General features: G+C 45.1%; 1 protein-coding gene and 1 non-coding gene across 4 annotated transcripts; one reads left to right on the top strand and one right to left on the bottom strand.

Moving 5' to 3' along the window:
* Positions 1 to 17,396: 17,396 nt before the first annotated feature.
* On the bottom strand, positions 17,397 to 116,894 carry LOC117040183 (5-hydroxytryptamine receptor 2A-like). Of its 3 annotated transcripts, none has more exons than XM_033137787.1 (6): positions 116,788 to 116,894; positions 115,635 to 115,714; positions 55,236 to 55,308; positions 52,689 to 53,344; positions 20,858 to 21,058; positions 17,397 to 18,627 (listed from the first exon to the last, which is right to left on the bottom strand). In XM_033137787.1, exons 4-6 carry the CDS (start codon positions 53,071 to 53,073, stop codon positions 17,801 to 17,803), a joined length of 1,413 nt encoding a protein of 470 aa, XP_032993678.1. In that variant the 5' UTR covers positions 53,074 to 53,344; positions 55,236 to 55,308; positions 115,635 to 115,714; positions 116,788 to 116,894; the 3' UTR covers positions 17,397 to 17,800. The 3 variants fall into 3 exon arrangements, with proteins under 3 accessions (XP_032993678.1, XP_032993679.1, XP_032993680.1); XM_033137788.1 differs by lacking the exon at positions 55,236 to 55,308 and adding an exon at positions 54,809 to 54,923; XM_033137789.1 differs by lacking the exons at positions 55,236 to 55,308; positions 115,635 to 115,714 and having other exon boundaries at positions 116,788 to 116,884.
* Positions 36,051 to 36,122, top strand: TRNAA-UGC. Its single transcript has one exon. It is a non-coding gene; the product is annotated as a tRNA-Ala (tRNA).
* Positions 116,895 to 119,137: the final 2,243 nt, after the last annotated feature.

Below are 119,137 nucleotides of genomic sequence, written 5' to 3'. Positions count from 1 at the left end.
GTTTTAAGGTTTAATTTCAATCTGTTACAAGAAAGAAAATATAAATATCATTTTTTGCAGATTTTGTGAAATATAAAATCACAGTTTAATAGAAAAGCTGGTGTGATGTTGGGTGCAGTTGGATGCAGAATGAGCCCAGACCTCAAGATTTTTAGGCATTCCATCATGCAGCACTCAAACACCACAATGCACAAAAGTGGATTCTGTTTTGAGATGTCACTGCTCACTCCTCCTCCTCTCCTATCCTTTCTCTTATTCTTGAAAGTGTTTATTCTCTTTTCTTCGTTACAAATAAATAAAATCCAGGCCCTTGTCCTTTAGATGGTGATTTGTATACCCCGGCTGTAAGTCAAACAACTAGTGACATTCCTCTTGGTTTTGAAAATGGTTTGGCTTGAAGTGGGGGGGGGGGGTGAGAGTCTCAGTCACTGTAATAATGTGGAGTTTTGGGTCCTATCCTAGAATATTAAGCCCCTCTTCATAAGCAAACCAAGCAATACATCTAAGACCATCACTTTTGTGGAGCTCTAACTTCTCCAGGATTCTCATTTTGCTCATTTGCCAAAAATTGGCATGCTGCAGAATTCTGCACGTTAAAGGTTCAGAGTGCACTGTGGTCTAGATAATAAGATAATGGTAGGTGTGGCCATTATTATTTTAAGAAGGACATTTTTACCATTTCCCCAATGAGAACAAACCTCCTTGCTTCCAACATGCACAAGTGTGCACTTCTGAACACAAGAACTTCCACTGACAGAATCTTTGAACAAGCACAGTGTTGAATTCATCTTTCACATGACTGAATAAAACTTGAATGCTGTTTCTCAGAGTTAAATCACCTCAATAATAGTATTAGCATCCTGCCTTGAAAAAGGTGTTTGCAAGTTGGGAACCTTTGGTCTTTTGGATGCTGCTGAACAACAACTCCCATCATCCCTGCCCAGCACTATCAAGAGGCCCAAAGTTTTCCCTTACATGGTCTACAGAGTAAGCCATTGGAATATGCGAAAACAGTGTTAAGAGACGGAGCATTTTCTACTACAGTGTTTCTCAAACTTGGGTCCCCAGTTGTTGTTGGACTATAATTCCCATCATCCCTGGCTTGCAGGACCAGTGGTTAGTAATGATGGGAGTTATAGTCCAACAACACCTGGGGGTTGAGAAACTGTTCTACTGCAGACTTAAACCAGTGTCAAAGTAGTTTGATGTTTCCTCAAGGTAAGAACGTTAGTATTGGGAATTGCTAAAATATCACTCCCTCCCCACTTGTCAATCTCGGGCCTGGCTGACATAACTAGATTATGCCAATAAACTAGATTCAGAGTATCTGTGAAGCCTCTCCTAATTGGTGAACAATAAATTATTTATCAATGTCTGTTTTCTGATGCACCCACCAGCACTTAACACAAAGTATACAGAAAACCTTCTGTAAAATATACTTGGTATTCTACATGGGGGTAGGAGCATTACATGCTCTGTAAGTTCCCCATCTCATTTGTTTTGCATTAAGATGCAATTATCAGGTTTTGTTAGAAGTATATTAAAATATATATTTGGTATGTCTATACCTATTTATTGTTCCTTCATTTGGAAAGTTCTTTTTGTAGGTGTTGAGATCTTTTATTCATTTTTTTAAGTGATGAAATTTCACTCTAACATAAAGATGTTCTGTCTTCCACCAAGGACTAAAAATATGTGCAAAATCTATAGATATGCAGAACACCCGCCGCCACCAAAATGACAAAATTGTAGTTTTAATTTAGGAGAGAGGTGTATTATTTTCTTGTACTACTTTATAATTCACCAAGCACAGCAATTCTTACACGAACCTGTTTTTTCTGCTCCTGGAACACAGATTTAATCATTCTCCTAGGGCTGCCTTTTGCAGATTAGTCTTCATTTGATGCTTCCCAATAACTCATGTGTGCATAGAATACCTTCCTAGTAGTGTTCTGCGATCTCCAGGGATTCAGGCTCTGCTAATTTCTTGGGGTGGGTGGGTGTAAAAAATGAACTGTCACGAACCTACAAAAATTGGCGAGGTGAAGCAGCAACTAGATTTGCTGAGATCCATTTCATACATTACATATTCCATATGAATGTGTTCCTGTTCAAACCAAATTCTCAGTGTGGTGGCACTTTTAAACTACAAACCATTGAGTTCATTTGTGTTATTGAAACCCATGCAGTGTTGTAGGAATAATGGCAAACCTACTGCACTGTGCTACTACCACAGTGTGAGATGTGAGTGTTATGCATTCTGCAAAAGAGACTGGGGTGCTGGGCTGTGATGGGATTAATGGGAAGAAGTGCAAACTCTTGCGTACTCTGTAGAACTAAGACAAAATAATGGGATGTGGTGGTTGCGTGGGCGGGGTTGCTTATTTTTAAATATTGAATCTACTACTTGGTCAGTATTCATTTATTTTGTATCTTCCCTTCAACTTTAGCCAAATCAACATAGCTGCTTAAGTGTAAATGTGTGCAAAACGGAGTACAACTTCAGCAAAGTAGTGAGAAGCAGTCAGGGACTATACTTTTTTCCTCTCTCTATGTGTGTATCTATATATTTCCATATCCATTTGGCGTTGCATTTTAATTTACTTTGTGTTCATGTTCTGTAAGATGCTTCACTGCCCCATTCATCTTCTTGTATATGACTCTTCCAACACTTGCTTTTTTCCCAGGACTACTTTATTGCTGGAGCTTCCAACAAGTGTATGTTCATTGAAAATAGTCCTGTTTTAGTTTTCTTCTGTAAATAGTTTTCTATTGGAATCAGCATGAATAAGACCCACGTGTCCAAAACTGATGTACATATTCTGTGTATAAAATGCAAACTCTTTCATAATCCTTGTGTAGTCAAATGTGTGTTTTGTTCTTCTATCATTAGTGGTCAGCAGCTGCCTAGTAAGGAGCCTGACTTTTGACTGGTTGCATTTTCATTATGGCTGTGTGCTCTTGTGTGATTATTATTTTTTTAAACCAAAGTGGATAAGGTACGTGTTTGGGTGGCTTGAGTACTTATCATTTTGGAAGTAAAACTCCCCAAATAAAGGAGAGGATTCACGACTTTGGGCATTACCTAAGTCTGCAAAGGAGTACAGTAAGCCCATAGCTTACACACATGTAACTTGTGCACATTCAACTTCACACGCTTGGCAAACAAACAAATAAATGAGGGTGGAAAGGGGGCCAGCATCTGGGGGGGGGGGAGAGGCAGCCCCATCTGTCATTGAACCCATACTGGCATCCCCACATCCTTTTGTCAGTTGGCAAGGCTAAAGGAAGGGGGGCATCAAAAGAGAATCCTTAAATGACTCATTTTCAGGAGAGACTTTCACATTGGAAAGCCTTTTCATTTGCTGGAAGGGGCAGGGAGGCAGTCATAGCTACATCTGCTTCCCAGTCTGAGCTGCACTGAATTTTTCCACTGTTTCATATAAGCAGCTCTTGCTTTCAAGCCCCCGAGACCAGAAGAAGAACTACTTGTGAGCAGATGTTGAACCTTGCAGTGTTCAGTCTCTGTGCATTAGGGTGGATGATCAGAGACATCTTTTCCCAAACAGCACAAAGTATCTTCACTCACAAGCAGTACAGTTGGGGAGATGAACGCCAGGCAGTTAAACTCGCTCCTGCCCATATACCGTAATTTACTTACATATTTCACCATTCTGCTCAAACGTTATTCAGGATAAAAGTGCAATTTCACTTACTGATGCTGGGTGACAGTATGGTAGATTGATCAGGAGCATGTGCCCAAAGACTTTGTGGCAAAGGTGAGTGTTGAAGAGGGATTGGAAGTATTGGCTGAAGGGTGAGGGAATGGCCTGTTGCTGCCCAGCTGTTGCTGAATTCCAGCTTCCCTCATCCCTGACCATTGACTGTGCTGGAGCTGTGCTGGAGTCCCAACAACAAGAGGACCAAAGGTTCCCAATCTCTCTGTATTTATTGCCTCAGGCACAAAAATGTCTTGGTACATGTGTTGTGCAACCACAACCATGATGGATATATTTTTTCTTTTTTTAAATATTTAGTTGTATGCTGCCTTTTGGCCCCAAAATCCCCCCCTCCCCAAACATTGTAGTCAAGCCTGTTGAAATTCAGAAATGCAGTAAAAAAATAGCCACAGCTTAAATGTGAGTGAAATTTGTAAATAGTTTGCAGGGAGTTTTGTCTGTGTTTGCAATCAAGTGCTACATAATTTTTATGAAATAAATAAAAATAAAATGTCAAGCAAAACCGAAAAGGTGAAGCTCGCCAGCCTGAGGCCCCCTAGATACTTTGGATTACAATTCCACCAGGCCCACCAGTTGCTATAATGCAAAACATCTGGAGGGCACCAAGTTGGTGAAGGCTGTTCTAAGAGAAAGTTCTGCAACTTTAGTGCAAGAGTAGAGAAGGCCCTGCCTTATGTCCCAACCAAGTGACCTGAGGGTGATGGGAAGGCTTCTGATAATTGGGCAAAGCCGACAGGCAGGACTGAAATACATGTCAACATTCTACTTCTCTGGACAAAAAATGTTTTAGCAGTCACCAAAAATTGTGCAGCGAAGGCAGGCAGTTCCAAAGTGTGGGTGCTGACACACCGAGGAGTGGATTTTCAGGTGACCATAATGCCCAGCTCCTCCTAGAGTTATTCATGAAATGTAAATGAAGGCCATCTAGATGGCATCCAGGCTGTCGGGGAAAGGGCATTAGAATGAGTGTTAGCAATATTTTTCCAATTGAGGGCTTACATCCCCATGGGTGTAGTCTATGGAGGGGTATATACCAGCAATGAGCAGAACTGGAGTCAACACATTTCCTCTCACTGTTCCTGCTGCCCATTTGCCCCCCCCCCCCCAAAAAAAATCCCTACATGAAATTAGCAGGCTGTGGGCTGCCTTAATCAACTTGAGGGCTGCATTTCCTTCTGGGCAACCTCTTGATGGCAACATGCCAGAGGCCAAAGTGAGTGGAGCAGCTATGGTAAATCTTAACTTAGTACAATGTGCTGGATCCAACATACATTGACATCCATCCACCTGGGCAAGCATTATCAGAGGCAAAAGAGACATTCCAAAAACACTTGACAGGAGCAAACCCACAATATATCACCCAGAGTACATGAAGTTAATGCTTTATTAGAAGAAACAGAATCTGCTCTGGAGTGCCAGGCTTAATGACCACAGCAACACTTTGGTAAGTCTTGCCCCTATGAGGCAGTTGCAGAGACTAAAGGTTCCTACCTTCCCACAACTAACTAGGTCCCCTCTCCGAGACAACACTAGCATGCCTGCTTTTGCTCCTGCCACTTCATGCCTCTGCTTGTCCTGGGAGACCAGCAGGGAGAGGAGCTTGTTGCAGCAGGAAGGGGAGACACCCGAGACTCTGCACCAGCCTGACTCATTTCTGCTTCTTGACCCCCCCCCCTCTTCTGCTTCTTGACTGCTCTCTGCCACAGATGATCTGCTAAGCCCTGTTACTCCTTCAGCTTCAAACACCACCTCCCAGTCTTCTCCCTCTGACCACGCATCATCCCACCACCACTCCCCAGGCTCTGAGCCCTCCCTTGAGGGTTCCCCAGTTGGTGCCTCCCACCATTCCTCTGCGTCCAAACTATCCATAGCAACACTTGAGCATGTGAAGCAGGGCCAGTGAGAGGTGTAGCCTGGGAAGATTTCTGAGGTCTAGGGTTAGACAGGTCTGGAGTCCTGCATTTGGCCCCATGTCAAAAGTTCTTCATCCTGGTATAAAATGGCAAATGCTGCTCTGCTTAAATGGTGGTGTGCACTGGCTTAGATGCATGATTAAACCAGATACAGAGGCAGGGAGATCTTTCAGTGGATAATAGTAAAAACAGCTAAACAGAAGCACTTTTTTCTGAGGCATTGTTGCTGCTGGCTGCTGTTTTAGTTTTGTACATATATTGCAGCAGAGTGCACAAATCAATAGTCCACTATGACTTCTGCTTGAAATAATAACAAAACTTAAGGTTTATTACTCCCGGCAAACAAACCCATTCTGAGTACAAGCTCCCATGCAGCCATCATGGACTTCTGAGTTCAACAAAAGGAAGGTCCAACACTAACACTAACTGAAGCAGCAGCAGCAGGAAGGAAGTAAAGCCCAGGGTAGCAAGCAAGTGATAAAACAATAAAGGCATATTTTAAAAGCATCCAGGACAGATGCAGCCTGGGAAAAATCTCTGCTTAAAAGCAAGAACACAACAGAGATGGTGTGCACTCAATATTTAACAGGAAGGAATTCCAAAGACTATGCTCCATGACACTAAATACCTGATTCCTGTTGCAGCATCTGCAATGTGCTGTGTATGATGTATCATTTTCAACCGTATTTTTCTTCTTTTATTTCTTTTAGATGGTAGTTTATTGTATCCCCATAGAATTTAAATTGAAGTAAGATAAAACAGCAGAAGAAATACAAATAAAATACAGTTAAAATCAATATGGATATTTAATGTGATGGATGCGTCCTCTTATCTTCAACCACACAGCCCAAGCCATACCGTAGACTACCTTGAATGAAATGCATGGACTGGTGGCCCACAAACCACAGTTTGTGAACCCTTGGCTTATAGATTAGGGCAATAAATGTCTCTTCTACACTGTCCCTGCTGAAACCTTCCTGTGTCCTGCTTCGTGTTCAGGAGTTAGGTGATGGTGGTAGTCCACAACTTGGTAGGCAGTGAGCAGCTGAGATGGTGGCTCACCCTTTGAGAGAGAGCCACTACCCAGCCAAGAAGAAGAAGAAGAAGAAGAGTTTGGATTTGATATCCCACTTTATCACTACCCCATGGAGTCTCAAAGCAGCTAACATTCTCCCTTCCCTTCCTCCCCCACAACAAACACTCTGTGAGGTGAGTGGAGCTGAGAGACTTCAAAGAAGTGTGACTAGCCCAAGGTCACCCAGCAGCTGCATATGGAGGAGTAGAGACGCGAACCCGGTCCCCCAGATTACAAGTCTACCACTCTTAACCACTACACCACACTGATTTGGATGAAGGAATAGAGGGGATACTCATCAAATTTACAGATGACACCAAACTGGTAGGAGTAACTAAAACACCAGAAGATTGAATCAGGGTTCCAGATGATCTTAATAGACTGGAGAACTGTGCCAAAAATAACAAAATGAATTTCCATAGGAAAAAATGTAAGGAATAACCAGACAGATACACAAATATAGGGTGGGGGACACCTGGCTTGACAGCAGTATACAATAAAAGAGTCTGAAGGTCTTAGTAGACGACAAGCTTAACATGAGTCAACAGTGTGATGCAGCAGCAAAAAAAGCTAATGCAATTCTTGGCTGCATCAACAGAACTATACTGTCCAACTCAAGAGAAGTAATAGTACCATTCTATTCTGCCTTGGTCAGACACCTGCCATTAAAAAAAAGGGGTTCTTTTAGTACCTCCTGTTTTAAAAGGCAGAAGAATAATCTAGACTGGGGCAGCCAATGAAATGCCCTGTAGATATTACTGGACTGAAACTCCCATCTTCCCTGACCCTTGGCCATCGTGGTACCTCGAGGGCAACTCCATCGAACAATGCTCGGTATTTAAATACTTGGGCAATACCTTCCACCATAGACTATCTTGGTCAGCCCATCTAAATACGATCACCTTGGCCGGCTGCCGAACCATGGGGGCCCTGGTAAAATTCTCCTACGCAAAAGGAGGCTAACTGGTGGCGCCAATCAGAAAGGCCTATATCAGCAAAATGCCCCCAGTGTTGCTATACAGGGTGGAAATATGGTGGTGGAATTTGAAAACACTTAAGTGACTCTACAAAACCTCCTAGCAAGAAAGATTTGGGGCCTCCCCAATGGGACCATACCTGCCCAACTAAGAATGGAATTGGGACTCCCGTCTATAGTTGCAAGAGCCCATATTAGGATAATCACCTACTATAAATAACTTGCAGAAGCCCCAAACTCGTCACTTGCTAAACAAGCCTTCCTAGCCATTACCGGCAGCCGTACTTGGTCAAAAGGCATGGAGACCATCTGCGAATGCTATTCCCTCCCAAACTTTGCCGCTTTGATCTCCTGGGATAAAGACAAAATCCACAAATGGATTGTTGACAGGGATGAAGCGCTGGATTTGGCTCTATCCAACTCGGCCAGCCTATCTACGTGGTTTCCTTGCGTGAAGGCAGTAAGATCTCTGGCTCACTATCTGAGTGACCTGACAAATCCTACGCAAAGAAGAGCCTTCACACTAGCCTGCTTCCACTCCATTCCCACAGCATTCCTACAGGGCATATTTTCCAACACTCCTCTTGATCTCCGCCTTTGCCCGTGCAACAGGGGAAAGATAGAGGACTTTATCCACTTTTTCTTTCATTGCCCTCTATATGACTCAATAAGACCGAGGCTCTTCCTATTAATTCCCCCGTCCATCATCTTGGAAGAAATGCATGAAATACTTACTGGTGGACGCCAACCCCATGGTTACTCACGGTGTAGCCATCTATATTTTGCAGGCCCTGAAAATCAGGGCCACCTCGATAGGTTAACTTCTCTTAGCCCTGGATTTTTGTAAACATTCTGAAATACCAATAACTTACACGATTTGTTACTGCTTTTATCCTACCTTGTTTTATCTACCATGTTTTTGTATCTGTTGCTTTGCAAATGTATCTAATATATTCTCTGTATAATTGTGGCAGGTTACTGCCTGGATTCTTTTCTATGTGCTATGGCCAAATCGCTAACGCAATAAACTTTGATTTGATTTGATATGGCCAAGGCTAATGGGAGCTAGAGGGCACCAAATTCTGGAAGGCTGACATCGAAAATCTTGTGCTTGATGGGGCAAATAGTCCAAGATAGAGCAACTTATCCCCCCCCAAAAAAGTCCAATCCAATTCTTCTAGCTTTTGGGAAAAGGAACAAGTGATTCCATTTGCCCCCCCCCCACTTTTTCTAAAGGGCTTGCATCCCACCCCCAGCTGCTTTTTCCATTAGTGACAACATTCTGGAATAGTCTGGTGGGACAGGCTTCAGCACAGCAAGGAGTGGTTCAGCTTTCAAGAGTACTGAAAGGTTCTTTCCAGTGTTTAATGTTTAATGTTACAAAGCTGCATATCCATAGAGGGGAAATCCCAGCTGGTTCCCATAGAGGTCTTTGGCCTATTCTTTTGTTGGAGGAGAAAGGGAAGAGCTAAAAACAGCCACACTTTTATTCTTGTGCTGTTTCACTGAGTTCATCAATGGCTGAGTATTTTAAGCTGTGGCGTGGAGGGGGTTGCAACAGGAAGAGCGTCAGTTCTACTGCTCATCGGTGTGGCTGTGAGTCAGGGATGCTCTGTTGCTCTAGCAGTCAGGTCAGTTTCCATGACAGCAGCTCGAAGTTATTGAGAATATGACCACAAACCTTGAAAACATGGCCTCCATGTTCTTGGCTGGGGGTTTGAGAAGCATTGGCTACCCTCACCTTGTCTAGTTGGCCAATGCAAGCCGTTTCCCAAGGTGTGGCCACTGCTACATCCTGACAGCTTCTAGGAGCCCCAGGTGAGAGCTGAGTGCAGGATGGGGACCAACAGTGGATGAACTAACCCATAAAGAGCACCTTGAGTCCCCTACCAGAGGTACTAACCTTCTCCTAGCACTCCATGCACCACTAACCTCCTGTACAAAAGTAAGATTTACATTTCTTGCTCCACCCACTTTTGCCTCTGGTCCCACCCACCACTGGCATATGTTTCCTGGAAGGGGAACAAGACCCTCAGGCTGCAAAAGGTTTCACAAACTTCGCACATGCAGCTGAAGAGTCTTGTCATTGTAGATCACATCAGAGAACCAGCAGGAGAGCAACATTTGTACATGGGTGTGTTTCAGATCCAAGTGCTTTTAAGAGGATCTCAGGGTTGTTGTGCTGCTCAGATAGGCAGGTGTGCACACAGACACACGTGTGTATACACAGGCTTGGACTTAAGCATTGGTGCGAACCCTGAAAGAGTTCTCTGAATGTGCACCTCATGACACAGGTCCTCTCCAAGAGACATTACACAGCACAGCTTTCCGGAGCTGCAGCCTCTGAGAGCTTTGTGCCAAGATCAATATTCATTTTCTCATCTCCAATGCTCCTGCTTTCAGGGGCAGCAGTTACTTGAGACTTGACACTGAAATTGTTGTTCAAATAATCTGTGCAATGAGCAAGATTGCATGTTAACACGGGGGCCAGTGCCAAAAACATTTCTGCAAGAAAGCTAACCAGGGAAGCCCTTTTTCAGCTGAACAGAAAAGAGTCTTTCCAGCAGCTACTGGAAGGATTTTTTTGTTTGTTTGTTTTGACTATGGCAGACCAACACGGCTACCTACCTGTAACTAGAAAAGAGTCCTGTTCTACACCTGTGCCACAGTGAACCCAACCTAGATCTGTCCTTCCAAGGAGAAGGTAGGATGTGCAGTCTCTTTGCAACAACACAGCATGTGCCTTCACACATGAGTGACACTTTCTGCAAGGGTGGGGAACCTGTGGCCATTCAGATGTTATTATAGTACTACTCCCATAATCCCTGATGATTAGTGATGCTCACAGGTGCTGATGGAAATTGGAGCCCAATACTAACAGGAAAACCACAGCCTCCACCCCAATTAGTTAAATCATTTCCTTTGAGAGTGCTGAAAAAATAGGGACGCTTTCAGTTCTTTTTGAAAATGTATCCACATCATACAAGATTCTCAGCATCAACAGTTTAGTTCACTCGGATGTCAATTGTGGCTCCCCCATTGAACCTAAGCAGCCCCTTACCAGTTAACTGTCCTGTTTCTTCCCTGACTTCACCTGGATAATGCATGGCTTTGATTTAAGAAAGGGGGAAAATATAGGAGAGCACAGCCCTGGGACTCTTTCCAGAGCAGGAGTGTGATAGCACCATCCACCGGGGCACCAGGGTAACAGATCAACCCACCTTGCAAAGGAATAAGGTGAGAATGAGACTTTCAGGTCTCACCATTGCTTGTGACAGATTAGCATAGGGGAGGTTGGAGAATGAGGAGAAGAATCAAGCAGAGGTTAGATTTGTATATCCTTTTTTTGTTGGGGTTTCTACTTCATGCTTCTTTGCAAGATTTTTGGTCTTTCTTCGGCCTTTAATAGCTAAAGGTTGCATTTCTGCTAAATGAAGATTTTTTTTTATAGAGCACATTTATTATATTTTAAGTTGAACTTATTCTATACACAACTATTCTAAAGATTCTCAGTGTATCCTAGTGAATTGGTTAGCCTGCACTTTTGCTCATCTGCATTTTTGGACTGTCCTGGGAGGGAGGATGTGGCAATGAGGACCATTAAGAGTTCATTCTTGAGAGATTTGGGGATGAGGGATGAAAACAAGAGATAAGGACAGGCAAATTCCTATAGCAGCCTCCCCAAATGCTGTTCCCCCAGTGTTTTGGAGTCCAACTTTCATCAACCACAGTCAGAACAACCATGCTGATAGGAGAACCTCACACTGGGGGAAGTTGGTCTATACAAAAATTAGCCTGGAGCTAATTTTTGAGATGGGAAGAGCTGTCCCCTCCAGCTCTTCTCTGTGATGTTGCAATGTGATGGAATGTTCATAAACATTCTACATGCTGAGGGCGAAACTGACAGTGGAATATCTACAACTACTATTAAGCAAGGGGATAGTAAATATGGCTGAACATAAGAGGCTGTGTGGTGTGGGAGGTTCAGGCAGACAAGGGGACGTGGTGTAGAGAGGGAAGGAAGAGAAGCAAGGGGTGATGGAAAATAACCAACAAGAAAACTCATCACACAAAGGCAGAGGGGATTTGAGTGGCAGCACTCCTACCATGCTCCAGGCTTCAGTATGGAGAGTATTTGGAGAAACACTTTTTGAGAAATTCAGATTGTGTTCTCTCCTACAAAAAACAAAGCAGAAGGATCCTCACTCTGACAGTCTACCAACCTCATAGCAGTTTGCCAGAGCAAGGTGAAAGGGGCCAGGATCAATATTGCAAAAATTCCAGTACAGTGGTACCTCGGGTTACATACGCTTCAGGTTACAGACTCCGCTAACCCAGAAATAACGCTTCAGGTTAAGAACAGAAATTGTGCTCTGGTGGAGCAGCGGCAGCAGGAGGTCCCATTAGCTAAAGTGGTGCTTCAGGTTAAGAATGGACCTCCGGAACGAATTAAGTACGTAACCAGAGGTACCACTGTAATTCAGTTCCCAGAAGCAACATCCTCTGGCACATGTCAGAGACAGTTGCAGTCTTCTGATCAAAATCCAACTGCTGCCTCTGACAAGTGCTATTTGCATATTTTGTAAAGATGTAACATCCAAGAGACATCTTGAGGCACCTGTTCTATCAGTACTACATATTGCGGAAAAAGGGAATGTGAACAGATTCTAACTGGGTAAGAGGTCCTGATGATGGGATTCCTTCAGAGGAAATAAATACATTTTCAGAGTGCCAAAGAGGCAGGGTGCAACTTCATAAATGCACATTGAATGTTTGCATTTTGAATTAGATGTCTGCCTAATTATTGTGTGATACTTGAGAAGGGCTTAATATACCCCTCTGTAGCATTGCTTTGTGATCAAACCCATCCTAGGAAATTCACTTCATTGGGTAGCCTGTCGAGAGAACTGTGTCTATATCACAGATTCCATTTGTCACTAGTTATAAAAGTTTAGAATAAAGATTCTTACAAGAGTGGGAACATGATTAGAGTGTTGGGAAAGTGGATAGAGAGTAGATATTATTCTGTAAACCGGCCTGAGACCTCTGGATATAGGGCGGTATATAATGTCTAATAATAATAATAATAATAATAATAATAATAATAATAATAATAATAATAATAATAATAAATTTTGTCTGTTACTTTACTTCTGCAGCCATCCCCAAAACTCAGGTTTCAATAAAATACAGAAGAGTGATTCCTATGCAAGTTTAAATTGGCACATTAAAGAACCGCAACACAGATTGTACTAGCCTGTTTCAGCAGATGCATCATTATGTTCTTATAATTTCCCTTTTAAGGGGTCTGTAACTGAATAGGAGATTGATATAAAGGTGACCGTAAAAAGGCAATTTCCCTCTAGGAAATTGACCTCCTCTCTGCAGTGTTTGAATTTAATGTTCATTGGTAGGCTCCTATTCTGACCAAACCATTTGACACATTAACAAGACCATATAACTTCCCAGAGTACTGGAACCAAGTATTACTAACCTCCAGTCCCCACGCCCTCAACCAAATTAAGGACCAACTATTTTCCTAGATGTAGCTTCCAGAATGAGATAGGCAGTTTCTCCTAGATTAATGTCTGCAGCACTAGAAAAACGAGCCAGCTTCCAAATAATAACAAGATACCAGCAATTGACAAGTGCTTTGTTCATTACCATCTATTGCCAAAAACAGGGGGAAAGGGGCAGAGCAACTTGTGGTGTTTGCTGCTGTTGGCAATCTTTGGTCCAGCTACAGAGCAACACAGGAAACCACCAAGTCAGATGCTTGGTCCATCTAGCTCAATGCTGTTCACACTTGCTGGCAGAGCTATCCAGGGTTTCAGTCCTCCCCAGAGAAGCCATTTGGGGTTGACCCTGCGACCTCCAGTATCCAAAGATGTCAAAATTGGGATCATGGAAGATGTAGTCAACAGGTAGCACTGAAGTTTGGTCTATAACAAAAAAATCACATGTGGCCTATGGCTGTACCGCTTTCTCTAGTGTTCTCTGTTGTGTTCACTAAGAACTACTCACTTGCAAAAACCTTGCTTTCAGTGATGCTGGAATGATAATCTTCTTAACACAGCCAAGAGGAAGCAATGCTGCCTCTTTGGTAACTTCTGCTAGAAAGATGCAAGGAGGAGTCTGAAGAGCTTGAAAGAAGGTGGCAAACACTTAGCAATGAACTTGGTGCTTTAGGCAGAACTGCATTGGAGGTTAATACCAATAACTGTTGTTGTTGTCACTGTCAACATATATGATTATTAGATAAATCTACCCATCAGGGAATGCTCAGTTTATAATTTTTTTTGTGGCTTCAACCAGGTCCTAAGAACTAGACTGAACTGACATTATCTACATGAGAGAGGCCAAGTATAAATAAAGCAATTAACTAAAGACTGCCATCAAGGTAATCTAAATTTTGTGCCAAGGAATTATTACTGTATTTTTCTGTCTATAAGACACCCCCATGTATAAGATGCCCCCTATTTTTAGGGACTCCAATGTAAGAAAAAAGTGTGTATTTTACTATCCATTTATATGCCCCAAATTTTTGACATTTTTTAAAAGGAAAAAAACCTAGTCTTATATATGGAAAAATATGGTAATTTTGTGAATCTTCTATAACAGGTGTGGGGAACCTCCAGCCCTTCTGATGGTGCTGAACTATACCTCCCATCGCCCATGGCCATTGGCCATGCTTTCTAGGGTTGATTGGAGTTGTACCTAGGAATGTCGGAGAATTCCAACAAAAACAGAAATGGGAGTGGAAATTGCTTTCTTTGCCCCATGTCCAGAACAGAAATCAATGCAGCATATATGATCACTATTTGCTGTGGCTGCTGTATTCAACAGCCTCAAGCAATATGTAATTGATTATGTGACTCCTCTTCATTTGCAATGCATCTCCTTTGTATTGAAATTGATGGGGTGGAATATGAACAGCCTGCTGGATCAGGTCAATGGCCCATCAAGCCTAGTAACCTGCTCTCAAGGTGGCCCACCAGATGCCTGTGGGAAACCAGGGTGCACAACATGAGCACAACAGCACTCTCCCCTTCTGTGGCTTCCAGCCAACCCAGTATTTGTAAGCATTACTTTCTGTGACTGTGGAGGTAGTGCATAGCTGTAACTCCACCGATTTCTCTAATCCTCTTTTAAAGCCTCCCAATGTAATACATAATGTAATGACAACTACATAAATTGCGTAAGTTATACCACTTTGCCACAGCAGACAATGGAGTTTTCAGTGGAAGACAAACTTCATGTGATGAATACAGGACGGAATGGATAATGATAATCAATGGATAATGATGTCTTCTTACATTCCTAGGAGTGGTCCAGCAACATCTGGTGTGCCACAGATGTTCCCTACACCTATATTATACAAAGAAACATGTTTCTATAGAGATGTTTTGCTATGTTTATTTGGTTGTTGCTTATTGAGAAACAGCACCAGATACCAAGGCACAGAGTACTGAACTTCTCAGAATCTTGCACTGACCCTAAATCATCAACATACCTACAAGTCTTTGCAGGCACATGACACTTAGCAACTAGCTATTTTTAAAAAATCTGGAGGTTTTTAATGTGCACACTCAGAATCTACGCCACCCCAATATAATAAGAAGCTACCATTCTGTTGTACTTGTGCTGGTAAAAGCTTTTTGTGAATAAAAGAAAACTATCCCTTTGTCTCCTTTGAGTAATAAGCTGTGGTGCTTTGCTGAATGATATTACCTTGTCTGTTATACACAGCAGTCCACTTACACGCAACTTCTTTCCTTTAGGTAGTTTCTCTTAGTACACTGGGGCAAAATGGGGGATTGCTTCAAGCACCATAATGTTTTGATCAACTAACTACATCTTTTCAAGAGACCTGAACTCCATGTTCCTGCAAACCTTTCCCCTGCCCCAAAATGCTTTCAAGCACAACAGCCTTGCCCAAGAAAATGGGTTGGGAAAACTCATTCAAAGCAGTAACTTTCATCAGAAATCTCCAGAGGTTACCCACAGTATTTTGGAAGAAATGATTCTAAGCAAGTTAGCTACATGGGGGGAAAAAATTAATGTACAGAGGAGCACCAAGCCATTGGTGTAAGCAAAAGTTTCAATGGAATCCCAAAATTTCATTGGACTGACAACAAGGAACAATCCTTGGGTCACAGAGGGTGAGGATACAGTTTCCTTCCTGCACCAGATTTGTTACAGAAGGCACCTAGGGGTGGAATTCCTTTTTCCATTTGCACTCCATAGGTAGACTATAGTTCACCGGTTGGGTGAAAGTACAATGTCTTCCATTCCAGCAACTCAAGTTCCCTTTTTAACACTTTTCTCCATATTTGATCTTGTGCATCTCCCTATGGACAAGGTGTAAGGTAGAAATGGATAACCTTTCCTATGAAGGGCTGTTGAGTCATAGAAAGTCAACTAGGCAGAGCCATGGACCAAAGTGAGTGGAGTTTGTAGTTCTCTCACTCTCTGCCATCTTGTCTGTCTCCCTCTCTCTGTTTCACCACATTTCTGGGGGATGCATGAATTACAGCCAACCTGCAAGTCCACCATCCCAGGTATGGTGCCAGCCTGAATCTTTGCTTCCTGGTGCAAGATCTATTTTGGAGAACAATGGGGAACAGGAAGAGCAAGCTAATTGTGCATTCTCTCTCCTTCCCCTTCCTCACACCTGATGAGACTTTTAAAAGCATTGCCTTCTAGGATGTTGGGAAAGGGCTAGAGAGCATGTTCAAACAAAATAGGAGGGAGCACTTTGGTCACTCCCCTTCCTACTTAAGAGGAGGCACATTTCTTTAGGAAATGTCATGCACCAAAATTGAAACACAAACTTCCAGCCCTGTTGATAGGTTTTCACTGGCAGGCTTTAAAAAATCTTGCCTGTTTAGAGCATTTTATTCTGCTCCTCATAACAAAGGAACATAGGAAGAGCCCTGCTACCTAGTTGTTGGACTCACGATGTTGCTCACGATGGCTTACCAGATGTCTATGGGAAGCCCACAAGGAAGAGACAAGCCTCTCTTGTGGTTCCTAGGGAAGTGGGATTCAGAAACCCGATATCTCTGATCCTGGAGATAAAATCCAGCCACCCTAACAAGTAGCCATTGCAGAATTTGACTAATCCAATCTAAATTGGTGGCCATTGTCACACTTTATGGAAGCAAATCCCATAGTCTGATTATGCACCGTGTGGTACAATTCTATCTTTTATCTCTCCTGAATCTTCAGTCGCACGGCCCCATTAGGTTCTAGTATTTTGAGAGGGGGGATGTGGGAGAAACCCTCTGTCTACTTTCTCAACGCCATGCAATATCATATACACCACTAACATGCCACCTTTACTCAACTTCTTTTTCAAACTAAAAAGTCACAAATATAATGTAGCTTTTATTCACAGGGGAGTCATCCCAGGCCTTTGATCCCTATGGTTACTTTTTTCTACAAAGTTCTACAAAGATCCTTTAAAAGATAAAAGGAAGACGTGGAAACATGATTTCTTTAAAGGCATATTGACATAAATATTGACAGGTTTGTTTTGATCCCTTTTCTAATGATCCCTCATAGCCTGGGATTCATCTTTTCCCACAGCTGTCATTCATCCAGGTCATCATTTTCATCAACTCATCCACCCCAACCAAGCACAACATGCATTTATCCAGGGTTTGCTATCAATGCCAGAACAAGAAACGTTGAACTATCCAAGCCCATATCCCTTTATTTGATTTGTGACTACTCATAATGGACCATTGAGGACTCAAAAAAATACCACCTGAGATTAATAGTCAGCACTTTTGTTCATGCAGCAAGGGAAGGAAAATCAACATTTCAGAAGCAAAATAACAAATGCCACTTTGGGTCTGGTACCCACCGTTCCTATAGAGGCTCTGCCTCCTCTGCTTCCAACAGTAAGTACAGATTCTGTTTTAGGAATGATGGAAAGCAATGAATTACAAATGTGAAAGTTCAAATTTAAAAAAAGGAGAGACTGCTTTGTTCAGAATGCATTATTTACATCATTATTTGATTAACACATACATTGTCTGTAGCTGAGCCACAGCGAAATCTGGAGCGTGGGTGTGGTCCTTGAACAGTCTTACACACTACTTGTTTTCTTGCCACTGCAGTTGTTTATTGAGAGCTCTGAGGTTCCTACGTGCATTTCCAAAGCATCCTCCATCTCATCCATCTCCATGCTGTTGAGTTCGTTCCCATTGCGGTAACTGTTCAAATTGAGGTCTTTCCCGTAGAAAGCTGTTGACGAGACGTTTGGACACTGGTTGTGCCGCTGCGCTGACTTTTTGCCATTGTTGTAGTGGCAGCGAATGTAGTTAGAGAAAGCCCTACGGTAGATTTTGTTGAAGAGTGTGTATACCAGGGGGTTGACCCCAGAGCAGATGTAGCCCACCCAAACGAAGACGTCCAGGAGCTCCCCCAACAGAGCCTCATCACAGGCCTCCTTGCAGAGGACAGACATGATGTTGGTGATGAAAAAGGGGCACCACATGATGAGGAACAGGAAGAAGACAATCCCCAGGACCTTGGATGCCCTCCGCTCATTGTTGATGGACTGCATGGTACCTTTCCGGAAGAGCACCCCTTCCTTGTTAACAGGAGAGTTCAAGTGGGATGCGGCCTCATGGTTCTGGAGCATGGAGAGGTTCTCTGTGTTGTTCTCCTTCTTCAGGCAGCTCATGCTGCTCCTCCTCTGCTTGGGTGCCTCCCCATACAGGAACACGGATGCTTGTTTCTGCAGCACTTGGATGGTCAGGCAGTAGGCAAACACCATGATGATGAGCGGGATGAAGAACGCCACAAAGGAACCAATGAGAACAAAGTTCTCGTCATTGAGGACACAACTCCCATTCACAAACACCCGGGAATCGTCTTGCAGGCCGATGACTGGGATGGGTAGCGAGATCCCTGAAGAGATCCATTCGGAAAGGGAAGGCCAAAAACAACAGCAGGAGCAGCAAAATACGTTATTTCAATTTAGATTTATAACCCATTTTATAACCCCATCTATATGCTTGCAATGGATAATGATAATTTCATTTAGCAATAGAGATGGGCAACTCTCCCTGTGTCAGTTTCTTTCATTCCTAGCGGATATTAGATTCAGTTCTCCACATTTCCACATCAGTTTGCATTTTAAAAGTTGCCAGCATTTTAGTGGACGTTTCTCCCAATATACTAATGTTTCTATGTTATTTCCCTTATTTATACACATTCTTGCAAGCAATGGGTAAACAGACAGAACTCTGGGATAAACAAGGTTAGCCCACATGCCCACCAGATGGCTCCACAAGTACAGGGAGAGGGTGGCCAGCCATCTTGAACTGTCTGTCCACCCAAAACATTCCATACCCACCAACTTAAATTGTTATTTTTATCAGCTACAAAAGAAACAGAGGAAAGGATCACATATCTTGTTCACAACCTTTAAAAACTTGCTCCAGGCACCCCTCCCCTGAAAAGCTTTCCCACAATCCAAAGACTGCATTAAGCTGTGGCTGAAGCTATTGCATCATCCAGCTTAATTCCTGGCTCCTTTGTGAGCAGAGTATATGGCATCAAATTGCGGGTGGGGGTGGAGAAGGATGCTAACTTGGCAGGGCTAACCTTTGGGTGTCTGTGTTACATCTACACTGACTAAAACATCAGTGACACTTGCCTGGCTTTTAAAGAGTGAGGCTGGTATGGCATATACTAAGATTCTGCCCTAAAAAAAAGCATGGGGGTGGGGGTGGCAAGAGCACAGCATAGGTCACATGACTCACCTGGGAGCACATCCAGGAAGATGGACGTCCCAGTTTTTGATCTGCAGAAGTTGGACAGTGTGACTTTCCAGGAACCAACTCTTGCCTAATGCTCTGCAAAGGTCAGATACCACTGCATCTCAGGTGACAAAATCACTTACCAGTCTTGGGTTCTACCCAATGTCAGTTTTACTCAAAGTAGACTAATTGAATTTACTGAGTTTGTCATGTCCTTTGGTTCCAGTGGTTCTACACTGAGTAGGACTAACATTAAAGACAACCCTTTGACTTGGGAGGGGGGCACACCATTTGCTGCTCTGTCTCAGCTAGTAAAATGTCCTGGGCCTGTCCTAGAAACCTGCCCTGGGTTAGAGCTAGGGATGTCAGAGAATTCCAACAAAAACAGGAAAGGAAGCAAAAATCACAGCAATTCATGTGTTTGTCTTTGGTCAAGTGAATATGATCACTATTTGTTCACATTGTTTTTAAGTCTGCAAACAATTAGCAGTTAATATGTCCCCCCCCCCCACACACATTGTTTTGTCATTTCCTTTACATTGAATGTAAGCTTCATAAAGAGTTATGCAAGTTAAGTAACTCACATCACTTGCATTAAATAGTGGGCTGCAGGGTGAACAACTGAGTACTCGGTGGGAACCAAAGTGCAGTGGAATGGAAGCAGCACTGATGGTGACGAATGCAGGTTGGAATGGATATTTCTGCTTTCTTAACATCCCTGGGAACCCACCCACCAAGTGGGCCAAGACCTTCTCAACATTTACCACTTTCCATGCTACTCTCTTACTTACAAAATGTACAGTTGTTTGGTGGGAGATGCAGGATGTGAAAGGCATGAAGGACAAGCAACATTTCAGCTGGCAGAATGCTGAGGAGGTTCAGTGGATGGCACTACTTCAGGCTTCAGAGGAACTGATCACTTAGAAATAAAATCCAGAGGGGTTGCTGTTTTGATTTGTTACAGCAAACTCAACCCAAGAGTCATGTGGCACCTTAAAGCTAACATGTTTAAATGTTTGTGCAGAAGATTACACACCTGCACACGCCCAACAACTCTTTGCTGCAGATGTGTCTATGCTGTTCACACAACCATTGTCCAATAGACTGGGGTTTTGGCTAGCTTCAGATATTGATTGGCTTGTCCATATGGGTATCATAATTGATTTTGGAAGGTTAAGTATAATGCTTAATAAACTCTGCCAGCCAATTAAAAAGAAAGCTTTATTGTTCGCAGCAACAGTCCATTATCATCAGTCATTGCAACCCATATTAATTGAAATTTATGGAAGCTTTTTTCAAAATAAATAGAGGCTGGAAAAAGAAAACCATGCCAGTATTTACAAGGTTATAGCTGGCAACAAGGGAGGGTGACTTACCTATAGAGATGGTCCAAACAGCAGCAATTTTCATTATTGCCTTGGTGCGAGAATTAAACCGGCTGTGCTCGATGGGGTTACGGATCGCAACATAGCGGTCAAGAGAGATGGCACAGAGGTGCATGATAGAGGCAGTAGAAAAGAGGACATCTAAGGAAATCCAGATTGGACACAATTGTTTAGGTAAGGGCCAAGCATAATCTGAAACACAGAAAGAGAGAGAGGAAAAGAGAGAGAAAGAGAAGCAAGGGAAGAGAAGACAAATTAGTTGGGGGAGGGTTTCACACTAATACTTAACAACCTAGTTGAGGCTCAGAATTGCACTGGGTGGCACATGAGAACTGCAGGAGAAATTCATCCCTTTGCATCTGGATGAAAAATGGCCTAATTCACATTTCTTGAACCAATATGGGAACGAAAACACAATTATCTGAAATCCACACTTCTCTGAATTTTGGTGCTGCAGCTCTCTAGCCAAACTATGGATACAAAAATGTGCGTAAGAATACACCAGCAAACAGAAATCGGGGAGAGGGCTGTGCAAAATAAAAATGGCGTGTTAGTCAAAATTGCATACAAAATATGTATATGAAAAGAAATTCGCGCTAAAATTGCTGATGAATTTTCACAGGGATTTTTAAAAGAAACTGCAAATTACTGTGGAAAATTAAGATTGGAATAAAATGGGAAACTGGGAGCAACTTAAACTGGTGGATTCACTCACCCCCAGGGAGCCCCTAGGTCTGTAGTTCCCAAACTGGGTGCTATGAGAAATCTGCTGAAGTTCCAAGAGAAAGGAAATAAAGAAATCAAAGCTGCAATGGGGGAGTCCCCATGGCTGAGCAGGAGGGCACAGGCTCTGCATGCAGTAAGTCCCTGGTTCAATTCCCAGCTCGAACAATTTTAAAGTATCAGGTAGGAGGGAAGGAGAGGGATCTGAGACCCTGGGCAGCCACACAGAGACCTAGTCTGGTCTAGGTGGGCAAGGAATATAGCCTGGTGGCATCCAATCGTGGTTCCCAAGGATCAGCCAGCACAGAACCCAGTGCGACCCACTTCCATGTAACCATGCATGCAACTATGCTATGAACACTCCTAGATGCCCAGCCACAGAGGAGTGTTTTAAATATTGACTGTGCTGGCTGCCCTTCCTACTGCCTGCCTTTCCAAGGGGACAGGTCAGGCCAGGCTGCTGCACCTCATTATTGAATGCGTTTGGATCATTTTATTGGTCCTGGAGCACGCAAAGCCCTTGCTCTAAGACTGAGCTATGACCTTCTACTCAATTGGGAGTACAGGAAACTGCCTTAACCTGAGTTAGACCATTGCTCCATCTAGCTCAATACTGTCCACCAGGGCTGGGTGATATATCAATATTTTGTCCAAATCTAGTTTGAAGTCCATACTGTGATATTGGTTTCATAATTTTTGACCTGGCAATATATCATGAATCATTTTCTCTGAGTGCGTGTGCTACATAAAAATCACAATGTGGGAAAAACCGTGAAGCCGGCCCCTGCCTCCTCACAGCTCAATCCTTATTTCAGACATTGTGATATATTGGCATATCACAATGTTTATCTGGTGATGCATCGCAATGTTTAAAACCAGATATGCCCAGCCCTATGTCCACACTGACTGGTAGTGGGCTCTTTGGGGCTTCAGGCAGGACTCTTTTCCAGCTCTGTCTAGAGATGCCCAGGACTGAACCTGGAGGCTTCTGTTTGCAAAGCAACCTCCCCCCCACCCCCGAGCTATGGCCCTTTCCCCAAGGAAAATCAGGCCAGCAGATCATGGGGTCTCTCCCTTTTAGATAAGCAGAGAGAGGTTGCTAATTAGTTGTAAGGAAGGCCAGGCACTCATCCAAGATGAGAAACGAGATATCCTCAGAGCCACCTTTAAATAAACAAGACACATGCGGCGTAATGAAAGTGAGCTCAATTCAACCTGTGACTTAATCCGCCATTTGAGAGGTGATGACCTTCTGAATGAGGCACAAGCAAACATTACATTTCTTTCCAGAATGTTATGCAGCTGTTTTGCTTCCCAGATAATTTGTATTCATTCAGCTAAAAAGAAAAAAATCAGGGATGACCCTAGTACGTCATGAGACGAAGTTTTACTTGCATACTTGTCTGAGGGTGGTTCTTAGGGTGCATAAGAATATTTGTCTCATGGTGATCAGTTACCCCCTTTGCACCCTTAAATTGCCCTGCTGGGCTCACAACCAGAGTGGCTAAGAGATGGGCATGGGAGGGGCTCCCCCCCCCCCGTTGTGGCCCTGATTGGGAGGCAAGAAGTGGTTGCTACTTTTTACATGGGCAGATGAAAATGCTGGGTGCGGAATTGGACTATCTGTTCCAGCTTCCCCAACCTGGGTCCTCCAGTTCCCATCAACCCCACCCAGCATGGCTGTATGATCTTGGCTGTGCTATCTGGGATGAATGGGAATTGAACTCCAAAACATCTAGAGGGCACCAGGTTGGGGAAGCTTGGAATATTCTGACTTGCACTGGCTTTCCAGGGTTTCAGGCAGAGAGGGGTGGGGTGGGTCTTTTGCAACTCTTCTACTTGGGTGAACTTCCCACCCCCAAATACTACTACGGCATTTATCTCATTTGCCCATTGCAGCAAAATTACTTAACTTACCGGTACACTATTGACATAATCAATTACATTGCCATCTCCTTCCACCCAGCTCATTTCAATGCAAAGGAAACACAGTGCAAATGTGATAGCAGGGTGGGGTGGGGTGGGGGCAATGATATAAATAATAAGGTATCATTTGCAAACCAAAAGCAACAAAAACAGTGAACACTGATTGCATTCCTTAAACTGATTTCCGTTCCAGGCTTGGGAAAAATAAGTGAACACCCACATCTTCTGCTTCTGTTTCTGTCAGAATTCTTTGACATCCCTACCTCCCACTTAGGTTTTTTATTTTGAATATTATTATTATTATTATTATTATTATTATTATTATTATTATTCTAATCAATTAAGAACAAGGTCTAATTTAGGGCTGCTGGGGATTGAACCCAAGGCTTTCCCACATACAGATTACCGTATGTGCTCTGCTGATGATGTGGGCTGCCTGTTGTCAAGGTGAGGTCCTTTTGTTTGTGGCTGTTCAAGAGCCTATTATTGTGGTAACAACTGTTTAGAGCCTGCAGTACTTCGGATGCTGCTGTATTCCAGTTTTGATAATATTGGACTATTGGTCTTGGTGAGCTGGATGGAGTCCACAACATTAGCTCCCTATCTCTGACCTGCAGATCCGAGCATGCAAGACTCCACACACCCTCTGTTTCATTGAGCAAACTGTCCACCGTGATCCTGTTTGCTAAATCCCCTTACAATTTCCTAGAGTGGCCATTTCTCTTAGGTGTTTAGGGGCTGCAAATGGAACTTGTGGCCAGTTCACATCAGAATGCACAGACCATGGTGATGTGATGGAAGCATTTTTCATACTAATTCAATTTCCCTTCATCCGCTTCCCATATCCATCCACACACACACACACACACACACACACACACACACACACACTTCAACAGCCACAGATTTTACAGAAACAGTGAGCAATTACATGGAGTTTAAACTTTCCCTGCACTTCATTACTCGTACATCCCCTGCCCACCCAACCCCCACATTAGAAGTGAAGACTTTCTCACACTGAAAAGCAGCGTATGGCAACAGAAGGAGAAGCGACGCTCTCTTGTCTCTGCTCCATTCCCAGACAAGTGACTCGCAAAATTACCCCATCTTGATGAGGCGCAGTGCTAATGGCCCTCATCATGCCACCTTCCTTTCCCTGAGCCGAGAGAGATGGGACAATTAGTCTAATCAGGCAACTTTGTCACTGGTGATCTTTGAAAACAAGCAAATCCTTCCTGGTGGGTGCAGGTGGAAGAATCAAGGGCATTCTTGACTGTTGCTCTCAAGGCATTATTTAGGTCTCTGAAAACAGGACTCCTCTTTAGCTTTCATGTGCTGACATCAATGTGCTCCGGGTGGCAATCACTCTAATGTGCTTTCAAGAAATGTCTCTTGACCTTGTTCCAACAGAGGTGGTAAACCTGTCTGTTTGGACAGCTTCAGACTCCAGGTGGGGGCTACATGGTTGACTCAAACTCCAGACCAGAAAAAAATAACTTTTAAAAACCTTGGCACTTAGGGCTTACCTACACTTCTGTTTGCTTCACCGCTTCCCCCTGGGGAAAACTCATGGTTTAGAACTGAATCGGAGCAAACAGCAATCGAGTTTTCAGCAGATTCCCATTTGTTTTCTGAGGAAAAGTGACAGGGCAAAGGGAAAACTGCTCAGACCCATGTCTAGAATGCACAGGGCAAGCGGAAAACCACTTGGATATTTCTGAGCATGCATGCCCTCCAACATTTCTCCTATGAATATAGGGATAACAACAACAACAACAACAACAACAACAACTTTATTATTTTACCCCAGACAACTGGGTAGCCCATCTAACTGGGTAGCCAGTTAGTGGGTGGTCTCTTATTTTTATTTATTTTTACATGGTTTTAAAAAAATATTATTTCATGTGTGTATGGCTGTTGTAAACCTCTTTGGGTTGTTTTTGAGAAATAATGCTATATTTTAAATAAATAAATTGGATTAAATGGGTGGGGACTACAGACTGTCATTTTGATGCCATTGATGTGATGATGTGGATGCTGCAAAAAAGAGGCACATTGTAAACAATCCACAGTTTTGCCCTCAAAGCTATGTTGCCTATTTCTTTAAATGATTCTTCAAGACCTCAAACGCTGCTGAGTTCATTTACCGAGGCCACGTGAGGCCACACAGCCTGATTTAGAGATGTTGAGACAAAGGGGGCAGACTGGAGAAATTGTGTAAGGAAAACTGGAAAGGAACAGAAAAGATGGAACAACCCCCCCCCCCCAAAAAAACTGAGCCCAAACCCCCTTTTCATAAGTCACAAGAATGACACTAAAAATTGTCAAATGATCTGGGGACGTGGGAACTTCATCAGTTGGGTTCCACACAACAGTTCCCGCTTTTAATTAAGAAGTTTCCACTCCTGCCCCCACTTAATTAATTTAAAAAATAATAATCACAGCAAATGTATCTATTTTATTTCCACAGTTTACAATCTGCTTCATTGCTGGCAGATCTTAAATGGGAGCCTTTCCCGTTTGTATATCTTAATGGAACTAGTTTTCTTGATAAGATTCAGAATGCAGCCCCGGTAACCTCAACCTGTTTACTTGGCTCATGAGAAAGAAGGCATCATGTGGGCAAGGCTGAGAATTCATCAGCCAAAGGAAAGCTTCTGCCAATGGCTAGAGGTGAGTGCTAAACTAGGGGTTTACGACATGGATCTTCCACACATGGCACACACACACATGGCGCACGCGCACACACACACACACACACAATCTCTATTCCCCAGGAGAAAGCAACAAAGGATGAGTGTGAAATGACGGGATGTCTTTCCCCTTCCAGAATTTTATTATAATAAGCATTTGGTTGGTAGGTGTGAGAACAGGATGTTGGGTTAGATAGGTCTTTGACCTGATCCAGCAGCCATATACAGAATTATCAGCCACCTTTCATGAGCCACTGTACTCAAGCCCCTTTCACAATTTTAATTCCCTGAGCTATGGATGCCCACCTGGACAATGGCAAAGACAAAAGAGACATAATCATTGACCGCTGACAGCTCAAAACCATCAGTCAAAGCACCCAAGCAATGAAAATGTTTAAGTCAATAGAAAATTAAGTATCTCCTTAAGCCCTTCCCCTGCTGAAGACTGGCACAGCAAATTTCCTCCAAGCTTTCCGACATTCAAAGTGCCCTCCACTGAACCCTTCAGAGGCTCTTACAGATGATGGATTAATTTTCCGCCTTTGTAAAGTTAATGGCATTTCACTTGCCTGCTGGGGTTAAAAAGCCAACAGGCTGCCTTTAGAAAAAGGTCAGGGAGATGGACTGATGGGTCCCCTGACAGCAGCAGAGAGTCACGCTCCGAAGAGAGCAAGCCATGTCCTGTTCAAAATGAACCATGGCTCCGCTTCCTGCCAGCTCAAGGAAATGATCTTCACCCCTCATTTGAATTTCTACATGCAACAGGACCACCAAGATGAGTCAGGTAGAGATGACAAGTTGCTCAGAGGCATTGAAGCTTAAGACTTTAAGCCACACAGCTTTGCCTCCAAGACGCTTCCAGCTTAGATAAGGAGAGGTAGAATCTGAGTAGTTATAGGCCTACTTTAGGCACATTAGGTCTACATTCTAACTCTTGTTGGAGCAATGCATCAGCTCTCTTGGAGCTCTCCCAGGTTCTGAAAATCCTACTTGCCTCCTTCATGCCTGCTATTAACAATAATCTCCATGCTGAACCTCACCTACCACCTCCATGGGCCTCTGGCAGCAGACAGAGGACAGCAACCTGGCCACCGAATTCTGCACTAGCTGAAGTTTCTGAATCATCTTCAGAGGCAGCCCAATATAGAATGTGTTGCAGGAATCTAACCTAGAGGTTACCAGAGCATAGACAATAGTAGTTAGGCTGTCCCTGTCCAGATAGAGACACAGGTCTATCCAAAGCTGATGGAAGGCACTCTGCACCACTGAGGTCACTAGGTAAGCATAAACAGAGTTCAAGGACAGATTGCTGTCAGGCAAATGTACTTGGGGTGGAAAGCAGAGACAGTGAGAAGTATGATTGGGGAGAGGGGTCCTGGCCAGATACCAAGGACTGGAGTACCACATTTTGCCCCCATGCCTGATGTAGCTCACAACCACTTAGTCTTTGTTGTGGCTGAACAATGTCTTAAAACTGTCTTCTCCACCCCAATACTCTGCTCCCTGCACCACACTGAAGACAGACACGAGTTTCTCCATCACTCTGGCCAACAGTACCCCCCTGACCCACCTCATCAGTGTTCTTCATCCCAAGAAACAGGAAAGCAGACACCACTTCCGTTATACCACCCTGGCATTTAATTACCAAGGAAGGTCATTACCAACCACATTTCTCTTATCGTGGGGAAATTCCTTTGAACTCAGCTCCCTGACCATTGAAAACACTGCTACTGCCTCCTTGGACAAGAGTCACTTCTTATTAAAAAGCACCCCTTAAGAGAGGGGTGTTATTTCCAAAAAGGGTTTTGTTATCAATTAATGTGCTTTAACGAGGGTTTTAAACAGATATCTTTGGAAGTGGCAAGATCTCAACAGCAAGCTCTTTTGCAAGGCAGACTGATTCAGATTATCACAGGCATGATCCAGCACTGTGGTTATTAAGCATGGAGCCCAGCACCTGGCGGCACTAGAGCCAATGACAGGCAGAGCCAGCTGAGTCTAGCTTTGCCTCCTCCCTCCTCCCTGCTGAATACTACATGAGGCAACACTGAGACCAAGGAGGAGGAGGCTGACAGGCAGTGCCCTCCTTTAGGCTGGACGCAGGTGGATGCAGACAGGTCGGGGCTGACTGAGAGCAGGCTGAGGTTAGTGAGGTACTGCCCCATTCATCCAAATGAGCCAGCTTCTACTGCTCCTGCGCAAACTCCATTGAAATGAGCTGTGCACATTGCTATCCCAATGATTGCTAACTGTGGAGAGGTTTTATTCATTTATTTCATAGAATTTATATCCTGCTTGATTGTTGTTGTGTTTTTTTTTAAAAAAAAAATCCAAGTGGTTTACAAAATGAATAAAACAATAAAATTATCAATAAAAGCTGTTAAAAACAACTATTTAAAATGTTTGGGGGAAAAATAAAAGTCAGCAATAAACTCAAATTCGTTTTTTAAACAAACAAACAAACAAACAAACACAACATTCCCCATATTTGGGTAGGCTTGCTGAAACAAAATTTTTTCTAGCAGGCACCAGAAAGAGTACAGTGAAGTCACCTGCCTGATGTCACTAGGCAGGGAGTTCCAAAGGGCAAGTGCTGCCACACTAAAAGATTGATTGCTTACAAGTGCTGAATGGGTAGTTCTGCAGAACAAAGTGGTCATGGGGGCATATCTGGCTGAAGGTGATCTTGCACTTAAGCTGATCACAAGTTATATACTGGTAGTGTAAAAGAAAAAAGGAAAAAAAGCTAAAGGACCCCTGGATGGTTAAGTCCAGTCAAAGGTGACTATGGGGTTGTGGCGCTCATCTTGCTTTTCAGGCCGAGGGAGCTAGCATTTGTCCACAAACAGCTTTCTGGGTCATGTGGTCATGTGATCACCTGTTTTTCTTTTCATAAAAGAAAATACTGCATTTCTGCGAACCATGCAGCTAGCAGTGATCTTATTCGCTATTGATGTTGGCTTTCTTTGCAACCTTAAAAAGACATCACAAATAGCTCATTGGGAGGCCTTGTCTTCCTATTTTGACAGCTGGCACTTTCCCTTCTGCCTTGGCAAGGCAGAGAGCAGAAGCAAAGAGGAGGTTATTGGTTGAATCAATCTCACTGGCTGTGAGTGGCACATGAGTTTTCAAGATCTGTTTGCCAGGCAGAGACAGAGGGTGTGAACAAAGACAAGTTTGGCCAGCACAGCATAACAGTCAAGAGTGTGGGACTGAAACCAAGGGAAACGGGGTTCAAATCCCCACTCAACCATGAAACTCGTAGGGCGGCATCAGCTCAGCCATTATCTCTCAGCCTGACCAACCACACAGGGTTTTTGTGAGGATAATCAGATGGGTGGAGGAGCGTGTGTTCTACTCTGGTATGAACTCCGCGGCCCAAACATCCCCTTTAAGGGAAATGAAAATGCAATGAGGAAATAAAATATTTAAGTGTCTTATGAAGTTCCACAAAAAGAGTTGCCATCTTTGGTTTCTGCCTGGGCTCCTGAGACTTTAATAAACTCACAACTGGCAAAGGAATTAACTGGTCATATTTTCCCTGCCATTGAGGTATCTTTGTGGTCGGAAAAGCTTCAAGTCTCTGATATCGGAGGTTATAAGCCACCACGACTATCCATCACTGATGGCCTTGTCCTGCATGAATTTAGTCTTCTGTCCCAACTTTTAAACGCCTGCTGAAAACTGTTCTATTCCACCAGGCCTATGCAGGAAGTTATGAGGTTTTATTGTTTTGAACTTTTAAAGCTTTTACTGCATGCTTTTATGCTTTTTATGCTTTTATAATTGCTGTAAACTGCTTTAATAATTTTAAGTGATATAAAGGTAAAGGGACCCCTGACCATTAGATCCAGTCGTATCCGACTCTGGGGTTGCGGCGCTCATCTCGCATTACTGGCCGAGGGAGCGGGCGTACAGCTTCCAGGTCATGTGGCCAGCATGACTAAGCCGCTTCTGGCGAACCAGAGCAGCGCATGGAAATGCTGCTTACCTTCCCGCCAGAGCAGTACCCATTTATCTACTTGCACTTTGACGTGCTTTTGAACTGCTAGGTGGACAGGAGCTGGGACCGAGCAACGGGAGCTCACCCCGTCGCGGGGATTCGAACCGCCGACCTTCTGATCAGCAAGCTCTAGGCTCTGTGGTTTAACCCACAGCGCCACCTGCGTCTGGCTTTAAGTGATATAGTGGTATACAAATATTGTTATGAATAAACACATAAAATGCAATTTGTCTAGTGTGGCGTTCACCCCTAAAGGTTCTCCAAGGGTTAACTTGGCAGGGAGGAGCATGACCAATGGGAGCTCTCCAGGCAATTAGAGTGTGGAAGGATGGCAGTTAAAGAGGATAGAAAAGGCAGTTAGAGGTTGGAAGTGAGACAGTTGAGTTGAGTTAGGGAAGGATGGAGAGAGGGAGATAGAGTCAATGAGCAGAGCTAGAGCAGAGTGAATAATAAACAGGAGGCATTAGGGATAGTTATTGGAATACTAGGTAGAGAGTTGAAATATACTTATCTGAATAACCATACAGTTATAGTAAACGTTTTACCAAGTCATTTGAAACCATTACGCTTTGTACAAACAATAAAGGAACTTATGTTTTATTTTACCAACATCTGAATCTGAAGTGAGTTATTCATTGCCAGAGTGAATACTGGCTGGTGGCAGCGGTTATACCATATGTCGTTGGGGCAGTTACCAATAGACCATTAAACGTCCGGGGGTGCTGCTCAGGTCTGAGAGAGTGACCGCGACATCTAGTTCCCTTTTAAAAGCTTGCAAATTGGTGGCTATTTTGTGGTAGGAAATTTCATACTCTGTGCTTCCTAAATATGCGCTTTCTTTTACCTGCCCTGGATCTTCTAACGGTCAGTTTCATTGGATGTCCTCAGGTTCCAAGGTTATGAGACAGAGAGAAAAACTCCATATTCACCTTTTTTGACATCATGGATAATCTTGTACACCTCTACCAGGTACCCTCTTACTGACTTCCCCCTCCCTCCCACTAAATCACAAACCTCCAAATATTTTAACCTTTCCTCCTAAGGGAATTTTCTGGACACTTTGCCAGCTGTTATGTACTGAGTTGAATAGGATCCAAACTGCAGCAGTCTGACTGGTCCCAGAACAATAGGATTGAGATTGCAGCAGCCTGATTGGTCCGCAGGAGCCACCCAATCCAGCTCCAGGTGGAAGTGAATCCGCATTCCGATTGGCATACAGGAGTATCCCGGAATTAGCCAATCACGTGGGGCCCATTGTGTAAATAGTGTATATAAAGCAAACGTTTTGGGGGAACTTCATTCCTCACTACTATGAGCTGAATAAAGAGCATGAAATTCAAACTTGACTCCGAGTATATTTCACCAGCTCTACAATATCCCATGTGCAAATATCCCATGAAGCTCACTGGGTTAATTTATGACACCCAGAGCCCCATGGAGAAGGGGGCAAGATAAAAAATAAAGGGAAAAAAATAAATATCACTCTCACCTTCTCATAGGAATATGCTGCTTTATATCAAATCAGACCACTGGTCTATTTTACTCAGCATTGTATACAGTTGTACCTCGGGTTACGTACGCTCCGGGTTGCATACTTTTTGGGTTACGAACTCCGCTAACCCGGAAGCGCAACCCGACACGCACGCAATTTGCGCATGCGCAGAGCGTTTTTCGGGGGGTTTCCATGTTTTTTTTTGTTTTTTTGGGGTTTTCCGGTCTGCGCATGTGCAGAACGAATTGTTCGGGTTACGTCCTTTTCGGGTTATGTACTGTAACCTGGAATGGATTAAGTACGTAACCCGGGGTACCACTGTACTGATTGGCAGCAACTCTCCAAATTTGAGGGGGTTGAACCTTGGTGTTCTGTGTGCTCTACCACTGAGCAACAACCCTAAATGATCTTGGAGGTCCTCTCCAACACTATGAGATCATGATTCCCCATCAATCCCTCATGTGCTAATTTTCTAGGTGCAGGAAAGTGTGTCATTGTAGTGAAGCATTCCACCTGCGTTGTAACTGAAGCCAAGGGCAGCTCCACATGAAAGTGACCATGTGGGCTAGAAGGCTTGAGCCTACCTGATCCTAGTTGCTCTGAGTATGAGGTATTATTTGGGGAGGCCAGCACAGGATGAAGGCCCCCTTTGTGGCTGGATGCAGATATCAAGTATGTGTGTCAGAGGGCGCGCGGGGGGGGGGAGGGAATCCTCTGCCCAGTCATCACTCCCACCCATAGGGCCTTCTCCAATATCAACCATTTTGGACCCTATAATCAGTAAATGAGGCCTTGTTGCTGCTGCCACCAGGGCTGCCTGACTGGCACTGACACATGGCAGGGCCTTTTCAGTGGTGGCTCCCCCATTGTGGAATGCCCTCCCTAGTAAGATCCCTGCCATTAGTAACTTTCAGGAGGAATTTGAAAACATTCCTGTATAATCTTGAACTGTATCTTCTTGAACTGTGGGCACCACAGTTCAAGAAGGATACTGACAAGCTGGAACGTGTCCAGAGGAGGGCAACCAAAATGGTCAAAGGCCTAAAAACGATGCCTTCTGAGGAACGGCTTAGGGAGCTGGGTATGTTTTGCCTGGAGAAGAGAAGGTTAAGGGGTGATATGATAGCCATGTTCAAATATATAAAAGGATGTCATATAGAGGAGGGAGAAAGGTTGTTTTCGGCTGCTCCAGAGAAGCGGACACGGGGCAATGGATTCAAACTACAAGAAAGAAGATTCCACCTAAACATTAGGAAGAACTTCCTGACAGTGAGAGCTGTTCGGCAGTGGAATTTGCTGCCCAGGAGTGTGGTGGAATCTCCTTCTTTGGAGGTCTTTAAGCGGAGGCTTGACAGCCATCTGTCAGGAATGCTTTGATGGTGTTTCCTGCTTGGCAGGGGGTTGGACTGGATGGCCCTTGTGGTCTCTTCCAACTCTAAGATTCTATGATTCTAATCAGGCATTTGGTGGATGAAGGACACTGCTCCTGGAAATCTAGAGGTCATTGGATGCAAGTATGTTTTTAACTGTGATAGCTTTTAGAATATTTTAAATGGAAACTCCTTTTAGACATTTTAATTCTGATTATTTTTAGAATGCTTTACAGTCATACTTCGGGTTATGATAGCTGCGGGTTGCATTTTTTTGTGTTACAAACGTGGCAAACCTGGAAGTGTTTACTTCTGGGTTTTGCCGCGTGCGAGAAGTGCTCTGCGCTGTCTGTGCATGTGCAGAAGTGTCCTGTGCAGGTTGCACATGCGCAAGTGCGATATCGCTGCTCGGGTTGTGGACTTTTCGGAGTGCGAATGGCACCTCGGAACTGATTGTGTCTGCAACCCGAGGTACCACTGTAATTTGTTTTAGAATGAATTTGTTTTCTTCTTGTTCTTAAATTGTGTGTTTGCTTGCTACCCTGAGCTCCTTGGGGAGGAGGGGCAGGGGATAGAAATGCAATAAATAAATGAAATATTTTTTAAAGCTCTGTTCAAAAACAGAAGCTTGAAATTTTCAACTGCCTGTTAATCCCTCATTATGGCAGAATGCAGAGCAAGGGGTAAAAATAGCCCAGGAAGCACACACATTTTAATTAGCATTTTGACAAACATATGGCAGTTAACACAACACACACAATTCATTCTTTTTAACATACTGGCTAAATACTTAGGAGATAATTATTTTCGTTTTGTGTTATTCAGAACATGAGCAATGCTGCTGTTTAAAAACCCAAATCCAAACAGAACTTGCTTTTCAAGCCAAAACCACAAGAGTGTGTTGTGCTTAAGAAGCAAGTCACTACACAGGGAGGCTGATAGGCAGAAGGGCAGCTCCATGGGCTTAGAAGGAGGAATCAACTCATCAGACAGACATGGCAGAGTTGTGATCTATCAGGCAGGGTCAGCAGTTGGCAGCCTGCCTGGGCATTAGGGATGGGGCAGATTTGTCAGTTTCAGTTTTTCTTCTTTCTCATTCTTAAGCTCGGCTCTGAACATTTCATTCATTCATTCATTCCCTCCTTTTTCCTTCCATGGAGCTCAAATTGGCTTTCATAGTTCCTCTTCCTCTCCATTTTCTTGTCACAACAACCCTGTGAGGAAGGTTAGACTGAGAGGCAGCGAATGGCCCAAGATCACCTAAGTGAGTTTCATGGCTGAGTGGGGATTTGAACCCTAGTCTCACAGGACTTAGCCCAACACTCTAGCCAATACACACCACATTGTCTTCTAAAGGCTACATCACCCTGTACCATACCCTCCCAAATTCATCTGTTGAAAACAGGTACATTCTATTCCACATCACTATCACTGCTGGGGGGGGGGTTGAGGGGCATTTTTTTTTTTGCACGTTCAGATTTTTGTTAAAGTTTTTCATTTTGCAATCCAGAGCCTAGCTAATTCCAGCACCCACCCTCAACCACCACAACATCCTTGCCCCCACCCCTCAAACTCCAGCCCCCACAGGCTTGCCTGCACCCCACCAGCAACACCCATCTCCATTGCACGAGGTGTTTTTGAACATCTCGGAAGTCAAATGTTTTGGTTTTTGAACGCCATAAACACAGATGTAAATGCTTCAGTTTTCGAAAACTTTTCGGAAGTCGAACATGCCATGCGGCTTCAGCTGAGTGCAAGATCCTGAATGCTAACTGTTGGCTATTGAGGTTTCGGCTTTTGAACGTTTCAGAACTCAAATGGTCTTCCAGAATGGATTACATTCGAAAACTGAGGTACCACTGAACCTGTAGTTCCAAGTGGCTTCCCATCCTAGTACCCATCAGGCTTGACCCTGCTTAGTTTCTGAGATCAGACGAAATCAGGGTCATGTGGCCATAAAATTTCTGAATCAGTTGTGATATTTAGTTGTTGCTGTTAGAAAAAGGTCTCACAAAAATATGTAGCCTTTTAGGATGCATTACTCCTGATAGGTACAGTTTGCACATGCAATTTTGCCTAATACAATGGTGCCACAGTTGTTGAACGTAATCCATTCCAGAAGACTGTTCGACTTCCGAAACGTTCGACAACCGAGGTGCAAAGGGCAGTCAGTAAAGTCAATGGAGAAAATTGGGGGGGGGGGAATGCAGTGGAAGCCGTTCAACTTCCAAGGCGTGTTTGAAAATGGAAGCATTCACTTCCAGGTTTTTGGTGTTTGAAAACCGAAACGTTCGGCTTCCGAGATGCTCAAAAACTGAGGTACCACTGTATGAACATTTTTGCAAGATTTTTTTTTTCTGATACAAAGTAGTTTTGTACATTATTTTCAGCAATATATGCATTTTTAATGCAGAATACCCCCCCCCAATATATGCATTTCTGTACACTTTATTTATTTTTTGCTAGAGAGCTGCACTGCAAAATTTGGAGAGGTGCAGGTTTCGAAGGACAGCTGTGTTTCATACTTTGGGGAAACATGAGTTAGGCATACTCAAATTAACACACTATGTTGCTTTCCAGTATTTTAAAACCCAACTGCTACAAATCACAGCTGCATTTCACTCATGCCCCTCACTCACTCCTTCCTTGCCTGCAATAAATCCAGCAGAAAGCATGAACTACGGTATCTATTGGAAAGTCAAAATCCAAAGAGGCAAATGGGTACCACAGCTGAGGAAGCCACAAAAAGCAAGCAACAAGGAAACAACACAAGCTGTGTGTCATGCCGATTGCCAGCAAAACACTTGGAAGTGGAAATCTGGAGCTTTGAAGCCTTGCATCTGCCATTGAAGAGAAAATGAGGGGTTGGAAGTGCCTTGATGGAAATGAAGTGCAACAGGGGCAAACACAGGCAAATGGCAAATAAGTGTGAAAATAGACCATAGCTCTTCACCAACACTTCTAAGTCCTCGGGGTAGAGGCTGTAGTTCAGTGGTAGAGCATCTGCTTTGCATGCAGAAGATCCCAGGTTCAATCCCTGGCATCTCCAGGTAGCGATGGGAGTGTCACCTGCCTGACACTCTGAAGAGCTACCATACCTTGCCTCTGAAGCAAAATCAGAAACCACTGCTTAGGGGAGGCGTTCCGTGGCAGAACATCTACTTTGCATGCGGAAGGTACCCGATTTAATCCTTGATGGCATCCCCAGGTTCGACCGGGAAATACTGCCTGCCTGAAACCCTGGAGAGCCACTGCCACTTGGTGTATTGTTTCTCAAACTTGGGTCCCCAGCTGTTGTCCCCATCACCCATGGCCACTTGTCCCACTAGCTATGGATGGTGGGAGTTGTAGTCCAACAACAACTGGAGACTCAAGTTTGAGAAACACTGCTAGGCAATACTGAGCCAGATGGGCCAATGGTCTGAGTTAGTATGAGGCAGCTTCCTCTGTGCTTATGAGACTCATCTTTGAGTCTTTCTGCTGTAATGACTACACCACAAACCACCCCAGGCCACCAAAGGGTATGCGTTCCTTTTTTTTTTATCCAAAGCAGATGTTGTGGACTGGTTGGACCAGAGAAATGGTGGGAGGCACCAGTTGGGGAACCACCAAGGGAAGAAAGGCTCAGAGCCTGGGGAGTGGTGGTGGGACAACATTGAGAAGCCTGGGAGGAGGAGGTGTTGGAAGCTGAAGAGGCAATAGGATTTAGTAAGCTGGGAGAGTCTGTGGCAGAGGAAGTAGGGTAGGAAGAAGGTCGAGAGGCAGAGATGAGTCAGGCTGAGGAAGAGACAATGGTGTCTCACCCTCCTGCTGCAACAAGCTCCCCTCCCCCCTGGTTTCCCAGAACCAGAAGAGGCATGAAAAGGGCAGAAGAGAGGTTGGCTGCATACAATCTCCGATTGCTTGGGAAAAGCCCTGGAGAGGAGTGGACTTAGATGGCTGTGAGGAGGTAGGGACTTTCAGTCTCAGCAACTGATTTTCAAGGAGTAAGGCTAGGGGATGAGCTGCTCTGTTCACTGGGCCTGCCACTCAACCAAGTCTGTGAAGATCATGTTTTGCTAATAATAAGTTAACTCCAACTTTGAACTGTGTGATTACTGATTAGCACACTCCTGTGACAGCAGCCCTCCTCAACCTGCTGGCCTCTAGATGTTTGTTTGACTCTTACTCCTGTCAGCCCAAGCCAGTTTTAGCAGGGATGATGTTAGTTCAGAGTCCCCCAGTTTGGAAAAGGATGCTCTAAGATAAAACGCTTGCTTTCCTACCAGCCAGGGCTTCACACCCAGCCAGAATGACCAAGGTAAGGACTGATGAGTGCTGGTGTCTAAAGTATCTGGTGGGTATCAGGCTGGGGAAGGCTGGGTTTTAAATACATGGCCAATTGTACCACACTGATGTTTGACTTCAAGTCACTGAATGGTAAGCCATGGTTTGTTCATTCTATAGTTTGTTTAACAAACCATGAGTTGTCTCAACCCCCACCATTTCTTTGCAGCTTAGTCAGCCACTGGGATGGGATGGCCTAATGGCTAAGGAAGGGCACTGTGCTCACAAGTAATACCACCCCATAGTTAAAGCCACCCAAGGTTTGTTAGCCATGAACAAGCTAGGTTTCACATTGTGGTTTGTTGGCACAAATAAGCCATAGTTAAGCTGCTGTGGAAGGTTTGGATGATCAAACAAATCACAGATTAATAAGCCGTGGCTCAGTGTACTTTGTGAACCAGACTGTTTTCTCTCTTGATTTATTTGCGCTCTCTCTCTCTCTCTCTCTCTCTCACACACACACACACACACACCAAGCTAACTCAATTGTGTTTGACACTCACTGAGTCATGGATTTCAATTTCAAGAGGCCTGAGGGTAAACATTATTAACGCATTTGTGCTGCGTTGTAATATCATAAAACTCAACCTTAAGCGACAGTTAATATAGTTGCATTTCCCCCCTTTAAAAAATCAATTTAAGGCGAAACAATCCCCCCTTTTAACTTTTTTTCCTAATTAAGCAAAAGCAGCACCCAAAGAGGCACAATATGGTGTAGGATTACAATTCTCATCATCCCTAACGGTAGGCCATCTTGGCTAGAGCTGATGGGAGTTGCAGTCCAACAAGATCGGAGGTGGACACAGGTGTTTCTCATTCCTCAAATTACTGGATGCACCCAAACCTGAGAAATTTCATAGAGAGCCAGTGTGGTGTAGTGGTTAGAGTGTCAAACTAAAGACTGGGAGACTAGGGTTCAAATCCCCACTCGGCCATGAAGCTCACTGGGTGACCCTGGGCCAATCACTGCTCCTCAGCCTAACCTACCTCACATGGCTGTTGTAGGGATTAACTGAAGAAGAGTAGAACCATGTGCACCACCTTGAGCTCCTTGAGGAAAAGGTGGAATAGAAATGCAATAAACGAGTAATGAATAAAATAATTTTTGCTGCCTAAGGCAATGGAAATGATGGTGCTTCCCCATTCAGTTTACTGAAACCAACTGAACTGGCAGCTGAATTGTAATTTGACACTGGTCATGGAAGGCTTGCTTGGAGGGTACAGGACACAGAGCTCTGTCCTCCAACAGAGGGGAACAACCAAAAGTCTCAAGAGGAATGTTGGGAAGGGGTTGAATCCACCTGTGCTCCCTTCCTTACCAATCAGCCCACTCTGCCTAACTGTACAACTAACTCTGGACACAGCTCTGGGTGGATATTGGTGGAACTGAAGACCAACACTATCCCATTCCAGGTAGGAAATATATGTCACACCAAGAAGTGAATGAAGGTTGAAGCAGAGCTGTAAAACCCATTTGGCTGCACCCACTTCTTTCAAATAAAAAACAAACAAAACTGGATGTCTGCACATTCCCCATGTGTTGAAAATGGGGGAACCAGCTTGTTATTGTTGTTAAGTCATTCAGTCGTGTCCGACTCTTCGTGACCCCATGGACCAGAGCGCGCCAGGCATGCCTATCTTTAACTGCCACCCGCAGTTTGCCAAACTCATGCTAGTCGCTTCGAGAACACTGTCCAACCATCTCATCCTTTGTCATCCCCTTCTCCTTGTGCCCTCCATCTTTCCCAACATCAGGGTCTTTTCTAGGGAGTTTTCTCTTCTCATGAGGTGGCCAAAGTACTTGAGCCTTAGCTTCAGAATCTGTCCTTCCAGTGAGCACTCAGGGCTGATTTCTTTAAGGATGGATAAGTCTGATCTTTTTGCAGTCCATGGGACTCTCAAGAGTCTCCTTCAGCACCATAATTCAAAGGCATCAATTCTTCGGCGATCAGCCTTCCTTATGGTCCAGGTCTCACTTCCATACATTACGACTGGGAAAACCATAGCTTTAACTATACGGACCTTTGTCGGCAAGGTGATGTCTCTGCTTTCTAAGATGCTGTCTAGGTTTGTCATTGCTTTTCTCCCAAGAAGCAGGCATCTTTTAATTTCGTGACTGCTGTCACCATCTGCAGTGATCATGGAAGCCAAGAAAGTAAAATCTCTCACTGCCTCCATTTCTTCCCCTTCTATTTGCCAGGAGGTGATGGGACCAGTGGCCATGATCTTAGTTTTTTTGATGTTGAGCTTCAGACCATATTTTGCGCTCTACTCTTTCACCCTCATTAAAAGGTTCTTTAATTCCTCCTCACTTTCTGCCATCTAGGTTGTGTCATCAGCATATCTGAGGTTGTTGATATTTCTTCCGGCAATCTAATTCCGGCTTGGGATTCATCCAGTCCAGCCTTTCACATGATGAATTCTGCATATAAGTTAAATAAGCAGGGAGACAATATACAGCCTTGTCGTACTCCTTTCCCAATTTTGAACCAATCAGTTGTTCCAAATCCAGTTCTAACTGTGGTTTTTTGTCCCATATAGAGATTTCTCAGGAGACAAATGAGGTGATCCGGCTCTCCCATTTCTTTAAGAACTTGTCATAGTTTGCTGTGGTTGACACAGTCAAATGCTTTTGCGTAGTCAATGAAGCAGAAGTACGGTAGATGTTTTCTGGAACTCTCTAGCTTTCTCCATAATCCAGCGCATGTTTGCAATTTGGTCTCTGGTTTCTCTGCCCCTTCGAAATCCAGCTTGCACTTCTGGGAGTTCTGAGTCCACATACTGCTTAAGCCTGCCTTGTAGAATTTTAAGAATAACCTTGCTAGCGTGTGAAATGAGAACAATTGTGCGGTAGTTGGAGCAATCTTTGGCAATGCCCTTCTTTGGGATTGGGATGTAGACTGATCTTCTCCACTCCTCTGGCCACTGCTGAGTTTTCCAAACTTGCTGGCATATTGAGTGTAGCACCTTAACAGCATCATCCTTTAAAATTTTAAATAATTCAGCTGGAATATCATCACTTCCACTGGCCTTGTTATTAGCAGTGCTTTCTAAGGCCCATTTGACTGCACTCTCCAGGATGTCTGGCTCAAGGTCAGCAACCACAGTACCAGGGGTGTACAAGACCTCCATATCTTTCTGGTATAATTCCTCTGTGTATTCTTGCCACCTCTTCTTGATGTCTTTTGCTTCTGTTAGTTCCATCCCACTTTTGTCCTTTATTATGGTAATTTTGGACGAAATGTTCCTTTCACATCTCCAATTTTCTTGAACAGATCTCTGGTTTTTCCCATTCTGTTGTTTTCCTCTATTTCTTTGCATTGCTCGTTTAAGAAGGCCCTCTTGTCTCTACTTGCTATTTTTTGGAAATCAGCATTCAGTTTCCTGTATCTTTCACGATCTCCCTCACATTTTGCTTGCCTTCTCTCCTCCGCTATTTGTAAGGCCTCATGGGACAGCCACTTTGCTTTCTTGCATTTCCTTTTCATTGGGATGGTTTTTGTTGCTGCCTCCTGTATAATGTTACGAGCCTCCATCCATAGTTCTTCAGGCACTCTATCTACCAAATCTAAATATTAAAACCTGTTCCTCATTTCCACTGTGTATTCATAAGGGATTTGATTTAGATTTGTATCTTACTGGCCTCATGGTTTTTCCTACTTTCTTCAGTTTAAGCTGGAATTTTGCTATACGAAGCTGATGGTCTGAGCCACAGTCAGCTCCAGGTCTTGTTTTTGCTGACTGTATAGAGCTTCTCCATCTTTGGCTGCAGAGAATATAATCAATCTGATTTTGATGCTGCCCATCTGGTGATGTCCATGTGTAGAGTAGTCTCTTGTGTTGTTGGAAAAGAGTGTTTGTGATGACCAGCTTGTTCTCTTGACAGAACTCTATTAGCCTTTGCCCTGCTTCGTTTTGAACTCCAAGGCCAAACTTGCCAGTTGTTCCTTTTATCTCTTGACTTCCTACTTTCACATTCCAGTCCCCTATAATGAGAAGAACATCCTTCTTTGGTGTCATTTCTATAAGGTTTTGTAAGTCTTCATAGAATTGGTCAATTTCAGTTTCTTCAGCACCGGTAGTTGGTGCATAAACTTGGATTACTGTGATATTAAAAGGTCTGCCTTGGATTCGTATCGAGATCATTCTATCATTTTTGAAATTGCATCCCAGTACAGCTTTCGCCACTCTTTTGTTGATTATGAGGGCCACTCCATTTCTTTTATGGGATTCCTTCCCACAGTAGTAGATATGATAGTCATCCAAACTGAATTCACCCATTCCTGTCCATTTTAGTTCACTGATGCCAAGGATGTCAATGTTTATTCTTGCCATCTCATTTTTGACCACATCCAGTTTATCAAGGTTCATGGTTCTTACATTCCAGGTTCCTATGCAATATTTTTCTTTACAACATTGGACTTTCCTTTCGCTTCCAGGCATATCCGCAACTGAGAGACCTTTCGGCTTTGGCCCAGCCGCTTCATCAGCTCTGAATCTACTTGTACTTGTCCTCCACTCTTCCTCAGTAGCATATTGTACGCCTTCTGACCTGAGGGGCTCATCTTCCAGCGTCATAACTTTTATATGCCTGTTGTCTTTGTCCATGGAGTTTTCTTGGCAGGGATACTGGAGTGGCTTGCCGGTTCCTCCTCCAGGTGGATCACATTTAGTCTCAACTCTTCATTATGACCTGTCCATCTTGGGTGGCCCAGCATGGCATAGCTCATAGTTTCCCTGAGTTATTCAAGCCCCTTTGCCATGACAAGGCAGTGATCCATGAAGGAGGGAAACCAGCTACCAGCATGCAAATCCCATCATCCCTGACTACTGGCCATGCTGGGTGGGGGTGTTTGGAGTTGGAGTCCAAGAACATGTGTGTAGAAAACACATGTCCTCTCACTCCTGCTTCAATGCCTCTTGGCACCTAACATTTATCATGGCCCGCCTTAAGCTGCTTAAAATTGTAGCAGCTGAATGTGCCAAGCACCTGAATGCTCCTCAGGGGAATGAGGATTGACTGATGATGGGCAACCTGGGTTTGCCCTCTGTAACATGTGAAAATTGTGAAAGGCTGAATTTGGCAAGCATGCCCAAGATACCCCTTCCTAACAAGAGTGCTGAATCCACAACCTGGTCAAGAGATTCCCTGTTCAGTTCTTGCCAATGGTTCATTTCCTAATACAATTGTCAAACGTGACTCCAACTGTGTAAGCCATCAGTTATTTTTTATCTGCTGCTCTCTGTACCTCGCCATCTATTAATTAACATCCTTATTTAATTAGTCCTTCAGGAATTGCACGCTACAGAAAACATTAAAGGATGTCAGATGCAAGTTGTCCATTAGTGCAAGACATTACCAAAGAAGAAGAAGAAGAAGAAGAAGAAGAAGAAGAAGAAGAAGAAGAGAAGGTTAACTGATAAACGTTGCGGAGGGCAGTGACTTAATTGACTTGGGCTGCTGATGTAATAGGCTCATGGCACGGACTGACACAATTTATGTTAACATATTAGAAAAGGGGAGGGAGAGGCTTTTGAGAAGAACAGGGTGTCCGAGCAAATGCTTGATGCGAAAAATGCTTAATTGACTTCATTAGACTCAACTTGTGCAAAGTGGAGCACCACTAGGAGCAAAATACATTCTCCAGGATAATGGTTTTCAAGTGGGGAAGCAAGCTCCCCACCCCCTTACATAAAGGAAGATGTTCAGAGAGGCACACTTTTATGTCAGGGAGGGGGAAAACTCTCTCTCTGTTAAGCATTCTTGCTTATTAATAGTTTTGTAGGAAAGTAATTTTAGACCCTGGACTTTAATGGCCCCACAGAGGGTGTGGGATATGCATTACTTCATTTCTGAAGCCCACAATTGGCATGCCTCTCCTTTCATCCAGCCTGTCCCCACTTTGACATTCCAGGTATGTCACAGCAAAAGGATCAAGAACAAATAAAATAAAAACAGCTTGCCAATCCAGATTTTTGTTTTTTAAAAGAAAGGTATGTGCACTTTTGCATTTTAATCTCATACAAATCATAGCACCATCATGACTAAAGGAAGAAAATCAGGTTTGCTTCAGATGCTAATCACATTTATTGGGGAATAAGCCCCATCCCGTTGTAGAAAAAGCTAAAAAGTTCTTAAAGTAAGAATAACAAAACCAGCATCTGCAACCATGTATGTACCCAGCCTTTGGCTACAATCTTCTTTTTAAAGGAAGGGAGGGAGGATGTTGTGCCAACCAGTGCTAGCCCATTTGGCTGCTTCACTTAGTGGAATTGGCACCACTACAGGTGTCACATAATATCCATTCCACATCTGTAAGAAATTGATCTCTTAGTGTGACAACACCTATACTTTGGAACTCCCTGCCTATTGACATCAGGAAGAAACCTTCACTGTACTCTTTTTGGCACATTTTTGTTTAGACGAGCCTGCATAGATATCTAGAATACTAATGATATTTACTTTTATTTGGTGTGAGTTTTGTAGATTTATTTGCACTTAGATATTGTATAGAAGGCACTTTGAGAGTGACACACACACACACACACACACACACACACACACACCAATCTCCCAAGTGGTGAGAGATTTCAGAGATACCAGGCACTTACCAAGGATTTGGTGATTTCCCAGGAATGAAGGTTAATGGAGACTGTGGTGTCTTTAGGGTATATTATTTTATTTATACCTATTTACAACCTAAGCTTAGGATGGAGTGTCTCATAGAACTGACACAGAACAGATCTTTTCTTCCTCATTAGGTTCCCAGGGATATCCCCAGGTTATAGCTTTTTGGGTCCCGCACAGAGTATGGCAAGCCTCTATGTATCCAGATCCCAATAGCCAAAACCTACATGCACACATGGTTCTCAATCTTAGGACAATGTGGCATCCAGCCAGGTGAGGTGTGAAAAGGCCCACTCATTTGCCCCTATGGCAGAAGAACAACCTCTTTAAGATGTTGATGGTGGGTCCTTAGCTGAGCAGCTAGGACCAAAGGAACTGGTTTGACTGGTTCAGCAGGATGCCTCTTTGGGATTCTAACTTCAGAGGACAAGCGTCATGGGCAACTGTGAATAGTGCATACACAGCTGTCAGTTCATCCAGGCTCCAGCACAGTGTCATCTACACTGACTGGTAGTGGGCCCCTGGGTTTCAGGCTGGAGTCTCTTAGGCTTTTCTTCTCCCAAAGATATCCCACAAGGCAGTGGAGGTTTAGGACCAGAGCTTTCCTTCTCCTAAGACGAGCCCCACCTGCCCCTCACTTCCCTTTCCAGCAGATGCAGGAACCACCTCCTTAACCGTTGGCCCCATTATTGGTCCCATCTGCCCCATCCGCCGGAGCCTGTCTTGCATGCAGGGGAAGTTCCTAGCTCACCAGGGTTTGAGACCCATCAGCTCCCCTCACCTGGTTTACCCAGTCACTCAAAGCCATTTTCCAGGGTGTGGCTGCTGTCTCATGATGACAGCTTCTGAGAGCCCCAGCTGAGAGCTGAGTGCAGGGGGGGGGGGAAACCAAAGGTGACAAACTCCCCCAGAAGGGGCATGATGTGTCCCCCACAAGAGGAACTACCCCTCTCCTAACACCCCATACACAACATGGCAGCATTTAAAATGTCGCAACTCAGAGAGCTGAAATGCTATGGTCATTCTCCTTCAGCACCAGCAGCATTGCGGCTTGAGGGCTTGTGCTGGAGGAGGAGGAGAAGGGAGAGGTTTGGAGAAACGAGGCCACTGCAATCCCCACCCCATTCCCTTCAGCACCCTCCTGTTTCAAAGCCTAGCAGCATGACCCAAAGATTCCAGCAGGAGCCTTTCATTTTGTTTCAGCTCTGAACATTTCCTCCAGCTGTTCCCAACAGAAATACCATGGCCTTCACCTTCAAAAGCCTGCTCACAGGGTGTGAGGGGTTTCTATGTGAAATGATGTCTTCTGGTTTTTCTATACTGATTTGATAGAGAGAGAAAAGTGCCAGAGGCGGGGGTGGGAATGGTGAGGAGGAGATGTGGGGAAATGGTGAAGAAAATATGTGTGCAGGGGGGAATTCGATAAAATGAAAAGCAGCTTTCGAAAGGTGAGATTCAGCTCTGAAAGACAAGCTGCTTCCCAGGAAAAGTTTCAGGGGCCAAAATCCTTGTCATGTGCAACTGTTGGACATGGGTTCACCCTGACTGCTAAAGCTCTGTGGCAGAGCATCCATTTTGAAAGCAGAAGGTCCCAAGTTCAACCTCTGGAACCTGGGGGAACTTTTTCAGCCTGATGGCCATGTTCCCTTCTTAGCAACCATCAGAGGCTGCATGCCAATGGTGAGCAGGGCCAGAGGCCAAAGTGGCTGGATGAATGAATGCAATTTTTACACTTCTACAATAGGCTAGCTTCTGCACACACATCTTTCTACCCTCTGTTCGGGAGAGCAAGAGGCATGATCGAAGCTCAAAGACACATCCCAGTCAGGCAAAACCACTCAAGGGAGGTGCAAGGCTGGACAGAGGGTATGCAGCCTGCAGAGAGATCTGGGGGCCAGATAGAGAGACTTGAAAGAGCCACACTCATGAGTCTTTTCCACCCCAGTATTTATCCAGGTTCATAATTGTTCTCCAGGGCCTCAAGGCAGAGAAAAGCCTTTTTAATCACCTGTGACCTGAGACCCTTTTAGAAGCAACTCAGAGACGCAATTTCCAATGTTCAGTCTTCCACACAAACGGAGATGCGCCAGCAGCCAGCCACATAAGCCCAGGTGCATGAATACTTCAAGGCACAATGGGCATTAAGGGGCCTCTTAATGCCTCCATCGGAATTAAGAGGCTGTTATTCAAAGTGGGAGGTTGGGTGGCAATTTCCTTTAGAGCAGATGTTGGACCAAATGCATTTTGCTTCAGAGAAAATATGATTTACAGGTATCAAAGGGCTTGCTTAGGATTTATTACTGCTGCTGTTGTTTTACAGGTCTCTGCTTCTAATGGGTTTGTCCCAGGCCACCATACTGAACTGGGAAAGTTTATCCACCGTAGTTCCTGTGCTGGTTCCTTTGAGACTGGATTACTGCAGTACCCTCTATATGGGGCTTCCCTCATACCTGCAGTTTGTGCAGAATGCTGCAGCATGACAGCTGACAGGAGGAAGGCCCTGTTAACACCTGTGCTCAGATATCTACACTGGTTGCTGCTTTGCTACTGGGCCCCATTCCAGATGCTTCTATTAGCATATGAAGCCGTTAACAACTTGGGACCAGTTCACCTACGAGATCTCCTTACCCCCACATGTGCCCAATTGGCTGCTTCACTTAGTGGAATTGGCACCGCTACAGGTGTCACATAATATCCATTCCACATCTGTAAGAAATTGATCTCTTAGTGTGACAGCACCTACACTTTGGAACTCCCTGCCTATTGACATCAGGAAGAAACCTTCACTGTACTCTTTTTGGCACATTTTTGTTTAGACGAGCCTGCGTAGATATCTAGAATACCAATGTGTCTTTAGTTTATTCCTAGTTTTAATTTTGAACATTGTAATTGCTTTTAATTGCTTTTACTAATGATTTTTGTTGGTTTTGTAAACCATTTTGAGGTTGTTGGTTTTTGTTTTTTGTTTTTAACAAGCAAGTGATATATAAATTCTATGAAATAAATAAACAATAGCGTGTCTCATTTTGAACATGGGCACACACATGCAAATGACAGTGACACTCTTGAGCACGTGCAAAGTGTTTTTCCTTGCTGCAGTGGATGTCCAGATAGGATCTAAACATATGTTTAGGAGGGGGCTTGCACTGAAAGCAGGACTGAACTCTCCACACAACAACTGACAGATGAAGATTTCAGCCCTGCTTTCTGCAGGGATTGGCTGTGTGACATATGATGTCAGGTGGCGGGCAGGTGAGTACAGCCTTAGGGAAATGGCCTTGCGGGCCAAAGGAGGAGGCCTGTTAAGCCTGCATGGTGGAGGCGCCCCACCCCTGCACCTAAGACAAAGCCTGTGACCTCCAGTGAGACCCCACCCTTCTCTTCCTATACAGTCATACCTCTAGATATGATCGCTGCGGGTTGTGAACAGCGCGGGTTACGAATGCAACGAACCCGGAAGTACCGTAACAGGTTACTTCCAGGTTCAGCAATTTGCGCATGCACAGACGCATCAAATGACGTCACGTGCATGTGCAGAAGTGCCGAATCATGACTCGTGCCTGCGCAGAAGCGGGGCTGTGGGTTGCGTTCTGCTCAGGATGTGAATGGGGCTCCGGAACAGATCCTGTTTGCATCCAGAGGTACCACTGTATACATAAAAATGTAAGGCTGTCACCATGCAGTCCCCCTTGGAGGATCTGTGGTGCCACGTCACAATTCTGTATTTGCATGAGGAAATGGCACTGGGAATGAGGAAAGTGAGCTTAGTAGGTGCATGGGGTGGCAAGGGGAAAGTTAATATTGGGGGAACAGCAGTTGGGTTTGTGAGCAGCATCAGCAATGGCACAGGCCCATATTCTTTCATTGCATCCAACACCTATACCTGCAGAACACTCCAAAGGTTCCTAAAGTTGTTTTTTCTCTTAAGGGTGAATTGTAGTTTGGATAAAGGTTGGTGGGGGGCACATCTGTGTAATTTTCTGTATGTGGTTCATGCTTTGGAGCTGTGGGTTTTATAGTCCCCATGTGGGCAGGAGCGTTGGTGTTCCTTCTTGGGGTGGCATTCTTGGGAACAATAGGGATCATAAAGCAGTATCCAAACTCCTTAAGCCTGCTGGGCTCTCCCTAGGGAGAAGTGTGGGTTGTTCCAGCAGCAGCTGGGATCCTAAGCACCACAGTAAGTAAGTACATCGCCCACCCCTTGCAAAGCAGTAGCCTGGAGTTTTTGGGGTGGGGTGGGGTGGAGGACTTATTTCATTGGAACATTAAATGTCCAGACCATGTCAAAAGCTGACTTTTTAAACATCACCACCTCCCCAAATTTCAAAGCACAGCACCAGGGTGCATTGGTGTGTGGGGGTGGGGTGGGGTGGGGTGGGGTGCTTATAGAAAGGCATGCTCAGTGTTCTGCAGGGCGAGTGGGAACCAAGTTTGTGTGGTGCTTTGGATGCTGGCCAAAAGGGGTTGGGAGGCTGCATTCCATTGAGAGCTTGGCAGTGTGCAGATCAGAGTGAGATCGCTCCATGTGGCACCCTGCCAAAGGAGGTTAGCTAAGGGGAGGAGGGAAAGAATTTCATGATGAGTCCTGGAGTGCAAGAGTTCATGGCCAGAGCAGAACAGGCTCATTAACTGGACTGTGCTGGTGTTGTGAACCACGGTCCAGGGACTTTGCACTGCACAGCAGGGAGATTCATATGAGGTCCAGCTATTTCCTCAGAGAGATGACCGCCATAATTGTACTCAAACCCCTCCTGGCTGGAGAACACAGCCCTACCACCATGCTCTGGCTCAGAAGATGTGTCAATCTTAGTAAAGAAGGCAAAAGCAATGAATCAAGGCCAGGGCCAGCCAACTCTTCCATCCAGCCTACCCAAGGCTTTGGTTGGCTACAATAGCCTGAGCAGGACGCCTTGGAGCTGTCCAGGGTCCTGTGCACTTTCTCTGGGAGCTGTCCAAGCTGCATGCTCTCTCTGACTCAATATTGCCTGCCTTCCCTAGGACAGTGTTTTTCAACCTTTTTTGGGCAAAGGCACACTTGTTTCATGAAAAAAATCACGAGGCACACCACCATTAGAAAATGTTTAAAAAAATTAACTCTGTGCCTATATTGACTATATATAAAGTAATTCTTTTTAATAGGAATCAAATAAACACAAAGAAAGTATTTTATAATTACTTTATTATGAAATAGTAAGTAAACAGAAATATGAAAAATTATAAAATACTTTATTCAGTGTGCAACCAGGGCCTGTTTGGCTTAACACAAAGCTGATATTCTGGCTGGAATTTTTCCCACGGCACACCAGGCAACATCTCGCGGCACACTAGTGTGCCGCGGAACAGTGGTTGAAAAACACTGCCCTAGGAACCTCTAGCACCCACACAACAGCACACTTGATCCTAGGTTGAAGAGAGCTCCTAAACACAATGCCCTCAGTAGGAGGCCCTCCTCAGTGAGCCCTGCTGGCACCCTATGGCCTGTTTCCTGAGGAGAGTGCAAAATAAGTGAAGGCTGCTGCTCTCTCCTCACCCATGTTCCTGCTTGCATGCTTAGAAGAGGGCATGTGAACAGGCAGTGATGGCACAGCAAGGAGGCTCTGGGGGTTGATGGTGGTCTCCTTGGAGGACACTGTGGGCTTTGGCAAGTGGTCAGGGATGCCTATCTTGAATAGAACCCTCATCATCCTTTGTGAATGAGATTTTTTAATTGAAGTTTTCATAATACAATAAAATTGCTGCTACAAAAATGCAAGTAGAATACAGAGTCCTCTCTTAAAAGTAATTCTTAGCCCTCCCCACCTACAGAAGATAGTAACTCCTCCCAGCTCTCACTTGGAGGCTGACATTTCCATGTCTCTCACCCAGGGTCCTTCATCAACTATTTACTATCCTCGTGAATATATACTCTGGACCTTAATAAAGCCCACAGACATGGACTTCAGAGAAAGAAAAGAAACAAAAAAGAGAAAAGAATGAAAGGAACAATAAGAAGAAAAAAGAGAAAAGAAAGAGAAAGAGAGAAGGAGAGAAAGAAAGAAAGAAAGAAAGAAAGAAAGAAAATAAAACGACAAAAAGAAAAAGAAACATTAGGGAAAGCTACCAAAAAGTCCTTCCAATTTTCCATCTGCTAGTTACATTAAACAAACGAACAAAAAAAGAGGATTATTTAAGACATTCAGTCCATGCTAACACCCATCTTCTCCAATTTCTATTAAACAATATTTCTTTCAAGTCAATGTGTTTTAGAATCATTCATTTCTTTTTCCCATGAAAAGTCCAAGAGGGGTTCCCAAATTGTTGTTATTATTGGTAAATGTCAACCATATTTCCCCTTTAATATTAACTTTACCTTCATTAATTCCCACCACTGTAACTCCACACTGAGTGATAGTAAATTCTTCCCTCCATGTCCATTTTAAAATCTCTCCACTGTGATCACATACTGGGATAATATTCCATAATTGTGTTTTTTTATTGTATATCCTTTAGTTCATGTCCAGTTCTGCATATTCACATTCCATTTCCTGTTGTATTTCCATTTCCATGCCTATCTTGATGTCAACCCTGTGACCAGGGCCAACTGAACTACCCGGAGGCATCAACACGCAGATACGAAGCTTCCTTATATTTAACCAAACCCTTGGCCCATCTCCTCCAGCAATGTCCACTCTACCCGAGAACCCGGAGAGCTGTGCCCAGAAAAGGTGGGGAACTTTCTATGGCTCTGCTGTTGAAGAGCCTTTAAGCTGGGAGTGCTGGGGGGGGGGGAATTGAATCAGGGACCAGACACACATAAAGCAGCATATTCTGCCAGGAAGCTATTGCCTGCTCCCCTGAGGGACAGCACACCTTCCAGGATTCTAAGACCACAGCAGTGAAATCAACAGTCTGCTGTAATTCTGAGGAATGCTAGAGGGCAGCACCGATCAGCAGAAACGCTAAAGAAGGCACAGTGTGATTTATAGCAGAAATACTCCCCCACCCCACAAATCCTGACATAACTCAGTTTAAAAAAAAAAAAAATTCCACCTCTCAAGACATTCTGTGTCTTTAGAGACATTCAAACCACTCTCCTCCCCACCCTGCTTCATTGTGCACTTTCCATTTGGTTCATAGCAAGATGTCAAGGTCATCCTATTGGAGGCTGGTCCATTAAGGCAAAGGGGGTACTGCCCCACCCATCTTAGCCTGCCCCACCTGCCTCCTTACTTACAGCGGGTCAGTGGGTGGCTCTTGCCTGTCGTTTTGCTCCGGCTTCACTTGCAGTTGGTCTCATTGTCTTCCTGCTTCCTAGCCCCAATAGTCTCTAGCCAATAGTCAGCCAGCCTCAGAGGTATCAGGCCAGGATGCTACCCAAGAGGTGTGGGCTGAGTTGATGCATGCAGAGGAAAGGGGTGGGAGAGTTCTGAGGTGGCAGAGTGCACTTCAGACTCTAGCCCTGGTGGCTGTTTTGCCCCTGCTGCCAGAGGCGTTATACTTTGAATCACAAGAGGGGAGAGTGCTGTTGCCCTCAAGTCATGCTCATGGGCTTCTGGTTGGCCACTGTGAGAAAAGGATGCTGGAATAGATGGGGCATTGGCCTGATCCAGTAGTGATCACATTCAGCAATGTTCACCTAGGTTAAGAAAACCAGCCCAAACTATCTTTCATTGCAAGTAAAATAACTAGTTAAAGCCTTTCTCTTTGATGGGCCGGCTTCCTAGCTACAGGGAGCTTCCACACTGAGAAGCAACTTTTACCTGCTGCCCAGCATCGCACATATTAGCACCTCCTGCAGCCCACCTAGAGAAGAAATGAAGGAGTGACTCCCCCTTAGCTCTTGAGATGCTGCTTTATTGCAACTCCCATTAACCCCAGCAAGAAGGCCAATGGTCAAGGATGTACTCCAACATCACTTTAAGGGAACCACATTGACTTGTTAGGATCCATATGTCTCAAGAAACAATGGAGTGCAACTCCAGGGGTGAAGTCAAACTGCTGTGTCAGTGGCACCAAAGTGACCTCCCGAGGGTGCAAGCCTGGGCAATCTGTATGGTGATCCTGGGCTGCCGAGATGACAAGACCCCCCTCTCACTCTCACTGAGGTTGTCCAAAGAAAAGCAGAGCAATACATTTGGCACCAGCTTGGCTGCAGGAGTTGCCAGAAGGTGCCATCCAACTGTCTTAGGGACTCCACTCTGGATTTGTGTAGGGTTTACTCCTGAGCCTTTTCTTCTCCTGAAGGTATGCCACAAGCCTGTGGAGGTTTAGGATTACAGCTTTCCTTCTCCTAGATGAGGTACCTTTCCAGGTTGATGAGTCCCATCTGCCCCTCACTTCCCTCTACAGTAAGTGCAGAAAGCGCCTTCTTGATTGTTGGACCCATTAGTGGTCTCATCCACTCAATGTGTCCCCCACAAAAGGCACTACCCCTCCCCTAACACCTCACACACCCAAATTGGCTACTCCTGCTCTAATTTATTAGGCTCAATGTGCTTCAGTTAAGAACTTCATCAGGGCTTCTGTGAAGCAGGAATAACCATTGCTGCCTGCACAGAGCAAGTCTTTACCTGCAGAAATCAGAGGAGTCAGAAAAGGCTTTAAAAACCCACCTGCTGTCCAGTTAAGGGCTATGTCCTCCCACTCCATCTGGCTTCAACTTGAACAAAGGCAATGACTTACCGTAAAGAATGGTGATGAGGGAAACTGGCATGACAAGGATGCCCACCAACATGTCCGCCACTGCCAAGGACATCAGGAAGTAGTTGGTGGCATTTTGGAGCTTCTTCTCCAAGGAGACTGCCATGATGACCAGAATGTTCCCTCCAATGGTCAGTAGGATAATGATCAGGATGAGGAGGGCAGGCCAGTTCTTGTCCCCGATGGACTTCCGAGGGGCTGCTGCCCCCTCAGAGACATTCAGAGGATCGGACGTTGGTGAAGTCTGATTCAGAGTCAAATTGTGGCTCAGTGGCCCAGACATCAGGCCACTATGTGGGCTAAAGTCCAGTGGGACTGACACTGTTGTAAGGCCAACAAGAACCCCAGCCCCATTAGTGGCACTCATTATTCATGCCAGTAATTGCCCCCTCTCCTTAAGAGCCCCTCATTGTTAATCCCTTTTTCATTGGGAATAAGGTCCAAGGCAATAACTGGATCTCATGGCACCAGGGCCTCCAAGGTACTTGGCCTTCCATAGTGGATGAAAGCTTGTAGAAGCCACAGCGGAGTTCTTCCGGGATACCGTGAAGGCAGGACCCCGTGGCTTGAGAGGACCAATGGGCAAGAGGCAACGGGATCTTTGCAAGAACATCCAACTCATACTCAAGGTCAGCATTCTGCAAAGGAAAGACAGAGGCACCCTCATTTTTGCAGCAATCAGAGCAGAGCCAGGGCTGGATCACACATGAGCATTCCATCCTACCAAGCCGGATGCAGCCCACAAGCCACATCTCCCAGCTGACACTCAACGATCCCACCTCCTCCTTTTTGCAGTCCCAGGAAGGCAGTGATCAAAAGGTCTATCATGCTTCTGATGGGTCTCCATCCCTGGCTGAGGAGCTATGTTCAGCACACAACTTCTGCAGATTAGCCGAGGAGCCATGCATAATTTGAAGAGGACCTCTCTGGTTTTACTCATGTCAAGAGCTCTATCTGGTCCAGGAAACCTTCCGCTGGTCTTCCAAGACCTTCTGCTGTTTCTACAGCAGCAGACTGAACATGCCTGCCACCCCTCTGGAATTCTACCTATGGCAGGCAGATCTCCCAAGCCAATTTTGAAAAGGAAGGCCAAAAATAGGCCACTGCCCTAAATGGAAGTGTTCAGGTCCATTAAACACATCTTGGCATGAAGCAGGAGAACTATAAATAAAAGCAAGGGGTCCAGACACATGCTGTCCTGGGGACTGAATTTTGGCCAATATACTTCAACTGTAAGTCTAATTTGAGAGGGCTGTGTTGGCTGTCATGCAAAATAAGCAAACCGAGAAAAGAAAGAAAAACTAGACTTTGGGTGTATTGCATGTTATTTCCTTAAGAGACACAACAACCTTTACCCCCCCCCCTAAACTAAAAGGTTCCCCCCCTCTAAAAATGGGTCAGAGGGACACATGATGGGATTATATGCTATATAAATTATACATGGTATGGTGAAAGAGGGTATAGGGGGGGGGAAGGGAATCTCCTTCTGTCATCTAGCCCAGCAGCATGTTCTCAGAGTGGCCAACCAGATGCCTCAGGAAAGTCCCCAGACAAGACCAGAACACTAGAGCATTCTCCTTTCTTGTGGTTTCCAGCAACTGGTATTTGGAAGCATTACTGCCTCCAGCTGTGGACATTGTAGCCAGAGAGACTTCAATTGCAGACACAGGTGACACAATTTTAGTCATGGTTTAATTCATCCTGCTTTTGGTCATTGCTGTGTTCAAAAGGAAGAGTTCAGCTGCAGTGCTGTGTTTGAAAAAGAGCTCAGCCCTTCCAGAGATGGGCAACTGACTACAGCAAGGAAGTTGCTTTCAAGGCACTTGCTGCAACCTGTGTATGTTTAACTGGCCCAGGTAGCCCACAATGCTACACAAAAGATGCCCATTCAGTTCTCTCCTAATCCATCACCCTCTCTATGTCAGAAGCAGACACATAATTACAGCCAGAGGGGTGGCCTGGCTGCAGAAAGCCAGAGCCCTAATCAATGGCAGCATCTGAGCAGCAACAATAAACAATTAACCCCAACCCCCTATTTCCAGGTATGCAGCGGAAGGAAAGAATAATAATTCTTCCCAAACCTGGCACAGCCAGACACTTACTAAGAAGAAGGAAGCCAGGTAGAGAGGTCATTATTAGCTCCAGCTGAAAGTTGCAGGACAATGCTGCCGTCAGAGCAGAAGGGGATCTATTGAAGTAGTAAAAACTCCAAGGGAACTGAAATACATTGATGAGGGTTTATTAAGGCTCAATTACAAAGCTGCTGTTCAGACCTGCCAGATATATTCTTGTGAGGGCTGTGAAAGTGAAACAGCCACGTTTACTGGAGAAAGAGAGTAAAAAGATGGGAGGGGGAGCAGATAAATGAAAGAGCTTTTTGAAGACAAAACAGGAATGGAAATATTTCCCATTAACGGGGGGGGGGGGAGAGAAACCCACACAGCAGTGTTTCCCCTGTTCAAAATCCAACACGCTAAATAGCTTTCAGAGCATTTTATGTGGGTGACACAGCTCGCTCTCTTCACATACCAGGTACCAGGATGCTGAATGTTCGTGTGTTCGTGATCTCCCACACAGTTTGTTCCTGTCGGCTTCTGTATTGCTTGCAGTCCATGTGAAAGATGGAACGAGAATTAAGACTCAAGGTGGTGATTGCTGAGGGTTTTTTTCTTTGTAAAAACAACAAAGCACTTCCCATCACCTATTCTGCACTAAGAAAATTCACAGAGTGCATTTTAAGAAGTGTAGAAAACGCATATATTCTGCACGTGTCGACTAAGTTCACATGCGTAGTGCACAATCTACATTCGGACCTTATGAAATTCACCTTCTCTCTGAACAGCAATTCTTCACCTTGTGGTATATTATTTATTATTTATTCATTCATTGTGTTTATATCCCAGCATTTTTCCCCTCCAAGGAGCTCAAGGTAGTGCATGTGGTTCTCCTGCTTCTCATTTAATCCCCACAACAACCCTGTGAGGTAGGTTAGGCAGAGAGGTCACCTAGTGAGCTTCATGACTGTGTGGGGATTCGAACCCTGGTTTCCCAGGTCTTAGTTGGACACTCTCACTGCTATACCACACTGACTCTGAACAAGATTATACATTGCTATCTGCCACACCAATCTCTGAGTAATGTGAGATTCCAAGGGTCCATGCATAAGGGGTTCATGTTTCCTTTGGAAATGAGGCACAGTGGAGACTGTGCCTTTATTATATATGATTTATTGGTACATGTATATACATCCAGAGCCTATGATGGCAGAGTTCACAGCATTCACACCCCAAGAGGGTCTTGCTTCTCACATAGACACATCAGCCATGGATACAAAAACACACTTGCCATGGCTCAGCCTCCCTTCAGCTTGCCGCGTTTTACAGACTGCAACTATTTTCTCTACCTTACATCATCCCACAACTGCAATGCTAAACACAATTCTGCTTGCAACTCACAACTCATAACAATATTTTTTTGTACTAGGGACCACCACCCCTGCTTGCTCTACTCATCAACCATGTCTATCCCTTTACCCTTCTCCCACACCTAACCAAACACCCTTCCTTTATCCCTCACACCCCACCCACTCACAAGAGCAAGCCAGCAGTACATCACAACATGTAAGTTGGAGTTAACTCTTTATTAGCAAAACCACAGTCAACACAGGAGTGTCACATCTAATGAGCACATCAATCATCACCAAGAGGTCTTGCCCCCATGAAGCAGTTGCTAAAGGTCCCTTCCAACTCACAGCTGTCTAAGTCCCCTCCTCTTCAGGGCCTTTTTCAAGCAATCGGAGATTAAGCCTGCATACCACCAACCTCTCCTCCACCCTTTTCATGCCTCTTCTGGTTTTGGGAGACAAGTGGGGAGGGGATCTTTTTGCAGCAGGAGGGGGAGACACCCATGACTCTGTACCAGCATGACTTATCCCTGTCTCTGGACCTCCTGCTCTCCTGCTTCAGCTTCTGCCTCTGATTCTGGACTTCACTTTGCCACAGACTCTCTCTGCTCACTAAGCCCTGTTACCTATTCAGCTTCTAACACCTCCTCCTCCCAGTCTTCTCCCTCTTCTCCTGTTGACCCCTTGATTCTGAGCCTTCTTCCCTTGGGGGTTCCTCAACTGGTGCCTCCCACAATTCCTCTGCATCAAACCAGTCCATTGCACCCAGTCACTCACTCACTTATCTGTCTCGCAAAACCCCTCCCCTCCTTTCTCAACCCCCTTGTCTATCACTCCAACTACCCCATTTTGAAAGAGGGTGAAGCACTTCTCAGAGCAGTTTGATAAACAGCTGTGGGAAGGGCCTCCACCTTGCATTAAACTTTGCTGCCCCCCTTCATTAAACAACTTGCTTGGGCCATTTGGCTATTGCTCATGCTACAGTTGGCATGGCTGTCTATTGGGGGCCACACAAACTGCAGAGCATGATGACACCTTACATTTTTATGCATACAGCAAGATAGGCTGAGCACTGCCTGGATCAGACTTCCCAACCCGCTCCCTAAACTCAGCACTTTCAATCTTTGCTATTATGTCAGCCTTGAAGCCCCCAGATATCAGGGTGTGGCCGTGGGGAAGCTAACTTCCCATACTTTAATTGGTACTTATCACAGGCCAATATGCTCCAAAAAGCACCCTTGTTACAATAGTGGAAGGGAAGTTTTAATGCCAGGGTATCAAATGCCAGCATCTCACTTGACCTTCAGTACAATGCCCTGTACTTAACTCAGTAGAACAGGCTGAACTCAGTAAATTAAAGGAACAAATATTAACATCTCTTGTAATAAAAGCATGAATTATGCATACATCGCCTCTGCTAGCTGTGAATTCTTAGCTTCTGTTTCATCCTCCCTAGACCGCAAGCCTCCCCTTCCTTTCACTAATATCCAGCCTAATGACTTTTCAATTCATTTTGGGTTTAATATGTGGCAGAACTCTGGCAATTAGTTCAGAGCAAGCAGGGACCCTGCAACAAAATGTTGTGATGTATCCCTGGTGTGTAGGTTTACCTGAGGTTGCGGCTGAGAGTGAATCACAAAAGTTAGCATCAGAGACGGGAGTCGCTGCTCTAATTTGGGTCTTCCCTTCTTTGCAAAACATTATTTTAGTATTCTTGATTTTTGAACATTTAAAAGTGCAGCCAGGCTGCAGGCAGGTCAGTGGAGCACCAGGCTTTTGCTTGTAACTGACTCTTCCACTGTTATGTACTAAGTTGAATAGGATACAAAATGCAGCAGTCTGATTGGTCCCAGAACAATAGGATTGAGATTGCAGCAGTCTGACTGGTCTGCAGGAGCCACCCAATCCAGCTCCAGGTGGAAGTGAATCCACACTCCGATTGGCATACAGGAGTATCCCGGAATTAGCCAATCACGTGGGGCCCATTGTGTAAATAGTGTATATAAAGCAAACGTTTTGGGGGAACTGCATTCCTCCTCACTACTATGAGCTGAATAAAGAGCATGAAATTCACACTTGACTCTGAGTATATTTCATCCACCCTTCTGTTTGGTCCCTGTTTTATTCCACTTGTTCCGTACTTTCTATGCAGGGGTCCAATGGGCTTTTCATTTGCCACCCCACCCCCCACTTTTTCCAGGAAAACCCACTGTTTACAGCTGAATCAGAACAGTAAACTCAGTTGATGTTTGTTATGATTCCGAGGTAAACAGTGGACTCATGCCTAGAAAACATGGTATAAGCAGAAGTGTGGATGAGTCCCAAGTGCTGGATTTGGCTAGCGAGGAGTGATTTAAAGTGTTGCCAATACTGAAGCAGATGCACCAGTGGTATAAGTCAGCTCTCCTATGCCCTGAGAAAGTGGGGGGTCTACAAATACGCCCCTTGCACCCACCCTGCCATCCCATGCCCATAATATCTTCCTTTTATTCCACCCACACAAACTCCTCCTATATGCCATGATAGCTAAAAGGATCCTCCATGTTCAGACAGAGTATACCTCTAAATACAAGATTATGGAATCCACAGTGGCAGAAAGTCCCTGTGCTGAGTGTTAAATTCCCCATATGTCTCAGGATTGCAGCAAATACCAGTCTACTAAAATTGCCACCTTCAGACCTCCTCCCAAATCAAATCAAGCACTCGAGCCCCTACAGGCTGCCTTGCTTTGGAAGAAAACTGAATCCTGAAGGACTGTTTTGAATAAACAGTCCAAACACTCCCATACAGGGGTGCCAACTTGAATAAAATATTGAAGGGGGGGCAGGTAAGCCCTGCTAATCAATCACATGGTGCGGTGTATACATCCCATTTGAATGGCAATGCCTATTAGCTTTGGGGCCCCTGGCCTCTCAAATATTGTATGGGGGGGCAGAGTGACCACAGCTACTAGGAGCTGGCACCTATGTTCCCATATGGGCAGTTTGAGAATCTTTAGTTTGGGGTGTGTGTGTGTGGTGGTGGTGGTGGGGAACTCTTATCCACACAAGGCAAAGGTGATAAACTATTTAGGAAATGAGAGGACCTCTTGCAAGCAGCAGGAAATGGCTGTTTTGTTGCCCCATTGTTACATGGCAAGGCAATTGTTCTGAGGACGTTGATCACACTGACTGCAACAAGGCACAAAGACACTGCAGGTCAACAGGCACCAAAGTGACACTCCATGAACCAAAAAATAATGATCAAGCAAGGAGATTTCTGGACTGTCCAAGTTGAGTATGCCTGTCCCCCTACCAATTTTTGCCTAAATTGCCTCACATTTTGTCAGGGAGGTGGTAGTAACATGGACAGTTGAAAGTTAGCAGACAGGATAAAAAAAGACTTAAAGATATACTATGAAGCGTCCTGCCTGACCTGGCTAAGGGATTGGATGAAATTAGAAATTAGAAAATACAGGATGTATTGGATTTAGAAGGTTGTGGTAACAGATTTGAGTGGCATGTATATCTATGGTATGACAAATTTAAAGTTCATAGAGGTTTTTTGTACTACACTATAAGAAAACCACTTTATGAGGTATGGACAAGATACAAAGATCTATTAGAGTGGAAAACACCATGGTGGATATCACCAGTACAAGCAATATCAGTTAAAAGATTAAACATGAAAGGTAACTGGCTGGCCTACATATAGGGAGTTGCTAACAGAAATGGATAATGAGTTAAAAATGAAGCCATATGATGAAATGACTGATAAGTTAACAGGTTGGTTGCAATATCATCAAATAAATGATATATTTAAAAAAAAATAAGAGGAAGAATGGCTTTGAGACTTTAGATCGAGCTAGAAACTGACCTGTTGGGAGGTAAAACAAAAATCTTATCAAAAATGTATGATTTACTTTTAGAATGGTATACAAAAGAGGAAGATGTTAGGGAAGTAATGATAAAATGGGCAAAAGATATTGGCACAATATTCAATTTGAAAACTGGTCAAAATTATGGAATGTCGGAATGAAATTCACAGCATGTATGGCACTGAAAGAAAATATAATGAAAATGATGTATAGATGGTACTTGACACCAACTAAATTAGCGAAAATGTATAGAATGAGAAATAAGAATTGTTGGAAATGTAATGTTAAAGAAGGAGATTTTTTATCATATGTGGACCTGTGATAAAGTTAAAGTTCTTGCTGGGAATGATAGGAGTGGAAATATCAAAAGTAGACCAACAACTGTTTATGTATGCCACAACGGCAGCTAGAACCTTAATAGGCCAAAAATGGAAACAGCAGGAGTTACCAACAGTTGAAGAATGGCAGATGAAGATGATGGACTATGCGGAACTGGCAAAGCTGACCGGGAAAATTCAAAACCAGAGCGACCAAGCATTCCAGAGAGAGTGGAGTAAATTTTTACAATACATTGAGAATCATTGTACACATATAGAGACACTAGCAGGACTGAGATAAAACTCATAACGTTTAAAAGAAGAAAGATTCTATTTGCGTTTAAGGCTGGTTAATAAGTTAAGATATATATAGAATTGAGATGTTATAAATGTGTGGAGATAATAATGTATTATAAGAAAACCAGAAAACGTTTGGAGGGAAGTCGAGAGCTCGGCAGAGCAAAATATTTTATAAAAAGTGTTATGATGTTATAAAATTGTTAAAAATGGAAAATCAATTAAAATATTGTTATTGTTTTTAAAAATGAAAGTTAGCAGACAGTGCACTGTCATTTTGATGGTGAAGAAACACAGTGTGGGGTTGTTGTTTGTGAAGCAAATGAGAATTGTTTCTGCAGCAGGAGAGGGGGAAATATTTCAGCAGAAGCCAGAGATGCATCCCATGTATGACTCAATGGTGAACCACACACACACACACACACACACCCCAGGCAGAGAAAGGAATGGGGAAGAGTTAGCCTAATGAGTGAAATGCCTAGTATGCTCAATGGTATGGTAGATACAAAATTGACATTGTGAAGTCCATAAGCTTATCAAGACAATGCCAGCTTCTTCTGTTAAGCAAGAAGTCTAGAAACAGTCCTACATGAAAGGATTTTGTACGTGCATGTAGAATTGCAGCAAAATAATTCCCCTCTTACCTACCATTTTTGTGCCATAATTCTCTGATCTTCCTGTGAAGTTTTCCCACCATACATTACTCAAAAGTCTTTTAAAAAGTGTTTAAAAAACAATGTTAGCCTAAGAGCCTGATTCCCCAGGGGTGATTCTTGGGAGATGTTTGAAAGGCACAAAGATAATTCCGAAGGAGTTTCCATCTTGTCCAAAGATATCTGAAAACGCTGCTCTCAGGTCTGTCTCACCTGCCCTTGCTTCCTGTCATGAAAAGAGCTCTTATAGATCCCATCAAGGGTCCCATTATTTCAGTGTCCTGTTTTTTGTAGTGGGACAACCAGACACACCCAGAAAGCCCACATCCAGAGCATGTTGAAGCAGCAGGCCTCTCCCAGCATTGCTGCTCAGCAGTTGGCATTCTAAGGTAGAATGCCTCTGATAGACATTGGTCTCCTCCTTCTACTGCCCAGTTCCAGGGCCCATAAACACCTGATCTAGGAGGCTATAAAAAGATTCCTATGCTGCATGGTATGTTCAGTTGCCTGGTGGTGCTATATTGCATCCTCCTCCTCTTGATGCACCCACAACCCTCATATCAGGAAGTCAGTCCCCAGTTAGAATATTGCTGTGAGTATGGAAGGTTAGCTTGCATGATGCCTGAGTCCCTTGTAATTCTTGTGTTCCTGAATCCAGCAAAGGTTAAAAATCTAATGGAGGATTTAGTTGTTGAATTAGCCAGGCAAGGGTCATTGTTACCACTTAAGCATGGTCATTAATCTGACAAAGGAAGCTGCTCTGTGCCAGAAGACACTTGGGTGTAGGTGGGTGGGCTGGGTGGGCTCCCTCCCCTCCCCTCACCTGGATGGTCCTGAAAAAGACAATAGCCAGAGCTGAGTGTGCGAGAGAGCAGAAAGTTAGAAGCAGGCAGAAGCCAGAGAGGGAGAGCCATGCTTGATTCCTGCTTGTGCCTATGGGAAAAGCAAGACCTTCTGGCTTTATAGGGGTATATAAGCAATATATCCTAAAGGCACTACAGTCTCTACTGAGCCTCATTCACGAAGGAAACACAAACCTGCGTGAGCACCCAGAACCCCTGGAATCCTGCACTGCTTGGAGATTGGGGTGGCATGCAACAATACTATTTACCCCACTCTGCCCAAGGGCAACATTCCCTTCTGGGCAACTTTCTGAGAGTCCCATGACAGTGGCGGGCAAGGCCATAGACAGACATGGGCACAGCAATGTGTGTAATTTTTACAATTATGTACTGGGCTGCTTTATACACACACTCACATGCCCTTCTCTATTCTTACATACAGGCAAGCAAGATCAGAGTTCAAGGGTACATTCCAGCCATGATAAAAACAAAGACAAATAGGGGCAGGGAGGGTTGCGGCCTTGAGACAGTTCCTACAGCCAAGGGGAGAAGTGTTGAGGGCCACACCCACTCCTTAGAATACATCTTCTGGGTGCAAGTACACTATGGTATGCAATGCTAGTGCTACTTGAAGTAGACCTGTTGGAATGAATGAACCCAAGTTAGCCACCTGTGTTAACTATAGTAGGTCTCCTCTAAGCAGGACTAACATTGGAAAGAACACTATAAGCAAAGCTGAACCACTCGCAGCAACCCTCTGAAAAATTATCAGAATCCATGCAGGGGGTGCATTGAAGTCAGAAAATGTCTTAGCTCCAGATTTTGCTCCTTTCTTTTACAAGCTATGTTCATAAATTGAACTGTGCATCAAAGTAAGATAGAAAAATGTATTTTATTATTATTTTGCTTTCGGCAGGGCAAAGAAATGAGGCATTTATCTGTAGAATAGCAAGGTCTTTTTAAGCTTTTCCCTAGGCTGGTCTGTGTTTTGGCTCTTGCCAGCTCTTTGGAGTGCAATTAATCAGCTGAAATTAAAAATAAGTACCTTCGGAGATTTGTATCTCCCTTATTTTACCTGAAATTCTAAGCTGCTTTAGAAGACATTGCCATTTAGGGGAATGCTTCAAGGCTCTTTCAGCACAACTTGTTTGCAAGCTACCCTTGGTTTCCTGATCTCAGCCAAGAATTCCCAGTTTCTGCACCAGACAGCTAACCACCCCCTCCACCAAGGACTCATTTGCCAGGCTGGTTCCTAAGTACAGAGCCTGGCTGCAACCCAGTTGTTCGTCCCTTCCACCAGGAACTTCTTCTATGTCACTGAAATAAATAAATAAATAAATAAATAAACAGGCTTTGCTAGAAGATAAGACACTGTCCTACTCCAAAGCCAGCTTCATACCATTAATTTAAAGCACTATGATACCACTTTAAACAGCCAAAGAATTCTGGGAGCTGTAGTTTGCTAAGGGTGTGGTGAGTTATTAGGAGACCCTATTCCCCTCCCAGAGCTACAGTTTCCAGATAAGTTTAACAATCAATCCCTTTCCCCAGGGCACTGTGGGAATGTATCTTGGGAAGGGGACAAGGTAGAATAGCCACCTAACAACTCTAAGCAAATTATAGTTCCTTAGTTATTTTGGGGGGAGCCACAGCTTTTTGAAGTGGTATTACATTGGTTTCAATGCACAAAGTGGATGTGACCTTAGTCACTGTCCATTAACTCCAGTGCAAAGGAAACACACATACAAATGTGTAGTTGCTTTTATAATGAAAAGAAGAACAGCAAGTGCAAATCAGTGAGTTCTGCTCCTGATTTCATTTCTGCCAGAACACCTGCATTATCTAGTATCCCCAGCCTCACACTAATGCTCCCTCTTCTCCCACCAAATTAAGCCCGCTTCCCAATGAAGCTCCTGTCAGGTGCAGTTTGAGAAAGTGTTGGATGCCTCCTAGATTTGGAGACTGCTTGTCTCTCCTTCCGTGCCATCAATGGAAGCTGTGGGTGCCCAGCATGAGACTATTGGCTGCCCCAAGTCATCTCTTTTTCTCTTCTTTTCTACTTTCCCAAGCAAAAGAGGTGGTTGTCCCAGTTACAGGATGAATCAGCCCTCCAAGTTAACAATGACTCAGGAGTGGGAGGTTTATTTTATTTCATTCCCCCTCACCCCCCCCCCCGTGGTTTCAGCAGGCTCCGTCTCAACAGGGTGCTGCCGATGAAATCACAGTGATTCCCCCCAAAACGCCTCTCCTTAATGCCAAAAGTACAGCCCTTTACCCAGTCCCCAGCAACGAAGCTAACGATGGGAAGAAGAAACAGCCGCGATCAGAAAACCTCAACCAGCTTGTGATGCCTTGTGAATCCTCAATGAAGTTGCAGGCTCCATAGGGGTGCTTCCCCCCCCCCCCATGCATTCTGTGCTTGAACAATGCCCCTTCTCCCACATGGCCTCTCCAGAGGAATGACAGCTGAATTACATTCATATTTCCCTCAGGGCTCTTGTACAGAAAAACCTTTTGCCTGCTGCTCTGTGAAAGGACCCTGGGGGCAGGATGTGGGCCTCCCTTTGTCCAATCCATAGCCCATCCTAGATAGTTGCCAGAAGTGCAGAAGTCCAGAAGAGCCTTGCAAGCAGATCAGGCCAAAGGGGCTCCTGGACTAGGCGGGCTATGGGTAGGTAGGCTTGCCATATGTCAGTAAAATTCCTGACATGTGTAAAAATGGTGTCAGGGGGGAATTTGGCTGAATAAGCAAAATGTCAGGGAAAACCCAGATGTATGGCAACGTGATGGAAAAAGCATTGGAAACAGCTCCAGAAGCTTAAAATCACTATTTTTGAGGGAGGTCCCCCCAAAAAAACTCAACAATTTTGGGGTCTTCCTAAAAAAAAAGTGCAACAACTTTGCAGGTGTCAGGAATTTGAAATATGGCAACCCTAGAATGGGCCTGATCTAGCAGGGCTCTTTTTGTGCAACAATAGCACTCTGTTGAAGGTCTGAGGAGTGCTCTGGAGACATAACAGGGCTGTGAATGGATACTAGTCACCAGGCTTGCCATCTTGAATAAAATATTTGGGGGGAGGTTTCCAAGTAAGCCCTGCCCTTCATAATCAATCACATGATGTGGTGCACGGACACCATTTGAATGGCAATGCCCATCAAGTCTAGGGGGGTGCCCACATCAAATATTTTATGGGGGGCCCAAAGACCTCTTGACCCCCAGGAATTGGATCCTGCATTCGGGCTTTCCTTAATAGGCATCTGGTTGGGCCCTGAGAGAACAGGATGCTGGATTAGGTTTTCTCCCAGGGGCCAACCAGATGCTCATTATGGGAAGCCGGAATGCAAGACCTGAGTGCAACAACAGTTCTCCCCACTTGAAATTCCCTGCAAAGAGAGTGCATACTGCCTTTAACAACTGAGGAAAGATACACCCCTGCCCATAGCCTAACTAGTCCAGCATCCTTTTCTCCCTGTGACCAGCCAGATGCCCATTATAGGAGCCCCCCCCCCAAGCAGGATCTGAACACAACAGCACTCTCTCCACCTGTGATTCCCAGCAACTGACCCCCTGAATCCAACATAAACTTCAACAGGTTCCAAATGCAGAAGCCTGGTTACTGGTCTGGCTTGCGCTTAGTTCTCCATTTTAAAACAGCTGCATTGCTTGCCAGTTTGCTTCAAGGCCCAATCTGAAGGTGCTCACATTTGTGCTTAAAGCCTTACATGGCTTTGGCCCCAAAGACCACCTCCTTCCCTAAAGACCTCCTTGGATGTGAAGATCATACAAAGGTAGTTCTATTGGTAGTTCTGCTGCCCCCAGAATTGGGGAGCTCCTCCCCTAGAGAGGTGTGCTTGGCACTTTCACTATACAATATTCATCAAGTTTTAAATGTGGTATTTTAAATTGTTGTGACTTGCCCTGGGATGTCAGGGCAGGGCAAACAGCAGCAGCAGCAGCAGCAACAACAACAACAACAACAACACAGCCATTTGGGCTAGTAGTTATTGACAGCCTTGTCCTCTGAATGGTAGTAATTCTCCAAGCTCTCAGGATGATGCTGTATAATGTAATCGGCTGGAGAGGAAATTAGGTGTGTTGAATTGGCAGTACAAGACACCCCACCCCCAAAGCAATTCATGCAAATATGCCTTTATAGAATCCAAATGGAGGCCTATGCAAATACCAAGAGACTTCGGGCTATGAAACCCTTGAACTTCGCTTCACTTCAACAGTTTTATTCACTCGCCAAAGTCATTTGTTGCCTCACGTCCTCCCCTGTATATGCTGCTGCTTTAAATATATTTACAGTAAATGTATCCACTTTGACCTGGCAATGTTGTTGAAGCCCTGCAGGGTGCTAATTCTGCATACCTGGATTGTTCACATTTTGTTAGATTCATCCAGGAATGAAGAAAACCTTTATTACTGCCATAATGTAATGAGGAGGGAGGCCAGAAATTCAGCCTGAACCAAAGAAGCCAAGTGCCAACTCTTCATTTCTGAAGCATCCTCAGATCCTAGAGGATCGAACTCACGACCTTGGCGTCATCAGCACCACGCTCTAGCCAACTGTGCTAACTGCCAAACCCTTTGCCAACCTGATGCCCTCCAGATGTTTCAGACTACAACCCCCAATAATTCCATCTTTGCTGAGGCTGATGGGAGTTGTCATCAAAAGGATGTGGAGGGCACAAGATTGGCAAAGGCTACAGCAGTTACTGTTCCTCCTACTGTAAAGTCTGGGATGAAAAATACATAGGAATCAAATTTTCTCTCTCAAAGCAAGTTATCTTGGAGTCAGGTTCCTTTGTTTCAAAAGTCTTTTTATTTATTTATATCCCATCTTTCCTCCAAAGAACTAAACACAGTGCAAAAGGTTTTATCCTCACAACAACCTTGTGGGGTCAGTTAGACTGAGAATTGGTGACTGGCTCAAGGCCACCCTGTGAGCTTCCTGGCCAAGTGGGGGATTTGAACCTGGTATCTCCTAGTTCAGCACTCTAACTTCACCACATTGGGCCCCTTCAATCAAAGTATCCCTATATATATAAGTGCAGTCTGGTGGAACCTAGATTTGGTGTGATGCCTAGGAGGCCACGTGAGCAGTGCCCAGGTCCCAATCCTCCCTTCTGATTTAATCTTGTTGCAATACTTAGTCAACCACTCTGTGGCTTTCCCCCCTGTCCATTTAAGGGGGAGCTCAATGCAGCTTACTCTTATGTAAGTGGACAGAGAACTGCAGGCCACATACATCATTCACCAAAGTAAAACCATAGCAATTTCCCCACTGGCATATAGTGAGCTTCATGGCTGAGTGAAGTTTTGTTTTGAATCCAGGTCTCCCAAGGCCCTTTGTTGTTGACATCTGTCTGTCACGAGAAACAATGGAGTGCACCTCCAGGGGTGAAGTCAAACCTCTGTGTTAGATGCAGCGCAAGCCTGGGCAGTGTGCATGAAGGTCCTGGTCTGCCCAGACAACAAGACCCCCTCCCTCTCAGGTTTGCTGATGAGGTCCAAAGGAAAGCAGAGCATACATTTGGCACAAGCTTGGCTGCAGAGGTTGCTGGAAGGAGGAGTACAAGTCACCATCCAACCGTCTCAGGTTTTTGTGTAGGATTTGCTCTATGGCCCTTTCTTCTCCTGAATATATCCTGCAAGGCAGCAGAGGTTTAAGATCAGAGTTTTCCCTCTCCTAGATGGGCTCCCTTCCCAGGTGGACGAGCCCCATCTGTCCTTCACTTCCCTCTACAACACATGCAGAAACCGCCTTCTTGACTGTTGGACCCACTATTGGTCTAGTCCACTCCATCTGCTGGAGCCTGTCATTGCATGCTGGGGAAGTCCTTAACTCACTGAGGTTTTAAGACCCATCGGCTCCCCCCACCTGGTTTAGCCGGCCAGTCAAAGCTGTTTCCTGGGGTGTGACCGCAGCCGCCTGTTGATACTTTCTAGGAGCCCCAGGCAGGGGCGTAGCAAGGGGGGGCAGGGGGGCTGCCCCAGGTTACATAATGGAGGGGGTGACAAATTACCAAGGAACAATTTTTTTTGGAAAAAAAATCGATATTTTTTTTTGAATTTTTTTAAATGCCTGCTCCGAAGGTCTTATCTTACTATACTAGGGATTATATAGCTATATATGAAATTTCATGCATATCAGTTAATATCTTGACCCTCCTCCACCAAAATAGCTGTTCACTTGGCTGTTTTCCTATGTCGTGAAGGCTGAAATTTCAGTTCAGTGGAGCACTTACTGTTCCCAACCCTAACCCTGTGGAAAGCCATCTAATTAGACTTTAATTTGATTTTGAGATGTTTTTAGGAGGTAATTTAATTATTGTTTGATTTTATACCAATGCTATGTATTTGATGTTAGCCACCCTGAGCCCGACTTCGGCCGGGGAGGGTGGGATATAAATAGAAGTTTTTTTATTATTATTACTTGTTATTATTCCTTTGTAAGAAAATATGAAATAACGTAAAACCATTTTTTGCGCGCGGGGGGGGGGGGTCAATGGGGGGGTTGACAAATTTTCCGCACCGGGTACCACCTGAGCTTCCCACGCCTCTGGGGGGTGGGTGACAATTTGTTTTTGCCCCCTGGTACCAATTTACCTTGCTACGCCCCTGGCCCCAGGTTGTTGTAGAAATGCCTCAAGGTGAGAGCTGAGCGCAGGGTGAGGACCAAAGGTGGAGAAATCACCCCAGAAGGAGCACCATGTGCCCCACACCAGAGGTACAACCCCTCTCCCTAACACCGCATACACCCTCCCAGGTCCTATCCAACAGTCTTTAGCTGCAATTCCTGCACTGCAGGGGGTTAGACTATATGGCCTCCACATCTCTTCCAATTCTATACTTCTGTGATTCAATGATAATTTAATTTTCTTATTTTTTTAAAAATTGTATCTTTATCAAAAAAGCTAATGGCAGTCCACAATACAAAAAACAGCCAAGAAATAACAAAGCAAATCTTAACTGAACAAAGCTGTAGTAAATAAAATCTGAAATCAACAGCAAGTTTAAAGGTCAAAATGCAGCAATAAAAGAAAAGAAAACTGACAGATTCTCTTCACAAAATGCCGACTGAAATTTTATAGATTTATTTTGATATTTATTAAAGGAACCTTCGGAATTTTGTGGGAGGGATTCAAGCGGATACAATAGGCATTTAGATTTGTGCAATTAAAATAGATTAAAATGCTCTATTGCCTGAGCACATCAAATCCACTTTAAAAAAGGAAACTGGCTTTTTGCAGTTCAGCTATTGACAGGAAAATCCATTTAAAAGTGTGAAATGAATGGATGATTAATGGGAAGACGCATGTATAAACACTCTGAAAACAAACAAGAATGAAGGCCCAAGAAAGATGGGACACAATCTAACATCTATGTCAACTCCTTGCAAGCGTATCAGGATGAATGTTCAGTAAACAAAAAGTTGCCTTAAGCTAAATTTATATTCATGTCTTAACCTAAATTTTCTGTTTTATGAGGTGCCTTGGGAGGGCTTGGGTTCAAAAGGTGTGTGGGGGCGGGCGGGGCGGAAATAACTTAATAAACAATATACTAACCACCCAGAGTGGTTGGGGAGGCCTGGCCAGATGGGTGGGGTATAAGTAATAAATTATTATTATTATTATTATTATTATTATTATTATTATTATTATTATTATTATTATTATTATATATTTTGGGAAACTGTCTGTTGGGAGACCTCTTAAGATATCATAACAACACTGTTCATGATGGTTCCTGAGCTCAAGGAATAGGTTTTCGTGTTGAACCAAGATGGCTGGCTGAACCTTTCTAAACTTCTTTTCTGGTTTCTGAGACTTCACGAGCAGTGCTGGGTACGAGACCTGTTGTAATAAATTAGATGGAAAGTCCTTCATTTTTGCAGGGTAGTGAAATGCCAACGAGGATGGGGCTACACTGAGTTGCTGGATAGATCCATCCTTCTGGCAATGGGGAGGAAAAGTATTCTGATAGTCAACAGTTGTTGGGAGGTTTTTTACCCCCAGTGAGAAAACAAACTTATTGCTGAAACTTCTAAAATGCCCATCAGATTAGCTTGTCACAATCATTTGTGTTTGCTGAGTTCTCTGCACAGCAATTCTTGCATAGTTCTCTGTCTTCAGCAGATGTGAATGACATCTTCTCAATCCTGTGCTTTTCATTACATATGTGATTGGCATTCCTTTGGGGGATGGTGCAGCTAAACGAACATAGTTATTATTCACTTGTAATTATGATCCCCCCCACACACAAGATGGAGATGCTTTGCTACGGTTCCCAGGCACCCTCCACCTGTAGGGCTGTTCAGTCCAAGCCCATTTTAAAAATTAAAGACCCCCCCAAGGAAGGTGCCTCAAAGCTGAGTGCTGACTGCCTTCCCCATTATGGAGAAATACATTGCATTTCCGTCTCAATTGCATTAATCATTTCTAAATTTGCCTACACACACACACAAGAGCTGTAGTTCAGCAGTGGAGCATCTGTTCTGCATTCAGAAGGTCCCAGGTTCAATGCCCAGCATCTCCAGGGAATTGGGAATTGTCCCCTGTCTCCAAGCCTTCAGATCCCTGCTGCCTTTCAATGTAGACAAGGCTGAGCTAGATGGGATAGCTTAGGACTCTACGTACTTGTGGAAGAGGCACACCCCGTGTGTCCACTCAACCATTTTGAACTGTGGAAATGATGCAGTTACAAGTGCCACAATTAGCACTTGAAAGAAATTGTTTTCACTGTGGCAGCACCCACACTTTGGAACTCCCTGCCTGTTGACATAAGTTGCTGGCAGTTTTAATAAATCAATAAAAATAAATAAACATTTTAATCTCTTTTTACTGGCAATTTAAATTATTTAAAAATGTTTTGAACAGTTTTAAAAATTGATAATTTTAATATTTCCTGTAAACTGCTTGGAGAATTTTCTACAATCACGGGGTGTATACATTTTGCTAAACAAACAAGATGAACCAATGGAGTGAGTTGGTACAAGGCAGCATTCTATGTTCCTATAAATCTGCATATTGAAATTTTATGTAAATCTACAGCCTTTTTTGGGGGGGGGGGTAGTGAATCATTTCTTCTTTTTGGTCATGTGCAGATGGGGCCAGCTGCCTCCCCTGCCCTCCCATTCCCTGGCCAGCAATCCTGTCCCTCCTGTGGAAAGGGGGCCATTGTCAAGGGCATTGTCACTGAGAAGCAGGCCAGAAATCACTGTGGGCCCATTCAGTGAGCTGGAACTCCTGACTTTGTTCCTTGACTTTCCATCACCACAGGAAACATGACCACATCACTCTTCTTTCCACATGTCCACACCTCTCCTCCTACCAAAGATTTGTTCCTGAGAGACGGTTCTGGCATCAGATCAGCCCATAAGAAGGGCTTCTCACTGACAAGCTAAAACTCATTTGCAAGTTTCACAGCTGGTATCTTGGCATGTTTCAGGAGATGTCCTTGCTAGATTAGGGAAAATAAAAAAGTGCCAGGATGGCTGATCTTCAAGGAGACCCCCTTGGGTGACTGACTTTGAAGCCATACAAGTTTTGATGAGGGTTTTAATGATAATCCGACAAGGACTCCTAATGTGTGCCAGACACGCGCCCAGATGCAATGAACTTCCTTCCAACAAAAACTTTCTGATACCTTCAGTAGTGTTTGGGATGTTGCTAAAGTCACTGGTTGGATCCACATAGAGTGTGGAGGGCAGGAAGCATAACTGGAGAGTCTGTTTGCATGACCTTCCACCCTCCTTGCTGCACATGAGGCCAAGGGATGAAACATGCACAACCAAACTTGTATTTGTGCTGTGGTTTGTATCCTTATGACTCCAGGGTCTATGGTTTGCTGTAATTTTATGTCATATATTTTATGTTTTTATGGGCTTATAGCCGCAATAAATTTGAATTTGAATTTGCACAACCATATCAAACAAGGCAGTGGTTCAAAATCTCCCCTGCCCCCACCCCTGTGGACCACTTGAAAATTGCTGGGGATTTTGGAGGACCACTTAATGTTTTTTCCTAGCTTGTTCTAGCCATCATGATGCACTGTGCTAGATGCTGTAAGGTTTTTAAATAAATCAAGATAAAACCTTAATTCTAGCCTACCAGTAACTTTGATCGTAACTCTCTCCACTCCTTTCAGGTGGCTCCTCTCCTTGCCCATCACTTCTGGTCCACTCTGCTCACCTTCTGGTTGGACCACCAGGTTCTAAAAATAATAGAGCAGCTGCTGTACCCGCTGTTCACAGCAGATGCTTCTGCTATTCTTCACAGATATGCCACAGACCATCTAAATAGGCTGTAACAAATTAAGCATCACTCATTCATCAACTTGTCCCAGAAACAAACCCTATCCAATTAACTCTCTATAACTATGCCTGCTCTCAGCTCACTCTATCCATTAGTTAGAGAAGGGGTGGGAAACCCTCCCAGATATTGTAAGACTACAGTTTCCAGTAACTCTGACCACTGGCCATGCTGGCTGAGGATGATGGGAACTGGAGTCTAACAACACCCAGAGGGCTATCGGTGTTACCGCCCCTGGACATGACTATCATGATCTGGTTCCATTCATGTACTCAACCAAGGAGAACAACCAGATTCAATCAACTCTACTTGTCATAGAGAAGGTCCAAAACAACAACAACAACAACAACAACAACAACAACAACAACAACAACAACAATGACTCACAGCCTAACATCTTGAAGTCCAGAAATAATGAACATCTTTTCAGATGAAAGCCAGGGGCCTAATATGGTTGATGTTTTGTGGTGGGTAACAAGGGGTGGGAACCTTTCTTAGCTTGATGACCTCATTCCCTTCTAGCAACCTTCTGAGGACCACATGCCAGTGGTGGGTAGTGCCAGAGGCTAAAGTGGGTGGAGCAATGAATGTAAAAATGTTCCTTTGTGCAGTAGGCTAGTTTCTACACACAATCCCCCACCCCTCTCCACCCTCCACCCAGGGAAGCTAGAGGCATTATTGGAGTTTGAGGTCACATTCCAGCAAGGCAATATTACTCCAGCAGGATTTGATATAAATAATAATAATAATAATAATAATAATAATAATAATAATAAAAAAAAATTATTTATTTATACCCTGCCCTCCCCGGCCAGAACCAGGCTCAGGGTGGCTAACACCAATAAAATTGCAATAAAACATAAAAGAAAAAGAAAAAAAAACAGTTAATTAAAATATGGGTTAAAATACGGGTTAAAATACAATTTAAAATGCAGCCTCATTTTAGTAGTAGCTGATAAATCAAAACCATAAGGGGAGGGAAACAGAAGGGTCAGACTGAGTCAAAACCAAAGGCCAGGCGGAACAGCTCTGTCTTGCAGGCCCTGCGGAAAGATGTCAAATCCTGCAGGGCCCCTGGTCTCTTGTGACAGAGCATTCCACCAAGTCAGGGCCAGTACTGAAAAGACCCTGGTCCTAGTTGAGACCAATCTAACCAACTTGTGGCTTGGGACCTCCAAAGCATTTTTATTTGTGGACCTTAAGGTCCTCTGCGGGGCATACCAGGATAGGCGGTCCCGTAGGTACGAGGGTCCTAGTTTGCATAGGGCTTTAAAGGTCAAAACCAGCACCTTAAACCTGACCCTGTACTCCACTGGGAAGGCTGTTGCCTAGACAGCATCTCAAGGGCCAAACATAGAGGTTGTGTGTGTGTGTGTGTGTGTGTGTGTATCCAGCCTCTGGATATGAGGTACCCTACTCTTGCCACAGAGTGACAATGAACAACTGAGTGCCTCAGTATTAAAATGGGCTGAATCCAGTCCTGGTGCTTTTGGTGCAATAGCTTGGAGGCAATCTTGAGGGCACCTGAATCCATGGCCATGCTTGTTTCGTAGATTTGTTATGCAATTCTGCAAAGGTCAACCACGTCTTTTTGCAGCTGCCACATTGTTCAGTGTGCCAGTCTGAAAGCTGGCCACTTGGTTTAATTTTATGAAAAATCTGTCCCATCCACCTATTGTCTCTCCCTTGTTTAGAATGTATGGGGTGCTTCTGAAAAATCATTTCCAAGCTTGGAATGACTGGGAACATTCTGAATAGACCCATTATGTCTCACTGTAGCACAACTGAAACTTACAAGTTTTGAATGTTTCAGCAGAAGCAAATAGGACAGGTATGGCACTACACAGTTGCTTAGGAAATCCTCGATATACTGTAAATATCTGTCCTTCTTATCATGGCCTGACCTTCTTCAAGATGACCTTGAGAATGGAATAGGCAGCACAGCTAAGAAATTTCAGCACAAAACAGGTGGACAGCATTGGCCTTCCAAGTAATAAAATCCATTGCTGCAGAAATCTGATGGGGGACAATGTCTGGTGGAGCCAATGCTGTGAACCAGGGCTGGCTCAAGACATTTTGCCTACCTGAGGCAAATAAGAAAATGGTGCTGCTCCCCCTGGGAATCGTAGTTGGTTAAGGGTGCTTCAGTGAGCAGTGGCAGAAGCAGCATTAGTGGCAGCCTGCAGCTCTCGGTGGGGACAAGGCTGGGAACTGGCTTGGCCAAGCCAGTGCCTGAGGGTGGCAGGCCATGCACCCCATTTCTGCTCCCACCTCCTTTTCCTCTGCCCCATGGCAGTGTCTGGGGAGAAGCTGCAGCTTGAGGTGATGGGTTGGCAGTGGCAAGGTCCTCATGGCACTCCATCCACAGTCAAAGGGAGTGCCTGAGAATGCTCCTCTCCATCCTGACCTGCTGTCTCCAGCCTGTTGTTGGAGGGAGCTGCCTCAGTGAGGTTAGTGAGTAGGCTGGCCCTTCTGTGAACTTCCCTCTCATGTTCCACATCTATGTGTATGTTAGAGATGGGTGGCAGCCACCAGAGTCAGTGGGCTGTGTCCAAACTGATGTGTTGCCTGTTGCACAGATCCTTTTGTAGCCTGTGGGTAAATCCTGGTGCGGCTCATTCCCCTCTGCCCATAAGCAGGGCACCCTGAGCACCTATTTCTTCCATGATTGCATCCTGCCTGCCCTCTGAATTAGCTCTCATTTGCCGCTCCAAACAGTTGCCCTGCAGCAAGTCTGATCCCTGGGATCAGCCTTGTTCTGCTCCTACTCTCTCTATTCAGCAAGCAGGAATCTGTTCAACGGGACTCATTCTGCCTCCCCCTCACTTTCCCCACCACAACCAGCACACCGACCAACCACTGATGGAAACAAGCAAATCAGGTTTGTTTAGAACAATATGCCCAATTACAAAAACAAATCCCCCTCTTCATTAAATCATTAGGCGAGTTAAGTTGGTGACTAATTCCCCGAAATTCTAATATGCTCAAGAAATGACATATTATTAGCAAGGGAAACAGAAGCTGGCAAGAAGATGCATTTATGTAGATGTAACCCTTTTAATTTAAATAAATTATTATTATTATTATTATTATTATTATTATTATTATTATTATTATTATTTTATTTTAAAAATAGCAGATTGTGTGATTGGGAAGGGGGGGCACCCTGACAGGGGAAATTAAATTAAAACACTCAAACCTCCTCCTGACTATGGTGGCACATTTGTGCCATTTAATATTTTTTGTAGATGACCAACAACGCAGATGCTGGTTCCAAATTGGCAAGATAAGCCAATCTTGGAGATAATATATGCTGCCTCAGAGAAAAGTAGCGGGGCTGGCGGTGATCCAATGCACAGCTATGCATGTTTAAGCATCACTGAAATCAATGAGATTTAAACATGCATAATGGCACCATGGGATGGCTGGAGTTCAACGCTCTGTCATAAAATCCCTGCCTACTCTCTTACCCCATTAGGCTCTCCAAGATAAATCGAACAGCTTGAAATAGGTGCAGGGGACAAAAAGGTTTCTCTCTAAATGGGTTTCTGACATCCACCCATCATATCGGGCCATACGGGAAGGAAAGGGGCATCTGCTTCAAAGTCACAGGTTCGATCATGGGCACCTCTCCAGAATGAGCCAAGTGTGGTGTAGAGGTTAGAGTGTTGTTTTCAGACCTGGGAGACAAGGGTTCAAATTCTCCTCCCAGCCATGAAGCTCACTGTGTGATGTTGGACCAGTCGTAGAGCCTCTCAGCCTAACTCACCTCACAGGTCTGTGGTGAGAATAAAATTGGGGAGGGGGAGCCACTTTAAGCTCTCTGGAGGAAAGTGAGTTAGAAATGAAATAAGTAAATAAATAAATAAACCCAGTTAAATTTCTGGGTGACAGGTGCTGGAAAGGGCCATTTCCTGCCAGGAGCTCTAGAGAGTAGCTACCAGTCAGGGTGGAATTGGTGGCTGGACTGTTAGGGTGATTGGGGCAGTCTCAGCCAGCCCCCACCTGCCTGCCTTTTTACTTACAACATCTAGGGGTCTTGGTGGACCACAAGCTTAACATGAGTCAACAGTGTGATGCAGCAGCAAAAAAGGCTAATGCTATTCTAGGCTGCATCAACAGAAATCTAGTGTCTGGATCAAGGGAAATAATAGTACCACTTTATTTTGTCTTGGTCAGGCCACACCTTGAATTCTGGGTGCCACAACTTAAGGAGGAGGATGACAAGGTGGAACATGTGCAGAGGAGGGTGACCGAGATGATCAAGGGTCTGGAAACTAAGCTGGTTGGAGGAGCTGGGTATGTTTAGCCTGAAAGAGAGGAGACTGAGAGGAGAAATGATGTCCATATCTCAAGGGTTGCAGCATGGAAGTAGGAACATGCTTGTTTTCTCCTGCTCTGGAGGGTAGGACTTGAACCAATGGCTTCAAGTTACAAGAAAGGAGATTCCGACTAAACATTTGGAAAAACCTTCTGACAGTAATAGCTGTTAGACAGTGGAAAAGACTCACAGGAGAGATGGTGGACTCTCCTTCCTTGGAGGTTTTTAAAGAGAGGTTGGATGGCCATCTGTCATGGACTAGATGACTCTTGGGTTTCCTTCCAACTCTACAATTCCATGATTCCTAGGTGAAACCCACAAGCAGAACCCAAGCACAAAAGCCTTCTCCCTCCCTGTGGTTTCCAGGAACTGTTACTCAAAAGCATTTAGTGCCTCCCGCCATGGAGGCAGAGCATAGCTATTGATAGCCCTCTCACCCTCCATGAATCTCTCTAATGCTCTTTGAAAGGCATCTATGTTGGTGGCTATCATTGCCTCCTTGTGGGAGTGAGACCCATAGCTTAACTATCCATTCCATGGATAAATACTTCATTTATACTTGTGATTTTTGCAGCGTTCACCTCCATTGGCTAGCCATGAGTTCTAGTGCAATGAGAGAGGGAGAAAAACCTTTATATCTATCTACTTTCTCTGTGCCATGCATCTTTCTCTAAACTTCCATCATGTCACCTCTTACTGGCCTTCTCTCTAAACTAAAAAGTCCCAAACGTTGCAACCTTTTCTCATAGGGAAGTCTCTTCATCTTCTTGATCATTTTGCTTGCCCTTTTCTGAACCTTTTCCAACTCTACAATATCCTTACAAGATCCATTTATCTTCAAAGCAGACATGAGCTGCCCACCTTCAAACAGAGGGCTGCAAAGCAGGCCACATGGAATTGTTCCGGCAAAATTCCCTCGACAATGGCATGACATTCTTAACATCATTAGCATTGCTCTCTTCCAAGCGTTAGTTGTTCCTGCAAATGTCCAAGTCTAACACAACATGTCACCCCTCTTTGCCAGAGACCAGAAGCTGAACTCCATCACACAATTGCCACAACAGCTTTATCTATACCCACAGGTAAGGAAGCGGGCCAACATCTTGGCTTAAAAACCAACTCCTGCACCCAATAGCTGTGATTCCTGCATTGCAGCAGCAGGTTGGACTAGATGGTCCTTTGGGTCCCTTCCAACTCTACAGTTCAATGATTCCGTGATTCTACAGGGCTTTGGCTGATCTGGCTTGAGAAAGTGATGCTTTGCAGAGAAGATCAGGTGGTGAATAAAGCACTTGTCATTTGAGCTGGCTCAAAATCCCTCAATACATCTAAAAAAAGGATTCCTGGAAAAGCAGAGATAAGCAGAATGGAGATTTAAGCTCTGCTGAACCAGTTGCTGTGCATGGACTTGGAGGCAGAATTATCTGACAAAATGCTGGCAGGGCAGCCTCTAATATATAGAGGCCCATGTGCACCCAGGAGGCTGTAGTTAGCCAGATGACAGACAAGTCTGAGAAGAAATACAGTTGGTCTGGATGACATAAAATAGAGGGAACAATAAATGCCTAGTTTGCGGGTAACTCACTGGGATGCCCTGCAAGTGGCGCTGGAAATCAGTCCCCACCACCCCTGACCATTAACTATGCTGCCCAGGGATATAGTCAAACAACATAATGAGAGCACCTCATTGGTTAATGCTTCCATGGTTCAATGCACTTCAGCTTTCTGTAGTGGACAGTAGTATTGCTTCTCACTCCAACATCTGGCAAACAAATTGAACTAAGGTCACATCCACACCATATACCGTGTTTCCCCTATTTTAAGACACCGTCTTATATTCCCCCCCCCAAAAAAAACACACAGTATGTCTTATTTTCAGGGGATGTCTTTTTTTTTTCTTATGTCAGGAGCAGTGCGCCTCTAGCTCACTGGCTGCCTGAGCATGAGGAGCAGGCGGGGCAGGACTCGGGCCTCTCGTTGGCTGGCTGGCTCCCTGAGGGGCAGGACTCTTGACTGAAAGAAAAGGGTGGCCAACAGCCACCACCAAGCACCGTGAGAGAGAGTCTGAGGGAAGGGAGGTGTGTGTGTCGCCGGCGTTGACTTCCAGCCCTCTCTCCCTAGCCCTGGGATGTTCCGAGGGGAGGGAGGGGCGGTTGGCGAGGGAGGGAGGGAGGGAGGGAGTTCCTCCGAAGGGCTGCTCTCTCTCGCTCTCCCTCCTCGGGGCCGGCGGCAGGGCCGCTGAGGCGACAACGGGTGAGTTGCCTGTTCTGCGCCCCACAGCCGACTGGCCTCCGGCTCTCCCCTCAGCAGGAGAGGAGGAGGGCATTCTCCGGAGGAGCTTGGCGAGTGTGGAGAGAGAGCGAGAGAAAGCCCCCGTCCCTCCACCATCCCCACCAGCTCCAGAGGGCAGGTGCTGCTTGGTGTGGTGAGGGGGGTCTCCAAGGACTTTGTGGGGGCTTTGGCACCCTCCAGAACTGCGCCTATCACTATGGCTTATTTTTGGGGTACGGCTTATATTTCGCAAATGTGAAAAAATCCTGCTATGGCTTATTTTATGACTACGTCTTAAAATAGGGGAAACACGCTATTTAAAGCACTCTTATACCCCATTAACAGTCAAAGGGAATCCTTGGAACTGTAGTTTGTTGAGAATGCTGGGGAAAGTAGTCCTGTGGGGTCAGCAGCTTTAGCAAACTACAACTCCCAGGATTCATTGGCAGGAAACCAAGGCTTATAAGGTGGTAGGAGAGTGCCTTAAATGTATGTTGTGGATGTGAACTAAATATACAACGTCTTTATAGTGCAGGAGATATCATACTGTTTACTATATCCTTGAGGTTTCATCACAGGTCTAATTCTTTTGGAAAAGTTGACTTCCAAAACATATATATTCCCTGCATGAACAGACCAGCAGAGCCAACCCAGTGCTCTTGTTAGTGCAACTGCTCAGTTTCAACCCTGCCACTGGCCTGCCCCATCCATTTGAACTACTGTGACACTGGTGACAGGAGGTTGGCTCAGCCCCATCACAATGGCTGCAACTGCTACAACTCCCATCAGCACTGCCATGCTGGCTGGGGCTGATGGGAGTTGTTCTTCAAAACACCAGGTTGGTGAAGGCTCTCTAGTGGACATTGCCTGTGTTTACATGTAGTGCACAGATGGGCAACAGCAAACCTTGGACTTACATGCAGTCAGTGGTGTAGGAAGCCGCTTGGGCACCCGAAGCAGCAAACCTGGGGGCACCCAAGGATGGGGTGTCGCTACGTAGCGTGCATGTGCAGCATCACTACATACAACACATGTGTTGCTATGTAGTGACGCTGTGCATGCACGCTACGTAGCGGGTTGCCAGCAGCACTGGAGGCGCTGCCGCCCTGCCGCCCGGTAAAAAGCCTCACTCCGCTGCTTGCTCGCTCACGTGCTTGGTTCGTGCTTTGCTTCTTCCTGCTTGGGCGGAGGCAAGGGGCGGGCCCCTCGCCTCCGCCCAAGCAGGAAGAAGCAAAGCAGTGGCCACTGACGCCCCTCCCTGGCCTGCCCCTCGCCTCCGCCCAAGCAGGAAGAAGCAAAGTGCACGCCGGCTGAGCAAGTGAGTGAGCAAGCCAGCCACCGAGCGAGGCTTTCTACCTGGCGGTGAGGCTCAGCTTGGGTGTCACGGGGGGGGGCACTGAGTATCACCCCCTCCGGGGTGGCACCCGGGGCAGACCGCCCCTAATGCACCCCCTTGCTCCGCCCCTGCATGCAGTCCTCCTATCCTCTTCTGGAATAGCCACGAGGAGGAGTTTGGAAGCTCCAACCTTTTTAAACTAACCACAATTTGTTGTGACATCCAATTCTGGACCAGATGGACAAGTCTTAACTATGATTAACTTCAAACTTCAACCTTTAATGTGGACCGACATTCAGATAGTGTCAGCTGGCAGAGGAACCAACACCCACGGCAGGTTGCCAGGAATGGATAAGACAAGGAAAAGTCCTTACCAACTGCTTTTTATTCAATATTTACAGAGAAGGGCTTGGGAATGCAGCCTCTTGGAATAATGGCCTTGTCCCGAGTAAATCTCCACCCCTCTTCTCTCCCACTTCCTCATCGTCAGTAGCACCACCCCCTCTATGGCTGCTGCTTAGGGCCATCTGTCTTCAAGGTCTTTGCTCTCCTACTTTTAAGGTTCACCAGGTTCTGGGAGATGTTGGGTCTGGAATGCTTTCTAGTGATAATGTATCAACCAGCTGCTCCTCCTCTGCCTCCTTCTTCTCTCCCATTATTTCCCAACTTCTCCCCTCATCTTCCTCTGAGCTGTAATCTCCCTCAAACCCCTGTTGTAATTCTGAACTGTCTTCTTCTTCTCTGGAAGGGTCAGGCTGGGGAGGCAGTCTCCACCATTCCTTCTTTGCCCAGTCCCTGACAGATAGCAGCTGAAGGCAGACAGAAAACATGGCCTGTTTTCACAAACCATAGTTGAAATCAACCACAGTTTAGGGGTTGGTAGACACACTAAACTGTGGTTAATCTACAACGGAAGCAGAAGCTTCTGATCTATTCCTTATAGGCATGCTGGTGGAGGGGAGGAGAGGGAGCAGCATCTGACCCCAGGCTTGCTGTGGCTTCTCTTCATCTTTATTTTGGTTACTGAGGAATCCAAGTAGTTCCTGCAACACAGTTGTGAAAGCCACTGCTCAGCATTGTAAAAGGATGTGATGACTGAGCAATCCAAGTAACCCATGGAGCTGGGTTGTAGAGAGCAGAAATTTTGCATGAGCCACGCACTGAATGTAAACAAGTCTTGCAGTGGATATCTTCTGATAAACATGCCAGTGGAACTAGCTCCAAGGTGGCTTCCACCCAAATCTCATTTCTAGGCATTCACTTCCTCCCCAAATAAACTGAAATTAAATTTGAAGAAAATGTACCATAAAATTAGATTTCTGTAAGCCTTCCATCTTTGCTCCCAAGATGCCCATTTCTCTGACTGCACAACTCTCTCTCTCTCTCTCTCTCTCTCTCTCTCTCTCTCTGTGTGTGTACTTGTCTCACTTGACTGCAACTTTGCAAAATATTACATTCACTTTTGACCTCTTTTATTATTATCTCCAAACAAGCATTGTGAAGCAAACACTGCGGTTGCAGAGTGAAGCAGAAAGCCCACAAGAGAAGACTAAGTATTTTTAGCAGAGCTATGGTGATAATAATAACAATAATACCAAAAATTCACAGGGACACAACACAAGCCAACTATAAATCATTAGAGTCAGGAAAGACAAGGAGGTTAATTAAAAGTTGCAAGGAGTCAAAAGCAATAAAGGCCAACAAAGTATTTAATTGGGTTAAGATTGCGGCAAACGCTACTTAGCAGAAATCCTATTTGAGGAAATTGGCTGGAAAAGATATGGGAAAATGTGGAGGACTCATCCTTCCTAACACAGGCCAAGAGAGGCTCACTGCAGTAAGTAGATCCATTTTTGTTCTAGGAGAAAGTGCATATTTATCTGGTCCAGATTACGAATTTCTCCACTTCATGGTGCTTGAATTCAACACCATTCCCCAGTGTTATCTAGATCAGGGAGTTAGTTGAGCTTCTGTTTATGCAGATGTCAGCACTGAGCCCTGAGAAATACAGTTTTCCTGAACACCTGAGTACTCAAGTAGGGGCAGGGGTGGGTAGGTGCAATGGGAACTTCAGACCCCCAGGACCTCTTGCACTTGGAGTGCTGTCTTGAGCAACATCACCACTGCTGCAAGTGCAATGACCCCTGGAACATGGAGATCCCAGGGCAATTGACATCCCTACTGAGCACACAAGGGTTCTGGTAAACTGCATTTCCCAAAACTGGAATGCTCTAGTTCAATTCCCACATCCAGACTACTCTATTCCATCCCTCTCCCACCTGGTTCCATATTTTTCCCTTTCCCCCAATGGGCAATTAGCATTCTGTGGCCACTGAGCATGCCTGGTCCTCACTGGTCTGCTTTTGGGAATTTCCCCTTCAATAGAGATTTTCCCCAATCTTCAATAGAGATTTTCTGCTTCTGCAAACTCTCCTAAGCCTAATGAAACCTTTCTCTGAGGTGCGAGTGGTTCTGTTTGGTGACATACTGTAAGCAATGGTGCTCATGCCCAAGTTGCTTGGGGAGCTTTGACTACCAGGTTACACCTTTTTTCACTAGGAAGTAAAGACCCACAAGACATTATCCCAGCAGGCTTGCAATGCTTCTTGGAAGTCCAGTTGCAAGAGACTCTTCCATGCACCTGCCTTGCATATTACAGTTCTCCTATGGATATATCTATGTTTTGTTACTTATTGGTTCTGAATGGTTATTGAACTGAATTATATTATGAACTGTTGGGATGCTGTTAGTCTGGTTTTATGTATTGCTCTGTTGTGGCTGATTTTGCTTTTGTTGAAATGTGTTTGTTGAATGAATGATTATTGTATTGAACAGTAGTTATGAAATGAAGGATTGTTGAATTTGTTTGAAATACAAGTGCTGTATCCATTATAGGTGGCTGCCTGATAGTTGCTGCCGTTTAGCCTGCAGTAAACTACCTCGAGCACTATATTATTGTGGAAAGATAGTGCATGAACAAATTGACAGATTGATCTTGCATGACTCTAGTAACAGTTTAGGAACTAGAACAAATCAAGTGGTTGAATGATGATGATGATGATGATGATGATGATGATGATGATGTGTTTCATATACATTATCCCAGTAATCCTTAGCAACTACCATGTAAAATAGCCCAGTATTATTATTATTTACATATTGAAGATTAGTAGGGAGGGAACTTGAGATACAGCTTACCTAAGCTTGGAATGGGAAACCTGGTGTCCTCTATCTCCTAAGTCTTGTCAGCCCCAGCCAGCATGACCAGTGGTCAAGGGCAATGGAGTCCAAGAAAGGTTTCCCATCCAAGGAAGCTGAGTGTTGGAAGATTCAGGACAGACAAAATGAAGCACTTCTTCATGCAGCATATAGTAAAACTTTGCTCCCACAGGGGACAGTGATGGCCACCAGCCTGGATGGCTTTGAAAGAGGACTTGACAGATTCACAGAGAAGTCATCTATCAATGACTATGATGGCTCTAAGAAGCAGAGGCAGTAACACTTCTGAATACCAGTTGCTGGAAACCACAGGGAGGGGAGTGCGCTTGTGTGCTTGGGGTGCTTGGCAGATGTATAAGGGCTTGATCATGGAACAGATCATCCCTTCCCCTGCAGGGAGACAAATCCCACCCACCTGAAGTTGCCAACACTGCACACAACCCAAAGCTTTCTTCCTCCAGGGGCATAACTCTCACACTAATTCCTGATTGGTCTCTTAATTGGACACAACAGGAAAAGTGATAAGGCTGGCAATATTGGCCTCCTCAAACTCTAATCCATTTTTGAAAAGCTTAAGCAAACACCATAAATATTTAAATTAAATATAAGCTGCATCTGTGCTGTGATCTTAATTAAGAATTAAGATGACATTCTAAAGGAAAAAAATGTGTGGACGTTCCAAGTACACTTGATATCAAGGGCAATGCTGCAGTGTCTTAAGATGAGGAGCCACTGATTGCAATAAGGATTTTTATCTACTGTATTGGGCAGAGTTAAGCCTTCTGTTTGATCTTCGAGTCTCAAGAGAACTTCCATGCATAGATATATAATCAAGATGCGGAGCTTAGTGGGTGAAGAAAGAGCTGTGAAAACAGAAAACTTGGTTTGGGCTTTGGAACTGGGAGAGAAATCCAATTCAGTGCATATTTACAGATGACTCTACTTCGTCACTTTCTGAAACAATACATAAACCAAAACTCAGCCATCCTTCAAAATTCTGCGATGCAGATATCCAGCCAAGTAATGTGTACAAAAATTCCCATGCCAGGTAGGTAACATGTACATAACACATATGCACATATTAGTGACAATAACATACAAATATGCATTATATAAGGGGGAATTGTTTGCAAAGATGTGTATATTAGGCTAAAGAGCCTACAATCATGTGCATATTGGGAGGAAATTGCACCATAATGCTGAATAATTTCAACTGAGGACTTAAAAAAAGGAATTTGCAAGTTGATGTGGAAATATCAGGGACGGAACTTGAGCTTGGAAAAATGAGAAACTGAAATTGAGACAAACATCCACCCCTTCTCCAAAGGTTTACTGTTGCAGCCTCTTACCTATTTTGTTTAGATTCCCACCCCACCCCACCCCCAAAAAATATTGCATTAATGAATTTGCCATTTTGCTTGAGAGATTTGCAAAAAGTGCCAGACACTGTTTTTGGGTGGGGGTGGGGGTGGGGGAGAACCTGCGGTTGGGAACCTAATCACTGCATACCCACTGGTGGTCAGCTAGTGAGGTATAGATGCAAGAGAGTCTGGTGTGGTGTGGGGAGACCTCAGTTCAAATTTTACTCAGCCCTGAAGCTCACTGATTGACTTCAGGCCAGGTATGCTATGGAGACACAAACACAGAGCCCGTAGTTTATGCCTCTTTTGGAAACACTCCAGCAGATTTCCCCAACCTGGTGCCTCCAAATATTTTGGACTAGAATTCCCATCAGTCAATGGCTATGTTGACTTGGGGCTGCTGGGTGTTGTAGTCTGAATCATCTGGAAGACACCAGAGGGGGGAAGATTGCACTACAGATTTTGCCCCCTAAAATCACCATGAAAGAGATTCTATGGAATAGATTTAAGTTTAACGGTGCTGCAAGCAGGAAAACATTAGATAATGACAAATTGGATACCCTCCAGCCCAAGAGAGAGAGAACTTGAACAATATACATGCCTTAATTAGTGTAACTTCTGTTAGGGCAGATTGTAGCTCTTTGATGCAAGGCTTAATAGGCTAATGTTATTAATGGCTGTATATTAGGAAGGATAATATAGAATAGATAAAGATCTCACAAAAAGGCTAAACTAGGGGAGAAATGGTTCAGTGATGGCCCTGGAAATAAAGCAGTGCTGCAAATAATCACATCTTGTTCCACATGAATTAAAAAGGCATCACTTGCTACATTGGTCCCAGGAAATGAAGGGGGGGGGGTGTTACTCTAATCTGCTCAAAGAAGATCTCGCAGGATGCTATTATTCCAGGCAGAAAACTGGCTTTGCATTTGAGAAGTCCCAGGTTCAATCCCAAGGAGTGCTAGGTTATTACTGAGCTGGGTAGACTCTGTACCATCTTCCTCTGGCTACCAGGGAGAAGAGAGGAAGTTGTCTCATATCATGCTTTCTATAGCTCAGTACTGTCCATTCTGATTGGCAGCAGCTGTCCAGAATCTTAGGCAGAGAAGGGTCTTTCCCCCATCATCTCCTCCCTGATCATTGTCCCATGCCCTTATGCCTTTCATTGGAAAGGATAGATTTTGTTTGACATCAAAACCCTGTTTTCTCACATGGCATCACGTGCATTGCCAGGTGCAAGCTTCTAATCCAATGCATCCTTGCAGGTTGTTTTCAGCAATGCATTCATTTTTTATGTACACTTCCCTATAATATATGCATTCTTGTACACTCCCTCCACCCCAATTTGGTTGGAGGACTGCATCACAAGATTGTGTTTTATGGTTTGCTTGCTTGTTTTTACTTTTTTAATTAGTTTTCAAATAATTGTGGAACCACAGACAGAAGTAAAAAATAACAAAATTTCAATAATATATCAAACTAAAGGCAAGGCATACAAAATCTAAACATATACAGTAATAACACCCAGTCTGAAGTCATGATAACCATATTTCTCCATGGGGAGAAATTCCAGAAAATCGGGCACTAAGCTGTATGAAATAAAATCACACCATACTAAATAGAAATTATCAAGATCTTCCTGTCCCTTAGAGACTACATTCCAGATATTTTTGTACCATGAGAACACAGTCAGTTTTCTTAGCGATTTCCACTGTTGTGCTGGAAGAGTGAATGTGGAAGTGTGAATTCTGAAGGTTCAAGGAGTGAGAATGAGGTAGATCCTCATTAAAATGCAATTAACACACACACACATCTCTAATTTGGTGGCACTGGTCCCCAGGCTTTCTGTTTCATGGAGCAAAACTAAAACAGTAGAATATTGTTACAGAGGTTGTGCACCACCCCAGGACCGTCTTAAGTAAATCTGGCACCCTGGTGCGAAGATCCCTCTGGTGCCCCTCACGCTCCGCCAGGCGGGGCCAGGCACAATGGACAGCTGGAGGGTGCGGCGGGTGGGGATGCCGAACTCGCGCTCTGCTGGGCAGGACCAGGCGTGGTGGGCAGCCGGAGGGCACGGAGGGGGATGCTGCCAGATGTGCTCCACCTCCGCCTCCGCCTGCTCAGCCGAAGCAGTGGTGTGGCACTGCCATCCAGAGAGCCCTGGCTGCAGCGCCAACGGGAGGCTCGCCGATGGCCTCCCTGCATCTGCAGCCCAAGAAGAGGTGGGCGAGAGCGCTGCTGCCGGCAGGGCTGGAGGGCGCAGGCGCCCTCCTCAGGCCGTGGTGCCATGGCACCTTGTGCCAGTAACCTCAATGGCTAAGATATCTCTGCACCACCCCCAACTTCTAACGAGAGGTAAGAAAATTCCAGGGGTTTCAGGCATATGCTTCCACTGGGAAAAATCAAATATGCTTTATTGTACACTTATGGAGGGGCTCACCAGCAGCACCTCAGAATGCACCAGCTTATTTTATTGCAGCATCACCAACATCCTTTTTGCTGGTGTACATACATGTCTAGTTGTACTTCTCCTGGCCTCCCTGATTGCATCCCTCCACCCCTAACTCCATGGGACGTGGGTGGCGCTGTGGGTTAAACCACAGTCCCTGCTCCTGCCAACCTAGTAGTTCGAAAGCATGTCAAAGTGCAAGTAGATAAATAGGTACCACTCCAGCGTGAAGGCAAACGGCGTTTCCGTGCGCTGCTCTGGTTCACCAGAAGCGGTTTAGTCATGCTGGCCACATGACCTGGAAGCTGTACGCCGGCTCCCTTGGCCAATAAAGCAAAATAAGCGCCGCAACCCCAGAGTCATCCATGACTGGACCTAATGGTCAGGGGCCCCTTTACCTTTACCCCTAACTCCATAGCTTCTCCTCCAGCCCAAGTTCTGATCTCCTTTTTGTAGCCCAAGGGGAAGGTCCCTCCTTTGATGTGCTAAATGGCTCTTTACCTCAAAAGGGGATTAGCTTTTCACACCTATTAACACTTATCCATTTTGCTGCTTTACGCTTCAAATGGTCTATTTCTCCCAGTTGGACACCTCACAAGGAAGCCTCCTTGACTTCATTAAAGCTTGAGCCCATGCTGACCTGGCTAGGATTACAATATTCAGTCCGCAACCCAGGAAGTGTCCCTACTAGGTAAAAAGGTAAAGGTAAAGGACCCCTGGGTGGTTAAGTTCAAAAGTGACTATGGGGTTGCGGCATTTCCTGTTTCAGGTCGAGGGAGCTGGCATTTGTCCACAGACAGCTTTTGCAACATCAGCTTATTGCTTCAGACTAAACCGCTTCTGGCGCAACGGAACACTGTGATGGAAACCAGAGCACATGGAAACGCTGTTTACCTTCCCACAACACCTTCCCACCTTTTTATCTACTTGCCCTGGTATGCTTTCGAACTGCTAGGTTGGCAGAAGCTGGGACAGAGCAACGGGAGCTTACCACCATCACACATATTCAAACTGCTGACCTTCTGATTGGCAAGCCCAAGAGGCTCAGTGGTTTAGACCACAGCACCACCCTGTCCCTTGTGGTGTTGTGCCTACTTAACTAGTTTTGCATGTGTTAATTGCAGAGGCTGACCAGTGAGTGCACCATATTACAATATTGTAATTGGCTTGGGGGGGGGAGTCTGGAGGAGGGGTGTGTTCAGTCTTTATGATACGCATGTGTCCCTTGAAAACCTCTGATCCTGTGTATGTAAGGTTACAAGTTACAAGAGGAAATATGGTGAATTTGTCAAAACAGTTCCTTTGTTAAGGTAATGGTATTAGCTGCCCAGTTAAGTATTGCCATTTACATGTCCAAAGAGGTTGCCCTCTTGCCATAGAGACAAATGGATGGGCCTTTTCCCCACCTCACCTGGCTGGATGCCACCTCATCCTAGGAGCAGAAACAGTAAGCCAAGAGAATTTCTATTGCTATTTGAGTTTTTGGCTGATGCTAGAAGCTGGAGACACAGAGGCATGTCTTGCTCTGTGCTGGACCCAGGGGAGTGCTGGAGTCTTAATGCTCTGTGTCCCTTCCATCCTATGCTCAGGTTGTATATAGGTGTAAATAAAACCATGTATCCAAAAGACACCACAGTCTCCTCTGAACTTCATTCTAAGGAAAATGAACCTTGGATAAGTGCAGGCATGCCTGGAGCCTCTCACTGCTCAGAGAGTGGGGTGCATACAACATTATAGCATATTTCCACGCTAAGCTTGATATTCATATTCTGTCTAAAGCAGCAACACTTCCTGAGTGGGAGCTAATTTTGTGTGTTTTCTCCCACATAGCCCAGCCTTCCCAGCTGACCCTGAAGTTGTTACTTGCCTCCCCAAATCAGTGCTCTGCCTCCTCCCCCCTGCCTTCTGGGACATTTAGACCTGTCCTCTGCAGAGCAAACCCTGTACCTCAGGGGAGGCATCTCCCTCTGACACTGGCTTTGCTTTAATTAGCATTCTGGTCCATTACTTCATGCATCACCCCCAGTAATTTTTAGCACTGCCATCCACCTCTCGCTCTAATGAGAGGGAAGGTTAACGAAGGATTCTGTTGCTTTAACTCTGCAATGCCCAAACATGATGCAAGGCATGGGTTTGTGAAATGTGGGGGTAAACACCAGCGGGGCCAGAAGGGCACTGAAGGGTATCGTCAGGAACAGCCACCCCACAGCAAGGCTAGATCCTCATAATCCAATGTTCCATAATCCAAATTAGATGGTAAAAATCCTTGCATGAAGGTGCTTCCAGGACATAAGAGCATATGACGATAAGAAGAGCCTGGATGGATCAGACCAATGGCCCACCCAGCCCAGCATCCTGCTTTCACAGTGGCCAACCAGGTGCCCCAATGGGAAGCTTGCAAACAGGACCTGAGGGCAACATCATTCTCCCCATTTGAGATTCCCAGCAACTGGTATTCAGAGCCCACATCATGTGTGGGCTAACCATGAAGGCACAGCATGGGCACCATTACCAGAAGCCATTGATAGCCCTCTTTTCCATGAATTCATCACATCCTTTTTAGAAACCATTTGTGTTGGTGGCCATCACCCCATCCTGCGGATGTGAATCCTAGAGTTTAACTATGCACTATGTGAATAAGTTCTTTCTTCCTTTTCCGTTCTGAATCTTCCAGTGTTCTGCTCCATTGGATGACCCTCTTTGGGTTCTTGTATTGTGAGAGAGGGAGAAAAACATATGATGACCCACTTGCTTCAAAGGATGTATGATCTTCTATACCTTTATCATTTCCCAAACCTCCAGAAGGGGAAATATGTAGCAGGGTTGTAACAGCGTCTTCTCAGGAGTTAGTCCTACCAGCCTAGAGAGCTCTTGGTAGAAGAACCACCAGGAGTGCCTACCCTATGCAAGGCCCAGCAAGGTGAATAAAAGCTGTACAACAGCATTATTATTATACTGACTCCCCTTCATTCTAAAGGAATGGGCCCAGCCAGAATTCCCAGCTGACTATGCAGATCTCCATCTCATTATAAACAAAATGAGAAATCCATATGGGATGGTGGGAGAGGTTCAAAAATCTTCTGAGAAACTTTACTGCTTATAGGATCACTCTTTTAAGTCCCCCCATATGTCAGCCCAACTGAGTTAATCCTAGGCACCTAACAATTAAATAACAAAACAATGTAAATTTGGTCTAATGGGATCGAGCTGCCTTGCCCCCCACAGGTATATTGGTGGCTCAGTTTTGTATCAACATAAGTTTCCAGACCAGCATCTACATAGACAGCCTCACAGTAAGATAGTTGATGCAGAGGAGGCAGGGGAGTCCAGAGCCATTATTGCCCAGCCACACACCCAAACATCTTGATTTGTAGAGAGGCCAATCCACTTACTGTGTCCTGGCACTTTCCCAAATTGTAATGGTACTCCATAGCTCAGAGTAAGACCCAAAAGAGAGAACTGGTTTATTTTTATTTCTCTTAGAAAGGTGGCTTAAATTTGCATGTGTACATATAAATTAGTACGTATTTGCAAATATTATGCACATTTGTGCCAAGTACCTAGGACCCAAGTCTTCCCTCCCACTTTGAAAGTTGGCCAAAACTGAAAGTTAGCATATGCAACTACAGTATTCTGCAAATATGTGCTATGACAAGCTTCTGTTCCAGGTCTTTTAAGTCCCTAGAAATGCCCCCTTTTTCATCCCTATCACAGGGAAAATGACAATGTGCAATTGTCAAATACAAAGGAACTGAACAGTTAGAAGTAGGGAACTACCATCAAGTTTGATGCAGAGCCTTTCTTCAATGCTGTCAATTAGTTAATGTTTATAATATGGAAATTGAAAAGCACACATACATGCACACCAACTTCTAGGCATATTTCTTGTCTTCATAATGTCCCCAGCCTTCTGTGCTCTCTCTCCCCCCCTCTGAATTGAGAATTATTCTTGGAAAGACAAAATTTGCCTCCCAACAGACAATTAAATCCTGAAACATAACAAACTGTGATGTCCCACAATAACTCCCCATTCTTTGCCTGCTGGATTATTTGCACAGATCAAAGCTGAGCTGAGAAATGTTCTTGGTGTAGGGTGCATGCGTGTGTGTGTGTGTGTGTGTGAGAGAGAGAGAGAGAGAGAGAGAGAGAGAGAGAGAGAGAGAGATCAAGCCTCAAATGGGCTTAAAGATGGCATTATTTTTGTTCAGAATAACTCAGATGTTCAGTAGTGTGAAAATGCTTGCTGAAATATGCACACACAGACAGCACTGACCTCAGGGGGTATACAGACTGAAACAAACCCTTCCCAACCTGCACACAGCAAATCACTGAAAGGGAATGACACCCTCCCATCTTTGACCAGGGAAGCCGCTTTGCATGAATTTCCCCACCAGAGATGGGAATTTTCCCGCCTCAGTGGGGAAACAGTCAATGTTGGATAATCACCATCTGCTACTGGGAGGGCTGTCACCTGTTCTAAGAGAGTACTGACCTCTTGTCTTCCAATAGCTGCACAACAGGGAGCACCCCTCAAGCAGGAGCAGGGAACCCTTTTTTCAGTCTGTGGGTTGAATTTACTTTGGGACATCCTGCCAGGAGCTGCCAACCACTGACAGAAGAACAGTGGGCAGAGCAATGAATGATTTAACTTTTTTGCACACAGGTTTCTATGTGCACCCAGACACCCCCTCTCTATCATTAATCCAGTCAAGCAGGAAGCATTATCAGTTTCCACATCAGTTTACGAATAAATAAAAAAACATCCTTGTGGAAATTCATCAGCATTTAAATGCGATTTTCTCCTAATTTGACATGTCTTCTTTTTTTGCAAAGCATATTGTTCCTAACGTTTATATATCCCCTAACACAATTCATTGTGTGTGTGTTATATTCACTAATATTTGCATTAGTGTACACATTTTATCTTCTTAGCATGTGCAATTTTGGTGCATGTTACTCGGCTGGAGAATTGCATGGCAAAATCCAGAGAAGTGTAAATAAAAGCTGGCAGACTTAGGTACCCACTCAGCTATATGAAGGAACCCAGGCAGAGAGCAAAATCCACCACAAACCTTTTATTGCCTGAGGTAAATGTTGGGGCAGCTCCTCGGCCATGTTCTGGGGGCAGGGGTACTTCCAGCACCAAATCCTACATATATTAAGGAAAATGGAAACATCATCTCCCCACCCCACCCTCCCCCATCCCACCCACCTCCTTCCCCCTTCTCTCCCTAATGTCTCAACAACCAAAACTGATCTGTAAAAATGTTATATGGAAAATCACGAGAGACATTACACACACTTCTGTAAACCAAGAAAATCTTTAATAAATAAAAAATAAAAAAGAAGAAGGCAGAAATGAGGAAAGCCAGGCCAGGGAGCTTGCTCATGACATTAGCTCATTGACCTGAGAATATTCTGTTGCATTGGCTGTGAGAGGGTGTGGCTCCTGATGGTGAGTCTCTGCCCCCATCTCTCAGCCTGGACACTGAGGTCCTCCTCCGAGGGTCTTCTGCTGGTTCCGTCATGGCAAGAAGCAAAGTAACAGGGAACTGGGCAGAGGGCATTGTTGGTAGTGAGGCCCTCCCTGTGGAATGCCCTCCCAGCAGGTGTCAAGGATATAAAGAACTACACAACTTTTAGAAGACATATGAAGGCAGCCCTATATTGGGAAGTTTTTAATGTTTGATGTTTTATTATGTTTCTATATATGCTGAAAGGTGCCAAGAGTGGCTGGGGAAACCAAGCCAGATGGGCAGCTACCATCATCATCATCATCATCATCAAGCATAGCCTCATCTATATTATGCATTTAAAGCAAAATTCAACATATAACATAGGGCAGTGACCTCAAAATGAGCATTTTTCTGCTGATGTCCCTGTTTCAAGGAATGCCCTTCCCTTTGCCAAACTCAAAGCAGACACCATCAGTTACTTCCACTGTCTTGCAGTGACGTATCATTTTGCCCACTCTCCCTGACCCTTAAGATTGTGCCCTGTTTTATGTGTTGAATCTTCAGAATCTGCTTAATTTTTTTTAGATGCTTTCATACAGTTTTGATGATTTCTGACTATATTTTTAATGGATGTTGTTTTCATATTGCAGATAGTGTACAATGCCTAGAGATTTAAAAATATTAAGTAGGGTAGTTTAGAAACATAGCTGTCAAGTATCCCGTATTGGCCGGAATTCCCCCGTTTTTAATTGCGTTTCCCGCTGCAGTCCCGGAAGACTAAAAAACCCATATATTCCCGGGTTTTGTGAGAATGAAAGTGGATGGGGTGCTTTGGGGCAGCGCCCCAAGAAATGTGCTTGTTTCGCTCCCCTCCGGCCGTGCGCCTTGCTGGCCTGCCGAGCAACGCACTGCCCGCCCCTCTAGCTGGCCCCTCACTGCCATTCGCACCTCTCAGAAGCTGTACCTGTGGCTGCCGCTGCCTGTCCCATGCCTGCTTTGGCGCGCGAGGCTCCACCTGGCTCGCGCCTGAATGCGCGCCCGGCATTGGCATTGGCACTGTCGCCAGCCGCCGCCGCATCAGTGCAGGCAGCACTAAGTGGAGGAGGGCGGGAAGGCAGCAGCTGCTGCTGGTGGTGGTTCCTACCGAGGTGGCCTCAGCTTGGCCCGAGGCACCCGGCCACAAGGGCTCTCTGGGGGTGCCTGCGTGGCATGGACGGTGCCCAGAGGAGCCGAGCAGAGTCTCCTCGCGGGAGAAGGCGGCGGCGGAGCCCGTCCAAGCTCGGCGCCCGCAGGTCGCCAGTGCCCTGAGCGCCAAGTCCGAGCCGCGGCGCTCCCTCCCTGGGCGAGGCGTGTGGGGAGGGGGGGAGAGGACCGGGCGGCATGGGGTGGGGGTGCTGGGGGAGCAGTTCTCCTCACGCTCGCTCTCCTCAGGAGCTTCGCCTCAGCCTCCTGCGCTGGGCGAGAGGGGTGGGCGGGGGAAGCGTCGGAGGAGAGAGAGAGAGGCAGGCGAGGGGACTGTCGCCTCCGCCTCTTCCTCAGCGGCTCTCGAGCAGCCGGAACCGCATGCAGCCGCGGCGGCAGCTGCTGCTGCTGCGGCAGCAAGGGAGCCAGGAGCGGAGGGATGTGGGGCTTGGGACGAGGCAGGATCTTCGGCGTCTTCTCCGCTCCGGTCCTGGTGGCCGTGGTCTGCTGCGCCCAGAGTGGAGTCTCAGCATCTTTTCCCATCGGCATTAAAATATATAATATTTTGCCGCGTTCTAGCTGCTCCGCCCACTTTTGCTTCTGGCTCCGCCCACCACTGCCATGTGACTATCATAGGTGAGGCTGCTGATCCCTTATTTTGAAATCCGAAAGTTGACAGCTATGTTTAGAAATGCTTCTAAGTCAAACAAAATAAGGTGATGGTGATTACTATGGCAGAAGGTGATGGTTGTTTTAATCCCCAGGGTTGTTAACACCTCTCATTTCCCACAGGTCAGTCCTGAATTCAAGCTGATTTATCATGTCAGCACTTATGCCTTTAACTTAAACCATCTATTAATTGATTTGGACATTGATGGGTGCCATATCTGTAGTCCTGCCTCACGTTGGAGAAATGCCCAGGCGTCTGTTGGCATGATGAGTAAGTAGCCTGAACATAGCAACACAAAAATTACTTTTTAATAGAACAATGTGCTGCATTATCAATTCTCCTGGGGTTCTTTAGTATTGGGTTGTGTAGTGGTTTTTTTTTTGGGGGGGGGTTATTGTCTCTGATTTGTATGCTGTTTGATTGTCTCCCATTTGCCATAACCAGCTCCATTGTTTTAAGATAGAAATGCGGGGGTAGGAATAAAACAATAATAGTAATGATAATCCCTTCAACATCCCAGAGAGGAAAACATTCCACCCTCCCCCTTTAAATAACATTTAAGAGGGTTTACTTGGAAGGCTTTAACTCAGCTAAAATAAACAAAAACACAGCATGCATGCCACTTGTATAAGCACATGCAATTTAGAATTGGGAAGGTATATTTGGATGAACACTGACCCTCTCTCTTCTAAATAAAAGGACAGTTATTTTTCTGTTGATTGCCATTGGGAGAAATAATAATAATAATAATAATAATAATAATAATAATAATAATAATAATAATACAAAATAACCACTGAAGATATCTACCCCAAAATCCTGTAGATAAAGGAGGAAACTGCATTGCAGGGATATTGGACTAGATGACCCTTAGGGATCCCTTCCAACTCTATGTTTCTTTGATTCTATGATACTATGATTCTACATATCTGGACAGGCTTGCCCAAACAAAAGTGTTTTAAGCTGGTGCCCAAAAGAACACAGCAAAGGCACCTGCCTGATTCCAGGGAGTTACAAAGTCTAGGAGCTGCCACACTAAAAGATTATTTTCTCACAAGTGCAGAACAAGTATTATGTGGCAGCTGTACCTATGCCCGTTCCACAGATCCAAGGATCTAGGAGTCTTGGTAGACCATAAACTTGACATGAGTCAACAGTGTGATGGAGCAGCTAAAAAAAGCCAATGCAATTCTGGGCTGCATCAATAGGAGTATAGCATCTAGATCAAGGGAAGTAATAGTACCACTGTATTCCGCTCTGGTCAGACCTCACCTGGAATACTGTGTCCAGTTCTGGGCACCAGGGGCGTTCCTAGCCCCTTGGCTGCCCGGGGCGGGAAGCCAAGAGGCACCCCTGGGGGCGGGGCGTCGTCGCGCACGCGCGCCATGACGTCATGACGCGCGCGCACGGCGACGCCCCGCCCCCGCGGGGTGCCGGGCGGGGGCTTTGGGAGCTTTTTTGGGCTGCAAAGAGTCCTGAAGCCGCTGCTGTAGCACAAAGGGGGTGCTACAGCAGCGGCTTCAGGACTCTTTGCAGCCCAAAAAGGCTCCCCAAGCTCCCGCCCGGCATCCCCGGGGGCGGGGCATTGCGGCGTGTGCGTCATGACACACGCACACACGGCGGCGCCCCGCCCCCAGGGGGTGCCGGGCGCAGGCTTTTGGAGCCTCTGCAGCCCGCGAAAAGCCGCTGGAGGGCGGGGGCTATTTTGGGTGCTGCCGGGGCAGAGCCGCAGGAGCGGCCAGCGAGGGGGGGTCACACCCCGACTCGCTGGCGGCCGCTGCGGCTCCACCACGGCAGTGCCGAAAATAGCCTAAAAAGAATTAAAAAAAAAATTGTAGGAAAAAAGCCCAGTGGGCGAGGCAGCCCCCCCATGTGTCATCCCCAGCAGGGGTGCTGCCCGGGGCCCCCCCGCCCCCCCCGCCCCCCCTGCGACGCCCCTGCTGGGCACCACAGTTCAAGAAGGATACTGACCAGCTGGAACGTGTCCAGAGGAGGGCAACCAAAATGGTCAAAGGCCTGGAAACGATGCCTTATGAGGAACGGCTTAGGGAGCTGGGTATGTTTAGCCTGGAGAAGAGAAGGTTAAGGGGTGATATGATAGCCATGTTCAAATATATAAAAGGATGTCATATAGAGGAGGGAGAAAGGTTGTTTTCTGCTGCTCCAGAGAAGCGGACACGGGGCAATGGATTCAAACTACAAGAAAGAAGATTCCACCTAAACATTAGGAAGAACTTCCTGACAGTGAGAGCTGTTTGACAGTGGAATTTGCTGCCAAGGAGTGTGGGCAGGTAAGGTGATCCTACAAGTAAACTGGTCCCAAGCTGTTAAGGGCCAAGGCCCTATGAAAACCTTGCTTTGCTTCCTTGCTAGGGGCTTGAAAACTCTGCTCATGGAAGGTGAGCTCTGTTTCTCAGAATCCAACTTCACACATTTTAGCACGTGTCCATTTGGGGTATTGAAGAAGCAGGATGTGCTCCCAGCTGCCATATATTTATTAGAACACCTGTAGAACAATGTCTGGAGAGCACCACAGGTTGGGAGCACAGCCGCATGCTGTGATCCTGCTCCCCTTCCTGTCCCCATGCACATAAATTAAACTGTGTATAAGGAACTGTGCACAAATCCTGGAGAGCTGCTGCCCGTCAGGGTAGGCCAGGGGTCCTCAGACTTTTTCAGCAGGGGGCTGGTTCAGTGTTCTTCAGACCTTGTGGGGGGGCTGGACTATATTTTGAAAAAAGAAGAAGGAATTAATTCCTATGCACACTGCACATATTGTATTTGCTGGCACCAATCAAAGCCCAGCCCCTTTCCTCTGCAGGGCGGGGAGAAGTCAGGAGGGAGGGAGGGAGGGAAGGAGGGAGGGAGGGAGGGAGGAGGCGCCGCCGCCACCGCCGCCACCGTGTGAGGGAGAGGGAAAGAATGCATGCACTGGTGCAGCCCGAATGATCAGATCCACGCCAATTCCCAGACCATCCGTGGGCCGGATTTAGAAGGCAATTGGGCCAGATCCGGCCCCCAGGCTTTAGTCATGGTATAGGCAATACTGAGTTGGATAGACCAAAGTTCTTACTCAGAATAAGGCAGCACTCTATGTTCCTATGTTGAGCATTCATGCTAATTTGTTTGTGTACTATTTGCAGGGAAGCTGGTCAATTTCAGCTATCTATTGAAAATTCATACTAATATGTTAGATTCAGGCTGTAGGATATTGCCTCAAGCATTAACCCTAGCATTCCCCATCACTATCCTCATTGCAAAAGGTCCAATCTTTTTTGGAGTATTTTTTTTTTGGGGGGGGGTGTTTTTCTCATTTTCTAAAACCTTTCCAGTATTTGAATTTAGACAGGATTCCAGGAAGGTTCGGTACAATAAAATCACTCAGAAAAATCTGCATCTAACAATTAAAATAATGTTATGTAACATTCATGAATCCTCAAAGAGTGTGGCAGAAACCTGACTACTATCTCCATCTTATCCCCATCCTGAAAATGGGGGTGGGGGGACTGGTTTGCTGAGCAAGAACGGCAGATCATCTTTAATTTCACAATCTGAGTTTGAATCCCACCCAAAATTACCTACAGTCCGGAAGCTTCCGCAGTTAATTCACATTGCAAGAATGGTACATTTGCCTAGCAATATTTGTAACCTCCAAATTAACTCAAAGTGGAAAGCTAGGCATGCGCTAATGGCAAGCAGCAGGAGCTGCAGGGTGGCAAAGGAGTTTAGTACACTGCTAGGAACATTCTGGAAGTAACTGAAGTGGAGGGAAGAAGGAGTTCAACCCACTCAGAATCATCACTGCGCAGAGTTCATTCACTCATTTCAAATGGGGCTTGCATAGAGTTCCCAATATATTTCTACAATTTATTTTCATGACGGCAGCCTGATTGATCACACACACTTCCCTTTGACAGCTCTTAAAGAATTGCCAATATAGGCTCTCTGCACAGTATATAACACTCCCTCAAGTTTTCAGTGCAATATTGCTTTTGCAACCCTCCCTTTTGATAATTAATCTCCATTTATGTCCCCTGCCATGCGCACTCAGGGTTGTGGTCTGCATGCTAATTCTTCCAAGGCAGCGAGGTCTGAACCCCCTTGGGGGGAATGCAACGGCTGCTGGAAAATGTAAGGCTTGATCTCCTTAATTCACAAAGGTCTCATTTGAGTTCCGTCTTGTGAAATTCACTGCCGTTCGCCTGGTGCTGCCTTGCCTCGTTGTTCTAGATGTCCTCACTGCAAAGTCAGGGGCTGGGGGGCGGGGAAGGACTGCTTTAATTGCTAATCCCACCATGGTGTGCCTTTGTGAGAGAGAAAAAAGATACTTCTTGATGCATCATTATTTGAAAAACCAGGTACTTAAGTCTTAAACGACACCAGGGATGTGGATAGCTGTAGGGCAAGATGAGCAAGTCAATCTGTTTCTGATCCTCCACACTTTTTCACAGCCTATAAGCCCATTCTGTCCTGATTCTGCATTAGTCTGGTGTTTGTATTAAAAAAAATAATCATACGGAAATGTGTATTTAAATGCAGATGTTGGGAGGCAGGGTTTGGCCTGGGGCAGCAGCACTGAGCAAGGTAGAAACTCAACAACACAAGAGCCTTACAAGTGGATCAGGCAGTGGCCAACCTAGTCCAGCATCCTGTTATCACAGCAGCCACCAGATGCCAACTACGGGAACCTCACAATCAGGGCCTGAGTACAACAGTGGCAGCAGCAATCCCCATTTACAGTATGATTCCCAGTAGCTGGTATTCAGAGAGCATACTGGGTTCAATGACAGAGGTAGAATGCAGTCATCATGGCTAGAATCCTCCCTTGGCAGAGTCCTAATATATAAGAACGCAAGAAAAGCTTTGCTGGATCAGACCAATGGAGTTCAGCATACTGATCTCACAGGGACCAACCAGATGCCCATTATGGGAAGCTCACAAGCAGGAGTTCAACAACCCTGTCTTCAAATGTGATCCCCAGCAACTGATACTTAGAGGTGTGCTGTCTTCAACAGCACAGGAAAAAACATAGCCACTGTGGCCTAATAACCAAATAGCCAAGGCACAAGGGAAGGCAGTTTCCTTGAGTGGGGGAGAGGGGATGGCGGTACCTTTGGAGTTGAGTGCCTTTCTCTGGGTGTCTGATGAGGGGTAATGGAGCTGATGAATTGCAGGAGTGCCTACAAATTCCCTCCCTGTGCTCTACTCATTATTTGTAAGCACACCCAATCTGATGGCGGCGGGGGGGGGGGGGGGGAGCAACTCTATTCAGCTAAAGAAAGCCAGACCTGGATAGTACTGCTCATGCGAATTTTTTCACTGCTTGGGGAAATGACAAAAATACAGCTCCTGCCAGCCTCCAAAGCTGGAAATTTTATTTTGTGCAGAGTAAATCTCTGGGCAAAGTGGCTGCCCCAAACCTCTCTCAGCAGAAGTCTTCCAATCCTTGTACTGGACTGGAACTGGGGAGCCTGTGCCCCTCCCCAGGTGTTCCTGGACTACAACTTCCATCATGCTGCTGTACTAAAATTCTCAACATGCTGCTGGACTACAACTGACCATTGCCCACACTGGCTGGGACTCCTTGGAGTTGACTCCAACCACACATGGAGGGCCATAGGCCCTAACCTGTGTGTATACCTGAAGTATACCTGAAGGAACATCTCCACCCAATAATTCAGCCTGGACACTGAGATCCAGCGCTGAGGGCCTTCTGGCGGTTCCCTCATTGCGAGAAGTGAGGTTACAGGGAACCAGACAGAGAGCCTTCTCGGTAGTGGCACCCTCCTTGTTGAATGCCCTCCCATCAGATGTCAAGGAAATAAGCAGCTATCCTATTTTTAAAAGACATCTGAAGGCAGCCCTGTTTAGGGAGGTTTTTTAAATATTTTATGCTGTGTTGTTTTTTAACACTCGACTGGGAGCTGCCCAGAGTGGCTGGGGAAACTCAGCCAGATGGGCGGGGTACAAATAAATTATTATTATTATTATTATTATTATTATTATTATTATTATTATTATTATTATTATTATTATCTCACCCTTTGCAGATCTACAGGCTTGTGGAACACCTGGAGACACTATTGGGGTTTGCAGTCTAAAGATTCACTGCCGTATAAAAGCACTTAGGTACCAGTATTTTTCTTCCTTTCTACAGATGAAACACAGAGCTAGGTAAGGAACCATCAAATCCATCCAACCACTCAAAGAAATAATACCCCTTTGCGTTTCTGGCTTGTGTACGCAGGTGCTGCTGAGCTAATTCTAAGGGGTGGTTAAGCTGGAGGACACTTTCTTCACATTTCTATTCCTACTTTGATGTGCAGGCGTTTGCCTGAGAAAGGAGCCTTTTCTTCTCAAAGGCAGGGCCAGCCCTCCCATTAGGCAGAGTAAGGTGGCTGCCTCAGGTGGCAGATGCAGCAAGAATGTGTTGTGGGGACAGAGCTGACTGTGCAGTGCAGCTCCAGGAGGGTGGAAGAGGTGCTCCTGACACCAGTGCTGGAGCAAGATCCAGCTACCTGGCCAGCTGCCTTCTGTATGTGAAATGTGTGTGGGGGAGGGGTGCCATAGCAGCCTGTCTTGGGCTGCCCCCGTCCAGCCAGTTTGGGGCAGCAGAACCAAGATACCATGCTAATTTTGTTTCCCTCAGTGCAAGCCAACATTTTGAGTCATTATTCCTCTGAAGCCAGGCTAAAAAGATTCTCCTGCTGTGTTTCCTCCCAAGATTAGAGTCTAGACTTCCAGAGTTTATTACTTCAAATGGTGATTAAGATAAGGGAAGGGTAAGTGTTTGGGGCCAGGGATGGTTATTTTGCATTGGACTGGCATCTCAAGCAAACAATTTGCACACCAAAGGGCATTTGGCAATTACTTTGAAATCAGTCTTTCCTGGAAGTGAATGAATGAATTTATTAATTTCAGTCACAGACCAGTTCCAGCTCACATACATCTGAGGGGGGTGGGGTGGGAGAAAAAGGCTGGGCTGAAAGTTTAACACCACCGACCCTGGCAATATTGGCTATGGCTATTAGAAGGGACTCGATCTGCCGCTTAGAAATTCATTGCAACTTCCTCAAATAAACTGTTCCTTTGGCAGATCTCTCCTGCTCAGTTTGATTCAAGCCCACCTCATTTAATTTTGGAAACGGCACTAGAATAACTCAGTCAACCTTTGCAGTGTGAAAGTGAATCACAAACAGAAAAATTTAGCAACCGTTACTAAATATATATGCGCAGCAGAACTGCCTCACCTCCCTCCTTCCCCAAGCCAGAAATCTCTCTCCCTCCAATATCACATGGTCACAATCAGCCTTTGCTGCTGGTGCTCAGCAGCAGGGTTCTTTGAAATAGGCCTTCGCCAGTGTTGGTTTTTGTCACCAGATTCTCCTGTGCAAGTGGTCCAATGTGATCTCTCAGCTAGCAAACCCTCCAATGTTTCTCTAATGAAAATAGGGATGTCCTATTCAGTAGTAGCAGTAGTAGTAGTAGTAGTAGTAGTAATATTTATACCCTGTCTCTGGGTACCTTCCATTACACATAAAAACATAATAAAACATTTAACATTAACAATGCAACAATACTTTGCTATACAGGGCTGTCTTCAGATGTCTTCTAAAGGTTGTATAGTTCCCCATCTCCTTGGCTCAGGGAGGTCACATAACTGAGCCATGCTCTCCTACATTTCTCTGATAAAAAAGGGATGCCCTAAGGAAAAGCGGGACATTCTGGGATCAAATAAGAAACCAGGACAGCTTCTGTAAATCCAGGACTGTCCCTGGAAAATGGGGACACCTGGAGGGTCTGAGCTAGGGACATGGGGAAAATTCAGTTCAGGCTGAATTTTAAGACGAATCTACCTAATCTGCCATGCTCTGGTCCATGGGGTCATGAAGAGTCAGACACGACTAAACAACAACAACCCAATCTGCACTTCCTAAAACATTACTTGAAACAAAACACAACCATCCTTAGAAATTCACACATCTCCAAATTTTACACTGCCATTCTGCAGCCAAGTAATGCGTGTATCAAGAATGCATATACAGAACACATATATTCTGCAAAACATACAGAAATGTATATATCAAGGTGAAGGGTCTGTAAAAATGCACCTATTAGTGAAAATAACACCAAAAAAGGCACCAGGGAAAGTTGCATGTGCCTATTAGGATGAATTTTCACGGGGACTTAAAGAAAAAAACTGATATGGAAATGGTGGGAACCAAATGTAAGATTGCAAAAAAAGAGAAACTGAAATTGATATATTCATTCATCTCTACCCACTTCCCCTCACCATCAGCAAAAGCGACAAGAAAGTGACAGAAATATGTACTGGGAAATATGGGATTGCAATAGCTTGATGCAACATCACCTCAGCTCCCCACAAACAAATCAGAATAAATAGCTGACCTTGTCTAACCTCCCCACGTACTTTGTGTAAACAAATCAGAATGAACAGTTGATGTGCAGGTCACTGGAAGCAACCTTAAAAACAAATCTGCAGGCTGAATGGAGAACAATATATTTCTAAGTATTCCATTCTCTCTGTCTCTCTACGGTGGTCTGAATTTTAGGCTGGTACCTCTATTTCTTATAACAGGGGGGAAAGGAAAAGGAGCAGCTCTGCTTCCCCAAAGGATATTCTATGTCTTCCTCTCTTCATATGATTTTGTAAGTTGGAAAATGTTGAGAAAAGGGCAACCAAAATTACCAAGGAGATGAAGCAACTCCCCTAAGAGGAAAGGTTGCAGCATGTGGGGCACTTTAGTTTAGATAAAGGTCAGTAAGTGGTGACATGATAGCAGTATCTAAAACTACACGAGTTGCTGAAAACCACAGCGGGGGAGGTGCTCCTATGCTTTGGTTCTGCTTGCAGGCTTCCCATTGGGGCATCTGGTTGACCACAGTTGGAACAGGATGCTGAACTAGATGGACTATTGCCCTGATCCAGTAGGCCCTTCTTATGGTCCCTGAATTTGCAAACCCAGCCTCTGAAGAATTTACGGCTCCCTTCAGTGAGACTGCCAGCCTGGCTCTCTCCGTCTGCTCACTTTCTTAATAAATTGCAACCAAGATGGCATCCTGCTGCTAAAAATTAACTTCTCTGGCCTCAAGTGTGTTTCTATGTGGGTGTAGAAAGGGAGGGGGGATTTGTGGGGGAGGGGACTAGACATCTTCTGCTTCTAATCATTAATCATGAATTAAAAAGATCCTCAAGTACTGGAATCATGAAGGAATAAGCAGGGTGGGGTGGAGGGGGGGGGAATCATGCTGACTCGGCACATGAAGCTGCTTTCTATACAGCCAGACTGCTGTATAGAATCCTAGAATTGTAGAGCTGGAAGGGACCCTGAGGATAATCTAGTCCAGAGCTTTCCAAACTTTTTAAGTTGATGACACCCTTTTTAGACATGCATCCTTTTGTGACACAGTAATTCAGTTTTACCAGCAAACCAGAGGTTAAACTAACCCCTTTCCAGCCTCGAGAGGAGCACAGGGAATGTTTGCACGACACACCTACACACTAACATGTTGCAACACTCTGTTTGGAAAGCTCTGATCTATTCCAACCCCCTTGCAGTGCAGGAATATGCAGCTGTCCCATATGGGGATTGAACCAGCAAGCTTGGCGGTATCAGCATCACGCTCTAACCAACTGAGCTAAGGCTGACATGGCTACTAGCCATTATCTTTTACATTATATTTTAATGTATTTTAATATTTGTTGGAAGCCGCCCAGAGTGGCTGGGGTGACCCAGCCAGATGGGTGGGGTACAAATAATAAATTTTTATAATTATTATATGTTGGAGGCAGAATGCCTTTGAATACTGCTCGGGAAAGGTCTGTTGTTCTTTCAGCTTGCTTGTTTGCTTCCCAGAGGCACCTGACTTTTAAAATGTTAAAAGTAGTTTAAAACAAATTGCAGTCACAAGAAGAGGGCAGGTCCTGAAAACATCCACCTCCGGTATCAAAGGCCAAGGTAAACAGGTGTGTCTTCAGCACACATTGAACCCAGCATTGCCTACCTTAGAAGGCACTGGCTACTTCAACGTCTAAAGCAGCACCTCCTACTCAGCTCTGCTGCTGGAGAACCTGCCAGGAACTGGCCCTACGGCATCCTGCATGCAAAGTGTGTGCTCAAAGCATTCCTAGCTTACCCCACAGCTCCATGTGGCCCTGCCACTTCCCAGCCTAGAGCTCTTCCACGAGGCTGCCACTCGACTGCCAAGTGAAATCAAGAGGAACACCTTGGCGCAAGGTGTGTGAACTACCTGTTAGCTCTGTTGATAAAAGTGTTTGAAAGAATTCAGCAAACCATGTCAAGGTGCCCCTGGGGCTGAGCACCTAATGAATACACAGGAGGCTGCCAGTGACCCATCTAGCTTTAGTGTGGCTCATACCAAAGATAGGGGACCCTTTTCCAGTTTGGGGGCCACATCCCCTTCTGGGCAACCTTGGAGAAGCCACAGAGGGCCCAGAGGAAGAAAAATGGGAGAAGCAAGTAACATGAAATATATCTTTCTACAGTAGAGTAGTTTCTACACCTGCACACCTCTCTCCTTCATCTGGACAAGCAAAGGGCATTATCAGAGTTCAGTGACACATCCTGGTGTGAAGCAGGATAGTGAGGGCTGCAGCCTGGGGTGAGTTTTGAGGGTCAGACAGAGAGGTCTGGAGGGATATGTCTGTTCTGCAGGCCTGAGGTTCCCCATCCCTGGTTGACACTGAGTAGAAGCTGCTCTCTTGATCCCTGAGTACCTGGACAATGACCTTGAAAATAGCTTCAGTGGTCAGAGGGTCATGATTCCACTTGGCCTTCAAAGGCTATTCCCCAAAACCTAACATGGAAAGTTGTGCTTCCCTTTCCAGTTCCAAGGAGTCAATAAGACATTTGAGCCACATTCAACTGGACTCAGAAGTAAAGTAGCAGACTGAGCAACTTCCAGCTGGAAAATCTAGCAGAAGTCTCTGGGGTCCACACATAGCTCAGCTACCCTGAAAGCTGTGATTTAGCTGTGATTCCTGCATTACATGGGGTTGCACCAGACATGCCTTGAGGCCCCTTCCAACTCTACAATTCTAAGCAGCAGAAATGGAATTGGCAGCTCTACTAGGCGCAGAAAAAGAAGCTCTGTGGAGACTGAGGAGGAAAGCCTGATGTTGAGAGCTGACATGACAAGACGTTCCATAGTGTGATACCCTTAGAGTCTGGTGCACATGCAAGGGGATGTAGCTCAGTGGTAGAACACTTGTGTTGCATGCAGAAGGTCCCAGCTTCGATCCCCAATTGCATTTCCAGATGGGGCTGTGAGGGACCCCTGCCAGAAACCCTAGAGGGCCACTGCCACTTAATCAGTGTACAATATTAAGTGAGGTGGACCCAAGGTCTGGCTCAGCCTAAGGCGGCTTCATATGTCCCTATGCTCCTATAAGGCCACTTTCAGATGGCTGTTCCTTCAGTGAAGAGCAGGTGGCGGATGCAGAGAGCATCACCATTCCTTACACAGTGATTTTAACTTTGTACATCGTAAGCTGTAACATTTCAAACTATATGTTCTTCATTGGAAGCAATACACCACTTGATATAACCATTTCTATTAAGACTGTCTTTTTCTTTTATTTCTCTTCTTATTTTGCTTTCCTGTGATCTTTAATTCTTGTTTTCTTTCTATTAATTCTATCCATATTTATGCTTTGCCTTTTGAAGTTCCCAATCTTGGATTACTGAAGATACATCCAGGAACGTGATGGACAGAGGATGAAGGGCCCTGCTTCAGGAGCAGATGAGAGAGGATCTGCCAGGATGGGAGGCTGGGGGAAGAGGGGGAAGTTCCCAGGTGAGAAGCCCCTGGGACAGTTCACTCTCCTGTGTGTGAAATAAGGCTTAAGATACAATTACAACAGAAGATCTTATGCTCTTCTTCTTCTTCTTCTTCTTCTTCTTCTTCTTCTTCTTCTTCTTCTTCCTTCTATTTATTTTCCTTAGATTGGTTTGGCTTTTATTGTATTTCATGTTGAAAACTCTTAATAAAAATGGTTTTTTATATATCTATAAATTGTGATAGATAGATGATAGATATCCTTTTAAGCTGCCAGAATATCTCTCTAAAGGGGTGGGGGTGTGCTTTTTCAGCTTGAGGGCCATGTCTTTTAATAAGAATAATTTATTTTTTGTACCCCACCCATCTAACTGGGTCGCCCCAGCCACTCAGGGGGCTTCCTACAGAATATACAAAAACACAACAAAAGAAAACATAGGGTCCTGTTTCATTTGCTTTTTATCTGTTTGGCTGCTGCAAATTAGAGAACAGACGTCTGAAAGCAAAAGGCAAAATATTATCCGGATCAATATCTTCGTCTTGAATGTGTCAACAACTCCGGGTAGAAAAGTGTCAAGTTTTCACTTGCAGTTGTAGTGTACTGCGGACTTTGATCCAGCCTCCGGGAGTGTGGGGTGCATTTTAAATATACCCAGCAGATAATGCTAACTTTTGCATGAGACAGACCTTAGCAGGAATACTCAAGATGGAACAAAATCTGTCAAGTTGACCACATGTGTTACACACACATCTTAAGCAAAAAGGGGAGGAAACATGAACTGGAGGTTGCCAAATTCAACTGGAAAGAGGCAGGGTCGTGTAGTGGTTGTAGTGCAGGTCCTGGTCATCAGGGCTTGCCTAGTGCTGTGCACAGAATGCTGAAGAATGCCTGATGACCAGTTGTCATACCTGTCTCAACAGGGAATAACAGAATCATAGAATCATAGAGTTGGAAGGGACTATGAGGAAGATAAGGATCCAGCCCAAGTTTGACCCAGTTCCTCCCCACTCAGAACAGGGTTCAAATTGCCACTCAGCCATGAAGTTAAACTATGGAACTTGATCCCCAGGGGGGCAATAGCAGCCGCCAACTTGGACGGCTTTAATGGAGGACTGAACAAATTCACAGTGGCCTTGCCTCCACAGTCTTCTGAATACCAGCTGCAGGAAACCACAGGACAGGAGAGTTCTTGCATTCGGATTCGGATTGCTGGCATCCCAGAGGTGTCTGGGTAGCAACTGCAGTTACAAGATGCTGGACTAGATGTCCATGGCCTGATCTATCAGGACTCTTATGCTCTTATGGGTGTCTCCTTCAGCCTTACCTACTTCACAGGATTGTTGTTAAGATGAAATGGAGGAGCAGGTGAATCATTCATGCCACTTTTGAGCTTCTTGGAAGAAAGATAGGATAGAAATGTAATGAATGAGATAAAGACAGGCCAAGGGCCAGCCAAAGGGCAACATACAGGTCTGCTTGGTTGGGGATGTGAAGTGGGTATAGAAGCAGACTGGGCCAACCTTCCTTCTCTGCTTCCTGCTGCATGGGTTCTCAACCCCCTCCAGACTCCAGCACAGGTGAAAACCACAATGAATTATTCAGATCAAAGAGACAAGCTGGCGGGGCAGACCATGTGCCACAAAGCTGGCAGATTAATTTCTTGCCTGCGATTCATCAACAGCATCATGGTATCTTCTGCCATTTCTACAACAGGACGCAGAAACTTCTTTCCCTATCGCACATGTGCTTTCTCTCTCCCTCTCTCAACAGAAAAAGAGGGACGAAGCAGGAGAATGCAAAGCAGTGTCAATACCCAGATGGCTATGGGATGTGTCAGCACTGTCATGAGGTTGACAAACAAGCCAGAGATGACAGTTTGCTAGAAGGCAGAGGCTGCATATGAATGCTCCATCCATGATGCCAGAACACAGTGAAGGAAAAAGAGACTCCTGGTATCAGAGCTGCTGTGCAGGAATCCCACCAAGGGGACAGAAATGAGCTGAGGCTGTCTTGGTCTATTGACTCAACTGTTAAAACTATAATGGAATTTGGTTAGCAGTGCTTGAAGCTCAGGGAATAGCTAACACAATAACATTAGAGGAGGCTGCTGGAACCAGGCCAGTGGCCCATCTAGTCCAGCATCCTGTTCTCACAGTGGCCAACCAGGTGCTCCTCTAGGAAACCTGCAAGCAGGACTCAAGTGCAATAGCCCTCTCCATTCCTGCGGTTTCTAGCAACTGTATTCAGAAGCATTGTTGCCTCCGACCATGGAAGCAGAGCAGAGCCATTGTGGCTGGTAGTCACTGATAGCCCTCTCCTTCATGAATTGGTCAAATCTTTTTTTCAAAGCTATCTAGGCTAGTGGCCACCACTGCCGCCTGTGGGAGCAATTTCTGGACTGCCCAATACCAAGTGTCACACGAATGACAGAAGAAAATAAAAACCAGAAATCATCTTGTGGCACTTACAGATTGAATAAAATTTACTAGGGCACAAACTTTCATGGACTATACCTCTCCTTCATCCAATGGAAGGAAATAAGAATATCCTCGCTGGATGAGACCAAGGACAATAGCATTCTGTTCCAAACACAGAGCAGATAGATGACTCTCTGGAAGTTCATAAGCATGACAGCATAAGAAGAGCCCTGCAGCTGGATGAGGCCAAAGGCCCATCTAGTCCAGCATCCCATTCTGAAAGTGGGAAGCCCACAACAAGCAGGACCTGAGTGCAACAGCTCTCTCCCCACTTGGAATTCCCAACAACTGGGATTCAGGGGCATACTTCCTCTTAAAACAAATTAAAGCTGGGAACCAAGGAATTACTGTTATTATTGTATTTTACCATTCTGTTGGAAGCCCCCCAGAGTGGCTGGGGAAACCCAGCCAGATGGGTGGGGTATACATTTATTATTATTATTATTATTATTATTATTATTATTATTATTATTATGGCTCATCCAGATGGAGGGGGCAACTTCCCCCTTTGCCTGTTCTCCCAGTGGATGCCTACGCAACCTGATGATTAAGCCCCTTTAAGCCCCAGTTTTAATGCAGTACTTGGGTTAGACCCTAGGCCAACCCTGGAGCTCACTATTCCCATTTTACATATTGCAAACTGAGTCCCAGAGACAGTGACGTGCCTATGGACATTCTACATAGAAATACATCCAAGGATTTCGCAGGGGAGGCCTGGAACGGTTGCTCTACAGGGCTGCAGTTGGGGGTGGTAGTCTTTGTGAGCCAAGATTTATTTTCTTTAATCGAACACATAGACAGGGATCTCCTTTGGGCAGCTGTCTCATTTCCCTATGAAACATGGTGCATATGGCTAAAAACAGGCACATTTCTCTGATATCCTTCTAATGAAATTGTATTCATCCTGCGCTGCAAAGGTCAATTTATCTGATGATGCAGCAGCAGCAAATAATAATGGGTGCAGCTGACAAACAGGTAGGCTTGGAAAATTAATTATTCTCTGCTCTCCAAATAAGCATATTATTTTGATGCCAAGTTGCATCAATATTGCAGTCTTTTCTCTTTTTTTGCTTCTTTCACATATCACCAGTTCCTTTGGTTTCTGCAGTTACAGCTTGATGGGCAACCAATGAATCAACCGACCTGTTTTCAGCACTAATTGATCATGGTTTGCCATTCCACTTGCTCCTTCCACTCCATTTGCCTGTTTAATACCCACTTCAGGCATGAGAAATATTCCCCGAGTCGCTGAGGCTTGCTGACAAAAGGACCATCATGACTGAGGCTTTTCAACTTTCCCATTAACCCTCTGGGCAGAACCAAAAAGGCCACAGACCTGGGACCGGTAGATCATTCTTGTGTTGATGGCAAAGCCTATTTTTACTGGTCTTTTGGCCTCAAATCGAGCAGCCTCCCACACTGACTGCAGCACAAGCTTCTGGAAAACAACAGTCACCAAAGTGCACTCTCTCTCTTTAGCCTTCTTGGTGGAGAAGGATGTCACAGCATGCAATCGGGGAGCTCAGCCTCCACCATGGCAAGACTAATGGAAAGAGTTTGTTCACCCAATCTGTCATGACCCTGGAGTAGGGTGAAGACTCCTAAGCAGAAAGGGAAGGGCATGCAAGGTCGGCCCTAGAAGCACTCTCAGATGAACTGGAGAGGCCAGTGTGCACTCCTTCTGGCCTGAGGATATTGCACTGCCATCCTCTAATACAAAGGTCTGCACTACAGAAGACTTAAGTGCCTCCCTTCTCCATCTCAGTATGAGATTACCGGAGAAGGCTGAGCTCCTTTAAGCAGAGCAGTCTTGCAAGCATGGTGGGCCTAGCAATTAGGTTGCAGCAGCTGCTGCTGCAGCTGGTCTCAACTTCAGCTTGTTCCTTGCTGTGATCCCCCACTGGACAGGCTCAATCCTCCTTCCCATGGGACAGCTGCAAGCTCCTGTCCTCTTTGGTTTGGCTTGGCAGTAGGTGAGGTAGAAATACTCCTGCTGGTCCTTTTGGTTAAATTGCTAATGCCCAGAGAAGCTAGCAACTGTTGGATCTCAGATAAGGAGACAGCAGTCCTCCTGTAAATGCTGTATGAACATGTAGCTAAGAAGTTGTTCTTATCACTTGCTGGGTCCAGAGTTTTGAAGAGTCTCAACTCTGCCCCCCACCAAAAAAAACCCCTCATAACAATAGATTCATGAAATTGTAGAGTTGGAAGGGATCCCAAGAGTCATCTAGTTCAACTCCCTGCAAGGCAGGAATCTCAACTAAAGCATCCATGACAGGTGACCACCCAACCTCTGCTTACAAACCTCCAATGAAGGTGAGTCCACACTCTCCCAAGGTTGTGAACTGCTCCACTGTTGAACAGCTCTTACTGCCAGAAAGTTCTTTCTGATGTTTAGTCAGAATCTCCTTTCTTGTAACTTAAAGCCATTGGTTCAAGTCCTACCCTCCACAGCAGCAGAAAACAAGCTTGCTCCATCTTCTATGTGACAATCCTTCAGTTATTTGGAGATGGCTACCATATCTCCTGCGGGAGGCAGTGAAGGATAGGCGTGCCTGGTGTGCTCTGGTCCATGGGGTCACGAAGAGTCGGACACGACTGAACGACTGAACAACAACAACAACCATATCTCCTCTCTGTCTCCTCTTTTCTAGGCTAAACATACCCAACTCCTGCAACCATTCTTCATAAGGCTTGGTTCCCAGATCATCTTTTGCACACACTCCTGCTTGTCAACATCCTCCTTAAAATGTGGTGCCCAGAACTGGACACAGGACTCCAGGTGTGATCTGGCCAAGGCAGAATAGAGCAGTACAGTACTATTACTTCCCTTGGCCAGAACACTATATTTCTGTGGATGCAGGCAGAATAACATTGGGGAGGGGGGGGCGTGTTTGCTGCTGCATCACATTGTTACCTCATGTTAATTTTGTGGTCAACTAAGAACCCAAGATTCTTTTCACATGTATTGTTGTCAAGCCAGGTTCTCCCCATCCAGCTTAGGGTAAGCAAATAAGTGTTTGAGATGTAGAGAGAGGATTCTGCTTGGGTGTGAGGGAAGGGCAGTTAGGCAGGGTTGGCAGTCCCTAGTACATATGGTACATCTATAAATACATGCAAACACATATAACCTCCCTGCACACCAGGGCGGTCCAACCTCTCAGACCAAATGGGCTGAACACTGAATTAATTTTCCATATCATAAATCATAAATCAAGATAGTTAATATTATTTAATATACACTATTCCGTGCGCTGCTCTGGTTCGCCAGAAGCAACTTAGCCATGCTGGCCACATGACCCGGAAGCTGTGCGCCGGCTCCCTCAGCCAATAAAGTGAGATGAGTGCCGCAACTCCAGAGTCGTTTGCGACTGGACCTAACAGTCAGGGATCCCTTTATTAATATATTAAATTAATATTAAATGCAGAAAAGGCAACTCACACCACCTCCCCCCTTCCTCCCTCCCTCCCTCCCTCCCCTTGTTCTTCCCCAATGTTGAATCTGGGGTCAGAATTACAAATTGTAAAATCAGACTGGAATTCCAGATAGTGTGTTCAGGACTTGGAGCATGTCTCAGTTCATTGATTCCATGTGCTGAGTATCTGTTTTGGCTGCAACCCTGAGTCCATTCCCCAATGTGGCATTAATGCAGAGCAAATTGAGACATATCCTCTCAATAATTCGTTCCAAGATTGCCCAAGATTTGTGGGCAAAGAGGGGCCAGGGCTCCAACATCAGCCACCAATACAGGAGCGAAACCATTAGCAGTGTATGAAGCTAGGAAAAAACTCAGAACAAGAGGGCGCCGTATATTTATAAGTGGGGTGAGGAGGGGGGCAGCACAACATATGCACCCCTACTTAAGCAGGAACCTCATTTAAGTCTCTGGTGCTTACTTCTGAGTAAATACACAAAACAAGCTCCACTCTTAAGCACTCTCACCACTTCAGCTAAGAGTTTCCCACCCCACCTGACTTCCAAACACACACATACTCTTTGAGTCTGACTGTAAAGGGAGTTCTTCTCAGCCAACTGCCTCCCAGAAAAAAGTCAGGAAGATCCTAATAATTCTGGCATCACAGGACACCCACCTCAAAAAGGGACAGCCCTATTTAAGAAGAAGAAGAAGAGTTTGGATTTGCTATCCCGCTTTATCACTACCCAAAGGAGTCTCCAAGCGGCTAACATTCTCCTTTCCCTTCCTCCCCCACAACAAACACTCTGTGAGATGAGTGGGGCTGAGAGACTTCAGAGAAGGGTGACTAGCCCAAGGTCACCCAGCAGCTGCATGTGGAGGAGTGGAGACACGAACCTGGTTCCCCAGATTACAAGTGTGCCGCTCTTAACCACTACACCATCTTCTAATTTGAAGGGGGGAAAAACACACCATAGAACATTGAAGAGTATTGTTCTAAATGTTATTTTAAAGAATTTGCTTTTTAAAAGAACCAATTCCTTTACTATAGTAAATTACCAGGAAATCTTATCCAGACAGACAATCAAAATTCAGACACTAAGTCCAGGATGGAAATCCTTTTTTGGTCTTTTTTTTTTTAACCCTTCCTCAAATTCCTTGAGGGGACTCTATTTAACTCAGGCAATCCTCTCCCCATAAAGTCACTCTGCCCTTCCAGCCCCCCCCCCATGACACCTCCCCCCCATTTCCTCCTCACCCCATCCTGTTATCTGCCACCTGCTCGGCTTTGGTCTCCTCAGTGGCTGGCTTGGGTGCTGTGTGGGTAACCGCAGCAGCCACTGCATCCCCTCAAAGCCACTGCCACGCTCCTTGGTCACCATGCTGAGTGAGGCATGGGTCTGAACTTGCCAGCAAACTCCTCCCAGCAGTCAGCAGAGGGACATGTCAGAGCTAAAGGTGGCAGTTGCCATAAGACATGTGCAAGTGCTGCCTCTTTCCCCTTTCCCTGCCTGGGCACTGGCAGCCGCTAGGAAAGTGTGTCTTCTCTTTAGCAGGGCGAGAAGAGACGGCAGACAGGAGCTACAGCTGGCTTTTACCTATCATGCATTGTTGCTGAGGGCTGCCAAAAAAGGTGACCCTTGGGCCACGTGTTGGACCACCCTGCTGCTCACAATAAAGTAAGACATAAGCATGACCACCAACCTAGAATCCTTCTTCTTAACATGCCATGTTTTCTATATACAGGGAGCATTTTACATTGAGGAGCATTCAGGGTTATCCACACTTATCTTTCATCTACATTTTCTAGGCATGTTCTGTGCTTTAAAGCTTCATGTCCAAGCATCCCTTTTTTGCTCCAGGGCTTCCTCCATGAAAACACACTCTTTACTGCTAAATTGGAGCAAACAGCAGTCCATGGAAAACCTGTGCAATTGGTTGAACTTTAGCTTTAAAGACCAGGTTTCCTCAGGGAAAGCTCTTGGTTGGGGAAAAAAGAGCCCTCTGACACAGAGCTTTAAAGCAAGCAGACCTTTGCCTGGAAAGCGCTATGTGTGGCTAAGCCCACAGACAAGCAAACCCATTTCCTTCCCCAGTGATTCAACCCAATAGGAGTTGAGTCACATGATTCCCTTAGTTCCTTACGTACAGAACAACCAGTTCTATCAGAACTCCAGTCCTGTGGATCATATTCATCACAAGTGCATTGCAGAGAGCACTCCCATGCAAACCCCCCCCCCCATTTAATTAAAAGCAGCCACAGAGGCATGAATAAAGCAATCCCATTAACAAATTCCAAAGCTGGGGCTGTGCAAATAAGGAGACTCTGCAAAGTTAAAATGTAAGCAACATAAGAAAAATGTCAGAAAAACCCCCAACAATTTTTCATTTCTGCAGCTGGGTCATTTATTGGAAATGTTAAGTATGGCTTGCAGATGATAACTAATTTGACTGCCCTTTGTGGCATTCCCTCCTTTGCCCCTTGGTGCCCAAAATTTGCATTTTAGTATAGTTTAAGAAAATCACTCGAACATGAATCTCATTTGACTTTGGAAGAAGAAACACGAATGGGCACAGCCTCATTTGCTGAAGTCTCCATTGCAATAAAGCTGTCAAGAGGGCACCGTTCTGGAAGGATCATTTGGAGCTGAAGATCAAAGGTGCAAGAGAGGTTGAGTGCCTCCTTTATGACAAAGTTGTAAGACTGTCAACAGGCAACTCTGCCAGATCACTGCCCCACTTGATGAAACATGCCTACTTTAGCACAAACAACCCCTCCAAACCTCCGCTGTTAATATTAGGAAAATGTGAGCTCATACAAAGCTGCCTTCAACGGAGTCAGGCTACTGGGTCCATCTTGCCAAGATGGGCTACTCCAGCCTTCACCAACCTGGAGCCTGCAAGTGTGGTGTCATTGTTAGAGTGCTGGACTAGAACCTGGAAGACCCGGGTTCAAGTCCTCACTCAGCCCACAAAGCTCACTGGGTGACCTTGGGGGATAAAATGTAGACGAGAAGAAGTTTGCATGTGACCTTGAGCTCCTTGCGGGAAAGGTGCAATATAAATGCAATAAGTTATATTAAATAAATGTTTTTGGATTACAGCTTCCACCACCCTCACCAGTGGTTGTGCTGACTAGAGCTGATGGGAACTGCAGTCCAAAACACCTGGTGAGCACCAGGTTGGGGAAGGCTGCTCTTAATATAATAACAGCCCCTGACAGTTTGGCTACACAGAAACTATTTTACAGTCTTTTGCAAATACCTTTGATTCTCTGCGGCGGAACATCCAGCCACAATAGAAGCCAGCCGAGTGCAGAGACGCAAGCCTAGTAGAAGGAAAAGCTACGCAGGAAAAAAAGGCCTTCTGATGTTATTATTTCTATGATTATCATATATATTGGTATTTATATCACAGAGTAGCATAAGAAAGAAGCAGGTTGCTGCCCCGATGAATGTACAACCTACATTTAAAACATGTTTGTGTGCATCTACAATCAAAAAGGGAGAGAAGGGAGAACCAAGGGTAAGAAGAGGTGAATTAATGAAAGTCAATGCAGTTTCATGTATTTAAAAGAACACAAATCATTTTTCTTTTCCAGTTGTAGATTAGGACTTAGGGAGCCTTCGCCAACCTGGTGCCTCCTAGACATTGTATACTTTTTAATTTTATTTGTCCATTTCTATCCCACTTTTCCTCCAAGGAGCTCAAGATGGTGTACATGGTACCCCACCTGTTTTATTTGCACAACAGCCCTGTGAGGCAGGCTGGGGTGAAGACAGTGAGCTTTGTGGCTAAGTGGGGATTTGAACCCTGGTTTCCCAGGTCCTAGTTCAACACTATAACCACCGCATCACACAGGATCTCAGTGCTGGCTATGGCAGATGGGAGCTGTAGTCCAAACACCCAGAAGGCACCTGGTTGGCGAGGGCTCAACTAAGGGATGAAGCTAAAATCCATGGAAGGATGTGGGATTTGAGGAAGGATGTGAAGGAGAGGAAATATCTGGCCCTTAGAGTTGGTCTTGGAGGGATTTCCAAACAGAAGGATCTAGGAGGGCTATTGGGTGGGACAGACACCCACTCCCATACCCTCTAACACACCACCAAGTGAAATCAGGACATGTGTCTTCTGCGGCCATGGTCCTGCATGAGTCACATATGTATCTATGGGGGACATGCTCTTATGGGAGCCAAGTGACTCATGCGAGAGCATGACCCCCTAAAATGGGCATCCTTGGAAGCCAAACAAGACATCCCAGGAGCTAATCAGAAGCCAATATGGCTCCTGTAAATCCGGATATCCTACTTAAAATAGTATGCAATCCCATGGCTTTCACCCTGGTAAGCATGCCAAGACCCTTGGCTCATCTAGATCCCAACTGGGCCTGCTTCAAACATCTGGACTTGAGGCTTACCTTGCCTTGATCTAGGTCCCACGAAGATCACTCACACCCCAGTCCCTTGAATACAGAGGTGCCTGCCAAAAAGGCAAACCTAGGCACTAGATCCTGGCTCCAGGATGAGATGAAAGTTCCACCTGCAGGAAGGAAAGAGGAAGACCCCTCAGTAAGTTCGGAAAACTCTTTGTAGGGCACAAAGTTTGAGGAGAGAAAGGGAGAGATTTGCCATCCATGCTCCCTCCTGTTCATTTTTTGACTGGATTCTCATGGATGCCCCACACATTTCAGAACCACCATAAATTCTCTCCCCGTTAGCTGGCAAAAAGCCATGTGAAAGCCACAAAATAAAGGCTTAGCCCATCGCCAGTTGCAGTCACCACTTATTTATTTTGCTTATTAACCAAGCCAGGTAAATGAAATGCTCATTTTCAAAGATGGTATTGTGCACAAAAGAAGAGGGGCTTTAGCTCACTTCCCTCTGCAGCACATGCAGAAACTGCTTTCTTGACCGTTGGACCCACTATTAGTCTTGAAAGCTCAATCTGTCAGAGCCTGTCTTTGCATGCAGGGGAAGTCCATAACTCAGCCCAGGGGTTGAGACCCATTGGCTCCCCTCACCTGGTTTAGCTGGCTGGTGGAAGCCATTCTGAGGTTGTGACCACTGTCACATGCTGACAACTTCTAGGAGTCCCAGGGGAGAGCTGAGTGCAGGCTGGGGACCAAAAGAGGGCAAACCACCCCAGAAGGAGCACCATGTGTCCTCCACCAGAGGAACTACTCTTCCCCTAACACTTCTTAAACCCCAAATAATAACAGTAATAATCCATTAGTTTCTAAAACAAAAATTCTGGCCTTTGAGCCTGCCCATTCATTGTACTCTTGTTATCATGCTGCCTTAAGAGACCAGTTTGCACATTTTACTTATTTCAGGAAGGTACTTTTAAGGCTGCCTTTTCCAATAGTTTGTTCAAGGTGGTGTCTAATAAGAAAATAAAGTATGAATAAATCATCCAACCTCATTAACAATGTATGAATTAACATGACAGAATGCTACAGCACAAAGATCTATCCACCCAAAGGCAAGTGTGTAAATACTGAGTTTAAAGTATGCATTCCAGAAAGAAAGGAAGATGTAGAACACTTGTTTGCAAAGAAAACCTTTAACTTGTGCCTGGAATCTTACAATGTAAGGCTCTTCCAGCATACCCCCATGCTGGATGCAGCCGCCAGAGCTGGGAGATCCTGTGTGTTCAGATAACATAAGAGCCTCTTCAGGATTTCTGATACCACACAAGGGAGGGAGCTGTGTCTACACACACACACACACACACACACACACACACACACACACACACACCAGTGTAGAGTGGGTTGCCAATGCTGCTGCCAAAGCGCCCCCCACCCCACTGAAGCCAAGCAGGGCCATGCTGTGCCACCTGCTCCAGGGCCCAGAGACCCTCAGCAGCAGGCAGGGAGGGAAGGACAGGGAGCAAGGGATGAGGCCTGCCAGAATGTGCCCTCTCTCCAGTGTCCTAGAACCACTCAATCAGCATGAAAAGGGAGCTTTTTTAGCAACTGAGAAGTGGTCTTCTCACCCTGTATGCTGACGGGAGCCAATCAAGGTGGAAGGAGGTGAGTCAGGGTCACTCTAGAGAAGGTACACAGGAAGACCGCTGAGGAGTGCTCCAAAAGCTGAGCATTTAGGAACAATGAAAACATAAGGTTCTTTCATTTTCAAGAGAATGGTGTGCAAGTTATGTTATGTACAAAGGAGCTTCAAGGAAAACACAACTTGGCTTACCGCTTGGAAAGAAGATATTGGAGCACTCAAAATCAATTCCTCATGTACATGCACAGAAAATAGATCTAGATGAAAGGCAACGCATAGAGATCTGCTCTGATCATTAGACGGTTGTATAATCTTAGAAGGGGACTGTCACAGGAGCATGCCTGCCAATAATCACACAGGTCAAAGATGGAGTTAACTTTTTACTAGCAAAAAACATGAACTCCACAGACTTGGTTAAGTGTCAGGCCTAATGAGCAGAGCAGCTCATTCCCAGTAGTCATCCTCCATGTAAATCAGTGTAAATCAGTTGCCAACACTGAAAGTCCCCGCCTCCTTACCAGGGCTTTCCGCAAGCAACTGAAGACTCCACCTGCAAGCAACTAACCTCTCTTCTGCCCTTTTCATGCCTCTTCTGGTTCTGGGAGACAAGGGGGCAGGGGAGCTCATCACAGCAGGAGGGGGAGAAACTTGTGACTCATCACCAGCCGGACTCATCTCTCCTGCTTCAGCTTCTGCCTCTGATTCTGGACTTCTCTCTGCCACAGACTCTCCCTGTTCACTAAACCCTGTTACCAC

Source organism: Lacerta agilis, chromosome Z, assembly GCF_009819535.1.
Source record: "Lacerta agilis isolate rLacAgi1 chromosome Z, rLacAgi1.pri, whole genome shotgun sequence".
NCBI classification, from domain to species: Eukaryota; Metazoa; Chordata; class Lepidosauria; order Squamata; family Lacertidae; genus Lacerta; species Lacerta agilis.
This window is presented reverse-complemented; position numbering and strand designations above follow the sequence as displayed.

What these genes read in the sequence shown, in the direction of transcription:
- LOC117040183 (XM_033137787.1), bottom strand. Translation starts at nt 53,073, where the DNA reads ATGAGTGCCACTAATGGGGCTGGGGTTCTTGTTGGCCTTACAACAGTG. An exon ending in CCTCATCACCATTCTTTACG is followed by an intron (nt 21,059 to 52,688) that starts GTAAGTCATTGC and finishes TCTGTGTTTCAG; the next exon opens with ATTATGCTTGGCCCTTACCT. An exon ending in TGTTTGGACCATCTCTATAG is followed by an intron (nt 18,628 to 20,857) that starts GTAAGTCACCCT and finishes GGATCTCTTCAG; the next exon opens with GGATCTCGCTACCCATCCCA.